Below are 130,153 nucleotides of genomic sequence, written 5' to 3' on the forward strand. Positions count from 1 at the left end.
GTATAAAGTCTGGAGTGACTGGATGTCTAACATAATAGCCAGAACCCAACTTCCTGCTTTGCCAGTCAGCTTGCGTTAGTCAGCGATTTTAATGGGGGCCACATGGGACATAACTGTTCAGTGAGTTTGCAACTCACTGCAGTTCAGACTCAAAAGCAAACTGTTATGGTCCATGTGCCCCCTCCTCAAGTCGTAACAAATCAGTGGAAACCAAGAGAGCTGCAAAGCAGGAAGTAGTTTTCTGGTTATTATGTTACACATCCAGCCATTCCATCCTTTATATATTACATTTTTGGCTAACTAACTATATTAGAAACATTTTAAAATATTTTTATATTTTGCATAGCCTATTTACCCAGTTTTTTTTATACTAAACAATTCCTTTAAAGGAACTGTTCAGTGTAAAAATAAAAACTGGGTAAATAGATAGGCTGTGCAAAATAAAAAAAAATGTTTCTAATATAGTTAGTTAGCCAAAAATGTAATGTATAAAGACTGGAGTGACTGGATGTGTAATATAATAGCCTGAACACTACTTCCTGCTTTTCAGCTCTATAACTCTGAGTTAGTCAGAGACTTGAAGGGGGGCCACATGGTACATAACTGTTAAGTGAGTTTGCAATTGATCCTTAGCATTCAGCTCAGATTCAAAAGCAACAGATATGACCCATGTGCCCCCCCTCAAGTCTTTGATTGGTTACTGCTTGGTAACCAATCAGTGGAAACCAAGAGAGCTGCAAAGCAGGAAGTAGTGTTAGACATCCAGTCACTCCAGCTTTTATACATTACATTTTTGGCTAACTAACTATATTAGAAACAATTTTTATTTTGCACAGCCTATCTATTTACCCAGTTTTTATTTTTACACTGAACAATTCCTTTAAGGGGTTCACCATATTGGATTCTGTAAGGAGTGTTAGTTACATGCACATGCTTAATATGGTCTTGTCAGCTGTTGAGAAGCTAAGCTTAGGGGTTGTTGCAAATCATTAAGCAAAAATTGAGGTTAAAATGTCATAGAAACTGATACTAGAGGGCAGATTATTAAATTCTGATGCAAATTGCACTGATTTCTGAGGCACAGATCCTCCCTGCCAAACGGTTGTTGCCTTGAGCTGGTAGAGAATCTCAAAACAAAATGTGCAGCATTTTAAGCATATTTCTATGTTATGCTTTAGTTCTCCTTTAACATGTGCATTGCCTGATTCTCACATATTTAGGGGGTTATTTACTAAACTCCAAATGCAAAAATCACGAAAAATGTGATTTTTATAAATATATTTTTTATATAAAATAAGGATGGAAAAGTCCGAATCTGAAAATCCAGCACCTCAGACCTGTCGAGGTTACATATAAGTCAATTGGAGAAGTCCCAATGATTTTTTGATGTGCGCTAGGTGTCGTGCAATACCCCAAAGTTTTCGAGTGAAAATTCCAAACAAATTGTGAAATACATGAAAATCGGATGAGAAAATTCATGAAAAATCATGAAAATCTGATTTTTACCCGAAAAGCAAATTTTCAGGGAAAATGTAATAATAAATAAGCATAAAAAACCCGAGCGGATTTGATCGGAGTTTATAGCAGAAAATATTGAGATAAATTCGGACTTTGATAAATAACCCCTTAAGAGTTGGGGCATGCTGGTAAAAGAAAAGTAAAAGAACAAAAACCCCTATGAAATACAGTAAGTGATACAACAGATTCTTAATTATGCAATGTAAATGCTTATTAATTGGTGAATAATTTTTGTCGTTTTCAGTGTCTATATTTATTGGTCAAAAAGCAATTTTTTACATAGTTACTATAAATTATGGAGAGTGTTCTACACTGTATGTCAAATGAGACCTGGTTAAAAGACTTATACTGCAAACTTTCACATTGCCAAATGTACCTTTTGTAGAAGAAAATATTGACAATAGTGGCCTTACAGTATTTATCCAAAACTGAATTTGTGAGGTTTAGAGGTCTTTTCTTTTTTAAATAAACAAAAAAAAACTAGATTGAATACAACCGTGAAAAAAATTGAATACCTTGAATTTTTCCAGTTTATAGGCTTAAAAACTCGAATTTGTGAGTTTACAAACTTGAAAACTCGAACATCTCGAAATTAAAAAATGGCTTGAATTTCCATAGGACAACGCATATGAACTCACCAGCCTTAGATTTTTAAATGTTCAAGTAAGAAAATATCATTCAAATTTGTGTGTGTTTGTGCAAAAAAATTGTGGCAAAATTTCAAACCTTGATAAATCAAACCCTCATACACTAAAATATACAGCTGTCACAGATAACAGAAATGTTAGGAAAATCCCATGAAGTCCTTAGATGTTTTCATGGGTGTTTTTAGAGTTTACAGTTAAATCAGTAATACATGTGTATAAATGTACATACACATTCACACTACTGAAAAAAAACTTGGTATCATGCACCAAGCATTTTTATCAGAATACATGAAGCACCAAAGCAAGTCAATACTCCTAGAATGAAGAGAACTACATAGCTCTTCCTCAGCTTGTATTAGAAAATCTATGTTAGCTGCAAATAGGCCCTCCACCGCTCACACAGCATGACTCTATCATGTCCAAGTGGATGAAAGAACAGCTGATTAAGGTCTAGCTTGTTAAAGAAACTAACAGTGAAGCAAGAAAGACACTTCATATTGATCCCCTATGAAGAAGCTAACACCTATCTTCAGTTCAAAAACATGATTGAATTACAAAAGTAATATTCTCACTTTTTGGTGTTGTATAGATACACTTATTTCTATATTTGTTTTCATTTTTCTATACATTTGACTTTTACAATTCTACTTAATGTTTGGAGAATTGTTAACATAATTTTTTGCAGTTTGTTTTTGATAATATCTTGTTAATTTAATGTATAGTGCCTTATAGAATCAAATACAGAATACATAAACGTGTTCAGCAAAACAAGCACACATTTGTAGTCTATATTTTTGGTGTAATTCCTTGTTGTTTTTTTTATATATAAAAAGTTCATCCAAGCAATGGGCTGTTCATCACAGCTTTCTTTAAAAGGGATTGATGTTTTGAAACTAAGGGGCAGATTTACTAAGGGTCGAATTTCGAAGTTAAAAAAACTTTGAAATTCGACCCTCGAATTGAAATCCTTCGACTTCAAATATCGAAGTATTTTTCACCGAATTTAGCGTTCGAATGATCGAAGGAAAATCGTTCGTTAGTTCGAACGATTAAATCCTTTGAATCGAATGATTCAAACGATTTTAGGGTACGATCAAAGGATTTTCCTTAGATGTACAAAGACTTAAAAAATGGTTGTAGAAGGTCCCCAACATAGCACTTTGGCAGGTTTAATTTGACGAAGTATTGAAGTCAAAGTTTTTTTGCAGAGACAGTACTTCGATTATCGAATGGTCGGATATTCGATCGATTTTTACTTTGAATCGAAGTCGAAGTAAATTTGAAGTTGTAGTATCCTATTTGATGGTCGAAGTATTCAAAAAATTACTTTGAAATTCTAACTTTTTTAACTCCGTTAATTCACTCGAACCTTAGGAAATCTGCCCCCAAGTATGTAAATAAGAACTTCCTATATTAAAGGGGTAATTTAAGTTTGAATTTGAATTTTTGCCACAATCCGATTTTTTTTTGCACAAAAACTCACAATTTTTAATTATATTTTCATAAACTCAAATGTCTGTTATTTATTAAAGAAAATCAGTATCTAAAAGCTGGCGAGTTCATGTATCAGTTTTTCAATTTGAGTTTTAATTCTAGTTTTCTAGTTTGTAAACTCACAAATTTGAGTTTTTTCACAATTGTATTTGAGCAAGCTTTTTTTACATTTTGATTGTTTCATAAATAAACAAACATTTTAATGTCAAGTTATTTTAAATTGTGGGTTTTTTTCAAAGTAGATAAAAACCTCACCAACATCACAAATTCGATTTTTTAAAAAAATAAGTTTAAGTCTAAAAATAAGGGACAGATTTATCAAGGGTCGAAGTGAATTCGAGGGAATTTTCGAAGTAAAAAAATTCGAAATTCTAAGTAATTTTTTGGATACTTCGACCATCAAATAGGATACTATGACTTCGAATTTACTTCGACTTCGATTCAAAATAAAAATCGTTCGAATATTGGATAATCAAGTACGGTCTCTTTTAAAAAATCTTTGACTTCAATACTTTGCCAAATTAAACCTGCCGAAGTGCTATGTTAGCCTTTGGGGACCTTCTAGAGCAGTTTTCTAAGTCTTTAGAGGTCGAAGGAAAATCCTTTGATCGATCGCTGAAATCGTACAAATCGTTTGATTCAAACGATTTAATCGTACGATTGAATGATTTTACTTTGATCGTTCGATTGCCAAATCCAGTAAAAAATCCTTCGACTTCGATATTCGAAGTCGAAGTATTTTAATTCAATGGTCAAATTTCGAAGTATTTTTTACTTCGAAATTCGTCCCTTGATAAATCTGCCCCTAAGTGTACTAAAAGTAACTTTTTTCATGACAGGAAAAAACATACTTAAATAATAAAAGCTTTCATCTTTATATTTAAAAGAATATCATTTGAAATACTTAATTCTAAATGCTATAAAATATATGCTTGAGTTGTAAAGATTTGTTTGGTAATATGCATTTTCAGTAATGTTTAAGCAAAGTTTAATGAAAGGATTTTACTTGCTAGCCCATAACATTCTCCCCACATTTTAAAATAACATTTTAGAGATAAAAATAAAATAAAATGTTCTGCATGGTTGAGTGAAGGGCAATATGGAAATGAGGACAGTTTAAGACTGTAGAACCATTAAATGTGTTCTTTGAAAAGGCTTTGAAAGGATATGCTCAGCTCTGCCTGTCCCCTTGAAGTGTAATCAATGTTATGCTTCACAATCACCATAAACTCGCTTCAAAGATACATTTGAATATATCTCAAAGAAAAGAAAAGTGATTGTAACATTTCTTTGGAGATCCTAATGTCACAGTATCTATAGCATGGTGAAAGGATATTGCAGAAGTACACCCACTGCACCCATATATTCCATTTCAAAGCATTTTTCAAGAAATATACTGTATGATATAACATGCAGTCTGTCTGTTAAATTACAAAATCCCTGACCCACTGATAATTAATTATATATATATGTGATTGCTACAATATTGTATTGAATTAAAATAAAAAAACAAAGAGCAGGTCCTATGGGCCCCACTTTTCTTTTTGTAATTTTATTTTTCAATTATTTAATTGCAGTATTGAAAGATGAAGAACTCACAGGCCACAGTCAAAAGCTGAGAAAGTAACATATTTCATGTTGGAGATAAAAGAGCTAATGCAGGGTTATGCTAAATATTGAACAACTTTTGAGACCCAAAAGCCTCTCACTGTTGGACAAAACCACCCAAAATGTATTTAATCTCCATGGTACATGCAGCCTTGAAAATTTAGGAAGCTTAGTATCTAAGGTCTCTTTCTAACAGAGGAACCAATCTGTTTTTGGAGTGTGGGAGGAAACCCACACAGACACTGGTAGAATATATAGGCTCCTTGCAAATGGTGCCCTGTCTGGAATCAAACTCAGGGCCCCAGCTCTACAAGGCAGCACTGCTACCCACTGAGCCACAATTCTAAAATTGTCATGGTGTGGTTTCTAAGACAATTACTGACTTGCTAGTGAAGCAACTTGTTGTTAAAATTTGCTACATGCTGTGACTATGTCATCATATTTTGTTTCAAGGAGGTCTGTCCACGTACCCAGAGAGTTGACTTCTCTAGTGAGGTCTAAGACTGTTGACTTCAGTTTGGTATGATAAAAAGCCATTATTGTCTGCAAAAGAATGTCTAGGTATGGTATCCAGCACTGATTTTGTAAGGCAAGTAGCATGCTCACCTCGAGTTGTTTGTGGTGGGAAAAAATTGGTTTAAAATGATTCATTAATACAAACAGAAAATAAATATTTGTCTATTTGTGATAACCATTTATTAAACATATTTGGTATATTTTGTCTGCAACTGTCAATTTGGAGATTAAAATTCATACTTAATTATGGAGACTAAGGTCTGACAGCAAGTAAGTATCTAAAGGATAATTCTCTGAAAAAAAGTATAAGAATAATTTTAAAATCAAAGCATTTTATAGTTTTCCAATGAGAACAGTAGAAATAATACTCTCCGATACTAAATTCAAGAGCTGAAACAACAGGGATCACATCCCAAGTAACAAGCCTGAAGGGCCACAACATATGGGTTACTTATTAATCACCTAGAAATAACTACAGATACTTTTAAAAAGAGGAAAATAAATTTTACACCAATGAGAAAATAAAGGAAAATGCACACACACAAATAAAGCACTGGAGAAATGTAGTTAAATGAGAAATGGCTTCTTTTGCATGCTCCAAAATACACATACCTCACCTTGGGATTAGTACCTATTTTAATATTGCTGATTTGGGCTGCTGAAATTTGTGGATTCTGGTGAGATTCCATACACAGGCATATAATTAAAGCCAGAAGAGTGCATCATTTAGTTTATTGCTTTAATTTTATTTCCTGAAAGTTGGCAAGCTATCTATATAGCTCTATTATAGTGGTCTATAAAACATTCACACATTTTGTGGAAGTCATCATAAAAGCAAGATTATAATGTGAATATGACTCAAACCCTATAAAATAATGCTTAAAACCTGGAGATACAATTGTTCCTCTCCAACCAAGCAGAAGCTACAGCTCAGATATTTCACATGAAAGTCAGCAGAGTATGGCAGGGGTTGGTAAAAGCATTAATGAATTTTACCTAAGGGGCATAACAACTCAATGGTTGTATGAGATCAGTTGCAACTAAAGTGTTATTGAACCAAAATCAGAGCAAAAACTGACTTACTAGAAAAGTACAGAATGCAGTAAGAATGTTTAGTTTTTACATTTTGGTTAAGGGTGAATAAACAATTTCATGTTAGTATACCTTCCAACTGTCCTGATTTACGCAAGACAGTCAAGATTTTTAAAGTTCAGATTTTGTAGGATGGTGTTGGTTCGACTTTGGCGCAGCCTTGTGACATCATTGCGGTTTGGTGCAAAATTTTCATATTTAAAGGGGCCTCAGCTAAACAGTCCCTGCCCAACATAGTTCATGGGAACTATTTTTAGTTGTCTTGTCTAATTCTGACCTTGCCTTTTCCTGACCATTCCTAGTTTGCTGCCTGTCTTGACCCTTGCCTGCGATATTGGTATGTGTGACCCGGCCTGTGACCTCAACTACTCTCTCATCACCTGCATTTGCAGTGCTTCTACTGATTGGTATCGACCCGGTCTGTCCCTTGACCGTGCTCCTTGTTCTCCATTCCTGTTGCAATGTTTGGTTCCCTTGCCTACCCAGAACTCTCTCCTTGGTCCTCTCACATTAAGATCTGGCGGCATCCAAGTAGCAGAGGGCTTCTCCCCAAGCGAAAGGCAGCTGTTATAGGCGGAAGAGTGAGGCATCCCCGTCATGCCTTAAGTCTACTAGAAATTCATTTAAACATTAAATAAACCCAATAGGCTGGTTTTGCTTCCAATAAGGATTAAATATATTTTAGTTTGGATCAAGTACAAGCTACTGTTTTATTATTACAGAGAAAAAGGAAATAATTTTTAAAAATTAGGATTATTTGGATAAAATGGAGTTTTCTGGATATCGGGTTTCCGGATAAGGGATCCTATACCTGTATAATGAAAGCATTAAATACATAATATATCCCCATATACCCAAGCCTTAAGTTACATTTGTCTTAGTGTACCTGTTGTAAAAATCATATATTAATGTTCAGCAACCCTAATCAGGCCAGTGGAGTTGTGCTGTCTCACAGGGCAGATACAGTACAGGTATGGGATCTATTATCCGGAATGCTTGGGACTTGTGGTCATCCAGGTAAGGGATCTTTCTGTAATTTGGTCAACAAAAATCATTTAAACATTAAATTAACTCAATAGGATTGTGGTTGCCACCAATATGGCCTCATGTAGTTTAGTTACGATAGTTATTATTACAGAGAAACGGGCATCAGTTTTAAAAATTAGAATTTGCATAAAATGGAGTCTATGGGAGCCTTCCTATAATTATGAGCTTTCTGGATAATGGATTCCATTGCTGTTTAGTTCTTTATTGTGTAATTACTGTATTTATATTTTTGGATGATATTTTTTAGATGTTACAAAGTATCTAAGGTAATCAGTTATTATACAGCGCTTCACTACAGTTTACTTGCTGACTGGATGATCCAGTGGAATATTAGCCAGCTATGTAATTCCAGGATGGGTTATGCTTGCATTCCATTATCTTCTTTGTGTTGAACATAACAAGATAGTGGCGAAAGTAATTTACTTTTGAATTACAATCTTTTGGTATTTGTTTGGTAATTTTATTAAACCAAAGTTTCAGCCTTAGCAGAGACTATTATCAGCGTAAGCTTTGTATTAGTCAACAGCAGAAAGAATAATGATAGTAGAAATGCTGACATGGGTTATTTCACAGGTGCAAAACTACCCGTTGTTAGTAAATGACCCCCGGGGCATGTGCCTTATTCTGTAACCAATTATGTAACCTGTCTGAAATGTTTATGAGAAACTGAAGGAAGAAACTGCTTTTCAATGTAAATAAAGGGAATAAAAGCTAAATCTTTAAATAGATATAATTTTAAGAAACTGAAACAACATGTAAACTACAGGTATCGGATCTGTTATGCGGAAACCTGTTATCCAGAAAGCTCCGAATTATGGAAAGGCCATCTCACATAGACTTAATTTTACCCAAATAATCCAGGTTTCAAAAAATTATTTCCTTTTTTCTCTGTAATAATAAAACAGTAGCTTGTACTTGATCCCAACTAATATATAATTAATCCTTATTGGAAGCAAAACCAGCCAATTGGGTTTAATGTTTACATGATTTTCTAGTAGACTTGAGGTATGAAGATCCAAGATCAAGATCAGTTATCTGGAAATCCCCAGGTCCCAAGCATTCTGGATAACAGTTCCCATACCTGTATTAAAAATCAGAGTACCCAAACATGTAAAGCATACGTTGTAAAGGGAGTTCATCAAAAGATCTCCCATAGATAACACAAAGAGAAGGGGTAATTGGCAACAGACAAGGATAGAATAGAGGTGGCAGCCAGGGTTTAATTTAATGGGTGCTTAAAGGAGAAGGAAAGGTTAAAACTAAGTAAGCCTTATCAGAAAGGTCCACCTAAATATACCAGTAGTGCTGCTCTGAGTCGTCAAAAGAAACACTGCATTTCTTTCCTTCTATTGTGTACACATGAACTTCTGGAGCTTTTTACTAAGGTATGGTAAAACATTCTACAGAATAAATATAGCATTCTAGCTTGCACTTTTGCAGCTAATCTATTGGCAATAAGATGTCTCTGTAGCTTTCCTTCTCCTTTAACATTAAGGGGTTTATTTACTAAAGTGCAAATTATTCTGGTTGGACTTTTAAAGGGCAAAATACGTTTTTTTCCGTAGGAAAATAAAAATCCATTTTTTCAGGATTTATTAAAGTCCAATGAAAAAAGTACTCCAACTCAGACCTGTTAAGAACATGTAAAAGTCAATGGCAGATGATGGTATGATTCGGATTTTTTTCACGATTTTATCATGTATTTTTCCACACAAGAAAAAATTGTTAAAATGTATTGAAAAATAGGGGGAAAAAGTGTAGTTTTGGTTGGAGTAGTTTGGTTGGAGCAGAAAATAATGAGAACTTTTTGGATTTTGATAAATAACCCCCTTAATTTTGATAACATGGGGCATGTGTTAAAATGCAGCAGAGCTAAAAGCATGAACACCTTTGATATAGCTTCAGATTTACATAGTTTTCCTGTTTTAACAGTAGTACTAGTAAACCATTTAGTTGCCCTTAGTGTGCTACCACTAATTCCTGTATATCTGGTATCGCCTTGGCTTCTTTCTGGCTTTTATTTGCTAAAGGTTAGTTGTTGCCTTGTATGCTTTATTGGGGCGACACACAAATGAATAAGTACAATATTTTGCAATAGCACTCATGTCAGAGGTGAAAGAAATAGATGGAAACAGTAAAACTGATAAAGCTGAAAAAATAAAATGTATTGGTTTCCAGTTTTGTAATTACTGCACACATTTCAATAAAAAAAAGATCAAAATACTGTAGCTGTATTCCAACTTCTAGTGTTATTACAACTGGTTTGTTAAACAATATGACCTAATACATAATTTCATTATAGGATTAATTCTTCCCCTATCTTTTCTTGTTCCTTCAGCACTTTCTCAGTATAAAGGTATTCAATCAAACGTTGAAGTGATGTGTTTGCTTATCTTATAGTGGCATCAGCAGCGGATATAGCCTTTCTTACAAGGAAAACCATGTTACAATAAATAAAACAGAAACCTCTTTTCGCTTTCGCCCACAGAGTAATTTGTTCTACTAGTGCTAAATGCATCAGTGAGCCTTTTTAAATGAGCCAATGTAACAACAGAGTCCTGATTTAAACAATTAGAAGGCAGTTAAAGTTCGTTCTTTGTCAATTATTTGTTAACTTACCTTTTGCAGAACTCACTGCTGGTAATTAAATATGGGATAAAAGCTCCCGCTGCCATTTCATTTTAACCATGTTGCACTTTGCAGATCAAAAGGTTTTTGTGTTTAGCAGTCTGCACTGTACAGGATTACAGTAAAATCTTATCTGGATGAATTATTCATGAAATGGTTTCTTGTTTGGATATTAAATACCAAATTTTCAAATAAATGTTGGCGTGAATCTGCAAGCAGGCACTTCAAATTTGTAAAGCTACAATGATCAAACATGTCGTCTAGCTGCATTTAACTCTCATTAAACGGACAACTTATTTTACTAATGGTTAGAGCATTATGTCTGAAGCACTTAATGTTGTCTGGTAATTTCTCTAAGTTACTATAACAACAAATGTAGGGGGTCTAAAAAGTCAGTCTTTTATGTTGCCATACATGGTGGCAAAGTGGTAAAAATAGTGATGAGTGAAACTTTTAGCCAAGTTTCACTGTGAAAATAATGCCCATAGACTCTAATGGGTGAAAAAAATTGTCAAAAAATGTTGTTGCCCATAGACTTCAATTACAATTCGTTAAATTTTTACCATTTTCCGAAATAAAATGATTACACTACTGCTGTAGTATCTTGGTTTCAGTTCTAAATAGAGCTCTGTCTGCATGAAGTATGTAGGCATGTCCAAAGTCAGGGCCGGGCGCCAATTGCAGACCGTTTTTAAGTTTACACCGGCCCTCAGCCTCCATCATGAAATGAATAGTGCGATCAGGAATCGCGTAGCAGTAATATTTGGGCAAATTAGTGAAATGATCTGCCACTTGGTCTATACTGCTGTACTGTGCGCTGAAGGTGTTAGCAATAGACACTTTCTGGCACGTAGTGACGCACCACCCTTGCATACTTCTTTAGGGCTGAAGGTGTTAATAGACGTACTGACGATGCAATTCCTTGTTTAAATGAGTTAAATGATGTTAATGGTTCAAAGAATGTCAGGCTGAATGGTCTGCCCCACACATTTTCACCTTTACACCTTAACACGTCTAATTTGTTAAAATGCATTTCCCTTCAAATGCCTTTTAAACTTCTTAAGAAATTAGCTCTTCATGGTTGAATTAAAAATAAAGCTATCCTTGTTATGTTATTGAAAATGTAATAAATAAACCAGATTGTGCTAAAATTCTACCATGAAAAATGTAATACAGATGGCGATACTAAAGTTGTATGTAAATTTTGCATGATGCAGCAAAGTCTTCATATCTTGCATTCATCTGTACTTTTTTGGCAATTACTGCCTTATCATTACCTGGGAGGGAGGGAGCTTCCAGTACAAGTGGCCATGTTGCGCAGAGCACATATGCACAATAGGCTTCTAATGCCATGCGCATAATGAGGAAGTTGCGGCCCCAACATGGGTGCTCAAATCTGAAGCTCCCTCCCGCTGGCGGAGGTAATTTTTTTAACAAAAGCTACTGTTTCCCCCTAACCGGAGTGCGGCCACTATTAGCTGTGGTTGAGGAAAATGTTTTTGGCCAACAGGTGCCCTTTAAAGTAATAGCAGCCATGTTCCTGACAATGGAGTGAGTTAATATTATATGTATATCGCTAAGTATGCATTTCTTTGGCATCTCAATTCTAACTATGCTTATTGCCAACTGCCAAGAATGATTTCCTTATCTGTGAGTACATTATTATTTATACAGTAATACTTGGACAGGCATGGGATACATTATCTGGAATCCTGTTATCCAGAAAGCTCCCAATTAAAGGGGTGGTTCACTTTGAAGGTAACTCTTATTATGTTATAGAATGGCCAATTCTAAACAACTTTTCAATTGGTTTTCATGATTTATTTTTTATAGTTTTATAGTTATTTGCCTTTTTTTCTGACTCTTTGCAGCTTTTAAATGGGCGTCGCTGACCCCTTCTAAAAAAACAAATGCTCTGTAAGGCTACAAATTTATTGTTATTGTTACTTTTTTATTACTGATCTCTTCTATTCATATTCCAGTCTCTTATTCAAATCAATGCATGGTTGCTAGGGTAATTTGGACTCTAGTTACCAGATTGGTTAAGATGCAAAGTGAAAAGCTGCTGAATAAAAAGCTAAATAACTCAAAAACCACAAAAAAATAAAAAATTAAATGAAATGAAAACCAATTGCATATTGTCTTAGAATATCACTCTCTACATCATACTAAAAGTTATCTCAAAGGTGAACAACCCCTTTAAGGAAAATCTGGCTCCCATAGACTTAATTTTATCCAAATAATGCACATTTTTAAAAATTATTTCCTTTTTCTCTATAATAATAAAACCAACCTATTGGGTTTATTTAATGATTACATGATTTTCTAGTAGTAAGGTATGAAGATCCAAATTACAGAAAGAGCCGTTATCCGGACCCCAGGTTCCAAGCAATCTGGATAACATATATATATATATACTGTATGTGCTTTGAGAATCTGAGACAGCCTTAGGCAAACTGAATCTATTTAACCTATGTGGCCCCAGTCAGGGGTGCTCTGCCAATGAGTCAAGTTGAATAACTCGTCTTCCTCTTTCTTCAAATTTCCCAGGGCAGACGCATGTGCAGTAGAATGAAATAACCATTTTTTCGGCTTTTCACTCTAATGCACATGCTCAGCGCGAGAAGCAAGAATAAGCCGGAAGAGGATCGATCTATGGTGCTCACTGGAATAACCCCGGGCCGGTGTAGTTTTCTGGCCCAGGATTTCAGGTAAGTCAATACAATCGCTTGGGGGTGCCTACCATTTGGCACCCCCAAATGTGAAACGACTAACCTTCTCTTTTAAGTCAAATACAGTAACCAAAAATTCAACATTAACAGAACTACGTTCTTATCCCTAATAGGAACCAAAGCATTTTATGCTCTCACTTCCAGATATAATGGAAGAGAGTTCAATCAGCTTTGGAAAACATGTTTCACATATGGGGTAATTTTTCACTTGGAAACAAGCAAAAAAAAAAAACCATTTTTTTTTGTGTTTAAAACACAAGAAATGTTTGGATTTTTGTAAGTGTCCCTTTTAATGCTATGTCATTTATAATCTTGGCAATTATATAGACTGTTATATAAATCAATATGCTACGCTGTTTAAATTGAGTTAGCTATAGGGTTTTACGTGAGGCAAATCATTTGACAGGCTCATTAGCAACCAGCAGGTAAATAGGAAACACAACAGCAGATATTCTTTAATGACTTGAGACTATATTGTTATAGAAAGTGGAGTGTGGCTGATTCCATGTTAAAATGGCATTGTCAGAAGCCTTATAATGAGGCATATGTTTTACTAAGTGGCAAATGAAAATCAAAACAGCTCCTTCATGACGTGGAGGTGGATAATGCAGTTAATCAAATTGACTACTGATTCATGAATCATTTGCAACAAAGTATGACAGTGTTTTTCCATATAATAATGAGATTTGAGCTATGTCTTCGGCATATTAAGAAAAATATTAGACACCCAGTATTCACATTTGTTTATGTTCAGACACAATTGACTGTTAAATGTTTTCTTTCATGTTTTTTTCAATGTTTTCTTTCTTTCTTTCTTTCATGGCCAAATTTTATTGCTGTGTTTCATTATGTATTTTTAGTCTTTCACTACATGACAACATCAGCAGTACAGCATAAATATGTCTCTATGATGTTACTAGAATATTATTTTACTCTGCACCATATAAATCATAAGCCTAACATGCTGATCATTAAAACTTGATTCCTTATCATGTTTTATGGAGTCACACTGAAATATTTAATGCCAGCCTCTAGGTATAAATGCTCTTAGTTTGATTCAAGTGTTTTTACCAGTGAAATATGTTAGAGATGCCTGCGGTTTTTTTTTTTTGTTCCTTTAAAATTGAAAAAAAAAAATATATAAGAAAGTCTAGGCTTTTGCATGGGAAACATTATTGAGAACAAAAACAACAGGCAGAGAACTTCAAGCAAAAACATGTTTATAAAGAATTGTTTTTTTCTGTACCCACAGTGAGAAGTATTTTTGCATGGAGTTAGCAAGTACAATTATAGAAGCAGAAATGGTCACATACCAGAGCAATAAACAATACAAAATGGCATCACATCCTGTGAAGTTGGTTCTTTTTTTGTTATCCCAAGGACCCAATGTTATTTTTTTTTTTTCTTTAAAAGTAAGCATTTTAAATGTGCAGCCACTCAAAGGTTAAATGATCACCTTCCACCCCCTTGTGCTCAAATGTTCAGTGTTTATATACTCGAGCATTAATGCACAGTGTAAAGTTTCCCCCTGATACCTGCCAAATCCTAAAATTAATCTGATCAGGCGCTCTGTGCAGAGAGCAGTCTCAGGAGATGCTGCTCAACCCTATCTTTTAGTGCCTGCCTTGGGGAAGGGAGTCGTGGGTCTCTATGCTCTGAAACCAAATATCTTAGAAGTTGCTATTGTTACTGAACCTGAGCAAACGTTGTGCATTTTACATATGAGGAAAATATCAATAAGAGGCACAATTCACTAAATCGTGAATTGGCTAATGCTAGCGCAAATTCGCCAGCATGACGTCATTTCGTTAATTCGCTGATTTACTAACGGGTGCTGGCGTAAATCCGCTAGCGAACTGGACCTACTCTAGTGCTACTTCGCACCCTTACGCCAGGCGAAGTTGCTCTATGGTGAAGGGACGTAACTACGCTAATTCACTAATTTACGCATTTTACTGAACGTTACCTCTTGCGCCAGACTTACCACCAGGCGAAATGCAATACAGTAGATAGGGCTTGCTTCAAAAAAAGTTGAAATTTTTTCTAAGTCCCAAAAAACGCTGGCGTCTTTTACTTTTTTAAGGGTGATAGGCTGAAAAAGATCGTCATTTTTTTTCGGGGTACCCTCCTTCCCCCCTTCATTTCCTAACATATGGCACCTAAACTATACAGTGGGCACATGTATAGGGCAAAAAAACAACTCTATTTTATTTTATGAAGCTTTCCCAGGTTTATGTAGTGTAATGTATTTGCTGCTACATATACGTCCATTGTACTTTAACTTGGCACCATATGCAAATTAGGCATCGCTAACGTAACCTCGCTTTGCTAGATGAATTAACGCTAGCGCAACATCGCTACCTTTCGCCTCCCTGAGCGCAACTTCACATTTTAGTGAATTAGCGGCGCCCTGTCGAAACTTCGTCTGGCGAAGTGCGGTGAAGCCAACGCTGGCGCAACTTCGAAGGTAAGTAAATTTGCCCCAATGAGAGAATCTGAAACGTAAAATTCTGTGTGAAATATTCTGTATGCAACAAAATTTCTATCATTTTAAATTGTGCATTTTTAATGTAACTGTTACCAAGCTTCCTCATAATTAGATTGTTATTTTAGAGGCAAGAAACAGCACCGTGGTTACTAAAGTGCATAAATTACATTGTTCGTACTATGAATACAGATGTTCTGATGAATTCCACACAAATGGATATTTTAATAATTTTCATGACATTTGTGGTGTTAGACAAATAGAATTCAATCATGGTTTCAAAAAACCTCTAAAACCACAAACAGGCCTCCCCATGTCAACAACTTTTTTCTGTTACAGGGCAACCCTTTTGAAATAAAAAATAAAAGTGGTATAAAGGTGATACAATTATTGGCTAATTAATATAAGCATAGCAAGCTTTCAGAACATTTTAGTTCCTTTTCTAGCTGATTACCTGGTAATGTTCTGAAAGCTTGCTATGCTTATATTAATTAGCCAATAAAGGTATCACCTTTATACCACTTTTATTTTTTATTTTAAAAGTTTCCCTGTAACATTTTTACTGGCTAACACGATACAGCTTTACCTGCAACTTTTCTCTGATGCACTTTACTAATTACCGCCCCTGAAACAAGCTAATTTAATTTGCCTATCAAGACTTATCCTTACTAAAATCAGATTTTCTGTGATCAATGTATTGTTTATACTGCAGTGCAGTCCTAAATACCGTAGTACTTTTAATTCAAAAAGCATCTAACATTCCTGAAGTTAGACTTAATAGTCCACAATTTCCAGACTACAGTTGTGTCCTCATTTTGTAAATATTTGCACAACTTTAATGTTAAGACAGTTCTTAAATTGCATTATTTGTTGTTAATTTTTTAATGTGTAGAATTGGTTATTTTTGTTGTACAGGTATGGGACCTGTTATCCAGAATGCTCGGGACCTCGGGTTTTCCGGATAACAGATCTTTCCGTAATTTGGGTCTTTCTGTCTTAAGTCTACTAGAAATTCATGTAAACATGAAATAAACCCAATAGGCTGGTTTTGCTTCCAATAAGGATTAATCATATCTTAGTCGGGATCAAGTACAAGCTACTGTTTTATTATTACAGAGAAAAAGGAAATAATTTTTAAAAATTTGGATTATTTGGATATAATGGAGTCTATGGGAGACAGCCATTCCATAATTCGGAGCTTTCTGGATATCGGGTTTCCGGATAAGGGATCCTATACCTGTATATTGAATGTTGCTATTTAATTCATTTTTTCTCTTCGACCACTAGATTGTTCTTGTGCTTTGGCTTCACTGACATGCAAGGTTCTTTGTGATGCATCTGAATTTGTAATACTCAGGGGTGATCCTGGCCCCTCCGCCACCTGAGACAGCTTGCAGGGCAGCGGAGAGTGTCAGGACGATAGAGCATAATTTCGCTCTATGCGCTAGAGGAGCCAAATATCCAGTTAAAGTAATAGGAGTGTAATTTTTGCTTCCCTTGGTTCCAAGTGAGGCACTGCCGCCTGAGGCGAATTTATCAATTGGCCTCATTGGCGCAGCGCCCTGGTAATACTAAAATGTAAATTTAAGGTAATTTCACATCTAAAGTATGTGACAGCTAAATGCAAATAGCTGCTTTTAAGAGTCTCACAAGTAGATCTTAATTTATTATGGGTCTCCAAGCCTTTTTAACATTATTATTATTATTAGCACAAGCACAACAGCTCTAGGCATTGTACTTGAAAATATGTTTTTATTACTGCTAAGAATCTTTTTAGCATCTGTTTGCATACATTTTACATATCTGTCAGGGTGAGAGTTCTATATAGCTATAGTTATATATAGCTATTCCTTGGGGTAATCTTCAGAGCAATATCTGATCAATTATCTATTCCATCCATTATAAATAAATCCATTTGCACGATTGCTTGCTTTTCTGCATAATAAAATAGCAAAGCTTAATTCAAGATATTTCTTTGCCAGCTCATTCCCATTAATGAAAGGTGCTTACTAGCTGTTAAATAACAAAACCATTTTCTCCGTGAAATATACTGAGTATCCTTAATGTATTCCTGACCCTTTAATGAATCCAGGCTATGCTTTTAGAATCAAACACTGCCAACATGTAACTATTTGGCCTAATTATTTCAATATATAAAATCATTTTGAACATTGCTGTTCTAACTTTTTTCGTGAAGTGTAATGATTATCTGTTCTAATCACTGGGTATGAAATGATAATAATAATGCTTGTTGTTCTGAGCAAGATGGTACCATAAAAATAACTTGAAGGGTCACCCAACCAGCTATCACTGCTGCCCTCAGTCATTGCAAAATCCCTGTAATTAATGCAGGGACCCATACTGGCTTGAAAACCCCTGCTGGTTTATAAAGTATATCTCTGTTTTCTGTAACCTGCATACCTTTGCAGGATGTGTTCCCAATTGGCTTGGATAGGTGGTGACCACTTCCTCCTATCATTTAATATGCTGCATGGAAAACCAGGTATTTGAGAAAGGCTATACGATTAGTCAAAACGTCAGTTATTTATTTTCAATAAATTTCACCGATTTTTTGCATCTTAAGACCTGTGAGTGCTCGCCTTTTTCCAGGATATATATATATATATATATGTTATTTTAGCACAATATGAGATTATTCTTCATTAGCTTTACAGTCCATGCTTTGCTGCCTATGCACATATTATTTTAATGACTTGAAACATATTGCAGAAAACCTGTGGGAGATTATGTTATACAGAGATCATCTGATTACAAAGCGGGAATAAAAGGTAGAAAACAATAACATGCTGAGTTGCTTGTTTAACTGTTTACTTTTTTGCCAGAGTATATTTAATTGGAAATTACATAATAAATGATCAAACTATTCTTACTTATTTATTGTTACAAGTTTTACTGTGAAATTAAAATAATTATAATTTGTAATTGTAATTTGTAAGGAATGGTTGTGTATTACTAATAAAAAAAAACATTTCGGGCATTATTTATCAAAGTCTGAATTTATCTGAGAATCTTATCTGAGCCTGATCAAACTAAAACGATTGGACCTTATTTGTTATTAAAAAATCACTATTTAATTGGATCAGTGACAAACACAAAAAAATCATACGATTTGTTTTTGTTTTTTCCCCTATCGCATGATTTTTTTTAATTTTTGCCTGAAAAGTGCAAATTAGTCAGATTTTCAGGCTAACTCCAGCACAGATCACAGAAACTTCCAAATAAGATAGGGACCTCGCCCATTGACTTGCATATGACCTCAGTTGGTCTTAGATGCTGGATTTTCAGATTCAGACTTTTTCCATCCTTGGAATAAATACATGTATATATATATATATATATATATATATATATATATATATAATATCCAACCAGATCGCAACACCTTGATAAAACGTAGCATTTATTGTTGCTATTAAAACATTCCAATGTGCACTTCCATTTTCAGTATAATGTCAACTTATCTGTACAGAGTCCAGCATTATTTAGTCCAGCGATATCGCCACATATTCCAGCACCCACGCGACGTTTCTGGAAATCTCCATTCCCTTTCTCAAGCGTATACGGCGTGCAGTGGCATCTAGGACTCCATTATTGCGTCCGATGCTTCACTATGCAAGTCGGAGGTAGGCGTATCCGGTCACTGTGATGACGCGTCTTCATATTGGAGACGGATCTGCACGTCAGCGGACACACCTCCACCCCTTGGTTGCTATATAGATTCCTTAGCTACAAAATACTTGGAAAACATTTGTGAATATGCATTTCAAGTTACATGGAGCTTGTCACATCCTATTCAGACAAATATACAAAACCAGCATTTAAATATTACAATTAACCACGGATCTTTCACAGAAATAAATGTAAGTCAAAATCACGATTTAGTCCCTGTGGGATCAAGGTGCCCAACCTATCAATCCACTTCACTTCTGCTCTTTTTAGTATAAGGGTTCGATCTCCCCCTCTTTTAGGTGGTGGAATATGTTGGATGACCCTATATCTTAGATCATCAGATGAATGACCATGATCCAAACAATGTCTTGATACAGGCAGTGATCGATTCCCTGTATTTATGGTTGATCTATGTTGGGAAAACCTATCTCTCACTTTTTGTGTGGTTTCCCCAACATAGATCAAATTGCATGGACAAACTAACATGTACACCACATAGTTGGTGTCACATGTATTGTATCCCTTAATTTTAAATTTTTTATTTGTGTCTGGGTGCTCAAATTCTGAACCTGTGAGGACAAATCGACATTGTGCACAACCTTTACATCTATACATACTTTCTTTTTTGGGGCCCCAAAACATCATTCTATTCGGAGGCTTACGAATATCTGCATTAACTAACCTATTGCCAATAGTAGTTCCTCGTCGATATGACATCATGGATTTTGTTGAAATTCTGGAATGGTGGGATATGCTTCCCTAAGTAAATGCCAATGTTTATCCAATATATTTTTGAATTTTGGACTTGCTGCACTGTATTGAGACACATAAACCAATCTGTTCCTGTTACCCCTATTATCTGAATGCCTAGGGCGTTTATTTAAACATCCATCTTTTGCTTGCTTTTTATTCTTTTGTATCAACATATCTGGATATCCCCTATCTCTAAGTTTTTTACTCATATTTTCCAAATCTTGTTCCAATACTATTGGATTATTTGTTATCCTACTGACTCTAGTGAATTGGCTAGTCGGAATAGATTTTCTCACCGATGGGGGGTGGAAGCTATCATAAGCTAGTAACTGATTGCGATCTGTCGGTTTAGTATAGATTTGAGTGTCAAAACCCGTCTGTGTGTGTATAACCAACACATCCAGAAAGGTCACTGACTGGAGATCGGCTGTCATCGTAAATTTGATATCATTGTGAGCTCCATTAATTGCTTCGCGGAAGACGGCCAAGGAGTCCAGGTCACCCCGCCATAGAAGGAACACGTCATCGATGTACCTCCACCAGGCTATGCAGTGCCTCATGAAGAGTACATTCTTATAGACGTGCTCCTCCTCAAACCAGCTCATAAATGAGTTGGCATATGACGGGGCGACTCTGGATCCCATCGCCGTCCCCCGCGTTTGCAAGTAATATTTGTTCTGAAATTGAAAATAGTTTCTATGTAGTATGAAGCCTAACATCTCCATAAAGAATTCTATCTCACCGTCACCATATAGACCTGAACGTTTTAAGATAATCTGAGCTGCTCTTAACCCATCCACATAGGGAATAGATGTATATAGGCTGGCCACATCAAATGTGGCCAGCCATGTAACTCCCTCCAACTTTGGTATTCCTGATAATTTTTTTAGAAAGTCGTTGGTATCCTTCACAAACGACTTTGTGTTTTGTACAAGGGGACCCAGAATCTTGTCCAATGTTTCTGCCACATTGCTAGTTAAGGAGCCTATACCCGCCACAATTGGTCTACCTGGCGGGTTAATAGGATCCTTATGTATCTTGGGTAAAACATATATTAGAGGAATTATTGGGTACTCTATAGTCATATATGTTTTAGAATTCTCAGTAATGACCCCTGATACATACAAAGTCAGAGGTAAAGTGCCACACTCACACAACTCACTGTTTGCAGTCTCGGGTGCACGCTGAACTCCTCTCTGCACAGGTTCTCTACACATGGATAAACAATTGCAGCAGCACTCCGATATGTGAAAAAAACGAATAAAAAAAGTTTTTTTCACATATCGGAGTGCTGCTGCAATTGTTGACCCCTGATACATAAGCACTGTGTAGAAGTTTATCCATTTCCTTTTTAAAGGAGTTAGTAGGATCACCTTGCAGTTGAACGTATACCGAAGAGTCAGACAGTTGTCTATTAATCTCTGATATATATTTATCCGTGTCCAAGACAACAATTGCCCCACCCTTATCGGATGGCTTAATTGTTATATGTGACATGGAAGATAGTTGTAGTAAGGTATCAATTTCTGATTTATTCATATTGTAACCCCCCAAATGTTTGGGTGTCTTCATAAACGTTTCAATATCTGTTTTGACTTTTTGTATATACGTTTCAACTACAGGATAGGAGGTAGGAGGAACAAATTTACTCTTATTTCTCAATCCCAATTTACCAGTATCGAAGCCATGAACTAAGTCCATGCCTTCGTCAGCAACATTAGGTATAATTCTTTGTGAAAAATGTGTTTTAAGTCTCAATAAACGGAAAAATCTATATAAATCAACCTGTAACTGAAAAGAGTCAAGTTTAGATGTGGGACAATAGTTCAGTCCATGTGATAAAACTGTTGTTTGTGCTGACGTCAATTCCACAGACGATAAATTGTATACTACTTGTTGCGTGCTTCCCTCCTGGGTTGTATCTTCCGTTCTCTCTGGGGTTTCACTCCCTTGTTTTCTCCTCCTGCCACCCCTTCTGGTCCTTCGCCACCTGTTGATAAAAAATTAGTGCTTCTTTCTCTTGAACGGTCTGTACTCCTCCCGAACCTTTCACGCAGTTGTTGAGAATCATATCTGTTTGCGTCTCGCCCACGGTTCAATTGTGCCCAATTGTATACATGTCCCCTTTCATAGTCTATGGTGTCTCTATCGAATTTTTGTCTCTTACGTGTAATCACTTCATTTTTGTATTTATCAATAATGCCTTCCATTTTTAATTTAAATTCTGACAAGCTCCATGTAACTTGAAATGCATATTCACAAATGTTTTCCAAATATTTTGTAGCTAAGGAATCTATATAGCAACCAAGGGGTGGAGGTGTGTCCGCTGACGTGCAGATCCGTCTCCAATATGAAGTGACCGGATACGCCTACCTCCGACTTGCATAGTGAAGCATCGGACGCAATAATGGAGTCCTAGACGCCACTGCACGCCGTATACGCTTGAGAAAGGGAACGGAGATTTCCCGAAACGTCGCGTGGGTGCTGGAATATGTGGCGATATCGCTGGACTAAATAATGCTGGACTCTGTACAGATAAGTTGACATTATACTGAAAATGGAAGTGCACATTGGAATGTTTTAATAGCAACAATAAATGCTACGTTTTATCAAGGTGTTGCGATCTGGTTGGATATTATATATTTATTAAAAGTGGAATTACTCACCGCTATATGGATCAGTACCCGATACACATTGAAATCTAATCTAATTTATTTGATTGGTGCATCATATCTGTTGGATTTAATATATATATATATATATATATATATATATATATATATATATATATATATATATATATATATATATATATATACTGTATATATATATAGCTGAGCCATGGACTTAGGACGGCCCCACACAGGGACTCGGAAGACGTCTGACAGCTCCTGTAATTGAACAAAAGATATGCTTTTAAGCCATCCCTGCAGTATGACTGGATACGGTTACCGAGGTGCTTTTTCAACACTTAGGGGCCGATTCACTAACTTCGAGTGAAGGATTCAAAGTAAAAAAACTTCGAATTTCGAAGGTTTTTTTGGGCTTCTTCGACCATCGAATGGGCTACTTCGACCTTCGATTACGACTACAACTTTGAATCGAAGGATTCGTAGTAAAAATCGTTTGACTATTCGACCATTCGATAGTCAAAGTACTGTCTCTTTAAAAAAAACTTCGACCCCCTAGTTCGGCATCTAAAAGCTACCGAAGTCAATGTTAGCCTATGGGGAAGGTCCCCAGTTTTTTTTACTTCGAATCCTTCACTCGAATTTAGTGAATCGGCCCCTTTATGTCAGCACTAAACACCAAAGTTCCGGTAAGGTTCTCTTTGTCTAATATGAATGCCATTTGTGTTTTATTTGGTCTTGCCAGCCGTTTATTTGGCTGGTAGTCTGAGTACACGTGCACCAGCATAAGTGTCGTACCTTACAGCTTAAGAGACACCCCGGCGGTATACTTCAAAGCAAGAAGGTAGTGCTTGACGGCAGTGTTTAGTACTTGGACCTACAGCGTGGGCGGAATCAGCACCTATGAAGTTACTGATTATACTGAGTAATAGCGCTTGGTTCAATGTTGTTTAATGGCTATGGCATAAAAACGGTTCGTTTCTACAGGGGCTGTGTCAGTCTATACGTCTGGATCCGTACCTGATATTGGTGGCGATAATAACAATATGGCTCATGTGTCAGATTCACTGCAGGTTTATCACATTTTTGAGGGTCCCCCTCTTGTTTTTAACTATTTTTTATTTCACTTTATTTAATTCACGCTATGCTATCTTTATGTACACACGGACAGATGCGGTTTTTTATTATAGGTTACAACCTTATAACGGGTTGGTGCCTACAGCTCACCTGGTTGGTTTGACAAGATGATGACGTCATCCACACTGGTGTCCCCTCCCTGTGTCAGAAGCCCTGGTGGGCCTTAGATCCTTCAGCCCAATGTTGGCCACAGTTTTGCCTTAAGACTTCTCACCTATCTGTTTGGAAGAAATCTAGCACATTGCATTGACAGAGGGGAACCCTGAAGTGAATGCCACCTTGATGCAGTGTGTACTAATGTGTGCCTAAAGAATCTCTGCAGATGTTAGCTTGGCACTGGGAAGTGTTAAGAAAGACAGCTTGACACCAAAGATTTTCATTGCAAATGCATTGAATTCATTTCAAGGTGGTCATGAACCTGAACAGCTTTTAACACATCAGCCACAATTGTGTGAGGTGCATCACCACATCAATGGTGCAATTAGGCTGGAATTATAGGAAAATATTTTGCATTAAAAGTTAAAAAAAAAAACATGGTGACTTGTGCCCAAAACGGCACATTGCAACAAAAATTGCTGTACTTTTTTGTTCTGTAACTAATTTGCAATAGTGGAAAATATCATTTTTTTCTGTTTGCTTTTGTTTTTTTTGTTTCAGTCTTGATGCAAATAACATATGGTGTGATGTGTGATATCAAATTAATCTTTCAAAACACCTAAAATGAGGATATGACACATTGGTCTTAGAAAACTGCATGACTTATATTTTGCCATATTTTATGCTGTTACAATCCAAAGAATGTGTTCCAGGTTGTACTCAGCTGTAAAGAACATATGGCTTAACATTTTGCATCAATGCAAGCTTTCATAATAGCAGACAACCAGAATTTAGCCCAGTGAGGTTATATTAAAAATATCTCTATACAAATACAGGTATGTATACATGAAGGATCAAAAGTATGTCTTAGGAAATGTCAAAGGAATAGGCTGGTGTCAAACTCAAAGAGTAGGGTTTTAAGTTTAAATTCTACATGTTGTGTTTTGGGCTTCTTTATCTGGTTTATTAAGTGCATTTTTTAAGGAACTGTTCAGTGTAAAAATAAAATCTGGGTAAATAAATAGGCAGTTCTAAATAAAAAATGTTTCTAAAATAGTTAGTCCAAGTTGGAATGTATAAAGGCAGGAGTGACTGGATGTCTAACATAATAGTCAGAACACTACTTCGTGCTTTGCAGCTCCCTTGCTTTCCACTGACCTGGCAGTCAATCAGAGACTTGAAGGGGGGCCACATTGGTCATAACTGTTTCCTTTTGACCTGCATACTAAGGACCAATTGCAAACTCACTGAACAGTTATGTACCATGTGTCCCCCCTTTCAAGTTAGAGAGCTGAAAATCAGGAAGTCGTGTTCTGTTCTATTTTTATGATGAACTGTTCTTTTAAGGGCAAGATTCGGGAGAAATAACCCTTTTCCCAAATCGGTCAGATGGATTTTTCTCACTGAATTGCATCTGGCTCTATAGGGCAATCTGAAATTGAATCATCTGATTGAATCTGGCACAAATTTTCTGTCATAGAAAATGACCACAGTAGGTCCTCTTATTTTATTCTGATTGCAGCACATGCTATGGGCTGTGGTCAGTTTAGGGCCTTATAGAATTGCAAATCAGTCTAAGTCTAAGCTTCTATGGCAGAAGAATGATATTTTTTGCTAATGATTTTCCAGGGAAGTGTTACTAGCAAATGATGGATTAACACATGCGTATAGTTCACTCACTGCAGACTGCACACTCATTCATATCTAAGCATTATGGTATGACTGAGGGTTGCCTTCAGGTATTTTTCTACTAGAGGGTGTCGTGGAATTGCATATGTGCTATAGCAACTCTTAATAAAACACCCTCCCCTGACACCTCATATTTATTAAACTACAGACTTATTTTCCATCTTCTGTAGACTTCAAATTGATTTTTATTTTACAGGGTTTGGATAAAAGGTATGTACTGCACTAACTTTATCTACATGTTTTTTTCTTGGTTACTATCTTATCTCTCAGTCCACACACTGTACCCTATTTGGCTTCCTCCTCCACTTCACTAGAGCTGCCTGCTTGGGTACTGTACTGCTGCGGACCCTTTCCTCGTCTATCATTTGTGCCTTATGCTTTAAATTGCCAAAACTCAATATCAAGGACCTCTATTTGTGATTTATTCTTGTTCCATCAACCAAATTTTTCATACTATTTTGTAATCACCCAAATTATTTTATACAGTGCTGATCAATATGAAATAAAGAGAGAGAGAGGTGTGTATCTATCTATATATATAAGATATTCTTTGAAAGAGGTCATGCCAAATAAATAGAAATGCAGGTATGGCCCTTCATCACTGCCCCCAAGGAAAATACTCTTTTTATTCACTCAGTTAGGACTGATGCAATGGTACTTTCTTGACAGGACATGTCAATATGTCTCTTTTTACTAAATGCAGACATTTTCTCTTCAATAAATGTAAGATAAGGCTCCAGTTTTCTCTTATAATACAAGCCACACCTATGTGCACCCAACTGTTTCAGTTGAATCATGGGATGAACAGCATCTTTCTTTCATGTGTATATATATACAATCCATCCTAAAGCCGTCACTCTTGAAAAATAGAAATAACTTGCCTGGGTGCAGTATCAAAAATCAAAGTAACAGTCCATCGAATAGAAACCACACTCACAGGTTTCAAGTATTTTTTTAAAAAATGTATGTGTGTGTATATGTCTTTACTTATGACTGGTCGTTTAATAATTTTTTTTTACCCTTTTATTGTTAGAAGTGCACACATGCAACGTGTTCATCAGAGCTTCATTCACATGACTATTCCCCCATGTCAGAGGATGATTAAGTGTCTCATTTAAGTCTCAATAAGCCAACACAGTGAGAGTCTTAGTCAGTTCAGCAATTCCCATTCGCCCCAGTAGGAGTAAGTACTGTATAAAATAATAGATCAATGCTGAAATTGCTATTGTGTCATTCAGGAATCTGCAAAGTTCTATGCCTTTTTTCTTTGCATATTTTTATTGCTAAAATAATTCCTGAATAAGTAGGACTTGACATCATTGAGTGCTCAAGTGAAACTGAAAAGACATCAGCATGCAAAGCCTTTCCTCTTCTTGTAACCTATGTTTTTATCTTTTTTTAAATTGAATTGTGGGCTATTTCTGTAATCATGCAAAAGCTTTCTGGTTACATCTGTCACAAATCAAGACCAAATAACAAACAGCCTAATGCCATGTGTAGGAAGTCCAAGTTTCACACATGGTATTTACTGCTGATCTGCTGAAGCACACTGCCTCCTGTTTGGCACCAGGAACTGTGTACTTTGAGATCAAAGGACAGATAATTGATTATTAGCCTACTGTATCCTACTGGGCTTCATTCGACAACCATCTCCACCAGTGGAACCTACTGGCTGCAACCCACATTTTCTGCTCATGCTATAATCTCAAACAGCATATAGAGTACTGAAACAAACAGAAGCAAAATAGATGCTATGCCTGCTCTCAGCATCGCCCTGTCTGCAACATCAAAGAAAATAATAGTGGTGCAACTCCAATGCTTGCTTCTTACGCACTGAAACTCATAAGGATAGCTTTCAAAGAATGACAAGATGAAAATGCAAAATGCATCTGAACACAGCAATCTTGTTATTAATGCTGACTCTGTCTATCTGAGGCATAAAGCAGAAAATAAGGACACAAGCTGTGTATCAGGAATTGTTATTTGAAATTATCCCAGGTGGGAGGCCCTTTGTTTCCTAAAAAAATGACTTGTAATAAAAATAAAAAATGCCTGCCTTTAAAAACATTATACATTTGTAGTAGTTTAAGTTTCTCTGCACAGACACACTAACAATATCAGTATACAAATAACAAGGTAATATTACCTCCTAAAGTGATTAATCCTAAATTGTAGGAATCATTTCACAAACATCCAGTACTCATTATTACTACGGTATATTACCACTATATTGTAATTATGTACCATTAAATCACCTTTAATGGTACATAATTATCCCAACATACCCTTCAAAAAAATGTGATATCTTGCATTTGAGCATGTTCTATGACAGAAGAATTCTACATCGGATCACAGAATTCTTTGAGGAATATTGCTATTGCATATCCATTTGGCTGATGCTTGATTATTAATGCCATGAATAGAAGTTCACTGTCCAAATGGATAATGGTTTATCCACTTAATCCAATCAAACAAATCAGGGCCTGTATAGCCCTGAACCAATATTGCTGCGAGTCTACCCCCGATGCGCATTTCGCCCATAGCTTTTTCAAAGGAAATGCGCATCAGGGTAGACTCGCAGCAATGTTAAGGTGATGACTAAAGGATTGTGCAGTGTCAGGTGGTTGCCTTCATTGTGGACTCTCAATTTTGTGAAATGATTTATTTTTGCTGACGGAAGGCAACTGGAGCATTGGGCATACATTTCTGATTGAACAATACTTATCACCTACTAGCATTATTTGTATAGGAATCTTTTTTGAATCCCTAACAGTACCCCGGTACTCAATTAAATGTGTTATTTTACCTTTAGTGAAACAAATGGATTGATGCTACACCTAACATATTGCTGCTATGTCCAGTTTTTTAATCTGTATGTGTATTTTAAATTTGGAATAAATAAAGAGTGTTTTACCTAATATATTCCCAGTAGTGAGACCCCCTGTTTAAGTAATTCTCCGCTATACGGATTCTTTTCTTCTTCAAGACGAATTAATTTACTAAACAGCACCATTGGTGTCCCTTTAAATATGGCAACATGCTCACACTACCCAACACAAAGGCATCTTTGTAGCCACAGACTGGAACAAGCAGGGCATCTACACATTAGTTGGTTCCTACCAGTATGGATTTGAAAGTAGTGTTTCAGGTGGATTGGACTTCATTTGAGCACAGTTTGTGGTCTTTGCTCAGCTAACTGACAACTGTCAGGTAGCTCATATTAGGGGTCAATTATGTTCGTTATTCCAATTACCTGGAGCCACTGCTACCTCTAAACCAGGCGGTAGCTCAAGGGTTCCCTCAGCACTGTTCTTCAGTAGGTGCAGCACACTTGCTTTTCTGTACTCCCTGTACAAAGTCAGCTATTTAACCACACAGTGTAGAGTATAAGTGCAAGTGTGTTATTATTTATGTATCAGCCAGATTTGCATCAGACCCATTGCAATCTTATGACCATAACAACGCTGGAATTCTGGGGTAAAATTCTGCATTATGAGGAAAAAAACATGGCGAGTGCACTCAAAAATTGCACTTTGCTCAGTGCATTTGCAGTTGTCGTAAATGACCACTCTTATCTGTCACAGTCAAAAAATAATCTGCAGGGAGATTTTGGTGACCTTAAGCTCACAGTTTTTATTTTAGTTGAAAAGTTTCACATTAATGTGAAATCAGTGTTTCTACACACTTTCGGTTACATACTGCATGATTAGTTTGAAATTAAATTCTGTCTTAAAAGTGATTAAAGTATTTGTCTCGAAGCACTGCATTACATCCATCCATTAATTGTCACAATGAGAGTGAATTAAGACTGTGGGGTTGACAGTTAATGAGCTAGTTAATGGCTGGGAAAAAATGCAACTCAACATACAAATAGCTTAAAAAAAACACTTTAAAAAACAAATCAAATGCATCTACTAGAAAAAGGCCAATAGCAAAGTTCAGATTTCATACTAAGAAATCCCTCTGAAAAAGCCCAAAGTTACCACATTTATATAAAAAAAGTACTTATGTGTATGGCAAAGCATTTATATCTCCCACAGGATATTATAAAAAACATAAGCTTGATCCTTCCTAAACAACATATTGTCTCTACATAGTGATATACTGTATAATGCACAAGAGCCGTAAATGTTTATAAAATTATATCATTATAAGTAGTGCTTACTAATGTTGTCAGTTATAAGCGATACTCAGAGGCCCACTTATCAAAGGTCGAATTTTGAATTCAGGTAATTTTTTTTTTACTCTAATAAATTTGAATATCCTCGAAATTCGATAGGGAGGTTATTTAAGAAAAAAATCCAATGTCTAAAACACAAACAAATTTTACAGACTCGAAAACTCAAATTGAATTTGATTCGAATTAGACTAAACTCGATTTGAGTTTTTTTCGGAAGGGTTTAGGTGGTGAATAGTCGAATTTGAATTATTCCCAGGGTAAAGGTTTGATAAATCTCAAAATTCAAATTTGAATTGAGTTTGCATTATTCCCAATTCGAATTTGTGTGTTTTGACCAAAAACAAATTCTAATTTCCTTTTCCTATTCTATTTAATAAATCTGCACCTCAGTGCTGTAAAATATGAGGATATTCAAAGCAACCATAGCTTTCCATTACCCATATAAAAGCACTCAACCATCTTCTTCATGCTTTTATATGGTCATGATACTCTTTGGTGACTTAAAATATTGTAATACATATACATAGAATTGTATTATAAAATCCTTAGAGTGCGCTTTTTTGTTATGTATGTATGACAATTTTTACCAGCACCCAGGCTGCTGTTTCATTGGTTTTGAGTGCACCAGGTAACACTGGAAATATATATAGTACAAAGTGAATTTTATTGAAGTTTTACAAACTCCTCCACATCTACGTGTTTCAGTTCTCCTTGAACCGTCTCCTACTTTATTATAAGAGGAAGCAGCTGTAGGTGTTTTGACCATGGCCCCTTGACTGCCTTAAGTATGGCCATGGTAATCACAAAGCATGTGTAACATAATCCTTCTCCGTTCTATACTGCAGATAATCTAAACAACCTCTTGTTGCATTTTCTGGTGTTACCTTCAGTTGAGCTATGGATACAGCTCAAATTCATAGCCTGGTATGGGGCCAAGAGTCATATAGGTAAATTAAATACCAATAATAGGCTGGAAACATCCACTGTTAAAAAAGCATACATTTTATTAGGCATATTCCACTTTGATCAGCTCTGTAATAAAGCTTGATTGATGCTACTAGAGCATTTTTAAGAAGAGGTCCACCTATTACTGCTACATGTGCATCAAGCACATAGGGGTATATTTATCAAAGAGTGAAGTTAATAGTGAAGTTCCGCCACTAGAGTGAAATTCTTCCACTTCCCATTCATTTCTATGGGGTTTTTAAAGGCGTATTTATCAAAGGGTGAAATTTCACTTTCACCCATTGATAAATACGCCTTTCAAAATCCCATAGAAATGAATGGAGAGCTGCGGAATTTCACTCTAGTGGCGGAACTTCACTCTTTGATAAATTTACCCCATAGTTTCTTACTGTTTTTTTATAGGAAGCAGTGATAGATGGCGAAGGAAGCTTTGACTTTTTTTTACTCTAATAAATTCGAATATATTCACAACTCGAATGGACGGTTATTTAAGAAAAAATTTAATCTAATATTTGATTGAATGGTCCAGACCAGAAAATTCAAACCAAAGTTGAAACAAATTCAAATCGAGTTTTTCCGCTGAAAAAAGCTCAAATGTAAAGAAGGCAATTAAAGGAAAACTATACCCCCCAAAATGAATATAAACAGATAGTTTATATCATATTAAGTGGCATATTAAAGAATCTCACCAAACTGGTCAGAGATCACATGACCAGAAATACTACAACTCTAAGGGGTACATTTACTAAGCTTGAGTGAATAATTCGAATGCAATGCAATAATCGAATTTCAAAGTATTTTTTTGGGTACTTCGACCATTGAATTGGTCAAATTCGATCGAATTCGATCAAATCGAATGATTCGAATGATTCGAAGTAAAAAAACGTTCGACTATTCGACCATTTGATAATCGAACTTCATACTTCGCCACTTTAAACCTACCGAAGTGCAATGTTAGCCTATGGGGACCTTCCAGAGCACTTTTCTAAGTTTTTTTTGATAGAATAAAAATAATTCGATCGATCGCTTAAAATCGTTTGAATCGTTCGATTCAAACGACTTTTATTCGATCGTTTTATCAAAGCTTTTGCGCTAAAGTCAAAGGATTTTACTTCGAGGGTCGAATTTGAGGGTTTTTTAACCCTCGAAATTCGACCCCTGATAAATCTGCCCCTAACTGTCACAGGAAGAAGTGTGGCAGCAAAAGACAGAACTCTGTCTGTAAATTGGCTCATGTGACCTAACATGCATGCTTTGTTTGTGTGCACAGTGAATGGTAGGATCCCAGGTGGCAGTCCTTATTTTTTAAAATGGCTATTTTCTATTTATGATTACCCAATGGCACATACTACTAGAAAAGTACATTATTATGAAAATGGTTTATTTACATGAAGCAAGGTTTTACATATGAGCTGTTTGATGCAATATCTTTTTATAGAGACCTACATTGTTGGGGGGGTTATAGTTTTCCTTTAACATATTCAAATGGCTCAACTGACCTCTGCCACTGACTTGTAAATGAACCCGTAAAGGTTTTAAGTGACAAATATTCTAATTAGAACTGTTTCCATGGTCAAGGTGTGATAAATTTTACATTCAAATTTATTATTCAACCCTTAATAAATCTGCCCCTTACTGTTTTCCACATGATGACAATGATTTTGATATTTTAATGTAGCTTCATAAATGTTCAAAAAATGGCTTGTCTTTTGTGCCCTTGATCTGGATATTTATGTAACCCAAAAACTAAAGGAATAGTAGTGTATACCACTATACTGTTGGCTTCAGGGCAGCCCTTGGGTCTCTGCGATGTTCAGCATAGAAAATTGGGACCTGATATTTAAGAGTAGTTTTTCCCGTAGGCAATGTATGTGCACGTTGGCCTACTTAAGAAATGAAATATCACAACCCCATCTGTAAAGAAAAGGCAATTATATAATACTGATAAGTAGCAGAGAGAAAATATTTAATTTACAATATCACAGTTAAACAATATCAAAATCCACTTCCAATCAATCAGCATTACACAGCTGGTATGGTTTAAAAAAAGTCAACCCATCTTCCCTTAACGGAATTGTTCAGTATAAAAACGAAAACTGGGTAAATAGATTGGCTGTGCAAAATAAAAAATGTATCTTATATGGTTAGTTAGCCAAAAATGTAATGTATAAAGGCTGGAGTGACTGGATGTCTAACATAACAGCCAGAACACTACTTCCTGCTTTTCAGCTCTCTTGGCTTCCACTGACTGGTTACCCTGGTTACCAGCAGTAACCAATCAGTGACTTGAGTGGGGTCACATGGGTCATACCTGTTGCTTTTGAATCTGAGCTGAATGCTATGGTTCAATTGGAAATTCACTGAACAGGTATGTCCCATGTGGCCTCCCTTCAAGTCGCTGACTAACTCAGAGCTAGACAGCTGAAAAGCAGAAAGTAGTGTTCTGACTACTATGTTAGACATCCAGTCACTCCAGCCTTTATACATTACAGTTTTGGCTAACTAACTATATTAGAAACTTTATTTATTTTGCACAGCCTATCTATTTATCCAGTTTTTATTTTTACACTGAACAGTTCCTTAAAAGTTGCTCATTGGATCAAAACGACAATTATGACCTTTTACATTTTTTCCCTTGAGCCCCCCTTTTATGATTTACTCTGTGCTGCCTCAGAGATCACCTGGCCAGAAATACTGCAGCTCTGTAACAGGAAGAAGTGTGGGAGCAAAGAACTCATGTACCTTACAGGTATGGTTTCTTTGGTTTGCTTGTGTGCATCGTGAATCCTAGGATTCCAGGGGCAGCCCTTATTTTTTAAAATGGCAATCTTCTATTTAGTATTACTCATTGGCACATACTGCTAAAAAAGTATGTTATGAAAATGGTCTGTTTACATAAAGCAAGGTTTTACATATAAGTAATTTTATGCTGTATATTTTTATAGAGACCTATATTGTTTGGGGGTATAGTTTTCCTTTAATACATCTTTTTGCAATGTAAATAGTGAAAGCTTGAGTGCAGGATCAGTTATCTGGAAATCCATTATCCAGAGTACATAAGCAGAAGGTGAACTATGGCCATAGACTTCATTTTAATCAAATATGTTTTTCTTTTTTTAGAAATGGTTTCCTTTTTCTCTGTAAAACAATCCTGTTGGGTTTAATTAAAGTAAGAGCCCTTACCTGGAAAACTCCAGGTCCTGTGCATTCTGGATGACAGGTCCCTATCATCTATCTATCTATTTATCTATCTATCTATCTATCTATCTATTGTGTAAATAATTTAGGAAAACATTTAGATATTTTATAAATGTGGCCGCTATCATGTTTTGTACAGCATGTTTTCATTCCAATAAGTGATGAAACAAGACAGCTGAACTCTCTATCATTTTAACAGGACATTTTGTTCTTTACTGCTGGCATTGCTTCCAAAGCATGACCTTCAAATAATTACATTTGTCATTCTGCTTTTATTCCCATGTACTCATTTTCATTATTTGTATAAAAATGCTTTTTATGGCACTCCTTAACAACCATTTGTACACTTTCATATATATACATATATACTTGTACTTGGGGGAAGGGCAGTTTAAAAGGACATACTTCATTCAGTTCACATTTTCTATTTACATTTTTCAGATTCACATTTTCCATTTACTGCTGTAGGCAGTGCTTTGCAGTGATGTAATCAAAGGTGAAAGCAAATCCAGAAGACCAGCGTACAAACATACAAAAGAAAATTGAGATTGACTGGGTAATGGGGTAACTCCAACTCTCTATCTCAGTCAGACACCTCCGCTCCAGGTGCAGCAAATCAACCAAAAAACTCAGTAAGACCGAGAGAGAGCACACGATGCAGATTAACTGCTAAGTGGTTTATTCTTCACAACATGTTTCAGGCTGCACGCCCTTTATCAAGTGTAAAACAAACTGATTGTTCAAAACATTTAAAGGTGTAGACAGGAAGTGAGGTCACACAAGGCAAATACAAATGACCTTAAATTGATACAGTAATTACCATATAATCACATTTTATATAAATATAGTATTATCATAATATCCAAATATAAAGGTATATAAAAAATATTTATTTAAAAAAACACCATTAGATGGAAAAGTGAATTGTGAAAAGGCCTTTGTAGAAAAAACTTTTTTTAAAAAAATTTTTTTTTTTTTTTTTTTTTTTTTTTTAAAAAGATTTTTTTATTATAAAATCCATACATAGTACTGCCCACTATTAGGGCCTACTATGAAAAAGCTTGATTGTCCTGTGTTACTTGTAAGGAGGAAGGAAAAGCCCGGTAATCTTACCAGTAGCCGTACAAATTAATATATTGTATCTATCTTGAACACAGAGAAATTTATCTGCAAAGAGGAAACAAACACAGTATCAGTTTCAAACAATAAGTAACCTTGTAACAACATTAATTTAAAGGAAACATTTCACACTCCAGCTGTCGTTCATACCCTTTGGCTGTAATGTGTCGAGTCTCTTAATCCAATAGGCTTCCCTTTGTAGTAATCTTTTGCTGGTGTTCCCACCTCTCTGGGAGGGGGTCACTACTTCCACAATTGCCCATTTTAACTGAGATTGGTTATGATAAGCAGAGTTAAAATGTCTAGATACTGTAGTATCTGTTGCTGTTCCTTTTTTAAAATTACGAATATTGCCCTTATGTTCCTTAATACGAGTTTTTATTGATCTTTTCGTTTGGCCAATATATACTAGACCACATGGGCACTTTAGTAGATAAACAACACTACTTGTATCACATGTGGCATAGTGCTTCAGCTTGACCGGTGTACCCTGTGTCGGATGGCGTATCACATCCCCTTTGATAATAGAGGAACAACAGTTGCAATTTAGGCATGCAAATGTGCCGATTTTAGGTGTCCCTAAGAATCTTTGAGTTCCTTTTTGGGGGGGATTAACCTCGGAAGGGCACAATAAATCACGAAGGGACGAACCTTTTTTATAACTGAACATCGGTGGATTAAGCAAAACACCTTTTAATGTTTTATCTTGTTGCAAAATTGTCCAGTATTTACAAATGATACGTTCTATTGCTTTACTATTGGAGTTGTATTGGCTTACAAATGGGAACACTTTCTTATTAGTTTTAGGCTTATATGTTAACAGATCTTTTCTAGGCAGTTTACCCACTTCTATGGCACTGTTCTCTATATCCCTAGTTTTATAGCCACGTTTTACAAATCTTTGTTTTAGCGTTTCCACCGCTGAAGTATAGTTCCCTTCTTCGGAGGAAATCCTCCGTGCCCTTACGAACTGACCCTTAGGGATAGCTCTAATTACTTTAGGGGCGTGGAAACTGGAGGCTAATAAAACATTGTTTTTTTCAGTGCTTTTTCGATACAGACTGGTACTGATATAGCCATTAGTGATGGTTAGTGTGACATCCAGAAAATTTATGCAATGTCCCCCTGTTTCACTGGTAAACTTAATGGTAGGGTGTGCTGTATTGGCACAAGTAACCATTTCGTTAAACGCCAGATCTGTACCTTCCCAAAGTACCAAAATATCGTCCACAAACCTGTAATATCCAACAATATGTTGTAGATACGGTTCAGTTAGAAATAACTGTTTTTCAATTTTGTGGACAAAAATGTTGGCAAATGATGGAGCGACCGCCGCTCCCATCGACGTCCCTTGTCTTTGCCAATAAAATTCTCCAGAAAACCTGAAGTAATTCCTCTTGAGAACAAGGGAAAGACAATCTAGCAAAAAGAACAGCAAGTGATGAGAGATATTTGTCTCTAACAGAGCCTCCTCCACGTAACGAATGCCTTCATCTTGTGGGATGGAAGTATAGAGACTCTGTATATCAATTAAGCTGAAACTGCATTTTGGGCCATCTTTAACCACAGAGGGCTCTGTAACTAATGAGTCCGCTGATAAATTTAAAAGTTTTAAAAATGCTAGTTCTTTTGTACCAGAGGTTAATAATGAATTTCTTTCTGCTTTTGAAAAAATAGTCACATATGAGGTGAAACAGACCTGGAATAAAAATACATCGTTAAAGAAAAACTTATCTTATAAAGAGAGGTCAGCGTTACAAAATCTAAAAACTAATGATCAAATAATAATACGTAAAGCTGACAAAGGAGGGGCCATTGTGGTCATGAATAAGGATGCTTATTTAGCAGAAGCCTTTAGACAATTGAATATGCCTGGCCACTATGAAAAAATAGTAAACGACCCCACCAATCTAATAAGAAAAGAAATTGAATTATTTGTGTCTCAAGCAGTAGAAAATGGTGTCATCCCAAATAATGTTAAAGATTTTTTATGTAAAGAACATCCAAGAATACCTGTTATGTATCTTTTGCCAAAAATACATAAGTCCCTAGAAAACCCTCCAGGAAGACCGATTGTGTCAGGGATAGACTCTGTATTAGAACCACTTTCCAGGTTTGTTGATAATTTTTTACAGCCTTTGGTAAACAATATTCCCACCTGTCTAATAGACACTACTGATCTATTGTGTAAGCTAGGGGACCTAGGACCAGTGGGGGACAATGTCAAACTGTACAGCATTGATATACAGAGTCTCTATACTTCCATCCCACAAGATGAAGGCATTCGTTACGTGGAGGAGGCTCTGTTAGAGACAAATATCTCTCATCACTTGCTGTTCTTTTTGCTAGATTGTCTTTCCCTTGTTCTCAAGAGGAATTACTTCAGGTTTTCTGGAGAATTTTATTGGCAAAGACAAGGGACGTCGATGGGAGCGGCGGTCGCTCCATCATTTGCCAACATTTTTGTCCACAAAATTGAAAAACAGTTATTTCTAACTGAACCGTATCTACAACATATTGTTGGATATTACAGGTTTGTGGACGATATTTTGGTACTTTGGGAAGGTACAGATCTGGCGTTTAACGAAATGGTTACTTGTGCCAATACAGCACACCCTACCATTAAGTTTACCAGTGAAACAGGGGGACATTGCATAAATTTTCTGGATGTCACACTAACCATCACTAATGGCTATATCAGTACCAGTCTGTATCGAAAAAGCACTGAAAAAAACAATGTTTTATTAGCCTCCAGTTTCCACGCCCCTAAAGTAATTAGAGCTATCCCTAAGGGTCAGTTCGTAAGGGCACGGAGGATTTCCTCCGAAGAAGGGAACTATACTTCAGCGGTGGAAACGCTAAAACAAAGATTTGTAAAACGTGGCTATAAAACTAGGGATATAGAGAACAGTGCCATAGAAGTGGGTAAACTGCCTAGAAAAGATCTGTTAACATATAAGCCTAAAACTAATAAGAAAGTGTTCCCATTTGTAAGCCAATACAACTCCAATAGTAAAGCAATAGAACGTATCATTTGTAAATACTGGACAATTTTGCAACAAGATAAAACATTAAAAGGTGTTTTGCTTAATCCACCGATGTTCAGTTATAAAAAAGGTTCGTCCCTTCGTGATTTATTGTGCCCTTCCGAGGTTAATCCCCCCCAAAAAGGAACTCAAAGATTCTTAGGGACACCTAAAATCGGCACATTTGCATGCCTAAATTGCAACTGTTGTTCCTCTATTATCAAAGGGGATGTGATACGCCATCCGACACAGGGTACACCGGTCAAGCTGAAGCACTATGCCACATGTGATACAAGTAGTGTTGTTTATCTACTAAAGTGCCCATGTGGTCTAGTATATATTGGCCAAACGAAAAGATCAATAAAAACTCGTATTAAGGAACATAAGGGCAATATTCGTAATTTTAAAAAAGGAACAGCAACAGATACTACAGTATCTAGACATTTTAACTCTGCTTATCATAACCAATCTCAGTTAAAATGGGCAATTGTGGAAGTAGTGACCCCCTCCCAGAGAGGTGGGAACACCAGCAAAAGATTACTACAAAGGGAAGCCTATTGGATTAAGAGACTCGACACATTACAGCCAAAGGGTATGAACGACAGCTGGAGTGTGAAATGTTTCCTTTAAATTAATGTTGTTACAAGGTTACTTATTGTTTGAAACTGATACTGTGTTTGTTTCCTCTTTGCAGATAAATTTCTCTGTGTTCAAGATAGATACAATATATTAATTTGTACGGCTACTGGTAAGATTACCGGGCTTTTCCTTCCTCCTTACAAGTAACACAGGACAATCAAGCTTTTTCATAGTAGGCCCTAATAGTGGGCAGTACTATGTATGGATTTTATAATAAAAAATCTTTTTTTAAAAAAAAAAAAAAAAAAATTTTTTTAAAAAAAGTTTTTTCTACAAAGGCCTTTTCACAATTCACTTTTCCATCTAATGGTGTTTTTTTAAATAAATATTTTTTATATACCTTTATATTTGGATATTATGATAATACTATATTTATATAAAATGTGATTATATGGTAATTACTGTATCAATTTAAGGTCATTTGTATTTGCCTTGTGTGACCTCACTTCCTGTCTACACCTTTAAATGTTTTGAACAATCAGTTTGTTTTACACTTGATAAAGGGCGTGCAGCCTGAAACATGTTGTGAAGAATAAACCACTTAGCAGTTAATCTGCATCGTGTGCTCTCTCTCGGTCTTACTGAGTTTTTTGGTTCAGCGTACAAACATGTTCCACTGTCAAAAGGAAACAAAATTGCTTTCTTAAGATATAAATCTTTAAATGTTTAATTGGAACATAAGTAAATACTGTAAGTAAATACAGTATGGTCTACAGACTCATGGGCTTATTTATCGAATTTGTGTGTTAAAAAAACGGAATCTTTGCTTATTTATGAAAAAATCAGAATGTAAAAACTTTATTTATTACAATCGTGAAAAAACTCAAATACCTCTAATTTTTCAAGTTTATAGGCTTACAAAAACTCGAGTTTGTCAGTTTACAAACCTGAAAACTCAAAAATCTTGAAATAAAAAATGGCTTAAATTTTGCCTAAGGCAACTCCCATTGACTTCTACATGAACTCACCAGCTTTTAGGGTAAGGCCACACGTGGAGATTCGGGGAGATTTTGTCGCCTGGCGACTAATCGCCTAGTCTTTTGAGCGACTATCTCCCCGAACTGCCTCTGCGTTTTCTCCCATAGGTTACAATGCAAAGTCGCCTGCGCTAATGCACACGCGGCGATGCGTTTTCTATAATAGCCCGAAGTTGCCTGTGTGCATGTCCAAAGACGAGGAGATTAGTCGCCAGGCGCCAAAATCTCCTCGTGTGGACTACGCCTTAGATTGCGATTTTTTTACATTCAAGTTTTCTTTTACTTAATAAATACCAGACATTTGTGTTTTTGAAAATATGATTTGAATTTGTGAGTTTATGTGTAAAAAAATTAAAAAATTCTAACTCAAACCTTGATAAATCACCCACAGTATTTAAGCAACATATTTCTAGCTGTGGGTGGGCTTTTCTATAAAAGAAATAGTAGTCGGACCCTTGTTATTTAGTTATTATAGTTTCTAGTGATTCCTAATGACTTTTTGCTGTGTGCATGTAGTACTGTTTGACATACAAATAATATATTATACAGTATTATATAATATAATAAACAGTTAATTCAAATCAATGAAGACATATGTTCATCCTGTTGGCTGCAGCCTTTACACATTGTCTTTTGTAATGGGAATCTATTATCACACTTCAACTGGCAAGTTTTTCCAAAGCTTTACTGGTCTTAAAGAGAAGAAATGTCTTCTCAATCAAAAAAGGGATGTCTACTTATTCTTTGGTACATTTCTGTGAATAGAGGAGTTTTTTTAAGATCTGCCATATTTGTAGAGTCATGTTACCTTAGTTTCTACTAACTGATATGTTAAAGAGAATGTAAATTTCCATTGAAATGTTGTTAAAATGTGGCTATGTTTTAACCCCTAATAATTAATCTGCAGTGGGTTAATCATAAACAGTTTGGTGATTAAATCACTCCAAGCTGTAAATGGCCCAGAACCTTATGCACAAATGTTTTATATTCTATTGGTATTTTATGCAACATTATCAGATACAGATACCAACTGTAAATCGACTAAAACATGGCTGATTACATTCCTGCAACATGTAAACTGCATAGAACTGTATCTCTAAATACATTTGTTTGCTCTTTTAATATGGGCAGAGGGTGAGGGAATGGATGGAAGTTACTGTGCAATGTGGGAATTAAAAATATTTTCTGGATTTTTATGATATTATATAATGTTCTATTGTAAGAGAAGCGCCTGTTACATGACTGCGCAAAAAACATATAATAACAAGGAACCAATATAAATTAGAGCCTTCTGGTCACTGTTCACAAAATCTTTGCCCAAAGTAACTGAAAAGGAAAAAATATAGATGCTTATTGATTTTTGGTTCCACAATGTCTAAACAAATAGATGACATAGTGAACCATCATTTAGGTCCATTTCTGGCAAGACTAAGGGGGTTATTTATCAAAGTCTGAATTTATCTCAATATTTTCTGCTACCAACTCCGATCAAATCCGCTCAGATTTTTTATACTTATTTATTACTAGTTTCCCGAAAATTTGCTTTGTGGAAAAAAATCAGATTTTCACAATTTTTGGATTATTCACCCAAATGCAACTAGTATTCAAACACGTTTATTCACACAAAAATGTCTTTGAAAATTGCAAAAAAAAACAATTAGCAGCTCCTTCTTTTCAACGCAGTTTTTTTTTTATATAAGTGCTCTGTTTGATGCTCAGCAATAGGCTCAGAATGATATGCACTCTATGCAGATTCATGCATTTGTTTATTAAATAGCACCCAATAGTACCTAGACACTTATAGTAAAATACGTATTTATACGTATTTAGTTTCCTTTCAAACAGATTTCTATCTCGACTATTTAATATTTTTCCCCGTTTGCCTTTTTTTCTTGTATAAACTCAATGAACCTGTAGTAATATTTCTGTAGTTCAGGATAAGTGAAGCAACACTGCCATCTAGCACCTTAAATGTCATTACTTTTCATTTTTATATCTATCTATCTATCTATCTATCTATCTGTCTGTCTGTCTGTCTGTCTGTCTGTCTGTCTGTCTGTCTGTCTGTCTGTCTATTTCCCTATCTATCTATCTATCTATCTATCTATCTGTCTGTCTGTCTGTCTGTCTGTCTGTCTGTCTGTCTGTCTGTCTGTCTGTCTGTCTATTTCCCTATCTATCTATCTATCTATCTATCTATCTATCTATCTATCTATCTATCTATCTATCTATCTATCTATCTATCCATCCTATATATATTGTCTATCTATCTATCTATCTATCTATCTATCTATCTGTCTGTCTGTCTGTCTGTCTGTCTGTCTGTCTGTCTGTCTGTCTGTCTGTCTATTTCCCTATCTATCTATCTATCTATCTATCTATCTATCTGTCTGTCTGTCTGTCTGTCTGTCTGTCTGTCTGTCTGTCTGTCTGTCTGTCTATTTCCCTATCTATCTATCTATCTATCTATCTATCTATCTATCTATCTATCTATCTATCTATCTATCTATCTATCTATCTATCCTATATATATTGAATATCAATCTTGCTAGAAAATTAAGAAAAGCCATCTTTTGAACCTAAAACTAAAAACTGAACAATTCTAATTACACAGCCGTTTAAACTGATACTGCTTGGCTATTTATTATAAATACATGAGGGTGTTTAAAGGAGAACTAATGCCTAACTAAAGAAGTAGGCTAGAAATGTTGTACATTATGTTTTGGGCTTCTCTACCTGTCCAAGGCAAACACAGCCCTTTCGTAGTAAAGATATGTGCCCCCAAACTTGCCCAGTAGCTGCCCATCTTCTTTTCAGTTGATTCACTGCACATATTCTGTGTTGCTGTCATTTACTGAGCTTAGGGACCAACTCAAAATATACAATAAGCATAGAATAAGAATAGAATTGCCATTTTGTGCAGCGCGCATATGAATAATGAACATCTGACGAATTATACACACACATATGTATGTGTGAGCAAGTTACAGAATTCGATCATTATGTGCATGCATGTTGCCCCAACATGGCAGATCAAACTGGGAGCTCCCTCCCAGTGTGGGTGTCCTAGTGCTGGCAGGGAGCAAGTTTTTAAAGGAAAACTACTGTTATCCTCAACCGGAGTACAGGCTTTAGTAGCCCGCACCTTTGCTGGGGGGAAATATTTTAGGGTAACAGGTGCCCTTTAAGAAGCACAATGCTTATATTTCCCTTAGCGCAGTGGCCTGTTAATTAGCTGAGTCACCAATGAATAAGACTAAAGATACTTCTATTCACATCTAAGTGCAGAGCATGCTATTTGTTATATGCACAATGTTTATGTTGTTCTTTTTCAATTTTACCCTTTAACTTAGCCATTATGTTTTAGGGAATACTAGATGTGATACTGTACAGGAAGTGATGTAGCCGTTGGTGAAGCATAATAAAAAAATAAATAAAAAAAAAACATGGCGGCGTGCGTCAGAAAAAAATTACGCGTGACAAAACATTTTTGATGCCCATGGACTTTAATGGGCGTCGGCGGAAAAATTTTGTCGAAACGGGTCAAATTCGCCCAACCCTACTCGTCGCCCCAGGTTGCTTGTGAGAGTCCCTGCCCCATGTATGCACACCGGCAAGCACCACTTGAAAGTCTCGGATGGCACAGAAAGCTATTAAAACTGGTGGCATTTGCAATCCTGCATATCATGAACTAGGTAAGTGCAGGCAGAAGAGGTATATGCCCAGCGCCCCCACACGATTGCACCCTAGGCACCCTGAAAAAGATTTGGTGTCTCTGAAACAAACGCTGTCTACCCCTCAAAATTATAATACAAATTAATTACTTTTGCTGTTGTTTTAATTACTAAATAGCTCTCATATATAGTCCTGACTGGTTCAATGTAGCTTTGCAGAGTACTTACATCTGGACTACCTACTAACCACACATGCAGTATGTGTTTTTTATGTGTTTGCTTATATAGGACAATTATAAAATATTCAAGTTGCATAGCAGTTAATAATTTGTTAAACTACAGCTTCCATAATTGTATGTACAGTATTTTGGATTTGACCTGGTTATATAATCAAACACCTTCCAAAGTATTTCATAGCTAGTTTATAATTATATAGTTACATGGTTAATCAGTGTCGGACTGAGCCGGCGGGATACATGCGCCATCTGAACATACGCGCGGCACCTTTCACTGATTCACCGAGCTGCGCCTACACACATGCACGCCGAGCAGCGCCTTCGCGCATGCATGCTCGGCGCGTCATCGTAGGGGGGCGGGGCGGTCTGAGGGGGCCCTGGACAGTAGTCCCGGTGGGCCCCCCAGTACGACCCTGTGGTTAATATGGAAACCAATTTACTTTAAAACCAATTACATGTAAGAATGTTCAGGTTGCAAGATTTTAGTGATTATATTGATTTTCCCACAAAGATAATTTTTTAGAGTGTGTCAACATTATAGGCAATTATTTGATAACTCTAATTCATGGACATCTTAAGATCATGGGGATTGTTTAATAATCCTACAATGTTAGCTTTAATTACAATAATTGAGATGAATATTAAATCAAGGACATGACTGAACAGGCAAACACATCTAGTAGATGGGACAATAGACATTGTCACTCTGCACTATTCTTCCTAAAGGATGTCCTGCTGTACAGTTGTTTATAATATATCTTTTGAGTAAATAATATTATAATATATTTTGAGGAAATAATAAAAAAAACCTCTCTTTAGGAATTATGCAATAAAAGGTGCAAAATCACCTATAGTGATTAATTTGCAGGCAATATTTACTGTTGAAAATAAAACATCTAATTGGTTGCAGAGTATGGCACCAGTGACATGCTCCAGTGAGTAAGTCACAGAGCACACAAATAATCATTATAAATACAAGTTTAGTGCATCATCTGCACTGAGAGACTTCATTGGCTACTGACTGGTGGTTTAGGCATCTAATATAAATGAAGATTTAAACTGACAATATGGTTATTTCCTTTATTATTAATGAGCACAGTTATTTCAAACCACTGAATCCTTGCACTGATTAATATAAGAAAGTTAAGTGAAAATTAATTGAAAGAGCTCAGTTATGTAGCAGGTTAATGAAGCAAAATGTAGTCGTGAAAAGCCAGGATGCAACCTGTCAAATTTATTGATTGTTCTTTTTTATCTTATATTATTAACTGAATATAAATGTTGACCTCCACAGTTCAATTGCATTTTATAAAGGCAAAATACATCATATATCTTTACTAGTGTAGTAAGAATAACAACAAAGAGTGAAATGACTTTAAACTGTTTAGTTCAGCTTGAACATGATTGGAAACCAGAAGCCAGCATGCACTAAACATTATGAACCGGAATTTAAAGGGAAATTTGGCACCAAAAAAAGGGAATACATGATAGACAAGCTAAATACCCAATGGTAATTCCCCAGTATCAAAAACAAAGAAGCAGTGTGGCACTATGAATGACACCATGTTGTTATGCATGCTTATGGAGACATCACACAAGCCACAATGTAATGCTATCAATAGCAAGGAGCAGCGCAGTTTACTGACCTGCCGACTAGAGCAGGGGTCCCCAACCACCGGGCAGTGGACCGGTGCCGGACAGTGGGCTATGCCAAACTAGGCCACCTCTGGTGCTGACTGTAGTCTATAATAGCTGCAAAAACAATTAAAAAGGCCCCAATTACCTGCAATCTCAGCCCCTTGATGCACCATCACCATGATACCAGCAGTGCAAAGCCCAGGAAATTTTCTTCTGATCGCGACAAGGACAAAAATACTATTTGGACAGTGTTTTTTTTTGGTAAGCCTGAAATGCACCCACGCATCGGCCCACCCCCACCCGGTCCTCTGTAAAATTGTCTTGCTATAAACTGGTCCATGGTGCAAAAAAGTTTGGTGACCGCTGGACTAGAATGTCTGAAGGGGAGAAGACAAGCCACAGCCCTCCTTGCTATTATTTTGCAAAAAATACAGTGGTCTAAAACCTTTTTGCTTTTATCCCACATGTTCACGTGAGTTTTCATGAGGGTCTGCATTAGCAAAGCTTTGTTCACCTCTAACACTACAGCATAGCAACCCACAAATGTCAAAAGAGGCACACAAGAAAAGAAAGCATAAATCGGAAAGACCTATATTATAGGAATTGCTCTTTGAGAAATGTTACTAATGTATGTATGGCCTTATAAATACTACATGGAAGCAGATTTATCAAAATGTGAGTTCAGGTTTTAACAAGTAAAAACTCACCCATGTTCAAGTGATCCCTATGGGATTTTTAGAAGGATATTTACCAATAAGTGAAAATTAGAGCTCACCATGCTGCTAGGTGCAAAGTGCTAAACTAAGAGGCCCATTTACTAAAAATCGAATCGTGATTTGTTCCACGAATCTCAAAAAGGTTATCCTATAGTTCTTAAAATCTCTGAGAATTAGATTTATATGAAAAAACACCTTTAATACCAAACTTTACCAAGTAAAAGTTGTCAAGGTGCCAGAGAGGTCAATGGAAGCTTTGCTGATCTTATTGGAGTGCTTTTTATCAAATTGGACATTTAAAGAGTTTTGGGGTTTTTCATAAGAAATTCTCCTCAAAAAAATTTTTTTTTATAGGTTTTAGAAGTAATTTTTAGTACATTGTTCAGCAGTTTTCTTGTTTGCACTTTATATAGTCAGATATTTTAATAAATTCAATAACATTTGTGGTTTTAGAGTTTGTGTGGTTAGTTGTGGTTTTCAAATCCCATAAAACCACTACAATTCAACCTTTAATAAATATTCCTCAAAGCATTCTGATATTTTCAGCCAGCTGCAGGTTGAGCACTGAAAGCAATCACCTCATTGCCATGGCTTATAGCCCAGGAGAAAATTTGCCCATGGTTTAGAAATTTTGTTCATGTTGCATGTAAGGAGTCGCCCTTCTGGTGCCCCTGGCATGCTTATGCTGCCCAACTACCCCCACTCTGTATGCAGTGCCACCAAACACAGACAGCATTAAAGGAACAGTAACATCAAAAAATAAAAGGGGTTTAAAGTAATGAAAATATAATGCAGTGTTGCCCTGCACTGGTAAAACTGCTGTGTTTGCTGAAAACACTACTTTTGTTTATATAAATAAGCTGCTGTGTAGCAATGGAGGCAGCCATTCAAAGACGAAAAGGCGCAGGTTACACAGCAGATAGCAAATAAGCTCTGTCTGTCTAATGGTGTTATCTGTTATACATTAGTTGACCTGTGCCATATAGCCGTTTTTCAATTTCCGCCATTGCTCCACAGCAGCTTGTTAATATGAACTATACTAGTGTTTCTGAAGCAAACAGATCAGTTTTACCAGTGCAGGGCAACACTACATGATATTTTCATTACTTGCCGCATACGCAGTTGTACGCGACCGGTAATTTACTGCTCATGTGCCGAAAATGCCGTCAAGACACGAAAATTACCGGATAAGAAGAAAATGGCTGCCGTGAACTCAGAGGCTAGAATCTGCACGGAGGGGTGAGTAAGAAATTAGTGGCATTTGCCCGGGGGGGGGGCAGGTAGGCTGGGGGAGGAGGGAGGGGAGTTTACCCAGGGTAGGGTTTTTTTTTTATTACAGGTTGAATTCTCCTTTAATAAATAAAAACTCACTCTAGTTCTATTCATTCCTTTAGAATTGTTTGTATCAATGAGTGAAAGTTAGAACACCCTAATTGATAAATACGCTTCTAAAAATCCACAGGAATGAATAGAACATGTTTTTATTTAAACTCTAAACTCAGATTTTGATAAATCTGCCCCTTCAGTGTCGGACTGGCCCACAGGGATACCAGGAAAATTCCTGGTGGGCCCAGGTGTCAGTGTAGGGTTGCCACCTGAATAGTTCGGTTTTTGTAAAGCTTGTTCGGGTCTGAACTTTCTGTTCGGTTTTCAGCCTTATGAAACCCGAACAATAATCTGGCCTCTAAAGCATCTAAATACTAAAATACTCACCTCAACATGGCTTAGTTACTATCAAGTGCAGTTAATTTCTTATTATAGATACAAAAAAAATCTATCAAAAACAAGAATGTTTTTTTCTAAATTAGCATTGCTGTATTTCAGAGCTTTCTGGATAATTTATTTCTGTATAATAGATTTCATACCTGTAATTAAAGGATTGGGCCTTATCATTAAGTAGAATATAGCTAGAGATAGGGTTGCCACCAGGGCTGAATTTACATAGTGGGCGCCCCTAGACCCACTGCCGTTCCTCGCCCCTGTCCCCTCCTCTTCATTATTGGGACCGGAGCAAATGGGTTTGGTGAGCAGGAAATTTTTTAAAAAAACTATCTCCTGAACATCCCCAGTGTTTCTGAACCAATGTGGGTGTGGTTGGGAAGCATGCACCCCCTTAAATCCTGCCACCCTAGGCCCTGGTGACCTTTCCACAAATCTGGTTGCTACCTGTGTGGTTTTGAACTAGGCATCAACACTTTAAAACATTGAGAATACTGGATAGAAATCCAGCCAGTTGCATCTAAGTGATGCAATAACATTGCCCTGGTGTCATAACTCTACCAACATGCCCACCTCTGATGTCATCATGCCTGTTCCTACATCACTGTGCAGTGTCGGACTGGCCCACAGGGATACCAGGAAAAGTCCCGGTGGGCCAAGGTGTCAGTGGGCCCTCATGCTGCAAGACATTTGGCCTATTTCATGGCCATTCCCTATTTCTATGAGAACAAAGTGGCTAAATAGATGGAATAATAGATTATAGTGTGTAAAGAAAGATTAATTGGTGGGCCCCTAGTCAAAGGTTTTTGAGTGGGCCCCTGGTGTCCCAGTCCGACACTGTCACTGCCCCACCCCCAATGTTATCTGCACTGCCCCCCCATGTTCAGGTTTAGTTATCAGCAAAGGTGGCAACCCAATGTCAGTGGGTCCTCCTACTTCAAAACATTTGGCCTATTTTATGGCCATTACCTATTTCTATGAGAACAGAGACTTAATAGATTGATTAATAGATTATAGCATGTAGGGATGCACCGAATCCAGGATTCGGTTCGGGATTCGGCCGTTTTCAGCAGGAATCCTTCTGCCCGGCCGAACCGAATCTGCATATGCAAACTAGGAATGGGGAGGGAAATCAGGCGACTTTTGTCACAAAACAAGGAAGTGAAAAGTGTTTTCCCCTTTCCACCCGGATTCGGTTCGGTACTCGGCCAAATCCTTTGTGAAGGATTCGGGGGTTCGGCCGAATCCAAAATAGTGGATTTGGTGCATCCCTAATACCATGTAAAGAAGAGACTAGCAGAATAGAGGTTGCGTGAGGAGAGGAATTATAATAGAGTACTAAGAGTGGGCCCCTGATCTAAAGTCTCTTGGGTGGGCCGCTGGTGTGACCTCTCAGTCTAACACTGAGCACCTTAATCCTATCACATATTGGAAGCAGAATCTCTAGCTGTATACGTCTTGCAATCACCACGAGAAAACGTTTTTTCATTTGTATTCTACCCATGGACCCTAAGAGTAGGACTACACGGACGTTCTTAATTCTTATGAGCAGAGAGAACACCATAGCAGGAACCGCAGATTAAAAAGCAGCTTGGTTTTGCGTAACATAGCAACAGAGTAATCACTGCCCATTCCAACAACTGCGCGTCGGCGTTGCTACGCTTATACACACCATGACGTCATTGCTTGATCTCGCGAGGCTGTGACGAAACCCTGCGAGCGCTGGCCGGCTGCAGTAGTGAAGCTGGACATTTTGCACAGCGATCCGGGGCTGCGTGCTGTCTTATGAAAAGCGAGACTGTCCCGCGAGAAGCGGGACTGCTGAACAGTATGTGAAATGCATGTATTAATAAGCAGCTGCCTTCCTGTTGGGACTGCTGGGAATGGTAGTTTGGTAGAGAGCTACAGGTTGGAGAGCAGTGCTGCGTAGTGTCTCTGGTAGTGGATTTGATAGTTCCAGGGGATGAATGGGGATTGTTTGATACAGCATGTTTTAAACGTGCTAAATACCCCAGGGAGTATAGGAGAACTGGGATACATTCCCAGAAGCTGTCAGTGAGTGTGTAGTTCGCTTTTGCTTTCAGTCCTCGCAGCGTTCCACATGTGTTGGTAAACATAAGTGAGGGGCAGGCTCTGCTGGAGGGGGTTGGAATAACTAGCATTAGCTGTTGTTGTACACTCACATGTGCCGTTATCTCACACACTCGTATACTACACTCACACTGTCACAATGAATGAATAAACATGCCATTCCTATTCTGGAACTCATCCCACTGACCTTTACCTTACAAACCCCCACATGTAATAAGGGCAAGGCCAGATGTGGGGCGTTTTTTAAAAAAAGCTCAGTCGGTAGTAAATACACATAAACTGCACTACCACTGAAACTAACGGAAAACGCACTATGGCAATTCTCACAGGGGCGATTGCAAGCCGAAATCCCCCACGGGACACCAGTATTGGCGTTTTTCAGCAGAAACGCCAATACGTCAAGAAACTACCAAATCGATTGACTCTATGGGATCCGCAAGTTTGAGACCACACTTTACGTAAATACGCAGCCTATTTTAAATATGGCGTCCAAACTCTCACGAGATAAATGACGCATATATGGTGACGTAATTACGTTGACGATCATTCCTGCTCCATTTTGCATGTAAATAGTTTTTCTATTTCTAAATAACTTTTCTATTTCCAGCCAGTTGAATTATGAGGAACGAGAACAATGAGAAGTGCATGTTGGGAAAAGAAACGTACGTGCTGAAAAACGCATGTTGACAGTCACATGTGGTTTCAGTGGCGTATCTACACCCGACAGAGCTTTTTTTTTTTTTTTAAAAAAAAAAAGCCAATAAGATGTTTGTTTTTAAACAGATGACCAGTAAATGCTACCTATTGATTGGTTGCTAAGGGTTACTGCTTCTGCTCCTGGGCAAACTTAGCGACTTACGTTATTACATAACCCCCAAAGTGTTCTCTTGCTTTCAGCAGTACAATGCCATTGTTTAGTATTGTTCAATCTTGCACATCTACTTCAAATTCTGTCACAGGACTGATTGTAATACAGTACAAAGTTATTGTTCTGTATCTGTAATGCTGTCTTGACATTTAATACATCTCAATGCAGATCTGGGTAGAACTTGTCAGAAATTGTATATCATCCAGTTTCTCTACTAATTCCCTCCGGCTGCCTGAATTTCGTCGAGCGAAACATGATGCGTGATTTCAAACCTGGGGATTTGATCTTTGCCAAAATGAAAGGTTACCCACACTGGCCAGCTAGGGTAAGTGCACATAATATACATATGGGCTTTAATCTTAAAAAAAGTGTTTTGTTTTTTTTCTCACTAACAACAGTGTTTTGTGATTTTAATTTTCTTTAGTTCTGAAAAGGCCGATTTTGTGGTCCTTTTTTTTGGTACACCTCAGCCTATTTTGCTGTTAATCCAGGCATGCAATTCTTGGTCACTTTGGCCAAAAATAATCAACTGGCAATTGCACATGGTGTTAGAACTGCAGTGGTCAAAACATCCTTTCTTGCAGGCAAAACATCCCTCTCCACTTGTCAATAATCCTAATATTGTTAAAAGGGGATTTTTCTCAAAAAATGCCCTATTGAACACTCCTCTTCTGTGATCTCTGGTCCAATAGTTCACTATGAATGCTGGCACTCATATGTAGTGGAACAAAGAAAGTCTGGGTGCAGTCCATAAATGTATGTAGTATATAAGCCTGTATATTTATTTGGGAAACTGTTTTGGCTGGGTCCCAAAACTTTGTCAAAGTCAAAATCTACAAATAAAATGTCTTGTAACATTCATAGGTCATAAGAGAGATCTGAAGGACATTATAATGACATCATTAATGAGAGAATCATGGCACATTGTTTGTTTACAAGGTGGGTGTGGAAAGAAAAGAAATGGGAATAAAAGAAAGATATGTATCTGAGCCTGATCAATCACAAAACAAGCCAATGCATAACAATGACAATGTATGATACAGTATTAGAATTCATGCTGACCCCATTATAATATTACATATAATATGTTATGCGTGTGTCTGCATATTTTATTTCCTTTTTTTATTCATTAAGGTGGATGAACTTCCTGATGGGGCTGTGAAACCTCCCTCAAATAAAATGCCAATTTTCTTTTTTGGCACTCATGAGACGTAAGTTCTTTCACTTAAAGTTCTATTAATCTTAGAGTTTGGTAACCTATATACTACTTAAAGATTGCTATGCACAAAATATTTAGGGTTGAAGCTTTAATGCATTCAAGGAATGGTTCACCTTTAAGGTAACTTTTAGTAAGTATTAAAATGGCAAATTCTAAGCAAATTTTCAATTGGTCTTAATTATTTATTTTTTATAGTTTTTGAATTATTTGCCTTTTTCTTCTGACTCTTCCCAGCTTTCAAATGGGGGTCACTGACCACATCTAAAAAGCAAATGTCCTTTAAGGCTACAAATGTATCATTATTGCTATTTGTTACTGCTCTCTATTCTGTTTAGGCTTCTCCTATTAATATTGCAGTCTCTTATTTAAATCAATGCATGGTTGCTAGCGTAATTTGGAACATAGAAACCAGATTGCTGTAACTGCAAACTGGAGAGCTGCTGAATAAAAAGCTAAATAACTATAAACCAAATGAAACCCAATTGCAAATTGCAAATTGTCTCAGAATATCACTCCCTGTGTCATACTAAAAGTTAATTTAAAGGTGAACAACCCCTTTAAATAAAGTTATGACTTGTAGCCCAGTGGGTAAATAACTCAATCGTGATTTTATATGTCGATTTTTGTCATCTATTATATGCACTAAGTTGAAAGTAGGGTAAGACATTTATTATTCAATATTATTAAAGATAGGAACACAATAAAATTAAAATATAATTCAATTCATTACAGTTAAACTAATTCTCTATTAAAATTGTATTAACATTTATATCAAAAAGACACACAAACATTTCATCGTCAGATGAAGGGAGATATTTAGAAAGCATGCTGAGTTTTGGTAAGAGGCATGCTTGCAAAAGTATATGCAGCAATTCATGATAGGGGCAGATATCAGTGTATAATTATATAATTAAGCACACTCATCAAGATTGTGTGCATGGTGATCAACTGCGTTAAAAAAAAAGTCAAGGTCACACTTAGTGACCAAAATATTTGGTTTGTAAAACATTTTTGTGAGTGATCTTTATTTTCCCCTTCTATTCTTTTGTTTTTCATATGAAAATTATGGTTTGGATTCGGTTTGGGATTTGCCGAATCCTTCCTGAAAGATTAAGGGTTTCGGCTGAATCCTGAAAATAGGGATTTGGTGCAGCTCTAGTACTTTTAGTAAAAGGTACAGCAAATCTTGATCAATTTAAAGCTATTTAGAAGTTTATATAAAATTATATTTTCTATATGCAGGTATGGGGCATGTTATAAGAATGCTTGGGACATGGGTTTTTCCAGATAACAGATCTTTCTGTAATTTGGGTCTTCATGCCTTAAGTCTACAAGAAATTCATTTAAACATTAAATAAACCCAATAGGCTGGTTTTGCTTCCAATAAGGATTAATTATATCTTAGTTGGGATCAAGTACAAGCAACTGTTATTACAGAGAAAAAATAAATAATTTTTAAAAATTTGGATTATTTGGATAAAATGGAGTCTATGGGAGCCATTACGTTATTCGGAGCTTTCTGGATATCGGGTTTCCGGATAAAGGATCCTATAACTGTATATATTTATTAGTATTCTATATTTTATAAAATTATATTTTCCACCCATTACATCTGAATACAGCTCCCTGCATTCGTAGCTTGTTAAAGGAGGCCTTCAGTCTTAGCTATTTGTTTCTTTCCCTTCTCAGGAATCTTGTCTATCATCATTTCTTTTTAAAGTACTCTGCCTAGAAGGTGTAGTTAGGGTTAGGGAGCTGGTGTTGGGCTAGGACAGAATAGATGGATTTGTTCATGGCAGTCGACAAAATTTAAACTAACTGGTTACTAGTTAACTACCTAGCTGAACCGCAGTAGAGAGCAAGCACATTCACAATGCAAGCACTTTTTAAAAAGTTTGTATTTGCTTGTATTTAATCATTTAATCTAAATCTCGTAAAATTCAAGAGTATTTTTTCCTCAGAATTAGAGTTTTTCCCCTTTAAAAACTAAACCAGTAATTTGAATTTTTCCAAGTTAAAGAAAGATCCCTTATGTGAAAAACCCCAGGTCTTGAGCATTCTCGATAATAGATCCCATGCTTATATTAATTCAGAACATGTTTTAATTTTGTTGCCTTAATCATTACATTCTAAATTTCCAGTTATTGAAATGCCTTAATCTACGCTTAATCTATGCTTTTGTAACTTTTTTTTTTATCTACCCTTTTTACAGAGCTTTTTTGGGTCCAAAAGACATATTCCCTTACGAAGAAAATAAGGAGAAGTATGCCAAACCTAATAAGCGAAAGGGCTTTAACGAGGGGTTGTGGGAAATTGAGAACAACCCTAAGGTTAAATTTTCAAGTCCGCAGGTAGGTAAAACAAGCACCTAACATGGATTCATTTTTAACTAGTTATAACTGCTGTATTAAATCTGAGTAGTGTCTGGTAGGTCTTTGTTTTCTTATATACTCCTTTGAGGTATTTGAGAGAGTACTGCAATTATAAAATAACAGCATAATATTAGAAAACTTTCAGTGCTGTTTTGTAATAATATAGCTGATGTTATTTTAGGTGAATAAAGTAACTGTCAGTTTGAACTATACTGACTTTTGCACAGAAATACCATGCTTTAAAGGAAAACGTTGTACTCATGTCTGTTAGACTTTTGTGTAACCATTTTTCTTTTAAAGGGGTTGTTGCACTTTAAATTAACTTTTGATATGATGTAGAGAGACAAATTCCGAGACAAATTATTATTTGTGTTTTTTTAGCTAGTTAGCTTTTTATTCTGCAGCTCTCCAGTTTGCAATTTCAGCAGCTATCTGATTGGCAGGGCCCAAATTACCTAGCTACCAGACAGTGGTTTGAATGAGAGGCTGGAGTATGAATATGGAAAGGTGAGTAATAAAAAGTAGCCTCTCAAAGCATTTGTTTTTTAGATGACAGGATCAGTGACATAATTTGAAATCTGAGTCAGACATAGAAGGCAACTAATTAAAAAACAAAAAAAAGGAAAGCCCAATTGAAAAAATTGCATAGAATTTGCCATTTTATAACATACTGAAAGTTAACTTTAAGGTCGAACCAACCCTTTAATAATGTAACCACTATTATGACTTGCTTCCGTTGATATAAATAAATGCAGATATGCTTATCAATACGGCTTCCTGTGCACGATAACCTATGCCAATATGTTTCACTGAACATTATCAGAAAAATCCTTTGGAACACCTACCTGAACAACATATATATGTTATATTTGTTTCAAACCTATAAAGCTATGTAAGCCTTTGCGCTCATGTTCTGTATGTTTTTGCTAATTGGTGTTGTATCCTACTGTACTAGAGAAAAAGCCAAATAAATTGCAATAAAAAACTTTCGATTGTCAAACCTGTTTTGATAGGTTACATAGAAACAACATAGAAAGCACTTTTTGAAGAGTGATATTAGGAAATTAGGCAAAGACAAATGGTATACGTTTGTGGTAACCTCAATGGCAAATGTATTACCATATCCAGTAGAACCCCCATTTTATGTTTTTCAGGGGACTAGGATACAAAGTGTGTAAAATTCAGGAAAATGTAAAATCAGGGAAATGTATTGAAGCAGCTTGTTCTTCAAGTACTCAATCGGCACAGGAGTCCATTTTACTTTGAAATACAGTATTTACTGTGTTAATTTCATTGGGTTAAGCATTGCAGCACTATACTATGGGGGGCATGTGCAAGACCTTTCTGACAGTCACATACACAAAATAAAGCAGAAATTGATGTGTGCTTAGCTGCATAAGTTGCAGACTAATTGGGGTATTTATAGACAGCGCATGGCATTGGTTTGAAGACAAAAAAACTAAAATGTGGGCAAACTTAGAGTTTCAAAAATGAAAGATGAATATATGCTTCAGTATACTGAAATAAGAAGTTTTCTAAATATGATCAATTCAAAATTCTGTACTGTTTATCTTCACTATTACTCTTTCAGCATCTTTTCTTTTCATTCTGTTTTCATGCAGCAGTTGGGTGTTAGATGAATGATCCAATATATCTTATAGGGGGGCTCTCTTTCCTAGCACATGAATTAGAGCTCACTCTATTAAAATCACAAGACATTGTGTCTCTCTACATGCAGGATTTGTGCAAATGGCAGTTATTTTGTCAGATTTTGTTTGTACTGGAAATAGTTATTTGAGTGAGCTCTAATTCATCTGCTAGGAGAGGAAGGCCCCCCCCTATAACATATATTGGATCTAACTGTCAATGACTATCTGACACCCAACTGCTGCATGAAGACAGAATGAAGTGAAACAGATGCTGAGAGAGGAATAGTGAAGATAAACTTGATTATATCAGAAACGGTACAGATTTTTTAATTGATTGTATTTAAAAAGTTTCTTATTTCAATATCATGAAGCTTGTATTAAATTTTAATTTTTGCTAAAGCTCCCCTTTAAAATCGGTGTAAGTAAAATTGAGGTTCCACTGTGCGTAGATATTTCAAAGTGGCAGGCAAGATAATCTCCCACTGTTCAATAGTCCATTTTCAAGTAAGTGCCCTAGGTGTACATCTGAAAACATCTTTCATGTTATCTGTTTTATAAAGAAAGGAACCAGCTTCTAGTTGGTCACTTGAAGAAATTAGGGTTGCTGCTTGTATTTTTACAGTAATTTAACAATAAGTTAGCAATGTATTACCGTCCAGTTAAACATGTCCCTAATAAAAATTATATTGGAACACAGTCATTTATGTAATTAGAAATGAATCATATTACATTCATTCAGATAGGACTATTAATTTGTTTCCCTTTTGTTTGTACCTATTTCCTTGCATGGGTGTGGTCTGTCTCCATCTAATGCATGCAAGGCATCTTGGCTGGTTGCACACTTACTGATCTTATGTTTTTGGTTTAGAATATCTTGGCATTCACTAATGCTGCTCTAAGAGAGGCAGCAGAAGCGCAAATGCAAGAAGACCTAGAGGAAAATGAGGAGAAACTGACAAAGAAAAGGAAATCAACCACATCAAAGGTTTTAGTATAGAGACAGGTTCAATATTCTCAGTTTTAATCATCTGTTCATTTTCGCCTGCTGCTCACAGCGGAAGTGTTAGTTGTGGTTGCATGTTGCATGCTACAAAGGAAATTATAATAGGCCGCTGGACCTGCAATAAACCTCTGTTGAAAGTTGAAAAGCATGGGACCTACAGAAGGTGAAATTAGAAGTCTGCATTTCAGGGAGATGCTTTATATAAGAGTGATCCAATTCATACATAATATGATATATATCTCTAATCATACCCAAAGTTTTTTGAAGGCCTGCCACAAATTTTGTAGTAATGGCAGATATTTGAAATAAAAATAAAATGTAACAAACTTTTAAAGCACATACGTTCTGGAAGAGGTGATATAAACGCCTATAACTGCTCCCTGTACGGCATAGTACATCAATATAGCATGTGTATTCTGTATGCTGCGAACAATACGAGGAACATGTAAAGGTAGTCAAAATGTAAAGTGAAAACCATATACAAATGTACAGAGAAAACCATATGGTAACCTGATGTTCCTGATCGATATCCAATTGGGCAGGTTTGAAGATTTTCATCTGTTAACCCAGATAAGGAATTGAAAAGGAGCTGTAGCACCTCATCACTTCCTGCTGGTGTGGTGATTCCAATTTTTGGCCGAAACGAGAGAAAACGATAGAAAGTGGACATACAGTTTAAAAATATGAAGCAATATAGTTTACCTATTAAAGAATATCACACCCTGTTTCTGTCTACTGTGTTAATATTTCAGTTTGATATTCTTTATGAATGTTCAGTAAAATATATTGGCATACCATTTTTACAGGTATTTTATGTACACACACACACACACACACTGAGTTAAAAAGAAACTATATGCCACTTTTTGACATGGGCTTTTTTTAAAAAAAAATGCAGAAACACCATCTTAACTTCCATAAATAAAAATCCATTTTGGGCTCTTTTTTTACACAGACATACTTGGTTTCACAGATTAAAAGGTAATTTGATATTATGTCTGGGATTGCAGGGACCATTGTGGGAGCCTAACGGCCAAACCTTTAGGCTCGCATACTTTGTTCAGTTGTGATGAGTGATGGATTCTGAGACTGTTTATTCCACAGTGGGTGGTGCACAGATTCTCTGGAAAGCAGAGAAATTTTAAGTCCCAATCCATCACTGCAGAATGGAACATAGTGATGAAGGGAAAACAGTTTGCCAGATTATCAATTCTAATTTGTGGAATGAGATATGTCTTTGTGAACTAAATTACGAATATAGCAGGACAGGGCAAAGCTGTTATTGGCTACTTACAACCAATTTTGTTTTTAGGGACTGACCACTAGGGCACACCCATCACTTATTTGTAACTCAGACCAGAGAAGATAGGAAAAATAAAGCTCCTTTTGTAATTTTAATGCACATTACATTATTTACTGTTGCCTATAAAATAATTACTTGTTCAAATATGCTATAAATTAGTGTTTCTTAAAATAGAGGAAGGAAATCCCACTGCCCTCCATAACTCATTTGCTAGAGAGGTTTTAAATATAATATTGCTTTAATATAATAATAATATAATATTCACTTTATTATGCGCTTTAGCATTATTCTGCTGGAGCTGCATAGTATACATTTTGTATTCTCTGTAGAGAATTTAACTTTAAGTACATGACTTATACTATATTTGCACATATAAAAATGATTTCCCCTGAAATTATGTCATAACTGTTAGACCAAATCTCACAAATAATGCATTTTAATATAGAAGCAAATCTTTTTAAAACATTTTGGAGGCTCAAACGAGATTTAACAAGATTCATAATAAACAAAGAAAGTAATTTTCTCTGTGCATGGTTTCTTATGTGTTCCTTCTTTTGGGTAGAATGGTAATCCTTACAACCATTTTTAGATTTTAGGTAAGCATTCTGATTCATCCTCCAGTGGAATTGAGTCTCCTGAGAAAGATATGAACGCCACAAAGGAAGATACAAGCATTTCGGATCAACTTGGCAGTGAAGTAAGCAGCCACCTAGACCTTTTATTTTACATTTTACTGTTTTGTTATCTTCTTTCTGCTCTTGTCTTACCATTTGTGCAGGTTCATGGTTGTTTGACTGTAGTCTTCCATAGATAACTAGTAGATTATGATCTAGAAATATTTTGACTTATGGACCCTCGATTGGCTACTATGGGCCAACATATAGTTAGCTTTCTGTACTTTATATAGGTTCTTTCATTTTGAAAAATAGTTGGTGACATCAACTCTATCTTACAGTATTTACGATAATAGGTAGCCTGTGATTTATAGGTGATTATTTCCATTACCCCTCAGGATGCCGCTATCCCAAAAGATTCACCTGTTGTAGTTAAAGGCAGAAGAGGTAGAAAGCGAAAGGTAAGATATTGTCTGTTGTTTTCGTCCTTTTTCCATCTCCCATAAACATATCCAATTTAAAGGTATATGAAAACTTATCTGCATAAATCACTTAATTGAATAGAATTTGTAGTTGCATTAGATGGATCTCTAATAGCGTGAGTTGTTCTGCATTAAGCAAAAAAAGGGTTTGTTTCAAGTGAAGATAAACTGGACAGTCAGTGGTGCAACATTAATTAATTAAATCATACTTGATTTCTAATTTGGCTGTGAGCATTCAGTATCAATACATCAGTGCCATCAAAGGGTTTGCCCGTAGTTACAGTAAGACCCTAGCACTGGATACTACCATAAAAGGTTCTTGGTATGTAAACCTCCTAAGATTTTTTTATATGGCATAATACATACAGTTTTAGCAAGAAGAAACCAAAAAAAGTCTTGATTCTTAGAAGTGGACCACACTAAGTGGCAAATTTATCAAACTGTGTGCTTAGACCACAGAATAATTCACCATTCCTATAAGAAATAATAGAAAGTGGGTGATTTTTTTCTCGTGATATCACATTTTAATCTACCCAAAGGGTTAGGTGCTAGGCTTACCTAGCTATTTCTTGGAAAGGTGGTCGTGGGATGGCTGTGTGATCAAAATATACTTATAAGAGAAAATGTAAGACATAAAAATAATTGACTAAAGTTATTGTTTTTGAAGTAATGTTTTAAACATGTTTTTCAAAGTTTACTACCTCATTAAAGAAATATCACACAGAGCAGTAGCTGGAACAAGTTGAGTGCACATTGTACAACCCATAAAAATTAAACATGTTATTCGGAACAATTTGCCTTCAACTGTATGTTGGAAATACATAATATAGTTATTAATAATGGGATGAATTTTCCCTTTAATGTCTACGTTGATACAATTCTCTATAGCGCTTAGTGCAGACATTTTGGTTGATATACAAAAATATTTCTGTTGTATTGCCCTAGGTTGATATTCTGGCTGAGTCTGTGCAAGAGACAGGGGCTGCACCAGTGAGTCCACCAATACAGAGCCCTAAAAGAGGCAGACCAGGTAATTACTTTGGGAGCTAATAAAACCAGGGTAATATTTCTTAAAGGTATTAAAGCTTTGCAAAACACAATTAGTAGTGTGTACACAGTATCTTTTTTGGCAAAATTTGTATGTTCAATAAAAACCTCTGACCTGCTTCCTATAAAAATAAGGGTAGTGGGACCTTTTAGTACTGCTGTCCGGTGAAACTTGATAACTGAATTGACTGTATGTGAAACTCAACACATACTGGTGGTCCTGATTCAAACCCTTTAGCAAACAGACCTGAATGCAACTAGAATTTTTTTTTCACCGCTGCATTTCCTCCAACATATAAGCAGTATATTCAAAGCCAATAAACTTTATTTTTATGGCCACAGGGATCCATTATCTGGAAACCCGTTATCCAGAAAGCTCCGAATTAGGGGAAGGCCAACTCCCACAGACTCCATTTTAATGAGACGATTCACATTTTTAAAAATTATTTCCCCTTTCTCTGTAATAATAAAATAGAACTTTGTACTCGTTCCCAACCAAGATATACTTAATCCTAATTTAAGGCAAAACAATCCTAATGAGTTTATTTAATGTTTAAATTATTTTTTAACAGACTTAAGGTATGGAGATCCAAATTATGGAAAATACACCCATATCCAGAAAACCCCAGGTCCAAAGCATTCTGGGTAACAGGTCCCACACCTGTATGTGCAAAATAGCTGCAAACTCATCTTTACTGGTACTTGAATAGTAAATATTATTTGACACATTTTAACACCAGTTTTTTTTTTTGCAAGGCAAAAAATGCAGTCAAAGCTCACCATTGTCATTAAAAAAGATGGCACAGGTGGGGATCTTCAGATTGCATTTGTCCAGTAGCGAAGAAGCACCAATGCCAGCCTGATATTGCTTCTGCCTCCTGTAATGTATATGCTTTGCTTGCCTGTCAGCACACACAAGGTGAAGAATTACTGTAAGCAGATGTGAGGACAGGAAGTAGAGAACTTGTCATTGAATATGTAGGTTAGCTGCATCAGTGAAAGCATTATACAAAGGATTAAAAGTCTGCAAATAAACTACAAACCTAATTTGAGAAAAAATAGAGACAGTGTTTAATACTAGCACATCTATGTTTTGTTTCAAATGGTTTAAAGTCGGGAATGACTCTTTTGTGCATTAAACTTAAAATCTGACATCTGGATTACTGTTTAATAGTAAAATAAAAGTCAAATTGCTTCCACTATACCTGCACTTTTTGTAGCGTTGGGTGCAAGCTGCTTTCCCACTGCCAAGGGAACCAAATACTTTCGTTCGCCCATAGTGTTCCTGTACAAGAACTAGGGATGCACCGAATCTGGGATTTGGCCAGGATTCAGCCAGGATTCAGCCTTTTTCAGCAGGATTCTGATTCGGCCGAATCCTTCTGTCCGGCCGAACCAAATCCGAATACTAATATGCATATGCAAATTAGGGACCGAGAGGGAAATCGTGTAACTTTTTGTCACAAAACAAGGAAGTGTTTTCCACTTCCCACCCCTAATTTGCATATGCATGAAGGATTCGGGGTTTCGGACAAATCCAAAATACTGGATTCGGTGCATCCCTAACAAGAACCATACAAATAATTTCCTTTGCAAGACAAAATGGCAGAAATAAAGTTATGATCTGACAGAAATTTGCTTTTACCTTTTAGCCACAGGAGAGGTCAAGGTTCCAAAGCCAAGAGGGAGGCCGAGATTAATAAAACCCCCTCCCTCTCCAGAACGAGGCATGTAAGTACTCTGACTTATGAGAAATTCGATGAACAAATTTGATTTACTAATCTGCCTATCTTACATTTTATATTGTATTTTTACTTTATATTGTGAGTCAGTCCCATAGCTCAACTAACTGACAGCAGCTCAGAGCATATGATGTGAATCAACAGAAAATAAGATGGGGAGCTACTGGGGTCATCTTTGGATGAACAGATCTTCACTGTGTTGTTGCCGTCTTGGGCTGGTACAGAATACATATTGTTTGACATGTGTAGGCAAAAGGTGATATCTACGATTATGGGAAGATATTTTTCCAGAGTGAGCATTTTTCATTACAGTGTAAAATGAGCAGATTGAAAGCAGGTTGTTGATTTGTATGGGCTCTTAACATGGAGCACTATGCACCAATTACTATATTTCCAACCCTGAGGGCTAAGTGTATAAAGTGATGGAACACTGAACCATAAAGTCAGAGGTAAGTTAGACAAAATGAGTTTTAGTTGGTTATATACAGTAGACATCAATGGGTACCGAGATGTCAGACACATTATATCCAGTGAGATGAATGTATGGACCTTAATTTGTGCATAGGGGCAGCGTGATGCTTGAAAGAGCCTTTCTCCTACTGTTACCACACAAAGTTAGAAGCGATGAATTGTCAAGAATTACATTGTGTACTCTAGCCTTAAGGTTTACTTCACATTTAACCAGGGGCCTTGCCCAAATTATGGAAAACAGCCCCATACAATCGTCTCCCCCCAAAGGTTTATTTTCTGCTTTATATATATTATTTAATCCTGTATAAATGTATATATTATCATTATACATGTTATGTAATAAATGACTAGTATTGCACAGAATAGTACAGTGCTTAGAGAGCAGTCGATTTTTTGGCCATGCATTATGCAAACTCAGAAAAAAAGCAGGTATACACACTGCCACAATGGTGAATGTATTATTAATGTTTTTATTGTCTTGAAAAGACACATTGTGGGGGTTATTTATTAAAGGTGAATTCAATCCTAATGTAAAAAAAACCCTCCCCCCAGCCTAAGTGTTACCCCGGGCAAATGCCCCTAACGTTTTACTTACCCCTCGGTGCAGATTCAGGCATCGGAGTTCATGGGCGCCATCTTCAGCCACTTTGGTAATCTTCCGAATGAGACCGGCGGTTCGGCAATTTTTTGTGAGCTTCAGTGCATGCGCAGTTGTCGGAAAACAGAAAATTACTGTGTATGTGCTGCCATGCCAATATCATTCTGAAGAGAACAAGATGGCGCCCGTGAACTCTGATGCCTGAATCTGTACCGGGGATAAGTAAAATGTTAGGGGCATTTGCCAGGGTTACAATTAGGCAGCAGGGAGGGGGGGTCTATTTTAACGTTAAGGTTGCATTCTCTGTTAAAGTCTGTTTTTTTTCTGGTTGGACTTTTAAAGGGAAAGTCCTGCAGAGATCATGTAGAAGTCAAGGGCAGATGTCCTGTTGACATTTTGAAGATATCCTGATCTGCGCTGGGTTTTGTACAATAATCCGAAGATTTTGTGGTTTTCAGGTGTCAAATCTGAAAAAATTGTACCATTCAGATTTTTTCCGGATTTTATCGAGCCTTTTCCTGCACAAGAACTATTTGTGAAAATGTATTGATGAATAAGGGAAAAAATCTGTGCAGAAAATAGGGAGAACTTTTCGGATTTTGATAAATAACCCCCTTAGTGTCTTTTGACATGTCAGAGTTTCACTGCAGGGCTCACTGCTGCATGTAGGTTTGTAGTGTTTAGTGCAGTGAAACACAGGATGTTTTGTTCCCTGTGCTTAATCTCCTCCAGTGCAGATGACAAAACAACATAAAATGTGTAACAGGTTTTTTATGCAAAGTTGCCTTGCAGTGCTTACCTGATTAATGTGTTTTACAACAGGTTTACATGTATCCTGGTACAAATGTATTTTCTGACATTTTGTAGACTAAGATATAGAACAATAACAAACACATACCACATGCCATTGACCTTAATGCTTTATAGTGCTCTTTTACTATACTTTAGCCTGTCTTTCCACTTTTGATTGATTCTGTCCAACAGGATGAGTGAAGAAGATCAGAGTAAGAAAAAATCTCCAGAAAGAAAACCAAAAAAACAAACGCTTCAGAAAAAGGATGAGGTGTTAAGGGACGAAGAAGAAAAACCAAGAAAAGACACAGACAAGAAAGAGGCAACCATGGACACTGAGTCCAAAAAGAAAGTTGCAGCAAAGATTGATTCTCCTGCTCCGTCAGATTCTGATGAGGATGAGCAAGAAGATGAAATGGTACAGAGATTATGAATAGCAATGAATTTCAGGTGTTTTAGTCCCAAAATGTTCATAGCAAAACACTCTAAAATAGCCCCAAACACTGTCAGTTGGAATCTGTTAAATCTGGCAAGTACCAGCATTTATAACTGGTCCAGGTTTCTTCATCTGAGCTCTGCAACACTCCAGGGAGCACCAGCCTGGGGTAAAAAGTAAGCAATTTTATTAACGGAGTGGTGCCTAACAATTTGCTTCAGTTCCCAATGACTTTTCTTCTCACTGAAAACGTGGTCATGTAATTTCACTGTAAATTAGGGGTTTGCCTAACTTTTATAGAATGTTTTTATTTTCCTTTTACCTTTCATGACTTGCACTTAAACTAGAAGAGCAAAGGTGGCAAAGTCTCCCAGGTGGCTCAAAAGCGCAGCCTGAAAGCTCAACAGGAAAAAGAGATTTCTGAAAAAAAGCGCAAACAGGAGGAAACTGTTGACATGGAGAGGTAGGTATTCTAACCACTGGTTTATCTAGTATAAGTAATTCTAAAACAACTGGACTTGCTGAGTAATCATTAAACACTTTCACTACTCATCCAAGCAGTTTCTTCAGTTTTTCCTCAATGATTGCTCAGCAAGTCCAGTTGTTTTAGAATTACTTATAGTTAGGGATGCACCAAATCCAGGATTCGGTTCTGGATTCGGCCTTTTTCAGCAGGATTCAGATTCGGCCGAATCCTTCTGCCCGAACCAAATTAGAATCCTAATTTGCATATGCAAATTAGGGGCAGGAAGGGTAATCGTGTGACTTTTTGTCACAAACAAGGAAGTAAAAAATGTTTTCCCCTTCCCACCCCTAATTTGCATATGCAAATTAGGATTCGGTTTGGTATTCAGCCGAATCTTTCGTGAAGTATTATGGGGTTCTGACGAATCCAAAACAGTGGATTCAGTGCATCCCTACTTATAGTAGATATACCATAACCTGTATGAATGAAAATCTTCATAGTCATGCTAACTACTGGTTACCAACGCTAACCTCACAGTTCTTAAAGGGGTTGTTCACCTTCAAACAACTAGTTGTTTTCAGATAGATCACAAGAAATAAAGACTTTTTCCAATTTCTTACTATTTTCTATGTGTCACCGGTTTTCTAATATTGAAGTGACAATGTCATTTTCCACCTTCTAAAGCAGCTCTGGGAAGGGGGGGTCACCGACCCTGTAAACTGTTCTAAATTGAAACATTTAGTTGATACATTTCTTATTTTTTTCCCTGCTGAGCAGAATCTCTGGATTTCATTACAGGCAGAATTGATACAATAGTTGCTAATACTCCAGAGATGTTGCTGAGAAATGTATCAACTAAATGTTGGAAAATTATAACAGCTTTGAGTCTGCACCTGAATTACTGAGCATCCAGACTCAAACACCACAGACAGGAACATTCAACTTTAAACTTAGAGTTTGGAAAAACAGTAAAAAATAAATAATGGAAAATAATTAAAAAAAAAAAAAAGGTTCTGGGGAACAATCTGAAAACAACTGAACTGAAAAATGTGTTTGGAAGGTGAACAACCCCTTTAAAGGAATTGTTCAGTGTAAAAATAAAAACTGGGTAAATATATTGTATGTACAAAATAAAAAATGTTTCTAATATAGTTAGCCAAAAATGTACAGTTGTCTCCAATTAGTGTCACTAATGATTTTGACTCCGTAGTTTTATGTCTGCTACATGCTCCTTTTCATATGAACTATTTTTTTGGGGTAGTTAATTGTATTCCTCCATATTATATTACTGTTTCCTTTTCTTACCAGCCAGTCTAAGGACGAGGTGAAAAAAGATGATGTTAAAAAACTGGACAAGAAAAAGGGTAGGTCTGCTTCAGTTTAGACCCCAATAATGCTTGAACCATTATTGTAATCTGTAAGGCCTGCTGGAAGTTAAATGGTTTCTTTTCACAGAAACATCCACTGATGCCAGACTTCAAAGGATACATGCAGAAATTAAGAGCTCTTTAAAGATTGACCACTTGGTAGGTCTTGTATTTGGCATTGATTAAATGTGATTGACTTTTCATAAGTTTTCAAGTACCTTGTATGTGTGTTAGCCACCTTCTGCCGCATAACATCGTAATGATTTTAAGAAATATTTACAGAGCACATGCTCACCATTGCAATGAAAATGTAATTACAGTTCTTTTGTAATTTCTCCCTGAGAGAATACTTTGCATAATTTCTGCAGAATCCGAAGCTGTGTTTGTCCTACTCTTCTAAAACTCCGTATTGCCAGCTGTTGGCATACACGTCCTTCACATAAATACAAAATGAACCAGTCTCTTGGGCTTACACATGGGGCTTTGTAGAATACCATGCAATGAACAACCTGCTCAGATAGGGCTTACTTTTATTAATCATTTTTAAAACATGTTTTTAAGTAGACCTGTCACCTACACATAAAAATCTGTATAACAAAAGTCGTTTGCAAATTAAACATGAAACCCAAATAGTTTTTTTTAATTAAAGCATCAATACCTGTTATAAAGCAGTTTAAATATCTGAGCTGTCAATCAAATATTAACTGCCCCGTCTGAGGCATAGAGGTGGGGCAGTCAATTACTTTCACTTTCCATTCAGCACTTCCTAGATGTTACTGCTCTCCCCACTTCCCCCCCTCCTCACACTCTATAATTGGTTAGGGCAATGTGTATGGGCATTAGGTCCCCCATCTGTGGCATCCACAAGATTTTGGGGTGCTACACAACTTGTCTTAATAACAGAGTACACAAAATGGTTCCTGCCTGCTTGCTACGATTGTGTAATTGTGTTTTGAAGGAAACAAAATTTAAATAATAAATGTAGTGTAAGTAAGTTTTATTTTGCTCAACTAACATGATAAAAAATAATTTGGAATTATTTCTTAGGGTGACAGGTCCCCTTTAAATTAAACTTTTTCACCCAGGAACAAATTTTTTTTTTTTGATCATTTTGCAATTTTTTCTCTACCCGTGTTTTTATGTAGTGTGTTCCATTATGCTGAATGCATCGAAGTAATATGTCACTGGCTTTTTTATTTTGCAGGATATAAACAGATGCATCAGTGCTTTGGATGAGCTGGCTTCTCTCCAAGTAAGCATGCAGCAAGCTCAGAAGCACACAGACATGATCACTACCCTAAAAAAAGTAAGACTTTCATTGCTTGCTTATGAACATTAATGGCTGTACTCTGTATTTACAGTAAATAGTGTTAAAAGGAAAACAAGAAAGTAACACATTTGTATTGCTGTGAATTAAAAAAAAAAATCCTGAACTTCTGACAGCCAATATCCATTCTGCTGAATTGGAATCATATAAATTGTTGCACAAAGGGAAGAGTGGAATTTCGCTGTCTCTTGCGATGCCTGTCGTGTCGCACACAGATACCTGTATTATTTGCAACATTACAACTCACAGACATTGGCAACAGTATAAGGACAAACAGAGAATCTAAGTAAGGCATAGACATCAAATGCAGTTGCTAAATAAATATATTATGTAAGCTGAAAATCCATTCAGGTAGTTTGCTAATTGGTAGGATAGTGTTTAGCTACATTAGTATTAGAGGTCTCTGAGGCCTATATAACCGCTGAACTGTGGTTCATTTCTATGCCATTTTCTATTTCTAAAGCATATATTTTTTTAAGAGTAATCAAGCTGCGTACAATGAAAGTGGAACCTAATGGCCAACACCTAGATAGCTAGTTATGAAATAAACTACTGTTTCAAGGATAAAGTTTGTGCCCACGTAAGTATAATGGATTGTTCTTTCTATAACTATGTTAGGAACGAAAAGCAGTAGGCCTAAGAAGTCAGGTCAAGCTGAAAATACTTTCACAGGCACATAATGAGTCTCAAGGCTAGCTGTTAGATATAGTGGAAGATGGTTTTATCAACAATATGTTGTTTTACGGTACAACATTGGGCTTCGAGGTTACATAGAATATCAACTAAAAAAATAAATTTGAAAAAGGTAATCACACCTTTATGCAGATATATATATTTTTTTTATCAATTGTGTCTTTATTGATTTTACATCTTAAACAATACAGTTAAACCAACAGTTTTGGCATCAGTTGCGTACACACAATTGCGTAATGCTACATATAACACTTGAAGCAGTTGTCCTAATAAAAGCTGAGGAACTGTGTACCTTTATGCAGATATATTTTAACCAATCATGTATAGCTAATATTTTCTATGCTTTTTCTATGCTGTTTTTCTATGCTGATGAATGCTTCTGTATTCTGTGTCTCAATAAACTTCCTTCTCTGACCGAAACTTTGAAAGGGCATTGTCTGTATCATTGGAAAAGACACCCACGAGGTCCAGACACAACATGAGTTATTCTTGATAATGCAGCAGGCAGCACAATTGGGGGTGGGAAGGCTAATATAGAGGTTGTGCCAGTGGGAGAGGGGCACTATAACAGTATTATCTACTACCCATAGTAATAGTGGTTTGTAGTTCCAGAAGACTTGAATTATGTTGGAATCCTATATGTGTAGTAATTATTACATGTTCGAGCCACTGCCTAATAACAGGGAGTCTCCTTTGGTAGAAAGGTCTAAAGGTAGGTGTCCCTCTGTGTCAGCCAGGAGGGAGGAAGATTATAATTATTAACAAGTATTTATAAAGTTGCAACATATTCTGCAGCAATGTAAAATATGAGGCAGTGTCCATGTATACAAAAGCAAATAATGTATTCGCTTGTATAAAAAATGTGATGACATAGAACCCTGGCAAGTCCTCAACTTTCATATAAAGTTCAGTTTTTCTTGCCAGTCCTTAGAAAGGATATGGAGAGAGTGCAGAGACGTGCAACTAAACTGGTTGCAGTTAGTGGAAGACTAAAACTATGAGGAAAGACTGTCAAGGATGGGGTTGTTTTTTTCTGGAGCAAAGGTGCTTGCAAGGAAACCTAATCTTGCAAGGGAACCTAATTACTCATTACAAGTACAGTAGAAAGCATTATAAGATAGAGGAGGGGTTGGAAGGACCAAATGCTGCTCCTGTAGAACTGAGGAAGTTCATTTTCTCTATGGGAGTGTGGAATGCCCTGCCATGTGATGATGTGCTGGCAGTTTCCCATAATGCCTTTATAAGTGGTTTGGAATGATGACATGGACATGTATAATATCCAGTATGTGAGCTGAGAATTACTTTGGAGGGGCTAAACAATTCTCTCTCTTCAACCCTTATTAACTATTCAAATCCACCTTATGGAGTATTCTGCTCTTTAGATTCTTTATACTACAGTGGATGTACTACAGTAAAATAGCTTGTAAAGTTTTCCTTTCATTTGGAATTTGCCCCACCAAAATCTGGTATGTCCTACTGCATATGAAAAACTGTTTCTTTTGACTTAAATACATTTTAATTTTTGGATTGATTTGTACAGATTCGTAGGTTCAAAGCCAGCCAAGTGATTATGGATAAGGCAACCATGCTGTACAACAAATTCAAGAATATGTTCCTGGTTGGGGAAGGTGATTCTGTCATCACTCAAGTTTTAAATAAATCTCTAGCAGAGCAAAGGCAGCACGAGGAAGCCAATAAAGCCAAGGAACCTGGAAAGAGAGGACCTCACAAGAGACTGGAAAAAGAGCAAAATCCAGGTCGGTCAAATTAGTGGTTGTAATTTGGCGGTAAAGGGTATTGACCCCAAAACATGTCCTGTAACCACTGCCATGATTAAATAGATTTGCAGTAATCTGTTGGAGCTCTCCTTCCTATTTTTTTTTTTACCAGAAAACTATATTGAAAAAATATGTGCATGTATGCCCTTCTCTGTGGACAGTCTATTATCTTCAGTGATGCTCTTTAGGTCTGGGGTATGCTGGCCACTAAATGCCACTACTACAGAGCAATGAAATTGGATGTATCCCTTTTAGATATTTCATAATGTATGCCCAATTTTAAGGAGGCCAGAGAGTTGTTTTATTGGCTTGTTACTCTTTGGTTTTAAATCATAGACTTTTGGAGACCCATTTATCAAAGGTCAAATTTCGAATTCATGTGAATTGTTTATTTAATTCGAATATACTCATAATTTTACTGACTGGGAGGTTATTTTAGAAATTTTTTTTATGTCTAATATTCAATCAAATGGTTCCGACCCGGAAATTCTAATCGTATTAGGTTCATATTCGATCCGTACAAATTGAGTTTTTCCCCCGAAAAAAAAAAAAACTTGAATGTCAGGAAGACTATATCTAATATTCAATCGAATGGTTCCGACCAGAAAATTCGAATCATATTCGATTCAAATTTGATTTGTACAAATCGAGTTTTTCTCCCAAAAAATCCTTGATTATTTATATTAGGACTGTTTCCAGGGTCAAGGTGGGATAAATCACATTCAAATTTAAATGTGTGAATTTTGACACTCGAAAATTCAATTTCGAATTTATTATTCGACCCTTGATAAATCTGCCCCAGAAGGTGGCCTTGAGTTTTTTGAAAAGGGAAAATCTAGTCCAAAACTTTGCAGGACTGTATAAAAATATATCACCAAAAATAACTCAAATGTATACTTAAATTCCTGTTACAGTTACATTTATTTCCTGTCTAGTTATCTTTAAGGAAAAAGATGTAAATTGGCAATATTTACTTATCTATATGTATGTTTGAGTCTTCAGTAGGTCACTGATATACATTATCAGTTGAATAAGAAGGTATAGTTTTCCTTTAAATCATTTTCACTTAGTTATCTTCTTCATTGCTGCTGTGAGTTTCTGTATTTTAGGGCAATGGCAGACATGGTGCTTTGTGAGCCACAGAAAATGTTCCTTCTTGTGGTTCACAAAGTGCCCAAAAATACCGTCCGAATCCATTAAATTCCCGGCACATAAAACACCTATATGGCAATCCTGGGCAATTGCACAAAAATGCCTTTTGAACCTGTGGGATTGATTTCCCTATAATGACAACACAACATGTTTATCGTTGCCCTAGAAAATACCTTTGAATGAATTTTGTATTGAAAGCATTAGACCTGAGATTAAGCATGTGAATGTGCTAGATTTCTATATGTTTTTTAAAATGCCTCCAGTACAACCCCTTCTTGCCACTGGCTGCTGGGCTCTTCATCTTCTCTACTATGTCTGAGTACAGTGATTGTAGTAAAGCATATTAGCTGTGTTTAGGACTTAATTGCAGAATGTATATATTAGGGATGCAAGAATCCAGGACTCAGTTCAGGATGTGGCCAGGATTCGGCTGAATCCTTGTGCCTGGCCAAAAGTAATCCTAATTTGAATATGTAAATAAGGGGCAGGTAAATAAAGCATTAGAGAGATTATTATATGATCCCCTTATATATTTCTACTAGGGATTAGGCCGAACCCCCGAATCCTTTGCACAAGATTCTGATGAATACCGAACCGCACATGAAAATTTTCTTCCTTGTTTTGTGACAAAAAGTCACGTGATTTCACCTCCCCTAATTTGCATATGCAAATTCTGATTTGGTTCGGCCGGGCAGAAGGATTCGGCTGAATCCGAATCCTGGCCGAATCCCAAACAGAATCCTGGTGCATCTGTAATTTAAACATAGTTATATCACCCCTAGATTACCAAATGGGGTCCCTGCAGGGGCGATTTGCTTTACACATTCCCACCTTTCCATGTCCTTTTATCATATATCCCAACTTTATTTTTTCCATTCAGACGCAAATACTTTAAATGGTGACCGGGAAACTCCAGATCAAGCACAACAAAATGGAGACAGCAGTGAGGAGACGGAGGAGAAAGAAGAGAAAACTTCAAAGCGGTAGGAACATGGAATTCACATAATCCTTTATAAACTCCATTTGACTGTAACGATATGATGTGATACAATTGAGCACATTTCTGTGCATGGCAGGTTATATACACAAGCACATGTGCAATAAATAAGCTTGCTCTGCTTACTTCTTTCTTTAACAGGCTTTACTGGCTATCCATAGAGTTTAACACAAAGGATTACAATCTAATAAATGCAAGTTCTTGGGATTCAGTTATTGTATTTATATTTAGCTGGATGTACTAGAGGCTTCCCTTATTTTTTACAATATCTGCCTATTGGTCTCTATGCATAAAATAAACTCAAATGAGAGAGTGCCAATTTGTTTGTACAGTCATTTCCTTGCAAATTGTCCATAGTCAAAGCCCTAATTATTACTAAATGATTAAGTAACATTAAGGTTTGCCAGTGGAAGAATGGAACCTATATAAGGGTCTTGATTTTTTTTAAAGTTATTAATATTGGGCATACAAGAGCAGGAGGAACCTACTGTGGAAAACATATCCGTTTAGGGATGTACTGAAAGTAATATTTTTGAATTTGGCCAAATCCCCTGCAAAAGATTTAGCCAAACCTGAACCCTACTTTACATATTCAAGTCTTGTGTGATTGATCACATGAGATCAAGAGCTTTTTGCAAATCTACCACTGCTTACACTTTAGAATACACCATACCTACGGAACGCATTTTAGGACATCGTCAGGGTAAATCCATGTCTTGCGATCTCCTATGCTAGAGGAATGCAACATCGCCTGCTTTTCCACTCACCTCTCCTCGAAGCAGACGTCACACCTCGCTCCTCCCTCCTCAGATGTCAGCTCCTGCCCCTCACTCCTCAGCCGTCAGCTCCTGGGTCCTCACTCCTCAGCCATCCGTTCTGGGTCCTAGCTTCTCCCTTCTCAGCAGTCAGCTGTAACTCGAATTTGATTGGTGCAATTAAAAAACCTAAAACGCAGATTGGTTAAGAGAAATGGCAGAACAAGTAAAGCGCAGGGCTGATTATGCGCACCCTGAGGAGTGAGGAGCAAGACCTGACGGCTGGGGAGGGAGAAGCTAGGACCCAGGACGGATGGCTGAGGAGGGAGGAGCGAGGACCCAGGACAGACAGATGGCTGAGGAGTGAGGAGCAAAAGCTGACGGCTGAGGAAGGAGGAGTGAGGTGTTACGCCAGCCTCGGAGGATGGGTGAGTAAAAAAGCATGCCATGTCGCATTCCATTGGCTTAGGACAGCGCATGCAGGACAACTTTTTCCCATGATGATGTCCTAAAATGCGCTTCGTACATACCTACAGTGCTGTGCTATACTCTTTATGGGTTTAATTTATGAAGGCAAGTACCTTTAAATCAACACTTGGTTTGACGTAGAGAGTGCTATTCTGAGACAAAATGCAATCGGTTTTTAATTTTTTATTATTTGTGTTTTTTGAGTTATTTAGCTTTTTATCCAGCAGCTCTCCAGTCTGCAATTTCAGCAATCTGTTTGCTAGGGTCCAAATTACCCTAGCAACCACAGGTTGATTTGAATAAGAGACTGGAATATGAATGAGAGGACCTGAATAGAAAGATGAGTAATAAAAAGTAGCAATAACTAAATAAATAAATAAATGTGTAGCCTAACAGAGCATTTGTTTTTTTCGATGGCGTCAGTGACCCCCATTTGGAAACTAGAGAAAGTCAGAAGAAGAAGGCAAATTATTAAAAAACTATAGGAAATAAATAATGGATATGAATTGAAAAGGTGCTTAGAATTGGCCATTCTATAACATACTAAAAGTTAACTTAAAGGTGAACCACCCCTTTAAAAGGATGAATTCTAAGAAAATACATGTAGCTAGTACATAAAAGCAGTTATGACTGGGTACTTTTTTATAATTGTAGATTTGCTAAACTGCTGTTGAATGTTAACCATTACTATGCACTTTCCAAACTCTAGTCTCCCATGTTGTTTTTGTCTCTTTACAGCCCTGGCAGTGCAACAAAAGGCAACGAGGGCAACAAACAAAGCCAAGACGATTCTGCGCCAGACAACTAACGCTCCAACCCACATTCAAGTGGTCATTTTACGATGGCACATTTTCGAATGCTGAGAATTTCAATTCCTTTTATAAAAGCAACCAGTATTTTGAGCTCTTTTGAGATGAGACATTTTTATGTTTTCTCAAAGTAGTGCTGATCTATATGCCCACTTGCTGTTTGGCACATTATATGCTGTTTTAATAGCAAAATCGTTGTACTGGACCTTAAAACAAAACTAAGCCAGAGTGGTTATCTGCATTTCCCTTTCATTTATTTCAAAACAGTATGTGCATGCTGCAATAGGCTGCTTCTCTTTCACTCATACAGGATATCCTGTAATCTACCTGCTACACTGTAACACACCAAGCCAGTATTTATCTGAAACAAAGTACATAAAGTAAATGTACTTACACAAATAACTAAAACTAGACAAATCCCAGTATACTCCATCTCTAGTACATTGTTGCTACAGCTGAGTTTCCGTTTAATGAAATCCTGATGGAGCTCAGTTTCAAGAGAATGAGTTCTGGCGATATATGTGCTTCAGTCAACAATGCAACAATTAGTTGTCCAGACATTGTTGGGTTCAACCAGTTATTGGCTACAACATTCTCTGGTCTTAACTGCCCTTCTGATACAGAAATGTATCAGGTAAGTAGTATCCAGGGTTAGACTGGGGGGCCCACCGGGACTGCTGTCCAGGCCCCCCACCATACTATGTGCGCATATGCATGAAGACGCTGCGAATAGCGCCATGTGCATGCACCAAATGACGTCACTCGGCCCGCATGTGCAGATGGCACTGCGTAGTACCGACTTTTTTTTTATATAGAACCAAATATCGGGAGAGGGCTTTACACCCGTGAGGGTTAGGGCCCACGGGACCAGTCCGACCCTGGTAGTATCTCATTTTGACTGTGGCCTGAAAATGCAAGTGTTGTAAACCTTTGCCTTTTTTCTCCCAAGAAAGAAGCCACTGGCATTTATTATATATCAGAATTATTTGGGAGCCTACCAGGTGCATATGCTCCTCCTATATTAAATAAATGAGATTAATAATGTATTTATAAAGCACCAAGAAATTCTGCAAAAGCAAACATTAAATTGTGGAGCCCTGCTTAGCAGAATTCTAAAGTCTAAGGGAGGAACTCCACGGTGCGGCTTGAGCTGACACGTCGCCATGTTGTGTAGATACAGGTGAAGTGAAGGAGAAATCGCAGGTAAGAACTACATTTATCCGACTGTAGGATGAAAAAACAACGTTTTCAGCCGACAGTCGGATAAATGTAGTTCTTACTTGTGATTTCTCCTTCACTTTCTGTATCTACACAACATCCGACACGTCACATGCATCTCATGGCGACGCATTGGCTCGAGCCACTCCCTAATAGGAGAAGGGGGTATGAAACATGAGATATACACTCGTTTACAATGTGCCATTCCATATATTTCTTTTATCAAAAAGGAAGTCCATAGAGTAGCCAGTGATTCTTTTCTCTATACAGAATGTGTGCCTAGTTGCTTACCTCTCCCTTAAAACATGCTCTTTCTGTTTCCTCACCCAAGTGTCTGTTTTTCAGTGCAAGTCTAGTATTTCTAACCTATAAATGTGACTTTACAACCCTATGGGAATAAACGTAGACATTTTAACTGGCTTTATTTTTTATCAGCCCATTCATGCCTTTGTGGAACTGCAAGGTGCTGTACTTGAAGGCTTCTCTGGGCTCCACTGATGGTCAGTTTGTTGTCCGCTAATACCAGTATTCTTGTTTTCTTTGTTGTGTTTGTGCAGATTGTGAAGAAAAGGCAGTATATTTTTTATATAGCAGTGATCAAATTGTGTGAAGTCTTGTGGTTTTTGTTATTGAGAATCCTGTGTTCTATTTTGTATGAAGGTCATATGCTGTGCAAAGTAAGACTGCAATGTAAATAGGCTCCGTGAAACAGATTTATTGTGCTTTTGTATTGAAGTCTCAAATAAAACTGTAATTCAGCGGGTGACATCATTCTTTTTAATCACTCTTAACCCTGATTGCAATATTGGTGCTATAGTTATACAGTTGTGTTCAGAATAATAGCAGCGTGTTTAAAAAAGGGAATGAAGCTCAAAATCCTCATAATAGTTTTTATTTCCATACACACAAATGCATTGAGAACACTGCACATTCCACATCAAAACATGAAGAAAAATGTGTTATTCCTTAACAGAAGAAAAGGTAATAGGCTGTGTCTGCTTTCTTCTTTACTTTCTTGCACCTTTTACATTCCACAATTCTTCTGCATTACTTGGTTTTGCCTCAGAAACAGCATTTTTGATGTCACCCCACAAGTTTTCTATTGGATTAAGTTCCAGGGGATTGGGCTGGCCACTCCATAATGTCAATCTTGTTGGTCTGGAACCAAGATGTTGCTCATTTACTGGTGTGTTTTGGTCGTCTTGTTCAAACCCATTTCAAGGGCATTTCCTCTTTGGCATAAGGCAACATGAGTTCAAGTATTTTGATGTACTGAAACTGATCTATGATCCCTGGTATGTGATAAATAGGCCCAACACCATAGTATGAGAAACATCCCCATATCATGATGCTTGTGCCACCATGTTTCACACTGTACTGTGACTTGAATTCAGTGTTTGGGGGTCATCTGACAAACTGTCTGCAGCCCCTTAACCCTAAAAGAACTTGCTTTCATCAGTCCACTAAATGTTGTGCCATTTCTCTTTAGGGCAGGGGCACACTGGCAGATTCGGGGAGATTTAGTCGCCTGGCGACTAATCGCCTCTTCTTCGATGCGAAAATCTCCTTGAACTGCCTTCCACCTGCTATAATGAGAAAACGGCAGCGCAATGGTACTCGCGCTAAGGAAACTTAGGGCGACTTTGGAAATCGAAGCGCCACGAGTTCATTGCCACAGGCAATTTTTCATTTTAGCAGGGGGAAGGCAGTACGGGAAGATTGTCACCCCGAAGAAGAGGCAATTAGTCGCCAGGGCCTTAGGCCAGTCAATGTGATCTTTGGCATTGTAACCTCTTTAGTCTTTTTTTTTTTTTTCCCAACAATGAGACTTTGTGGGGGCTTCTTGCTGATAGCTTGGCCTTCTAATTGTAACAGTACAACTATCCACTTGAATGGCTGTTTTCTTTCATGTCTTTCAGGTTTTATTTGCCATTTTAAAGCATTTGAGATCATTTTAGCTGAGCCTATTATTTTCTGCACTTTTTTTTATGTGTTTTCCCCTCTCCAATCAACTTTTTAATCAAAGTACTCTGTTCTTCTGAACAATGTCTGGAACAAGCCATTTTACTTTTCAGAGAGAAATGCATTGTAACCAGCATGCACAACATTTGCTGCCTTTCTTCCTTAAAGGAGAAACAAACCCTAAATTTAAAAAAAACACTACCCCCTACATAGACCCCCCCCCCGGCAAATATCCCTAACTCTTTACTTACCCCTTGGTGCAGATTCTGTCCAGCGGAGGTCCAGGCAGCCATCTTCAGCTGCTTCGGTAATCTTTGGAATGAGACTAGCGGCGTATGCACAGTTAGAGCAATTTTCTGTCTCTTGACAAATGTGCATGCGCCGAAACTCAGAGAAATTGCCAAAGCGGCAGTCTCATTCCAAAGATTACCGAAGCGGCTGAAGATGGTGCCTGTGAACCCCGCTGGACAGAATCTGCAACGAGGGGTAAGTAATGACTAGGGTAGGGTTTTTTTTTTACTTTAGGGTTTGTTTCTCCTTTAAGGGCTGTAGATGACAACTTTTTTTCACAGAATGAATGACCTCACTAATTGAACACTATTATTTGGAACAAGCTATTATTTTGAACACTGCTATTATTTTGCACAAGCCTCAATTATTTATTCAGTTACACAGAATCAGCAGCATGTCTTGACTTTTGGGTCTGTTGTTTTCTATTACTCTGCTACACCTACTAGTAAAGCATTTGCCATGTAGAAATATGATTTCCTCCAAAGACAGTGATTGATCAGGTTAGTGATGTCAGACTATTATTCTGAACATATATATACACTTGAGTATAAGCCGAGTTTTTCAGTGCCCAAAATATGCTGAAAAAGTCTACTACAGCTTATACTCGAGTCAGGCCTGCTCGCACAAAAATTATCCTTTGTACCTAGCTGATCTGGGATGGAGATCCAATGCGGGCCAGCATGAAACGATCCGTTGCCTTGTTGAACGTCACAAGCAAGGTCACGGTGCCGCTGGACATGCCCTGAACTGTGTGCACGCTGCGTGTGACGTCACCACAGGCGTGCTCCGCGCTTGCCACAATCGGGACTTCATTGGTGCTGCTGGGAGATGAGGCAAATTCCTTGCGAGCAAATCGCATGGTGGAAGCTATCAATAGAGCAGGACTGGACTCGGGGCAGGAGAAGGAGAGTACTATGAAGGACAGGGGAGACAGAGCTGAGGGACAAGTGAGAAACACACATTAAAACAGGAAAGCAATCCCTTGCTGCTGCTGCTCAAATGGATGAACAAGGCAGGCTGATGCAGGCCAGGGGGGTGGGGATTCCAGGACCCCATGGGGGACCCCAAACTCTCACTCATCATCCTATGCACGACCCCCCAACAGACAATGGGGAGCCCAGGAAGCAGGATGTCGGCGACATATTGCAACAGATCATGACCATCACTGACCAGAGCCTAGGTGAAGCCCAGGCAAAGTGAGTACAAGAGGGAGGGGGTAACTTTAGGTGCTGGAGATGAGGCCTTTGTGTGTATGAGTGACTGCATTATGGCCTTTACCCTCTGCCCACCAATCCCCACTCAAATCCTTATTTCCACCAAAAAAGGTCCACAGCTCCCCTCACAGCACAGCTTCCTAATCCCAACCTTTCACTTCCAAACTTAGTGCCCCCTATGATTTGATAATTGAATGGTCGCTGGAGGATGCTGGGAGCTGTAGTCCAGTTAAAGAAAGCATCTGAATTTCTTACCCTAGGCTTATATTCGAGTTAATACGTTTTCCCAGTTTTTTTGGTAAAATTAGGTACCTCGGCTTATACTCGAGTATATACGGTATATGTTCTCAATGAACACACCTTGTGTTCTTGTAGTGATAAAACTGCAAAAAAGGAAGAAATATATAAAATTTTAAATTGCTCACTCTGATCTATTCAACATTAAGTTGGGTGGGTCTACATGCATTTTCAATTCTCTCTTCATATTGCAACCCTCAGATGTCTAATGGAAGATTTAGGCTGGGGCCGAAATCGCTAGCCGAATTCAGCCCTACTGTAGGAAGTAGCCTCCTCTCTCTTCCGTACAGAAACGGTTAGGTGGGTTTCAGTGAAGAACCAGCAGAAATCAATGAAGCCTGTTCGCGTCGATCCAATTCAATGTGGAAAAGAGGAGGTTACTGCCCGCTATGGACTGAAATCAGCCAGCGGATTTTGGCTACCTGAAAAAAGATTAAACTAGGAACAAGACCAACTATTGTATCAATTAAAGGGACACTATCATGATGTTCTGTTTTTTTTTCATACCTAAGCTAGTTCTCTTTCTTGGAAATAATGGTTAAGTAATGTTGATATCTGGGAAACCACATATTATACCATACCATATTAAATTGTTATAGAGTACTCAACATACACCAGCCATAGCAGTGAATACATTTATTAAATTGGCATAAGAAATAATTGCATTGTAGAAAAAAAAAAAAATAATGAAACCTCCACTTTAGAATTTTTGCCTCCCCCCTAAGAAAACGTCGGTATATTCACAGCAGTGCCGCTCGTTATGAAACTAAGTTCTTTGTTGTTCAGTCCCTGAGGAAAACCATTTCATAAGGTCTGGGTCATCTTGTTGGCTTCCGAATGCAACAGACTTTCATCCACTTATATAATAAATATCTGTCCCACACTGTTCCAGATCTAGTTAAAGATTCCAGGGTCCACATAGGGATGGGCCAGGAACTCTCCAAGTTTATTACCGTCTGTGTCATAGTGTAACATTTTGAAGCAGACGTCACAAAAGAAGCATGGATCGTCTGGAGCATGTTCGTCATTAACGGTCACCCACCTAAAGAGGGGTGTAAATATTATAAATGATTATCTTATAATATACTGTATATATATAAAATCCACAGCAGCAGCTTTCTCTGCAAAAAGGATTATTGCTTTAAAATTACAGATCTTTAAAAATTAATTTATTACTGGAAAGCTCCTCCATTTCCAGTCCCACTGTACATTTTCTTTGATGTTTCATGGGTTTATAGATGATGGTAATACATTTTGAGCTTTGTAAATGATGCAAGTCATATAGCAGTAACATTATCTCACCCTAATTCCAATTCATATAAATGAAGGTGAAACCTACCTGGCAGTGTACATTAAACAGACAGAGCACTTTCGTGTCCAAAACCAGTGCCTTTTTATTAATAATGGGTACAGCGTCCTATCCAAGCAATCTTCGTGATGTATCAGTCTTTTAAAGAAATAAAACATGGAAAACAATTTAAAGCGATTCTGTTTTTTTCAAAACACATCAGTTAATAGGGCTGGTCCAGCAGAAATCTAGACATTTTTTACAAGAGTAAACAGATACAATGATTTTCTGGAAATCTATTTTGGGAGGCACATTTATCAAGGGTCGAATTTCTAATTTATGTGGGATTCTTTAAAACTCCCATGACTTTGAAATTCGACTAGTCGAAATGTATTAATAAAATCAAATTTTTAATACTCGGACAAATTTTAACCCGAAAACTCGAATCGAACTAGAATCGAAGTTCGATCAAACTGATTGAATGTCAGGAAGGCTGCAAACTTCTCCCTGCACCTCTCCCATTGAATTAAACAGTAATTCAGCAGGTTTTAAGTGGTGAATAGTCGAATTCCTAAAGGGCCAGAGTATGATAAATCTTGAAAATCGAATTAGAATTTTTTTAACTCCCTAGTCGAATTTGACCGTTTTGACCTAAAAAAAAAAGATCGAAAATTTAATAATTTGATAAATCTGCCCCTAAATGACACTCTGGCCCCATCAAACATCCTCCCACGATACATACAGAATGTTTCACTTGTATTTTGTGCTTTATTTAGAGCAAATCTAGCCATTCAGAGAATTTTTTTTTTACTCCAGCAGGCTGCTTCAGGATTAGGAGCCAAAGGTTTTGTTTCCTATGCAGGAGGCTTCTCCAGAGGCCTTGGATGACATTGCTTCCATAAAGCAGCAGTGCTTGGTTGTATAGGGCAGGGGCATATATAGTACCAAGGTAAAAATCATCTCTTGTTGCTGACACATGAGGGTAAGTAGGTGGGGAAGGTACAGAGGAAGTCTAACATGCTGTCTACTTATGCCACAAACTTTTGAAAATGGAGTCTGAAAAGATTTTTAGACTTTACTGTACTGCAGTGATCCCCAACCAGTAGCTCGTGGGCAACATGTTGCACTCCCACCCCTTGGATGTTGCTCTCAGTGACCTCAAAGCAGGTGCTTATTTTTGAATTCCAGGCTTGGAAGCAAGTTTTAATTGCATAAAAACTAAGTATACTGCCAAGTAGAGTCTCTTGTAGGCTGCCAGTCCACATAGGGGCTACCAAATAGCCAATCACAGCACTTATTTGGCACCGCAAGGGACTTTTTCATGCTTGTGTTGCTCCCCAACTCCTTTTACATTTGAATGTTGCTCACAGGTAAAAAAGGTCGGGGACCTCTGCTGTACTGTATAGTTAAAGCGAGTAACTGAAAGCTACAATAGAGGCCCTTGTACATATTAAAGACAAAAAGGGCTGCACTTCTCACTAGAGAGCATGAAACAAAATCAGCACTGGACATGTTCCAGTTTATGATTCATTTTTCACTGGGAGAGCAAGGAGGTTAAAAAAATAAGTACCCCCATACTGGGAAAAGCTCTATTCTCTATTCTAAAGCAGATAGTTGAGAACAAGTCGCCAAACGAGCGGATCTTTCCCCGATATGCCACTAACGGCATGGCTATCTCGGGGGTAATTCGAACGTTCGGCAGAAAGATCGAATTACGATACGCCTCCGACGGGTCGGTCGGTTAAAAATCAAACCTTCCCGATCGATATCGTGGCCAGATATCGATCGGGAAGACCCGGCGGAAGCCCCCATAGACGGGCAGCTAAGCTGTCAAATTGGTCCAAACGACCATCTGCCCGTGTATGGTCATCTTTATTTTCCCCAAAGCCCTAGACCTAAGTACTGATGCACTTTCAGCTTAAAAGCAAAAAACAGGTATAAGTCCTGTTATCCAGAATGCTCAGGACTTGGGGTTTTCCATAATTTTCCAGATTTTTCCATACCTTAAAAGGACCAGTAAGACCAATTTTTTAAATACTTTTGTCCCCACAAAATAGCTATAATGATAGGAAAGGCTTACTTCCCCTTGGCTTTTGTCAAATCTACAGTTTGAATTTGACATGCACAGTGCCCCATAGCCGAAAGGCGAAAAGACAACGGAAGACTGAATTCCTCAGTGAGCGTCAACTTTGCATTGATGACCTAAAACACCTAAGCGTTTTCAGTGTCTGCAGCTTAAATTTACGTTTCTATTCCTTCGGACAGATTTGGGGGTAATGATGTGAGCATATATTTAAACTGGAGATGCTGCAAATAAGCTTCGGTGCTTTAAGTCATCGGTGCAAAGTTGACTTCCAGTTCAGTGCACAGGCTTCTGTTGTCTTTTCACCTTTCTCCTGGGGGGCACTTTAGATGTCAAATTCAAGCTGAAGATTTGATAAAAACAAAGGGGAAGTAAGCCTTACCTATTATTATAGCTGTTTTGGGGGGAATAAAGTATATAAAAAAAAAATTAGTGTTCCTTCAAGTCTACTAGAAAACCATAAAAATAGTGATGGGCGAATAAATTCGCCTGTCATGAATTTGCGACGAATTTCCGTATTTCGCTGCCGGCAAATGAATTTATGAATCTCCTGTGAAAATTCACCTGCGTCAAAAATTTTTGGACGCGCATCCAAAAAGTAGCTTGCGTCAAAATCGCCGCACGTCACCACTATTCAGACGCCCATTGACGTGAGCGATGTTTCCAAAGTTGCACACGAGCGTCAATTTTAGATTTTCACACTTTTTCCGCGTATCTTTCGCCGTTTCGAAGATTTCACCGGAAATTCGCAAATTTTTCGGCAACCCCGAAACGGGAGAAATTCGCCCATCACTGCATATAAACATTAAATAAACCCAATAGTCTGGTTCTGCCTCCAATATGGATTAATAATATCTTTGTTTGGATCCAGTATACACTACTGTTTTATTATTTCAGAGAAAACGGAAATCATTTTGGATTCTTTGGATAAAATGGGGTGTATGAGAGACAGCCATTCCATAATTCTGAGGTTTCTGGAAAAAAGGGTTTCTGGATAACTGATACCATACCTGTAGTAACTTATGCATAACGCCTACCTTATATCTGTAACTGTAATAACGTGCTCACAGTCCCCTTGATGGCAGTACAGGTAAGGATAGCCGATCTTTAGATGCAAATCGTTAAATGTATAGTCTTCCATTTTAGCAGACTGAAATTTTCCGTAGCCTCTGTCACGAGATTCTGCCCATTCAATAGTAGTGCTAGAAAAATCAGATATAAATGGAAACTTCTGCCCACATTAAGAAGGAGATAATGCACGCATATATTAACAGGCAAAAAATAACAATCTGAAAATAAAATTCATTTTTGTTCCTCTTGTTGCTACTAAATAAGCATCCCGGCTACAATCTGTAGCACCTTTTATGCACAGAAAAGCTTCTACATTCAGTGGCACTTAAAAGAAAAGAACTTACAGCCACTGTTCTGCCTACAACTGGGCCTAGCTAATGTTTTTCAGCTTAGTCTCTGCCAGCCACCAGGAATGCTCCAGGATGGGACAGTGTCAAGCTTATTTTAATAAAAGTAAAATGTATTGGCACTCTCACCACCAATGTAGATTCTATGGCATTGGCAGTGAAAGGGTTAAAGTTGCAGGGTATTTAAAGAGAGAGTGTATGGCAGCTGTCCCTCACTTATGCAGATAGGGAGTTTGATTAACAACTCACACTACCACTTTAAGACTAACTTTTCAGTAAGAGCAAGAACAAGTGTTTGCAGTACTGCCGTTAATAATTACTTTTCTCTGTTTAAACCCACCTGCTTATATCTCTGCATTCTGGATATCTCAGATCACTGTAGAACACGCCCTCGAAGTGAAAAAATGCTGATTTGAACAGATCCTTGGGAGAAAAAGTTGGGTATTAGGACACATGTACAGTAGATACGTATTACCGAATAAGATTGTAGGCCCCCCATAAAAATAAATCAAGACAATTACATCTAGGGATGCACCGAATCCAGGATTCGGTTCGGGATTCGGCCAGGATTCGGCCTTCTTCAGATGGATTCGGATTCAGCCGAATCCTTCTGCCTGGCCGAACCGAATCCGAATCCTAATTTGCATACGCAAATTAGGGGCGGGGAGGGAAATTGTGTGACTTTCTGTCACAAAAGGTAGTAAAAAAATGTTTTCCCCTTCCGACTGCTAATTTGCATATGCAAATTAGGGTTCGGATTCGGGGGTTCGGCCGAATCCAAAATAGTGGATTCGGTGCATCCCTAATTACATCAAAGATGAAAAAGTGTGGTACAGGTAAAGGGTATGTCCTATATCTGAACAAAAGGAAATGATTGTATTTAAAGGGACAGTCATAGGAAAACATGTTTTTTTTACAAAATGCCTCAGTTAATAGTGCTGTTCCAGCAGACTTCTGCACCGAAAACCATTTTTCAAAAGACCAAACGAATTTTGTTATATTTAATTTTGAAATCTGACCTTAGGGCTATACATATTGTCAGTTTCCCAGCTGCCCCCAGACATGTGACTTGTGCTCTGATAAACTTCAGTCACTCTTTACTGCTGTACTGCAAGTTGAAGTGATATAATTCTCCCTCCCCCAGCAGCCCATCAGCAGATCAATGGGAAGATAACCAGATAACAGCTCCCTGGTAGATATAAGAACAGCACTCAGTAGTAAAAATTTATGTCCCACTGCGACTCCATCATTTACATTGAGTAGGAGAACCAAAAGCTTATCTGAAAGCAGTTCCATTGTGCAGCACTGGCTCTTTCTGAAAGCACATGACCAGACAAAATGATCAGAGATGGCTGCCTACACACCAATATTACAACTAAAACAAATACACTTGCTGGTTCAGGAATTACATTTTATATGATAGAGTGAATTATTTGCAGGGTTAACAGTGTAATTTAGCAATAAAAACTACACCATTAAAATCATGACAGAATCCCTTTAAGGTACACAAAATTCAACCATTCCCTGGGTTTCTTAGAAAGACTGGCCACATGGTGGCATCACAGTGCAATTTAGTAAATGATAAAGCAGCACATATTTGTTGCATGCTGCTTTGCATCTGTATTGTATCCATATTGAGAAGTCCATTTACATTGATGTTGCTACAAAGCCTCGCACATAATGAGAGTTATTTATCTACACACTGTGTACATCTGCACTTAACCCACAGTAACCAGTCAGTTAACAGGCACACCATCAGTGTGTGTATATACAGGTACAGGATCAATTATACAGAATGCTCGGGCCTGAGGTTTTTCAGACAAGGCATCACATTGTATTACAATATGTGCTCTACTGAAAAAAAAAATCTGTAAAAAATGAAATAAACCCAATAGGATTGTTTTGCCTTCAATAAAGATGAATTATATATTTGCTGGGATGGAGACTGTACAATGAAAACAAGTAATAAATATAATTGACATGATTAGGTGCATTCCACAAACAAGTCCATATTTGCTTTTCTATAGAAGTCAACAAGAAAAAAAAATACAGTCATCAAAAGAAAAAATTTTTGTGCCTGAAACCAGCACGGAGTATGGAACTGTAAAATATATGATTTCCTTAGCGCTTTCAAAGTTGAATCCACTTTTGCTGACCCGTTGTAATATTTACTTGAACTATACGTGTTGCACCAACGTGGCTATGTATAGTGTATGGTCCCAAATCTGCTTGTCCAATTAAAAACTTTCATTTGCCTTCTGGCAATGACTGCAATTTGTAACCCTCTTTGAATGGTGTCCTATTGTTTTCGGAGCAGGGCCGTTATTAGAAATCATGGGGCCCCATACAACAAAATTTTCGCCCCCAAGCCCCACCCAAGATCCCCCCCATTCCACACCACAGTCAAAAGACCACACAGACATAAGGGCTACAAAGGTAACCCCCCACACATACAAGTTTTAAAAAGCTATTGGGGACCAGGGCCCCCTTATAAGTTAAAAAAAAAAAAGCATTGGTGCCAGGGCCCCCCCCCCCCTTACAAGTAAAAAAAAATTGGGGCCCCAAAGGATATTTTTTAAAAAAAACATTGGTGGCAGGGGCCTATAGAGTATTGAAATAATACATTGGTGCCCACGGGATTAAAAAAAAAATAGAAAAAGCACACAATGGTGTTCAGATGAATTGAACTTGTGGCTTCAGTACTTCAATTTCGGCTATTTTTGTGACTTTTCACTGCTTCAGGACTTCGGCTGTTCGGCTTTTCTGCACTTCCGGACTTCGGAAGGAGGCAGCACACTTTCGGCGCTGACAAGGGGAACCCAGCTCTTTCGAAAAGTTCTGCACCCCTTCAGGCCCAGGCCTTGTACCCTCTGTGCTTGTACCCCCTGTGCCCCCCTGATGGCGGCCCTGATTGGGAGTTTCATAAACCAATGTCCGGTTCTGCTCTGTACACCAGGTATAACTTGCACTTGACTTTGGCCCCATCCATGTTTTAAAATGATTTACTAGATAGTTTATAAATAAGAGCTTTTACAGCTCCCATGTTGCTCAGAAAAGATTACAGTAACAACAGCATCCCTATATATATATACTGTAATCATAGAAAATAGCTTAGTTAAGGCAAACAATACAACAGCACCCAATCATGTATAAATGCAAATATGCAGAAAGGGAACGTTCTGTGCTCAAAATCTTCACCTTCCAAGAATATGGAAGTCAATTATTAATCTTGGTTGGAATGTGCTCCCAGCATGTAGTGATCATTAGGAAACAAACTCTGTTATAGCTGAACATATCAGGTTGTTATTACCTTGCAGATATTTTCTGGGGCTAAGTCTGGATTGTTGCTGAATTCTCCCCCAATCTGCATATCACTCACACAGTTAATGGCATCCTTCAGCTCCGTCAGTTTCTGACTGCCCAGAACCAACACAGTTTGATAGGGTTTGTAGTCCTTGTGCTGTAAAACAAAATAACACAATTGGTAGAAGAATCCTGCTGAAAAAGGCAGAATCCTGGATTTGGTGCATTCCTAAATCTAATACTGTATCATCGGACTAAAGGGCTGTGCAGTCTTCCAGTCCTTGCATATTCCATAAATCTTGATTAATACCAATAAATGCACTTTACATAAACTTCAAATGGAAAGAGTTTGCCGCTGCAATATGGCAGCCATCAGAACAGTAAGTGATGGAACAGGATACATCAGGTATAGGCAAGGGAAACAACCCACAGGCAGGCTTAAGCACATACAGTTCAAGCTTGGCTCTACCTCTTTTAGCATTTTCCCAATGACAACAACTACTTGGACAAGTTCTAGCAGACCGCAATGAGAATTTAGTAGCGAATATTCAGGTTAGATTGCCATCTAGCCTCACCCCTTTTTAAATGTATTTTATTATGACAATTTATATTTAATTCTATGGCAAAAATAAGCAGTAGGGCTAACGCCCCACAAGGCTATTTCGTCACCTGCATAGTGAAAACAGAGAAACATCCCAAAATATGTTGTTGTTTTTTTTAACACACTGGAGCTCATTTATCAACACTGGGCAAATTTGTGTAACAATACATATATACAGATGTGGGATCCATTATCTGGAAACCCATTATACAGAAAGCTCTGAATTAAGGAAAAGGATATCTCCCCTCGACTCCATTTTATCCAAATAACTCACATTTTTAAAAATGATTTCCTTTTTCTCTGTAATAATAAAACAGAAGCTTGTACTTGATCCAAACTAAGATATAATTAATCCTTATTGGAAGCAAAACCAGCCTATTTGGTTTATTTAATGTTTATATGATTTTCTAGTAGACTTAAAGTATGAAGATCCAAATTATGGAAAAATCCCTTCTCCGGAAAACCCCTGGTCCCGAGCATTCTAAAGAACAGGTCCCATACCTGTATTTGTATAATAACCCTTGGCAACCAATCAGATTGTTGTATCCATTGTTCTGCTTGCAGCTGGCTTTAAAAAGCTCATCACTAATTGGATGCTATGGGTAACTGTCCATGGGCAAATTTTCCCAGTGTTGATAAATGAGCCCTACTGATTTATGTAGTAGTTGTTTCCTACTTTTCACTTACAATATTAAACTTTAGCATTCAACTGTGGTTTATGAAAGTGGTTTATTCTGGTATGTTTAGGCCAGACAGAAACAATACTAACATTTCGAAAAATGACTGGATACACAATATTCAGAGTAAGCACCAATTCACCCTCATCTACCAGATCTGCTGCATCCTCAGGTTTTTTTCCTACTGCATGAAATTCCTAGAAAAAACAAGAACATGAATGACTCAAATGATATCATATCTCAATAGATATTACCTAGCAAGAAGATTAGCGAAGTGCAGATAAACAATCATAAATCAAATGGCGGAACCTTGAAAGGATATATAATTATAGGATGCCATTGCACAAAATGAATTTAAAGGGATCCTGTCATCAGAAAACATGTTTTTTTCAAAACGCATCAGTAAATAGTGCTACTCCAGCAGAATTCTGCACTGAAATCCATTCCTCAAAAGAACAAACAGATTTTTTTATCCAGACCAACCCATTGCATTTCACTTATTTAAAACAATCAGCAACACTTTTACACCCCACCATTTAAAGGAGACCCATCACCCCAAAAAAATATTCAAAATCCTGTTTTATCACGTTAGTCAAGCAAAAATGAACTTTAATGACACTATATAAATTATTTGAATCTTGTTTCCTCCAGTCTGGAATTCATAATTACAGCAAGCAAGCAGGAGCCATTTTGAGGACACTGTTACTTTGTGCACCAGAATGGGGGACCTGATGTCCATCCCCATGCACTGGATACACAATTAAATGGTGAAGAAAACAGGGGAATGTGTGGAGAGCAGTGACATCTAGGAAGTGCTGAATGGAAGGTGAAAGTGTGGCTAAGGCATAGATGAGGGGCAGATAATAGTTGTTGACAGCCGAGATTTTTAAATGCTTACAACAGCTATGGATGCTTTAATAAAAAATAGAAATTGGATTTCATGTTTAATTTGAAAAGGACTTTTATAATACAGCTTTTTGTGTCTGGGTGACAGGTCCACTTTAACATGATAGAAGAAGACTTTTATATCTTTTCTTTTTTGCTTGTTTTATTTTTGGGGGACAATGGTCATGACCACAAAGAAAATTATTTTTCTATCCTAAAGATGAAAAATAAAATAAAAAGGCACCAGCTCATGAAGGAAGGTTTCTTGTCTGCATGCACGTTCAACAATAAGTGTTTCTCTGCGTCGATCAACTATCTTCTTCCGAATCCTGTATAAGGGAAACAAAAAGTGTTAGTTTACCTTTGGCAGTGGGGCCAATCAATTCTCACTGCTGCATTTCGAAGCAATCATTTCTTGACATGCACCAGCAGGTTCAAGGCAATTGCATACACAAGTTGAAGAGAAAATTCCCAGTATTTTTTTTTTGAACATCTGCCAAGCTGGAAAGTGATGGGAACAGCCCTATTTGCCATTGCTCTTAAATAGTATGCCAAACTTAAAAACTGTTTTTGACATACTGAGAATATATCTAATTCCAATAAACTTCCAATATACATTCATTAAAATTTCAGTCAGGTCTCCTCAATGTCTCCTAAATAGCTGGCTTCTGCTACATTGTTTCAAGAGGCAGAGCCCGCAGATCAGAGAATAAAAGGGACCAGACAGATACTACTTTCAACTGCAATTGCATTTACAAATAATTATAAGACCACTAAAAACTATTAACATATACAGGTATGGGACCGGTTATCCAGAATGCTCGGGACCTGGGGTTGTCCACATAACAGATCTTTCCATAATTTGGATCTTCATACCTTAAGTCTACTATAAAATCATGTAAACATTGAAAAAACCCAATAGGCTGGTTTTGTTTCCAATAAGGATTAATTATATCTTAGTTGGGATCAAGTACAAGCTACTGTTTTATTATTACGGAGAAAAAGGAAATCAATTTTAGAAATCTGAATTATTAGATTATAATTAAGTCTATGGGAGATGGCTTTTCTTTAATTCGGGTTTCCAGATAACATACCTGTACTGGAAAACAGTATACAGTTAGACCCATAAATATTTGGACATAGACAACTTTTTTCCAATTTTAGTTCTGTACATTACCACAGTGAATTTTAAATGAAACAACTCAGATGCAGTTGAACTGCAGACTTTCAGCTTTAAATCAGTGGGCTCCTGGGTTGCTTTGGCTGTATGTTTTGGGTCATTGTCCATCTGTATTATGAAACGCCTCCCAATCAATTTGACTGCATTTAGCTGGATTTGAGCAGACAGTGTCTCTGAACACCTCAGAATTCATTCAGCTGCTTCTGTTCTGTGTCACATCATGGATAAACATTAGTGTCCCAGTGCCACTGGCAGCCATGCACATGTTCCACCCCTTCTCCATACCTTTTTCTTGCCATCATTCTGGTAAAGGTTGATCTTGGTTTCATCTGTCCAAAGAATGCTTTTCCAGAACTGTGCTGGCTTTTTTAGATGTTTTTAGCAAAGTCCAAAGACCTTGCAGTGCACCCTTCTGTATTTAGTTTCATACAGTCTTCTCTTTATGGTAGACTTGAATATCGATACGCCTACCTCATGGAGAGTGGTGTTCACTTGTTTGGTGATTCTGAAGGGGTTTCTCTTCACCATGGAAATGATTCTGTGATCATCCACCACTGTTGTCTTCTGTGGACGTCCAGGTCTTTTCACAAGTGCTTTCTTTCTCAGGATGTACCAAACTGTAGATTTTGCCACTCCTAATATTGTAGCAATTTCTCTGATGGTTTTTTTTCTGTTTTTGCAGCTTAAGGATGGCTTGTTTCACCTGCATGCAGAGCTCCTTTGACCACATGTCTGTTCACAACAAAATCTTCCACATACAAGCACCCCCCTCAAATCAACTCCAGGGCTCATCATGAATACCTAATTCAATTTAATTATTACCTACATACAAATTGCATTTAAATATCTGAATGCTGAGCTTTGCTGACCTTGGACTAGTTTTGTTCTAGGGTTATTATGGCAATTCCCTCACTCTGCATCAAGTATGTCATGAATTAATACTGTATTGAATTAAACAGTCTACTGATGCAACAGTTGGCAAAAAACCAGCACCCAACCCTAACCTGCCCTCTCCCAACCCAAAACTATAACAACCTGGTGCGTCAGGATTACTTACATACCCGCAGGAGTGCGATTAGGAATAGGCAATGGCCCTGGGAACGAAGAGGATTCAGAGAGAGCAGACATCACAGGTGGGGTGAGGATGTGGACACCTCCCCATGACTTGCTTAAAGAGTATTATGCCAGGCCAACCGGAACCACAGGTATAAACATTTCATCAAAGACAAATCTGACACATAATTGACTTACGTAAAGCAGAGTTAAATAGCTGCATAAATAGAATACAGTGGGAGCTGTCATAGTGTGGATTCTCCCACTGACTTTCTCCTGATAGAAATATGTGGAGAAGGTAAGTTATGTACTCCAAATTCACTGCTTCCTCTGATGCACCACACAACAGGGCAGATTTATCAAGGGTCGAATTGAAAATTCGAATTTTCAATTTTTTTTTTATGGTCAAAACTGTCAAATTCGACTAGGGTGTTATCCAAACTCAATGCGAGTTTTTTTAAAAATTCAAATTCGATTTTCGAGATTTATCATACTCTGGTCCTTTAAGAATGCGAAATTAAACTATTCGCCTCCTAAAACCGAATTGCTGTTTAAGTCAATGGGAGGGATCAATTTGGACATTCAAGTTTTTTCGGAGAAAAAAACTAGAATCGAGTTTTGATTCAAACTCGATTCGAGTTTTCGGGTCGTTTCAATTCGTCCGAGTTGGAAAAATGTGATTTTATTAATAAATTTCGAATGGTCGAATTTTGAATTTATGGGAGTTTTAAAAAATATGTATAATAAAGTGCATACCCCAGAGTCAGAAGGCTGTTGTCCTCTGGGATATTCTCGGGATCTTCTTCTTCATTCTCACTGCATTTTAATGCATCCACTCTGAAAAGACAAAAAGGAGATTATATTTAAACTGGTTAATGAAAAGCAGTTGACCCAAATACTGTACCTACAGATAAATTAAAACCACCAAAATAAGAATAAAACACATACAGTATAAGATTCGAATATAAAACATTTACAATGCTTTGCATGCATTTCAGAGCCTTGCGTGATTTCATTTCCCTGAATCACAAATTCTACAGTGAAATTTTGTTTTCTATAAAAATGGCAAGCAAATTTGAGCGCAATTGCCACATCCTCCCATGCAGCTTCCCCACCAGAACTCCAGCATTGCTGCAGGCACCAGAATGAGCCTAATGCAACTGAAGCCAATACCTTAAAATTATTTTATTTTTACCAGTCAGGTTGGTGTCATTTCTGGCATTCCATGTGTGAGTGACATGCATGCTCCATTCTTTCAGTGCAATCACATTGCCACTAGTTATGCTGGCTGCTGTGGAAACCCTGGAGTCTGGTTCAGAGCTGGCAGTTGTTCCAAGGTCCCCCAGCATTAATAGGGGCAACTGCACTCAGTTTGGAACAAAACCTTTTGATATAAGTACCTTTAATTAATGAGATTTTTCATACAAAGCGAAACCGCTATCATTTTGGGTTAGGAAAAAAAATGAAGGGAAACTACTGCCAAATTTTTATGAGCTGAGCGTCATTTGTCTACATATAGCTAATGCACATTATGAGTATTCTTCCAGAGCAGAAAAATGCACTTTGGCCACATTTTAAGCAACATAAGCAGTGCAAATCTAACATTGCTCACACCTTAAAAATGGCAGTTTTACACTGAAATGTGGTTGTTTTTTTTATCAGCAGAGATTGGGCATCTTGACAAAACAGAAGGGAGAATGGTTTGTTAAAAATGAATAACTGCATGAAACCACATTTTAGCCTACTAAACAGCAAAAGCTCAGCAGGACTTTGATCCCAAACACGGGGCCAAAAGTACTTTGGCCCTGCAATATCACAATCAAAGCCGAAATCTTAATTCAACTGTGAATTGAGGGCACTATCCAAAAAACTTACACCAAGCCAATGAAAGAATTAGTACACAAACCTTTTTATGTTTAGAGGTCCCTAGGGTAAAAATTGAAAAGAACAAAAGTCGAGATTGAAAGGGCTGATTAAGAAACTGCTTAGTATTTTATTTATCATGATCTAGAGCAGTGCTGTCCAAGGGCCAGCATTTTTTTGGGTATGTGCTGGAGGGCTGATGATGCAAGCCAGTGTTGGCCACTCCCAGATTTAAAACCGCACCCATGTTCACACCCAAGTCATATTGACATACGCTTAAATCCATATGCCTCTTCCTCCCCTGTGGATAGTACTGAAAAATAATTAAACACCTTTTGGACTCCCTATTTCCAAATGCTAACAAACCCCCTACAGACTCACCTTTGACAGGCAGAGTAGGGCAGGTAGAATTGGGCACACACACAGTAGAGCAGGAGACAGGGAACCTATCATGACCATTCTAAAATGAACATTACAGTATTGTTAGAGGCGTGAACAAGTGGACAATGCAGGGGTTTACAGTCTGAATCTGAAGGTCAAACAAAGCAGGGGCCAGTTAATCTCAGTAGGTATGGGACCTGTTATCCAGAATGCTCGGGACCTGGGGGTTTTCAGATAAGTGATATTTCCGTAAATTGGATCTCCATACATTAAGTCTACTAGAAAATCATTTAAATTAAAAAAAAAATAGTATGGTCTCTTATTTGGAAAATGTACAGAGAAAAAGGAATAATTTTTAATCATTTAAATTATTTAATTAAGATGGAGTTTATGGGAGATTGCCTTCCCGTAATCTGGATAACAGGTTTGCGGATTAAGGATCCCATACCTGTACTTCTAATGTTTACACAAGGTAAGCAGTCACAGCAGCTAGATTTAAAGGAGAACTAAACCCCTCTTAATAGCCCTCTGTTTTCTTCTATGACAAGAAAAGCCAACTAAAGACAATGGCATGCGACCCTGTCTGACCTTCATATACCTCTGTCCAATAGCCTTCTGTCCACTTCTGCATGAGCTGCTTTTCAATGACCGGTGGTGCTGAGGAGACTATCTCCCCCTCCCCTCTCTTGCTTGAAGCGTTGATAAGAACATGCGCAGTAGAGCCTATCAAGAAGCATGTGCAATCGTGCTGGGACCTGAGTGTGTATTGAAGAGCAAAGGGGCTGGGAAACAGAAGTACCGAAACCAAGATGGAGGCCGTGAAGATGCGATCGAAAATACAAAGTGGTGTAACAAAGAAAGGGATTAGGTGTGTGCCAAACCGAGTTAGTGACTCAGCTGGGGCCCTCAATGACAATACACATATGGTGAGTGAAATGATCATTTGTGGAGGGTTGAATTCTCCTTTAAAGCAGAGGCCACCAGTTGGACAGCACTCCTAGTTTCTAGTCCCAACCACTTATATCGAATTATGTTGTCGGGGCAATTAACATAACATCCCTTTACCTTTCACCAGAAACCTGAGCATGATAGTGGAAGCAACCTTGGCACGTATGCTTTTGTGAACTAGTGGAGACCTTAATAAATTAATAAAAAATATTGCCAGGTAATGGCTTTCATATACAGTTACAATAAAAAGTTTTGCTCTACACCTATTCCATTGACTTGGAAATGTATTATAGCTACTGTCACCTCACCAATTAGTACTTGGATAAGGAGTGAGTCATCAATTTATTGTTGTGTCTTAGGGCGGCTTTTTTACCCTTGCCGCAATCCCATTTATCAGATTGTGCTCTTATTGCCATTTGAGAGAGCAAAGTACAAAACACAAATGCAGGTTAAATAGAAAAAAGGGAAAGGTTGAAGACAGGTCAGCGTGCTCCAAAATGAGAGTAAATTGACTTTAGTGATTACCTGGCTACTTTCCCCATGTTTTACATTGGGCAGAACAGACAATCCAGGCAGAATGAAGTGTCACTATGTTTCTTCCAGTGAAGCTTTGTTCCAGTCATGTTTAGTGGTTATGGCCCACACTTGTGACCAGATTAAAGGTCTTCTTCTTCTTCTGCCAACTATTAGCAGATGCTTGACAGAAGACTGTAACGACGTATCACCTTCATCAAAGCAGTAATGACATCTGTTGAAATTCATATGAACTGCTTATTTCCATCTGCTCAGTTACACAGAAAGAAATCTTTATAATTCACTGTTAATCTAGCTATATACAGAACAAACCATTTGGCGGGGTCCCAGAACATCTGGCCTGTCAGTGCCACCCATCTAGTCAGATGTGAGAGGCCACTGTTCTGATCTACTTTCCGTAAAATATCCTTCAGCAAAAGGAGATGAATCAGCAGTGTGACCAATCACAGATTTAGCCAGATTACAAGACATGAACTGCTTTGAGGAAACACACTTATTTGTATATGCCATTAAACCACTAGTTTAGAATAGATTTTTTTCTTCACACCCCTAGAGCATAATACAAATAACATACAATCAATAACAGAGTGTGTTGGAGAAACGCCTCCTGTCTGAATCAGCGTTATCAACATACTGTAGCATAGGGGTATAACCTCCAGGGAGGAAAGTATTATTATTCATGACATAGCTATAGATACAGCACTAACATTGACACTAATATACTAGGATATTACGGAGCTCAAGGTAAAGGCAACTAACTGAATAAGTGGAGAAAGCACTTAAGCTATAACAATAGGCTTCGCCAAGCTAGAGTGATTTACATTGAACAAAAAAGAAAAAGAACTGTATGAGTGAAAGCCATGTTCTGGCATGAGAAGAATATGTAACACTGCAAAGGTACTATAGGTAGCTGGACTTAAAATGTGAGTAGACCACTAAACAGCATTTTCCTTTCTTCACGGACGGCTGTGTATTCTGGGTAGACTTAAGGTGGACATACACGGGCCGATAAAAGCTTCCGACAGACCGTGTCGGCAGCTTATTGGCCCCTGTATGGGGCCCCCCGACGGGATTCACCGATCGAGATCTGGCCGATTATCCAGAATGTTCGGGACCTGGGGTTTTCCTGATAATGGATCTTTCCATAATTTGGATCTTCATGCCTTAAGTCTACTGGAAAATCATTTAAACATTAAATAACCCCAATTGGTTGGTTTTGTTTCCAATGAGGATTAATTATATTATAGCTGGGATAGAGTACAAGGTACTTTATTATTATAGAGAAAAAGGAAATACTAATAAAAATTTGGATAAAATGGTGTCTATGGGAGATGACCTTTCCGTAATTCAGAGCTTTCTGAATAACGGGTTTCCGGATAACGGATCTCATACCTGTTCTCAAATCGAGCCTTGCCTTGAAATTCCACCTAGGCCTGACTTGAACCATTCAGATTCACTCAGTATATTAACCAGACAGCTTTATTTGAGGTAAACATTAATACAGAGTATTCGAATACTTAGTATTAAATAATAGCTCATATGTCCTGAAAGCTCTTGAGGATGTGGACGAACAATTAGCAATCCAGCATGTTACAATTTAACCAGTTTCTTCCATGGGGCTGATCCAGAACCCATAATAGTTGGTATTTAAACCACTTTTACAACACAAATTATTTGCCTCCTGAATCATTTTGATTCCATAGGGTACGCCCGGTCAAGTTTGGCTTTTAAAAGAAGTCCAGGGGAACTGGCTGGGAAAACAGGAAAAATTCTTGTGGGTCCCAGTCCTGTTGGGCCCCAACACTTGCCAGCTAGCCAACCAACATTGGTAAAATGCATACAAGATAAAAGAAGGTTGTGGATTCAGTTGTAGAATGCACAGACATTTTTAGTTTATTCATGGAGGCGCAGATGAGTGTAAGTAGCTGTGTGTGGTGCGGAGAAGTACGGCAGACAGAGGTTGGTGGGTTGAAGGATTTCAATGTGCCCATGGCTGAATGGTCATATCCATGTACCATGGATTTGGATGCCTCTGGTTAATTCATGTGTAAAGACAACAACAGAGCATTTCTTTTACACCAACTGCACAAATGTCATCAAACTAGGTATAACCACCTGGAACAAATCTGCACAGAGGAATTGTATTGTATTGTATACTGTATATTTTACTTTAGCACCACAAATGTACATGGTGATCAACAAAGCACAAGCACAAACCAGGTCACAGTTTGTATATAGTGAACAGCAAGAAGAATTACCCAAGTTCTAGGAATTCCAATACACAGCCTCAAAGAGGTCCCTGTCCCCAAAGAGCTTACAATCTATGGAAAAGAGAAGACAGAAAATATAAAATAGGGGGACAAGATCATAAGAGGGGGGGTGTTGTTAAAGTAGAAGAATCTTATTTATAAAATGAATTTTAAAGGAGGTTAGAGAATAAGAGTTAAAATGGAGCTTTCCTAATGGAAGTTGTTTCCATAGGTCTGGAGCAATCATGGAGAATGATGTTATGTCTTACTCAGCTACGTTTTCCCCATACTGAGCCTAAGTGCCAGGAGCGACTGTATGAGGAGATGTGTAGAAGCATGTATAGGAATGCAGGAATGGGCCAGAATCACACCAGAAGACGTACGACTATTTTTGCTGCAATACGAGTGTCTATAAATTGAATAGATGTAATAAACACTTACATAAACAGCTTTTTTCTCCTTCTTTCACAAGTCTTAAGAAAAGAAAATGCATTTCACAATGGCCAATCACCCTGTACCTTGTACCTAAAGTCCCAGAAACCTAGTACATAGAGTCATGCTGTATCTGTCATATATTTACTAGTGCCATATAAAAATAAAGATAATTGTACAGCTGATAATAATAAAGAGTAGCAGGTAAAAGAAATCAAAGTACTGACAAATAAAAGCTATCCTGAAATGACACTGCATTGATTAAATCATCTTATGAAGATTTCTTAGTTTGTAACATCTCCATACGCTTACTACACTACAAGAATACCTTGGTAAAATATGGACTTCTTATACAATAAAAGGTCTGTTGATCAGTAATCAGCTCGACACTGAGACAATATGTTTATATCATAGACATCGGAAAGACCATCAATATATCAATATATATAAAGGCTTGAGCACACACTTCAAAAAAGCTTTCAACGGCTTATATAATAATAGAATGCTGATGCACACCAGGATTTTTCTTCCAAAATTTACTTCTTTATTTAATCGACGTTTCGGTCCACGTCTGGGACCTTTATCAAGACACATTTCAATACAAGTGAACATATTATATAGAGACTCACCCATCTGTGACCCATCACCAGACCACACCCATTTTCCAATTACATGTATCAACCCATGTGTACCCTCGTTATTCAATTAACGTATTATATTCCTTTTGTGGGCGTGACCTGTGGATTAAACATACATTGTTTCAATATATAGCTTTAAGAAATTGCTACGATTTATATAGTGATACATAATAATCAGCATAGTAAACAAAAAATTATTACAATTTATATAGTGATACTTAATAGTCAACATGATATAACCCTTTTAGTGTATAAATAATCCAATTTAAAAATATGTAGATATATAAATATATAAATATATAAATATTTAAAACAATGTTAAATGTCGAGGATTTTCTAAAAAGCGGCATAATCAACTGCTACAATACTAACAATGGTCTTATATGGATTGTTTTTATCGGATTATTTTAGATCCAAAAAAATCCCAAGAGGCTTCCGAATCAAAAATGTTCCCACTATTGGACGGCAAAATCCTGATTTTTGCAGAAAATGGATCGGAGTCCTTAATAGATGCTCACTAGATCTTATGGTTTTGGTCATTGAAGAACTAGGCTCTGAAATAGTTAAAGTGAGAAAGGAGCTAGCGTCGCTGGAAACAGCACACCAAACCCTTATAAATGATACAACATTTGCAGAATCACTTCAAAAATTGAAAAGCAATGTGGAGAACTTTAGAATGGACTTACTTCGTTTCAAAAGAGATAAACTGCGCAAAGTAGAGGAGGATTACTTGCAGCATCGTGTATACCGCTGGCTTGGAGGCGGCGGGGGTGCTGGAGGCTGGCGTGGAGGCGTTCCAAAATGGAGGAAACAGCGTGGCAGAGCTCTCAGCACCATCGATAGTTCCGGCGACTCTGGGGAAGAGGATGTGACGTCAGTGGAACGCACAGAAGCCGGCGCAAGTGGAACGCAGAGCAGCCAGCGCACAACAGGAAGTGACACTGAAGGAAACGCTCGGTCAGTCCATTTTCACGAGGACCCTCTGCCCACCGATCGAGGACCAATGGACACTGCAACCATACTAATGAGCACCAGGAACAACAACAGAAGCGGAAGAAACGCACCAGGAGGGGCAAGAGGCGGCCGTGGACGTCCTCCCAAGTACCCAAAATGAACCCTATCTACAACCTGTCTCACCACACGCTCACGCCAGCTGAAACCTCCATACTAAGCAAAGGTACCTCTTTTGTTCCCACTGTACCATTTAACAAATTTAATTGGGAAGTTGAAAGCTTTAAATTGGGCAGAAAGTTGAGATTAATGGATAAAGAGTCTAATGAGAATTCGGAGTGCTCTATTCCTGTATCTAGATGGAAGAATAAAAGTACTTACGATCCAGTCTCAAATAACACCAATATTAAAGTCTTTCTACAAACTGTAAATCATGAAATAAGCACATTACCGGATTCGACTTTTAAGGCACACCCTAATCTAACAAAGGAAGAGAGACAATCCATACGGTCATTAAACAATGACAATACTATCATAATTAGACCAGCGGATAAAGGGGGAGGGATTGTTGTAATGGACTATGTTGATTACCAAAATGAAGTGTTTAAACAGTTAAACGATGAAACAGTGTATACAAAGTTAAGAGGTGATCCAGTGGTTAAATACAAACTTGAGATTGAAAATATATTGAGTAGTGCAGTTGAAAGAGGTTGGATTACAAAAGGGGAAAAACAATATCTCACACAGGAGTTTCCCATTTGTCCCGTACTATACTGTCTGCCCAAAGTCCATAAAAGTGTCAGCAACCCCCCAGGTAGACCCATTGTCTCCTCTAGGGGTGGTTTGCTACATCCTATTGGACTATATTTGGATTATTATTTACAAAATACTGTGCAATCATTACCTTTTTATTTAAAAGATACCCAGCATCTGTTACAAATTTTGACTGACTTGGTTTTACCAGAGGGACCCATCATATTGGCGAGCATAGATGTGTGTAGTTTGTATACCATCATTCCCCACAAGGAAGGGATTGATTCAGTGAGGTGGGCATTACAAAACTCAGCCAATTATGATGGTCCCCCTATTGAATTCATCTGTCAACTCTTGGAAATAACATTAAAATGTAATTATTTCCGTTTCGAAAAACAATTCTATGTACAAAGGGAGGGTACGTCAATGGGAGCCCCAATGGCTCCCGCATACGCAAATTGTTTCATGGCCCAATATGAGCAAACTAATATCATACCTGCCTTTAAAGACTCCCTCTTTCTATACCTGCGGTACATCGATGACGTGTTGATTATTTGGCAAGGAGAAAAGACAGATCTATTAAACATGGTAGAAAGTCTGAATAATTTGAATTCTACAGTCAAATTTACATTAACACATGATGAGCAAAAAATCCAGTTCTTGGATGTGGAAATTTTTAAACAAAATAACAGGCTGGGTTATAAACTATACAGAAAAACCACAGATCGAAATACTTTGCTCTATTCTACAAGTTTTCACCCACCAAGCTCTAAAAAAGCAGTGCCTTTTTCAGAGTTCTTGCGTACTATACACAATAACTCGGAAAGTGACACTTGTGAAAAGCAAATACAAGAAACATTCGATCGTTTTGCACAGAGGGGGTACAAACCACATGTACTAAATACGTCATTAGAAAAGGCACGTATACACATGACACAGAGAGAAGAAATAAAATCCACCCCTAACAAACAGAACCGCTTCATTCTAACATCGCAATACACCACAGGATCACCAAAAGTTAAGGACATTGTCGATAGCCAATGGCCAATTTTACAAAGTGATAAAAAACTATCTAAAAAACTGACAGAAATGCCTATGTGGGGTTACAAACGGGGGCCAAATCTGAAAGATCTACTAATGCAAACTGACCCAGTTCACTGTTATGAACAGAAAAGAGAGATTTTAAGTAAACTAAAAAAAGGGTGTTATAAGTGTGCAGGTTGCACTACCTGCAGATCTATGATGACCGGTGACACATTTAGACATCCCCATTCGGGCAGAACAATAAACATCAGACATCGGATAACCTGTACATCGACCCATGTAATTTACATTATAATATGCCCATGTGGTTTAACATACGTGGGCAAAACTCAAAACACACTACGCATAAGAATGGGTAATCATAGATCGTCCATTAAAAAAGCATTCGAAACTGGAGAAGCAGACCAGCCCCTTCCACAGCATTTTTTAAAAGCAGGACATAGACTCCCAACCCTAAAATTTATGGGTATAGATTTGGTCCCAGAGCCGAATAGAGGAGGTGACTGGGACCGTTTACTGTTACAGAAGGAGGTCTTTTGGATTAGAACACTTGACACCTTAGCTCCCCGCGGTCTTAATGAGTATTGTTCCTTTGCACCTTTTTTAGAAACAAACTATCTAAGACCATTGTTAGTATTGTAGAAGTTGATTATGCCGCTTTTTAGAAAATCCTCGACATTTAACATTGTTTTAAATATTTATATATTTATATATTTATATATCTACATATTTTTAAATTGGATTATTTATACACTAAAAGGGTTATATCATGTTGACTATTAAGTATCACTATATAAATTGTAATAATTTTTTGTTTACTATGCTGATTATTATGTATCACTATATAAATCATAGCAATTTCTTAAAGCTATATATTGAAACAATGTATGTTTAATCCACAGGTCACGCCCACAAAAGGAATATAATACGTTAATTGAATAACGAGGGTACACATGGGTTGATACATGTAATTGGAAAATGGGTGTGGTCTGGTGATGGGTCACAGACGGGTGAGTCTCTATATAATATGTTCACTTGTATTGAAATGTGTCTTGATAAAGGTCCCAGACGTGGACCGAAACGTTGATTAAATAAAGAAGTAAATTTTGGAAGAAAAATCCTGGTGTGCATCACAGTCTCTATAACAGTATGAAGTAATACACTGATATTATAAAGTCTATATATATATATATATATATATATATATATATATATATATATATATATATATATATATATATATATATATATATATATATAGACTTTATAATATCAGTGTATTACTTCATACTGTTATAGAGACTGTGATTAAAGGACACTGGGCAACCTGTCAGGTACCTAATTGATTTGCCTGTGAGCCAAATAGACAGTAGCTACAGTATGTGCAATTATGGGGAAGGCCAAACAAACACGGTTACATTCAGTCAAGTAGTCTGACAATAAGTCATGTGACAGGATTGCAGCATGGTTAATGAAAACTGCACCCTGGGGTGACACTTCTATTCAAATGGTTGGGTGGTATGATTGAAATCAGCCAGATCAAATATAGGCAGAAATTCCAAGCTTAAAGTCCGTAAATGATGGGCTTATTCATTCCTACAAAGCTTCGGAAGAGTTGTATTAACTAATGTGTTAGCCTTAGTGCCTTTGAACACTAATTTAAAAGTTTTATAATAACAAACAGAGGAAGGAGATCAAGCAAATGTGAGTCACGAAAGACAAGTAAGATATTCCAATGAAGAAGGGGTCTAGTACATATCCCTGTTCCCCCCAGTCAAGCAATTGTCACAGGAACACTTAATTCTGCACACTGGAGCCAGGTCTGCTGGGAAATAAATGAATTACACATTATCAGTTCTACTGACAGAGCTTTTAGCATTCCATTTAAAAATTATTTTCACTGACAAGGTTCTGGTTACTGGAGAAAAACTCGTGACAATTTTTTTTAAATTAAACAGTCATGTCAGAAATATATAATAGTATTAACGTGCCGCACAGTGACCAATTCATTTTAGCAAATCGGTTAAGGCAAATCTCTCGAATCGAATTGTTGATTTTTAGCCATTGATCCAATATCCTGTCATGGAATTTAAATGAATTTGATCTGCATTCATTTGGGATACTGGCAAAAGGTGCCTTTTTAGAACAGCTTCTAAACCACAAGATATTAACACTGCCAGCTTTAGATCCTGGGTTACTTATTTAACCTAATTAAAGGAAAAATATACCCGAAATAAATACCTAAGTAACAGATAGAAGACCACTAAATATTATATAAACTATACTATATATCAGTAAGTATTGCCCTACTACAGCTTTTACTTTAAACCATCATTTAATGATGTCAGTGTGCTCTCTCAGAGATCACAAGACCAGAAATAAGACAAAAATTTGTCCAGTAATTGGTTCATGTGACCCAACATGTATGTGTGCCCTTGGTTTGTTTGTGTGCTCCGTGAATCATTGGATTGCAAGGGGGCGGTCCTTAGTTCTTGAAAAAAAATCTATTTAGGATCACCCAGTGGCACATACTACTAAAAAAAAAAAGTATATTATTCATGTACATGAAGTAGAATTTTACATTTGATCTGTTTTACGCAATAACTTTTCATAGAGACCAACATTGTTCGGAGTGTAGTTATACTTTAAGGAGGATGCTCAAACAGCCTGACTAGGGCAAAAAATTGTTTATGATAAGGAAGATGAAGGATAGTATACTTAGGTTTTCACAACATGTTTGCAATGGCAGTGAGAGATCCCATGGGAACCAACCTTGCACCCTCACATAGCTAAGATACAACTCAGAAACAATTACGCAAGAAACCCAAATGTTCCTTTTCCAGTAATTATTTTCTCCAGAATTGTATCTAAACCAGCATCACCAGTACCACCTGGTTCCTGGTTATTCCAGTAAGAACTGCCTGACACTACCTGTGCAAAGTATGGGCCTAAGAATGCTCAAATGTGAATTTCTGGCAGAAAAGTCTTTGTATCAGTGGTGACAGGCAGTTCTGAATGATGGCAGTGGGTGATGAAAGGGGCAGAAGGAGAAATATGTTCTGCTAAACATTTGTTGGTGTTCCAATGTGCAATTACAATAAAAACAGTAATTAAAATGCAAACACTCCAAAAGTTTATCAGATATAAGAGATAAAGGGCATCCAGAGTCTGGTACATAGCCATGTTCATGTCTGTTATCTCTCCTTTCCAATTAATGCCATGGAAGAAGTTCAAAGACCAGCATAATGGCAGTAATCGCGATGCGTTTTAGGGCAATGACACACGAGGCAATAGCCTTTCCTTCTGTGGCTCAATAGAAACACAAAAATATAATAATGTGTTACAAAATATAATTACCAAAAAACAAAAAAACTTTCTTGGAGAAGAGTATCCATAACATAACTAAAGACAAGACTCCCCCATGCATTTGTACAATCTCTCTCTATCACAACTTGGTAAGATCCACCTCTTTAAGGGCTTTAAGGGCTATTGTCGCCGCGACCGCAAACGCGTGGCTATCTCCCCGTGTGGACTAGCCCTAAACGTAACCTTTAATGAATTATTTATTTAATTTAAAAATTTCGTCTATACGCGGGCGCTGAAAAGTTTGGTAGAGACACCAAACCCACCGGGGACCATCCCTGAGGACTGTGGACATATTTGATACACGCATTTGATCGCCTAAGATTCTTACATCAGAAAGCGTGCCGTGTCTCAAGAAAATTTTTTTATGTGCAAGTAGTTAAAGTACCATTTGTGAGTATTCACCTAAAAAGCATATATAAGGAAAGTAGAATCTTTGGTGTTATGGTGGCTTTATAGCTGGAAGGCATTAGGACACTTGTAGTGTATATATTAACCTCCAATGAGCACATTAAGAAGTGTCAAACAATATCACACTATACTTTCTTTGTATTTTAACTGAGCCTTTTTGCACTGGCTCCAAATTTAGGTATTGTGATTCGGACTTGAGGGGATACAAGTTGAGCCAGACAAGGATTGTGGACTATTTGAACCTCAGAACATAAGTACAAAATGCTGTCTATACACATTATAGTACAGGTATGGGATCCGCTGTACAGAAACTCGTTATCCAGGAAACTCTGAATTACGGAAAGGCCGTTTCCTATAGAATCCATTTTATCCAAATAATCTAGATTTTTAAGAACAATTTCCTTTTTCTCTGTAATAATAAAACAGTACCATGCACTTAATCCAAACTAAGAATTAAATAATTAATCCTTATTGGAAGCAAAACAACTTATTGGGTTTATTTAATGTTTACATGATTTTCTAGTAATCTTAAAGGAGAACTAAACCCCCTTGCAGCTGGGGGTCACTTTCGCCCCCCCTTCCACTGGCCCATTCCTGCATGGTGTTGCACTGGAATGAGTCTCCCATCTGGCGACACTGACCTGTATATACAGATCAGCGGAGCACAGGGGAACCATGTTCTCTAGCTTTGTTATCTTTCTTTTTGGTAATTTACAGAGCTTTCCAGCTTCAACTGTGCATGCTCCAAAATCGAACATGTAGGCACTCATTTTAGGAAGATGCTGAGGCTGGCAAAAATGGCTCTGCTGCGCTGTTCTGCATATGCAGGTTAGCGGCACCTGAAGGGAGACCCATTCCAGTGGGAGACCCATTCTAGTGCAACACCATGCCGGGAGGAAGTAGGGAAGGGGCCAGTTGAGGGGGGCGAAAGGGGGCCCCTAGCTGCAGGGGGATTAGTTCTCCTTTAAGGAATGAAGATAACAGGTTTCATACCTGTATATATGAAAGTTGCATGACATTAATTTATTACATAAAGACAGGGAAAAAAATGCATTATTGAAGTCATTCACAGACATTGTTTTACAGGGATATCTCGGATTCTATTACTATAGTTCAGCTGCCTGGAATGTCTGTTTACCAAAAGGATACAATGCCTCTAATAGTATCTTTTTTATAGTCCCTATGATTTGAACAAACTGGTATATGAGGACTAATTCTGCACCAATCTAGCTAAATAAATATTTAATACAAGATTTAATCATGTTAATCTTTATTCTCAAAGTTTGGCTAAGAAATTTTACAGCTCTCTCCCATTGTATAAGATTCAACCCTGTTATTGTGGTGGTTTGCACTCAGACATTCCATAAGCTATTAAGCATATTGGTTTTGCTAACTAACACATAAAATGAATACTGCACTTGACAGTGAAAATGTAAGTTTCCAAAGTGTAACATGCTAAGTTCCTGAGAGAACAGTATAAGACCAGTCGGAAAACCTCTGACACCAATATAAAGAAAAATAGAATTTTCAATGATACCCTTTGACACGATTAAAAGCCAAAGAGCGTTGGAGAAATGCATAGGTTTATGAGCATGCATAATCACCCAATTAAAGATTCAAAAACATTACATGCTCTGGAATACATCTAAGATATTTTATACAGGCTCACATAAGGCAATAAATTAATTTTCAGATCTGATAGTTGGAAAAATTATACCAGCAATAAACTTTGCTGCCAGCCACCTGAGATACCCTTTCAAATTAATTTGTTTGATTAATTTGTAGTGATATAGTCACAGCATTTCTTGTATGGAAAGGCAACAAGTATCTTATAGAAGTAAAGCACATTTTAAATAAAAATCTAGCATGAATTGCAAAGAACACAGGAGTAGCTCATATTTGATGGTCACTATTCATGTTGCACTAGACATAAATCCTTTTCAGATAAATACAGACCAACATTTATGTCACTGTTGCCAGGCTTCTGTAGATTCTCTGCTGCTGTTGCATTACCTTCTTACTTCAATATCAGCACATAGAAACACAAGATAACATATTAAGGAAAGTGAGGTGTCATCACACACAAATATACCAACAGCAGATACTTTTCAGAATCTAAACTTTATGTAATCACACACAAGGAAATCTGGTCAGCCGATGCCCCCCAAAGGAGAGTTTAGGGGCCACTCAAGAAATAGATATTGCATACAAATGACCTGAATGGAGAGGTCTGTGCAATTCATTCATTTGTGCAAGGCCAAATTTTGGAATCAATGTGTCACAGCTTTCCTATGACAAATTTGTGTACTTTGGTACTGCATTATTTTAAAATGCAATATTCTACTAAAATCTTAGTAAGCAAATACTCACACATTCCGGAAATAAGAGTCATCTCAGTATGGTGTGTTATTAAGCAAATTCTAGGGGTTTTAAAATGTATTATCTGGGTTCCCATATAAAAGCAATGTCCCTGCAGTAAAGTAGGAGTTAGGCCCTGGGCACAGAGTGTGTTCTCTGCTGCTCTACTGTGTTTTGTCACAGGTGAAGGGAGGCAGAACTGCGCTTTTCTGTAATTCCATGTATCTGCACTGACAAATAAAGATTCCACATAAAATGCAGGTACATGGATGAAGCAGAGAAAAAAGTGAGAGGCACACGTTCTCTATCTATAGGTGATCCCAGACACAGAAGAACTAAAATGTAATTTTTTCAAAATTTGGCAGGTTATGAAAGTTTGAACACATTTCTGTGTTTTTTATTACATGAAGGTGAATTGCCCTTAAAGGTGGTGGCACACGTAAAGATTCGGGGAGTTTAGTCGCCTAGCGACAAACCTTCTCTTCTTCGGGCGACTAAGAGCTGGCCCTATATTGGGCCTATAAGATGAGGGTCATGTCAGTGTTTTGATGCCAACGTCATCCAACGGGTCTCCATAGGACTGCAGGAAGATTTAATTGGTAGCAACTTGCCAGCAATCAGATCATATAATTTTGGCCCAATGTGTAAGTATGTGTAAATCTGGCAAAGATCTGCTAGCTGGGAGCCCTTATAAAATGACAGGATCTTTACATGCATGGACATCTTAAAGCATCTGCTATTAAATTATTAACTCAGGAACTGACAATGAAAATGTGAGGACATTAATAAAAGCTTGGAACTAAACATGCTATGAAAATGACTATCATCTGACCTAAATGTCTGGTGTGACTGGCTGTAAACAAATATCCAGTGTCTTCTTGTATCAAATTAATTTCTTCAACCTCATCTCCATTTCTTTGCCGATTACCGGACACAGAGCCACCATAACCTCTGCTTTTAAAAGCAATTAATAGTGGTAAAATTCAACATAACAAACACATCATGAAGGAAGTGTATTTAAAAAGACTCACTGATGATTTTATGATGAATGACATGATTGTAAGCCCCATTTAACAAAAAAGAAGTGTGCATCGCTGACATTTCATGCCAGCGATTTTTGTATAATGCAACCCCTATGAAGGCCAGAAATTTATTCTATTTGTTATGGAATACAAAATATATTTCTCCTGAACAAATGCACCACAGTAGTAATACAGTCTGGCAACTGGGCAAAGGGGAACAGCAACCATTCCATAGGACAATGGCAGATTTCCTGCGGATGGTAAATTATTTGTAATGGAAATGGTTTAATTTTTAAATAAAACTACATCATGACAGAATCATGACAGTATCACTTTAAACTTCCAAATCAGCCCTCTCAGATCGACTTGACTTATTAGCCAGGTAATAAAATACTGTGCGGATGAGGGAAGCATCAGTGCCACTTTGACGTGGTCCTTGCCCCGGTGGCCTGCACACCATAGTTGTGATCGATCATCTGGCTGTGAGCCAAATGATTGGATCAGCCCCATATCACCCAATCACCCTATTAGACTCTTGTTATCAGTTCAGAACTGACTGCATAGTATGAATGATCTAAGGTGGCTAGAAGGAAGATATACTCACTTTGTGAGGTTGAGAGTCAATCGACTGGCCAGCAGGCCATTTGTTAATTACATAAGGGGCCTCTGCACACAGTGGGAGAGATATGGCTCTGTCTAAGGGGACATTTTCCAAAGCTATTTTCCAGCAAGCTTTAACAGAAATCTGGCTCAATGTCTGCTAGGCAAACACTCATTTTGAATATGTACATAGTACAATAAGCTTCCAATGGACCAAGTTTAATTTCAATACATCAGGGCTGGATTGGGAGCAGGTGAATATCTTTAAAAACATATGACCTTGTATTTTTATATGTCACAATATTTTTGGCTTGATAAAGGGCACGTTGCATGCCCGAAACGTAGCCTGTTTTTAAGGGAATTTTTCACTAAATATACACTTTTTGCTTTAACGTGAGTGCTGCCTCATTTGTGCTGTTCTATAAGGAAAGTAGGAACGTCTCAGGAATTCCCCTAAAAGTCTGTGCACCACGAACACCCATATAACTAAAGGAGAGTGCTGTTTATTGTGTTGTTATATTATCCGATTCTAATTGGCACCCCTCAAGTACATACCGGCGCAATGTCCAGACAGGACGAAGCGACTGGTGAGACACGTGTTGGAACACAAGGTGCATTGTTTGGATACACGGATGCAGAAGTGACAGAGATCATGGCCGGATTCACTGGACCCACGGAGTTTCTACACACGTCGAATGTGAGTTACATGCGTAAACAGTTTGAATCTCTGCAGAAATGGCAAGTTGATTTAGAACTCCACGGGTTGACATTGGCTGAATATCACAGGAAACAATGGATCCCACACGGACTAAGGGTGAGTCTATCCCCTACACTGTTCGCTAATAATGAGGATTACTGTATGCGGTTTGCACATATCATTAATAAATGCTCAGCGGATATCATGGTCCTTACTTTAGAGTTCATTAAGAAGTCGCTCAATAAGTACAGACTGATATCAAACACATTGAGGAACAGATACAAGTCAACAGCACACTGGATGAGCTTACTGCCCTTAAGGAACAAGTGGGAATAAAATTGGAGCGATATCGTAAGGAGGGTGAGAAACAAAAAACGCTCTAAGTTTGACAGAGATGCCCAAGATTATAGTTGGGTTGGGGCTATAGTTGGGCTAGTGGAGATATAAAGACATTTCCCTTTCGCCCATGCCCTGAAAACCAGCGTCCACAAGCTGGTAATAGAGGATATCAAAGTGCTGACAAATCTGGACCTACTGAACATTTTCTAGACAGCGCTATCAAGGGAGACATAGGTTGCACACGCGGCGAGGAGGTTGTAGACACAGGAGGGGGAACTCTGCGACCCCAGCGGGGATGCAGCAAGAAAGTGATAAGCAAGTGATTTATAATATCTCTAGCAAAACATTGACTAACTGGAGGAATCTGTTTTGGCTTGGGGATTGAACTTTTGTCCAGAGACTACACCTGAAACATTCCCGTTAGATGTTGATTTGTATCGCTTTTTTTGCTCTTTAAGATTAAAAGTTCACTTTGCAGCCAATCCTTCTAAAAAGATTGATGTGGTACACAAAATCCTAACTGCTTAGATACCTCTACGTGGGACTTATACAGTAAAAGTAAGTTTGTTCCACCCACCACCTATCCTGCCTTTGAAACCTATATTAAAAACATTCAGGATGAGATTTGACGGCTAGGACAGGAGGAGAGTGGTAACAACTATGTATCCCAAAACATAACTAGGCAACAAAGAGAAGCCTTAAAAAATCGGATATCACTATAAAACCCTCCGATAAGGGGGGGCGCTATAGTGATAATGGACACTAATTATTACATTTCAGAAATTGAATCCCAGTTGTCTGACAGGGAGGTCTATCAAAAACTTTTTTTTTCTTTACAACCTAAGGGGTTAAAGAAGGGATTATGACCTATATCTTTTTTTATAGATAACTTGTATGTTAAACTATACTCCAGTTGAGAAAACATTAGGATGCAGATGCGACATGCAGACGAAGCTCTAAATACGATGAGAATATACAGGGAAATAGAAATTGTTAAAGGGCACGTTGCATGCAGAAACGTAGCCTGTTTTTTTTTAATTTTTCACTGAATATACACTTTTTGCATAAACGTGAGTGCTGTCTCATTTGTGCTGTTCTATAAGAAAAGGAGGAAAATCTCTGGAATTCCACTACAAGGCTGTGCACCACAAACACCCATATAACTAAAGGAGAGTGCTATTATATTGTGTTGTTGTATTATCCAATTCTAATTGGCACCCCTGCAAGTACATAACGGCGCAATGTCCAGACGGGACGACTGGTTAGACGCGTGTTGGAACGCATGGTGCATCGTTTGGATACACGGATGCGGAAGTGACAGAGATCATGGCCGGATTCACTGGACCCACGGAGTTTTTACACACGCTGAATGTGAGTTACATGCGTAAACAGTATATATATTGGCGGCCAGGATTCCTCAGCCCGATTGCCAGTCCAGGCCTGAATATCATACACATAGATCAATTTAAAAGTTGGAGTTATTCTGACAAAACCAATATAAAGCAGGCTGCGTTTTTGAGTGTTTAGATGCTGTGTAGGAGCACAGGGCTAGTCAGTTAGAGGTTTGGCATATTATACAAATAAGTTTGTGGATGCCAGAGTAGGGCTGTCAACCTATTATTATGGGGGAAGGAATACTGTCCTAGATTTCTCTCTCTGCTATTTAGTGATACTGGCACTAAAAAAAAACTACTTTTCAAAACATCAAAAGTTACCTATAAGCAGTGCTTGAATTGGGGCGGGATGCGGCAGGATGGCATCCCGCCACTTATTTTTTTTTCAACAAAATGCATCCCGTCATTTTTTGGCTTGACAGGCGGCACGATTCCAGCCGCATATTTGTCCTACGGCACTGAGGACTGTGCGCGCTACAAATTTCAGTGCTGACAGGGATACGAGAGACTGCTCGTCTGTCGCGGCTGAATGATGTTGGAGTCGGAGAGGCTCCCTGACATGACGTCACTATGCGGCGCCGAGTGCCACTGCTCGTATCCCTGCCTGTCACAGCTGAATAATGTTGGAGTCGGAGAGGCTCCATGACGTGATGTCACTATGCGGCATCGAGTGCTGGAGCTGACACAGAGTGGGCTGCTGCTTGGTTCAGCTTGAGATAATCTAAGTGCATGCGGGGGGAGGAGGAAACCGGGGGATCAGCTGTTGGTGTGCATGGCAAGGTCCGCCCTCTCGGCACTGACTAGACGTGGCTACCTGCTGCTGGTGCCCATATTGGGGAGCCCAAATTGTGTGTGCTCGAGTGACTCGCGCTTTGTTGTGTCTGTGTGCAGTGCCGGCCTTAGGCCGATTGGATCTATTGCGCCCCCTGCAGTACTATCAGGAGTGGGTGCGCGGCTGCACCAGGGTCCATGCCCCCTGATGGGGCCCTTGATGTGTATGTCTGTCTGTGTGTGTAAGCCTCAGTGTGTGTGTGTGTGTGTGTGTGTGTGAGCCTTAGTGTGTGTGTGTGTGTGTATGCCATAGTGTGTGTGTGTATGCCATAGTGTGTGTGTGTATGCCATAGTGTGTGCGTGTGCCTCATTGTATGTGTGTCTCAGTGTGTGTGTGCCTTAGTGGGTGGGTGCCTCAGTGTGTGTGTGTGTGTCTCTGTGTGTGTGTATGTGTGTGCCTCAGTGTGTATGTGTGTGTGCGCCTCAGTATGTATGTGTGTGTGTGCCTCAGTGTGTGTGTGTGTGTGTGTGTGTCTCAGTGTGTGTGTGTCTCAGTGCCTTAGTGAGTGTGTGCCTCAGTGTGTGCGTGTGCCTCAGTGTGTCTGTGTGTGTGTGTGTGTCTGTGTGTGTGTGTGTGTTTGTGCCTCAGCGTGTATGTGTGTGTGTGCCTCAATGTGTGTGTGTGTGTGTGTGTGTGTGTGTGTGTGTGTGTGTGTGTGAGCCTTAGTGTGTGTGTGTGTGTATGCCATAGTGTGTTTGTGTGCCTCATTGTGTGTGTGTGTGTGTGTGTTTGTGTGCCTCATTGTGTGTGTGTGTGTGTGTGTGTGTCTCAGTGTGTGTGTGGGTGTCTCAGTGTGGGTGTCTCAGTGTGTGTGTGGGTGGGTGTCTCAGTGTGTGTGTGTGCCTTAGTGGGTGGGTGTGTGCCTCAGTGTGTGTATGTGTGTGTGTGTGTCTCAGTGTGTGTGTGTGTGTGTGTGTGTGTGTGTGTCTCAGTGTGTTTGTGTGAGCATTAGTGTGCGAGGGGTCAGTGTCAGTGAATGCCATGATAGATGTAAAAAAAAAAAATCGTTCCTGGTGTCAATTTCGCTTTACTGGGGGAAACCAAAAAAAACATCAATGGGCGTGGCTTGTACTAATGGGCGTAGCTTATCATTGTGGGCGTGGCTTATAATTGTGGGCGTGCCTTCTCTTTTTTTGTACCAAAATGTACCATCCCTTCACTTTTTTAGACCCAATTCAAGCACTGCCTATAGGCCATGTTGATGTTTTTTGTTTTGTTTTTTAATAAAGTTGCAGCCAAACTTTTAGTGCTGTGACTTTGTTTCACGTGGTGCGGCAGTGCACGCAGTACTACTGACATGGCTCCTTTAAATATATACTTAGTTACATTATATTACAGACATACAGCAAAATGAGCAAATGCTAGAAACGAGGACAGCTATGCAATGCAATACACTTGCGGTGTATAAAGCTTGTTTACGCTCTCCGCAAAAAGAAGTCTAGGTTACCCGCAAATCAGTCGGAGTTCCGCAGCAGTTTCCTCCGAACAGCCAAGATCCTGGGCCACATCGCTATTGTCCCGCAAAACTTCCTCCACCAACGTTAAATCGCAGCTCTGTAACCTTTCTCGCCACAAGTCCCCAAAGGAACCCACATAGATCAGACGCGTGTTCGCATCAGTCACTTCATACACAGGAATGTTTTCATCCATTGTCCTGCCGTGTTCAACTCCTTTCTCAGAACGTCCATTCGGACGAAATGCATCATGGGCATTGTAGTTCTTTGCCTTCTGACACTGCATTGGGAGGAGTCAAACAGACTACAACTAACAGAAGGCTTCCGAACGCTACAGTAACATACATGCATATTGTATTCCATTTTCCTTCAAATAAAGTGGTGCTGCCTTAAAATGGAATACATCAAACCCAAATGAGGGTTAGGCGGTATAGTTGAACGTGTGTGGTGCTGGAGCGACCTGCCGCTGTCTGAAGACAGTATCTAAGTCTCGTGTGGCATAGATATGCCGAGCCTGTATCAGCAAGCAGCAATGCCATAGTTTCCTGCAATTTTAATTAAAGTGCCAATTTATTTGATATAATAGTTTGTAGGAAATACAAATGAACTTTTCAACAGTGTGTGTTCTTTAGTTTAAAGGAGAACTAAAACCTAAACCTGAATATAGTTAAAAATGACATATTTTATATACTGAACTTATTGCCCCAGCCAGCGTTGGACTGGGACACCAGGGGACCACCCAAAAACCTTAGACCAGGGGCCCACCATAAAATCATAGACCAGGGGCCCACCCTCAGTACTAATATTCTTCATCTCCTCAATCAACCTCTATTCTCCTAGTCTGTTTTCTTCATACTATATTATTCCATATATTTAGCCTCTTTGTTCTCATAGAAATAGGAAATGGCCATGAAATAGGCCAAAAGTTTAGCAGCATGAGGGCCCTCTGATACCTGGGCCCACCGGGAGTTTTCCTGGTATCCCTGTGGGCCAGTCCGACACTGGCCCCAGCCTAAAGTTTCAGCTTCTCAATAGCAGCAATGATCCAGGACTTCAAACTTATCACAGGGAGTGAACATCTTAGAAAGTGTCTGCGACACTCACATGATCAGTGGGCTCTGAGAAGCTGTTGAGAAGCTTAGGGGTTGTCGCAAATGATCAAGCAGAAAATGTTGTTGGCCTGTCATATAAGCTGATGCTACAGGGCTGATTATTAAATTGTGATGCTACGGGGCAGATTCACTAACTTTGAGTGAAGGATTCGAAGTAAAAAAACTTCGAATTTCGACGTTTTTTTTGGGCTACTTCGACCTTCGACTACATCTACGACTTTGAATCGAAGGATTCGAAGTACAAATCGTTCGACTATTCGACCATTCGATAATCGAAGTACTGTCTCTTTAAAAAAAACTTTGACCCCCTAGTTCGGCATCTAAAAGCTACCGAAGTCAATGTTAACCTATGGGGAAGGTCCCCATAGGCTTGGCTAACTTTTTTTGATTTAAGGATATTCCTTCGATCGTTGGATTTAAATCCTTCGAATCCTTCGATTTGAAGGATTTAATCGTTCGATCGAAGGAATAATCCTTCGATCGTTCGATCGTCCTATCTGCGCTAAATACTTCGACTTCGATATTCGAAGTCGAAGGATTTTAGTTCCTAGTCGAATATCGAGGGTTAATTAACCCTCGATATTCGACCCATAGTGAATCGGCCCCTACGTGTGCGGTTTTCTGTGCTACCATGTAGTAATTTTCTGTATTAAAGGGGTTGTTCGCCTTCAAAAACATTTTTCAGTCCAGTTGGTTTCAGATTGTTCACCAAAAATAAAGATTTTTCCGATTACTTTCTATTTTCTATTTGTGACTGTTTTTCTAAAAGTGAAGTGTAAAGTTGCATTTTTCACCTTCTAAGGTTAAGGGCACACGAGCAGATTCGGGGAGATTGTCGCCCCGAAGAAGAAGAAGAAGAAGAGATTTGTCACCAGGGCGACTAATCTTCCTGGATCTGCCCATGTGCCCTTACCCTTAAATGTTTTAAATTGATACATTTAGTTGATACATTTGTTATCTTTAGCCCTGCTGAGCGGAATCATTAAAGGCAGCTGTTAGAATTGATACAATGGTTGCTAATATTCCAATGGGTGCTGCTGAAAAATGTATTGACTAAATGTAGCAAATTGTAGCAGTTCAGAATGCTCTTGCATCATTGAGCTGTCAGACTGAAACATTAGAGACAGGAACATCAAACTTTAAATTTGAATTTTGGGAGAACAGTAAAAAATAAAAGATAGAAAGCAATTGGATAAAAAAACTTTGTTTGTGGTGGTTGCCTTGTACTAAAGCCCAAAACACAATGTTCAACATTTCTTGTCCACTTTTTTTAGTTAAGCTTTAGTTCTCCTTTAAGGGTAAGACATTTCTTAAGGGGGGCAGGTATGGAAAATTGTATCATATCGCAATTTTCATTACCTGCAAAAACATTTTTTGTTGTACGGGGCTTAGACCCAAAATTACTGTCACTGTCAGAAAAGATTTCTTAGAATGTCATGTCTGGATTGACTTATTCTTGCTAAATGTGTTAACTGGAAAGAAGCAAAAAAAAAGAGCATATCTCATATTTGATCAAGAGTTTAACAGAATCAAGTTTGAACTTAGAATCTTCTTTTAAATATGTAGGTAATTTTACCCTTGGAAACACTAATTCTTCTTGGCTTAGGTCAGGAGAAAATATAGATGGTCTGCTATTGATTGACCTTTGGTCAGTTTAATATGGTGCAGCACATTGACTGTATTTATCCACTGTGATTCTCCACAAAAATGCATTGTTTTTTTGTCAGATATTCCATTGACTGGAGCCATGTCTCAACCCTGGATGAGTGTTTAGAATTGATTCTGCACACAGCCTGTAAAATATAAAAATAAACATAGGCTCCTGGGCTAAGGATCCTGACTTAAACCCAATATTAGGTCACACAGGGCACAACAGAAGTCAGACAGCAAGGTGCAGGTACAAGGAAGCGGGATGCACATATTGCATCATTTCCGCTTTCCACATTAATATGCATGCTCAGAAAATGAGTGCCATCAGGCACCATCTTTGAAACAGTGCTTGATGTTTATTGCTCATGTGCCGCGTATGGAACAGATTTGCATCTTATTGGCTACAGCTTCTCAGCTCTCCTATGGCACCTGCAAAAACAAATCGTGGCCACAGAACTTCAATAGGAGGAGAGGCACATCCCTGGTGAGTAAAAGGGGGTAGTTCATAGAGAGGAGAATAAGATGGAGTATGTTACATCTTTGAGCCTGAAGAAGTTTTTTACTTAGTCAGCCAATAAAAGGTATCAACTAACCTTAAAATTCCGGCACTTTTTCAATGGCTAACACCGTAAAACACTTTACTACCATAGAGTAGAGGGAAGCATAGGTCCTTTAAGATTAACACTTTGTTGTCTACCATGTGGAAGGAGCAGGCAATACTTTCTTCCGACTTCATAAACTACATAAAAATATACCCAAATTCCAATGTAATGCCACTTCTGTAATGATATTGTACTTCAAATACCTTTTAAAATAGAGGTATGTGTAATGTAAATGTAGCAGGCAGAAGAAAGGTTGAACGATTTCCCTTCAATTCGTACCTGCCTACAGTAGAGCAATGTTACAATGCAACCGTCTCTCATAGCCAAGCCCTTAAGAATAGAAGAAATGGACACTAGTAGCTCTTAACTTTATTAGGTGAAGTTTGAACACAAAAAATTCTGGGTAGCTGCAATTCAAAAGTAACAGGACCCCCTCAGGAGAGGCTAATAATGAACCACATCTTTATCACTACCAGAAACCTGATAGCAAGTAATTGGAAATCTCTGATTATACCCAAAATTGATGAGATACTCAAAAGAGTAGAATCAAACTTATTAGCAGAAAAATCATGGGCTATCAGATGTGGCACTTTACAATCATTCCTGAGAAGGGCGAGCCTATGGCCTACTATCTATACTGAATCCACGCTTTTGGAGTTCTAGAGCCCTTGGGATGTATACATATATATCTTTATATAAATGTTAAGAAATTTAAGCCTCCTCACTTTAGGGTAAAAGATGATCTATGGCCTTGTTGGATATTATTCCTGATCAGCCTATAAAGAACAACTTACTCTAATAGACACCTTGGGACCTAACAAAGCAACTTAGTTTAGAATGTTAGTTTAGTATAGTTTAGTTTAGTTCAGTTTAGTTCAGATACGAATAGACAAGATAGGATTAATTGCAACACCCTGATAGTACTTCTATAAATAGGGTTTAAAGCTATAGAAAAATCTATACCTCAGTACCTCAGTTATTATGTAAATATTAACATTGTTGTTATAGATCATATGACTCATGTTTATTATTTATGTTTTATGTAACAAGAGAACATTACTGTATAATGTCATTAATATGACTATGTATACTTGGAAATACTTAATAAAAAAATTATTGAAACTGTAAAAAAAAAAAAAAAAAAAAGTAACAGGATTCAATTGGCAAATAATTGTAAATGCCTTCGCCTTTAGCATGTTTGTAAATACAACAAAAATTGAGGAAGCAAAGAGAATGAGACAGGAAATCTAGCCTCTTAAGATGGGTTTATTGTCAGCAGTACCAGGCCAATCATATTCCAGTCCATTTATAGACCAAATTCAATTGTCTGTAGATTGTACTAACTTGGAAGGGAAAGGGAATAAGGGAGAAAGGCCTGCCCAATGAGGCAGGACATGTTCATTTGTATGCAACGTCCTCAAGGGAGTCCAGAATCAACTTTTGAGATGCTGAAAGCTATGTCATCAACACACAGAACACACACAAGGAAGTACAGAATATTTTAGGAAACTGGGTGCAATGTCCTTATAAAGTCCAGCCCATTTTAATAATCTGCAATGGAGCCCGGAACATATTGGAGAACAGGATGCAGCTATCCTCTGGTAGATCCAGTACAATACAGGCTCAACAGTCAGCAAGGTAGCCTAAATCTACTAAAACGTTTCTGTTCGACCAGATCACTAAATTAAACTACAGTATCCTCATAGTTGATGTTAGGGCCTGAACTAGGGGTAGGCAGAGGAGACACATGCCTAGGAAGCAAAGCTTGGAGGGCCCAGGCATGCACCTCATAAGCAGCCACTCAAAAAAGTTGTGGGTGCCGCTCTCTGACATCAAAGCATGCTGACGCATACCCGTCCACACATGCATGCGTATCCTCATTTACGAGCATCATTTGCACACACTATTTCTTGTTCGACATGGCTGGCCGGGTTGCCTGGGGCACCCGGCCAGTATTGCCTGGCACTGAGTAATGTAATATTAAGGCTATGGGGCCGGCCTGGACTGAGAATTAAAATAGGCCCTGGCGTTTCAGGTACACAGAGGCCCACTCAGCCAACACAGAGGCCCAAACAGCCCCCACCAGCCCACTAAATACTGACTTTCTATGGCACCTTATAGCAGCCCTTCTGGCATTTGCCAGAACCCACAGATTGCCAGTCCGGGCCTGAATGGGCACACAGGCTGTTGACTCTGGCTGTTGTCAGCCTGCGTATTTTTGCAGGCTGAGAGAAGCAGATATGCTCAGTACCTCTGCACCAGATTTGAATCTGATCAGCCTGTGTGTGGTCACACACAGGCTGAGGTCAGCCCAAATACTTACCTCACACACAGGTTGATCAGAGTCAAATCAATGGAGCAGGTGCACTAAGAACATCTGCTTCTTTCAGCCTGCAAAAATGCGCAGGTGGACAACAGCCAGATCCAACAGCCTGTGTGCTCATAGTCTTAGAATGGAGACTGGAAATCACACTGAGGCTAAAACTGGCCATAGACGCAAAGATCTGATTTTTTGGACCTTGCGTGGAGAGTTCCAACAGTTTTTATCCCACGGAGATCAGTCGTTTGGACGATCGGCCATTTTAAAAGATTTCTGTCGGCTGCCGATAATATCTGCATGTATTGCAGATTTTCAGTGAGAGACTGTCACCATCTTTGTCGGACATAAACTTTCATACGATTGCTGTCAGGGGTAGAACATCGGCTGATCTGTTCTTTTACTACTTTATTTGATCTGAATGGTTAGTGGCAGGTCGGGAGATGGGGAAGACCGATCGTTCGAGGATTCAAACTATCGGATCTTTGCGTCTATGGCCGACTTAAAGCATATACAAATCTAGTGGAACAGACACTTGTGCTGAACATACTTTTGCTTACTGCTGTAATTAGGGAAGAAGGTACACTTCCAATTTCTATCTTGTTTCCTAATTCTGTTTAGTTAATGTTTGCACAGAAGAGCTAGTAAAGCAAATTATCAGTCCAAGGATAAGCCCTCCTTATCTCAAAAGAGAATTTGTTTATTCAGAGTAAATTATCTCCCTTTCAATAAATTACCCTGTTTACAGGACATGAGTGGGAAAGAGTTCAAGAAATACAAAACAACACTGCAGTAGTGATTTAAAATGACAACATAACAAAATAATATTGTGCTCATGTTTAGCAAAGGTGTATATACATTGGGTGTCTCTTTATACTTTATTTAAGATGACTGGTGCCTAGTCCTCGGTACGTGGAAACTCAGTTAGATGGGCGAATTAAATGATTTACTTTTTCTCTTTAATAATAATATAGTACCTTGTACTTGATCCTAAGACATAATGAATCCATATTGAAGTCAAAGCAACCCTATTGGCTTAATTTATCGTTTAGCAGGCTTAAGGTATTGTAAAATGTGTGCTTAAAATGATCACAATTTTGTTTATTTTCACCAGTGGTAAACTGGTAAACAGTTGAACACCAGGGAAAACTGTCTATTGCTACAGTAATCAAGGCTATGTTTATTTGCCAATTTAGGAAAAGATGGATAAATGGGTCCCAGGAGTGAATAAAGGATTTTGTAGTTGCCCAGCTAGAGGTAGCTAATCTGATTATGCTGCAGGTGAGCTGCAGTATGGGATTACACCCCAAAGTCCTGGGATACCTCCTTGTGCTGGAGGAGTGTGTGGCTCCCTGAAAACCTCCTTGTGCTGGAGGGAGATGTGATGCTGTGCGGCCAGAAGGTGTGCTAGGCCAGAGGCTGGCGAGTTGATATCGCTGGAAGGAAGAGTAAAAGGGGCTTAGTGAGAAGCCTGAATATTTCAGTATGTGGGAGCCACCCTAAATGGTGAGAAGCCCGAAGAGAGGGGAAAAGTTGTCAATGCATGCTGTGGAAATGCTAATGAATTGTGTTTCTATAATCTTTATGTTGGAAAGAATTGCCTGAGTAAATCTGTTTTTCAGGGTCGGACTGAGGGGGCCGGGGCCCACCGGGACTGCTGTCCGGCTCCCTCTTCTGGCCCCCCTACTGTGAGACGCCACTCGGGCCAGACGTGCATACGCATGTGGCGTGCGCATGCGCAGAGGGTGCTGCACGGCACTGAAAAAAAGTATTTTTTTTGCCATTTCTATATCGGAACGAGGGGTCTGGCCCGGCGGGGGCCCATGAGGGTTGGGGCCTACCGGGTTTTTTCCCGGTTTCCCGCCAGGCCAGTCCGACACAGAATTATGTTACAATAAAATAACATATATGCCCATGAAATACAAATTACAAATCAAAAGCATATAATAATTATATAAAGGTGAGCAAGATAATTATAATATCTAAAGATAATGAGCCAATAAACCCATAAAGTATTATTAAATAACCAGATCAACACAAAGAAGCAAAAAAAAGAAAGAAAAAAAAAAACACAAACCTCGCATGGTGGAATAACAAAATAAAAATATTTTATAATGACACAGAGCCACTAAAACTGCTCAATAAATAAAGATACTTAAATTTGTAACAGCTCCAAAATTTTAGATTTGTGTCTAGAATCAATTTGATCAAAATAAAGCGACCAATTTTCAGAAAACCTGAGTTTAAGATGAGGTTCTTCTGATTTGGTTTCTATGGCCTCTTGCCCTGTAGTTTTGCTCCTGATTTTCTGATTCTCTGCTATGCCGTTTTTGAATAATTTTCCTTCTTCTTCTGACTCTTTCCAGCTTTCAAATGGGAGTCACTGACCCCATATAAAAACAAATGCTCTGTATGGCTAGAAATGTATTCTTATTGCTAATTTTTAGTACTCATCTTTTTATTCAGGCCCTCTGCTATTCATATTCCTGTCTCTTAATCAAATCAATGCATGGCTGCTATGATAATTTAGATCCTAGCAACAAGATTGCAGAAACTGCAAACTGGAGAGCTGCTGAATAAAAAGCTAAATAACTCAAAAACCACAAATAATAAAAAATGAAAACCATTTGCAAATTGTCTCAGAATATCAGTCTCTACATCAAACTAAAAGGTAACTCAAAGGTGAACAACCCCTTTAAACACAGGAGATGTTCTATATTGGAGAATGCTCTCTGATTGTTAACTTTTCTTTGGAATTGCAACACAATATCTGGAAAGTGCATAGGAAGGTGTCAGTAAATAGGGATGGATGGCAGTAGAAATTCAAGACACTGTATTTTATAAACTGAAATTACTTTACCGACTCAGAAGAGAGTTTCAGCAGCCAGTAATGATCCATAATTTACTTGTTGTCTGCAGCAGCCCTGTCTTCTTGTTAGGCCATCTTTGGAGATCTAGTGACACTGCAAATGTAATGTCATCTGGGCTGCTGTTGAAAAGCTAAGCTTATGGGTCATCTGAAAGCATCAAACAATAACAGAAAAAATCTGATTTGTCTTTAGTTGCATAATGTTAGCTAACAACTGTTAGTTGGCTCCATACCTCAGTTAACTGAGAACAACGCTGTACATGTACCATAAATAAGCAGAAAGTAATATGGTGAGTACTTCGGGCACAGACATGCATTGCTATAGCACTTAAGAAGTATTGAAAGAAAATTTTACCCACACAAAAATGAGTACAAATAGAACATGTTTGTACTCAAGATGTACTCAATGGTTCAATATACACGTGTTGAATCAGGTTTAACATGAGATCGCTACTATGCTCTGCCGCCAACATGAGAGAAGTTCAGCAGCCCTGCTGCCGGTCCTGTATCTGCGGTCCTGTATCTGGTCAATGGCCTTATGATATACATATGTTTGACATTCTATGTGTGCAAAACGTAAATAGGTGCTTTTTGACTGTGTGTAACTCCCTCCTGTGGATGTATATTGCTTGGTACAAGTTAAAGCCACGAAAATGTACCAGTAGATTGCCTGCCATGCCGGACCACACAGTTCACTGCTAGAGAAGTATGAAAAGCCAAAGCCGCTAAAACATTACATTGACCAGGAGACTTGACCTAGGAAATCATAGCATTAAAAATTACTATTTAGTCTGCCCATGTGGTAGACTAGGATGCTTACACAGACAGTCAAAGGCAATTTGATTCTATCCTGGATACCAAACTTACTTTCTTTTTTTAATAATGGAGTGATGGTCAACCTGCCCCTTCTGCTCCAAAAGCCCTAAGCTGCATATGCCCAGCTCAGAGGGTAAAGTCAACAAACCACCTTGCCATGTTGCTTCCCTAGCAGCCCCTCAACTCTGTATTGGCTTCCCTCCAGACACAAGTGCCCAGCTCAGATGGCCCAGCATAAAGGGTAAGATCAACCAACCCCCAGGGCCGGATTTACATAGTGGGCGCCCCTAGGCCCACTACCGTTCGTCGCCCCTGACCCCTCAAGGGGGACAGGAGCAATGGGGATTGGCACACAGGAAATTTAAAAAATAATTGTATCTCCAGCGCATCCCCAGTGTTTTTAAACCAATGTGGGTGTGGTTGCGCAGCATGCCGCCCCCCTAAAATCCTGCCACCCTAGGCCCGGGCCTAGGTGGCCTTTCCATAAATCCGGGCCTGCCAACCCCTTTCCCATGCTGCTTCCTCAGCAGCCCATCCCAACTATAGAGACATCCCTCCAGCCTCAAGTGCCCAGCTCAGAGGGCCTAGCATAAAATATAAGGTCACCCAACCACTTTGCCCAAAGTCTTGATATTATGGTCACTGAAATGAGGAGTTCCATGCTAAACACATGAATAAGAAATGCAACAGACCAAAAATATAGCACTGAAAAGGTCTGAAAAGTGTTATCTTATGGTGTTGCTAGATGATCCTCAAATGCTATCTTAATAATGGTGGAACTGCTTTTGTTCAGAAAATAAAAAGGCTAAAATTGAGTAGGCACCTGCAACTTGCTGCTTTCAAAGTAAACCTCCATACTTGGCTGCCTTGTTTGTTATAGTTTATACAGGAGCAGTGACCAGCTCCATGTTGTAGCTCCCACCCTTCCCAGCTATAGTCAGGTGATCCCACTGGTGTCTTATAAAAGGGCAGCCAAGTATGGAGGTTTACTTTGAAAGCAGCAAGTTAAGTTGCAGGTAAAACCAAGTCCCTTTGTAAAATGTATAATGAAGCAACAGAATTCTTAATGAATCAGATAAAATTGAGCATAGGACTGGCCAGATATGGGATGACTTTGACGTAGTTGGCCAGCTTAAATATATTGCAATATATGGACAAACAATCCCTGTTTTGTTTAAAGGGTAAGGCATTTTTTAGTAGCAGTATGCACAAAATGTCGCTGTCTTAAATATATTGATAATGGGTTGAGTGCAGAGGACCTCTTGTATTTGAATATATATATATATATATATATATATATATATATATATATATATATATATATATATATATATATATATATATATATATATAATGCCATTGGCGTCCGCACACGCTATACTTCGATATTCAACTTCGATATTCAACTTCCGGGTGCTGTGTCAGTGTTGTATCATAGAAGAAAGGCTGTAACGGCACGCACTCCGGTTCAATAAAACTCAACTTTTATTTATCTTATGTGATACATAATAAAAGCATCAACGTTTCGGTCCATGGTCTGGGACCTTTGTCAAGATGCATTAACTCATTTAAAAACAGGCAATGAAAGTAGCAATTATAAAGGTTTAACAAATCCCGCCTTGTTGCTGACATCACACTCAATTATGTTAATAGGGGCTAATTAAACAAAAAGAAACAAGACTAAACTCAAAACAATAATGAATAAGATGAACAGAAATTATTATAATTAGAATAAAAACATGTTATCTTTTAGCCAAAAAGCAGCTATATTCAGACTCATTCAGACCTTTAGGAGAGAGGGTATCTAATGTTTTTATCCAAAAGGTTTCGCGTTGTAGGAGAAGACGGGATCTATCTCCACCCCTTCTGGGCATAGGAATGTGGTCAATCGCGATAAATTTTAATGTTGGGACCCTATGGCCCATCTCTAAAAAGTGTTTGGCCACCGGTTTAGTGGTTTTTTGATCTCTAAAGGCCGTATTGATTGCTGATCTGTGAGCATCAATGCGAAGTCGCAACATTAAATCCGTTTTGCCCACATATGAAAGCCCGCATGGGCAGGTGATAAGATAAATCACATGCGTTGTAGTGCATGTTATATGATGGCGAATCTTGTATCTATGGCCAGTTAAGGGGTGTGCAAAACTCGTACCAGGTGTCATAGATCTGCATGACAAACAGGATGGGCACTTAAAACACCCTGGTTTATTGGAAGATAACCAAGTGGTCACCGTTGGGCTCTCGCTATAACAGTGAACAGGGTCACTGGATACTAAAAGATCACGGAGAATTCGTCCACGTCGGAAACCCATCATAGGTGGATCAGGGCAAAGACGACCCAACGTGTCGTCTGCTTTAATGATGTGCCAGTTGGTTCTGAATACTTAATTAAGCGAGGAGGACATGTTAGTGAAACAAGTAGACATTATAAGCGGACTTGTTTTTGGAGTATGGTCATCTGATTTTTGTTCAGAAATTTTAAGTCTCGCTTTCTGTAGTGCCACATCAAGTAATTTAATGTTATAGCCACGGCAAATGAATCGCTCCCTCATCTGTGTCAATTGTTTCTCACATGTGGTTTGGTTAGAATTATTCCTTAATACACAACAAAATTGTGACACAGATGAGGAGCGCTTCAATGCTGGTGCGTGACAACTTGTGGAATGAAGCAAAGTATTTCGGTCAGTAGTTTTGCAAAACAAGGAATATTCAACACTGGTGTCTTGTAAGTGTAGATGTAAATCTAAGAATTCAAGTTCAGTGCCACAGTTGGCAGTGAACTTGATAGTTTCTGAAATAGTATTGATTTCATCAATCATCTGCAAAAAGCTCATCTGATCACCTTTCCATATGAGCACAATATCATCGATAAATCATTTATATAGTATGATCTTATGACTGTACTTCAGTAAAATGTGTTCCTTCTCTAGCTGATACATGTAAAGATAAGCGTATGAGGGCGCCATTGGCGCCCCCATCACGGTCCCTGACACCTGTTGGTAATAGCTATTCTGGAATCTGAAATAGTTAAATGTAAGACACATCTGTAATAGCTCAATAACAAAGCAGATGGGTGGCCCTTTGGAATTAGCATTCTCAATAAGGGATTTTTCAACAGCATTTAACCCGTCCTGATGTGGAATGCTGGTGTACAGACTAACTACATCAATAGTGGCAAGCAATTTAGGAGTATCATCTTGCCAATTGCATTCACGTAAGCATTGAATGAAATGTGGGGTGTCACGTAGGTACGAAGTAGTTGAACAGACTATTGGTTGCAAAATTCGATCAATAAATATGCCCAGTGGGTGTAATAAACCATCTCTGGCTGACACAATGGGACGCCCAGGGGGGGCCGTCAAGCTCTTATGAATTTTTGGGAGAGAATACATAATAGAGCAAATTGGATGATCCTGTTTCAAGTAATCAAACGATTTTTGATTGATCCATCCACTGGTAAAAGCCAATTGTAACAATTTATCTATTCTGGCCTTAAATGTCCAGACTGGATCACCCTGTAATTTTTTATATATTGAAACATCTGTCAATTGTGTCAATATTTCCATTCGATAGTCACTATAATTAAGCAAGACTATGCCTCCCCCCTTGTCCTACAATGCGAAACCTTTTGGATAAAAACATTAGATACCCTCTCTCCTAAAGGTCTGAATGAGTAGTGTACATATAGCTGCTTTTTGGCTAAAAGATAACATGTTTTTATTCTAATTATAATAATTTCTGTTCATCTTATTCATTATTGTTTTGAGTTTAGTCTTGTTTCTTTTTGTTTAATTAGCCCCTATTAACATAATTGAGTGTGATGTCAGCAACAAGGCGGGATTTGTTAAACCTTTATAATTGCCACTTTCATTGCCTGTTTTTAAATGAGTTAATGCATCTTGACAAAGGTCCCAGACCATGGACCGAAACGTTGATGCTTTTATTATGTATCACATAAGATAAATAAAAGTAGAATTTTATTGAACCGGAGTGCGTGCTGCTACAGCCTTTCTTTTTTATATATATATATATATATATATATATATATATATATATATATATATATATATATATATATATATATATATATATATATATATATATATATATATATATATATATATATATATATATATATATATATATAGTCAAATACAAGAGTCCTCTGCACTCAACCCATTATCAATATATTTAAGACAGCGACATTTTGTGCATACTGCTACTAAAAAATGCCTTACCCTTTAAACAAAACAGGGATTGTTTGTCCATATATTGCAATATATTTAAGCTGGCCAACTACGTCAAAGTCATCCCATATCTGGCCAGTCCTATGCTCAATTTTATCTGATTCATTAAGAATTCTATTGCTTCATTATACATTTTACAAAGGGACTAGGTATTACCTGCAACTTAACTTGCTGCTTTCAAAGTAAACCTCCATACTTGGCTGCCCTTTTATTAGACACCAGTGGGATCACCTGACTATAGCTGGGAAGGGTGGGAGCTACAACATGGAGCTGGTCACTGCTCCTGTATAAACTATAACAAACAAGGGAAAGTTGTGCTCACCACTATTTTTTAAAAACATTAGGCGGGGGTGCAATGAGGCTGTGACCACAAAATACATATAGTCAAATACAAGAGTCCTCTGCACTCAACCCATTATCAATATATTTAAGACAGCGACATTTTGTGCATACTGCTACTAAAAAATGCCTTACCCTTTAAACAAAACAGGGATTGTTTGTCCATATATTGCAATATATTTAAGCTGGCCAACTACGTCAAAGTCATCCCATATCTGGCCAGTCCTATGCTCAATTTTATCTGATTCATTAAGAATTCTATTGCTTCATTATACATTTTACAAAGGGACTAGGTATTACCTGCAACTTAACTTGCTGCTTTCAAAGTAAACCTCCATACTTGGCTGCCCTTTTATTAGACACCAGTGGGATCACCTGACTATAGCTGGGAAGGGTGGGAGCTACAACATGGAGCTGGTCACTGCTCCTGTATAAACTATAACAAACAAGGGAAAGTTGTGCTCACCACTATTTTTTAAAAACATTAGGCGGGGGTGCAATGAGGCTGTGACCACAAAATACATATAGTCAAATACAAGAGTCCTCTGCACTCAACCCATTATCAATATATTTAAGACAGCGACATTTTGTGCATACTGCTACTAAAAAATGCCTTACCCTTTAAACAAAACAGGGATTGTTTGTCCATATATTGCAATATATTTAAGCTGGCCAACTACGTCAAAGTCATCCCATATCTGGCCAGTCCTATGCTCAATTTTATCTGATTCATTAAGAATTCTATTGCTTCATTATACATTTTACAAAGGGACTAGGTATTACCTGCAACTTAACTTGCTGCTTTCAAAGTAAACCTCCATACTTGGCTGCCCTTTTATTAGACACCAGTGGGATCACCTGACTATAGCTGGGAAGGGTGGGAGCTACAACATGGAGCTGGTCACTGCTCCTGTATAAACTATAACAAACAAGGGAAAGTTGTGCTCACCACTATTTTTTAAAAACATTAGGCGGGGGTGCAATGAGGCTGTGACCACAAAATACATATAGTCAAATACAAGAGTCCTCTGCACTCAACCCATTATCAATATATTTAAGACAGCGACATTTTGTGCATACTGCTACTAAAAAATGCCTTACCCTTTAAACAAAACAGGGATTGTTTGTCCATATATTGCAATATATTTAAGCTGGCCAACTACGTCAAAGTCATCCCATATCTGGCCAGTCCTATGCTCAATTTTATCTGATTCATTAAGAATTCTATTGCTTCATTATACATTTTACAAAGGGACTAGGTATTACCTGCAACTTAACTTGCTGCTTTCAAAGTAAACCTCCATACTTGGCTGCCCTTTTATTAGACACCAGTGGGATCACCTGACTATAGCTGGGAAGGGTGGGAGCTACAACATGGAGCTGGTCACTGCTCCTGTATAAACTATAACAAACAAGGGAAAGTTGTGCTCACCACTATTTTTTAAAAACATTAGGCGGGGGTGCAATGAGGCTGTGACCACAAAATACATATAGTCAAATACAAGAGTCCTCTGCACTCAACCCATTATCAATATATTTAAGACAGCGACATTTTGTGCATACTGCTACTAAAAAATGCCTTACCCTTTAAACAAAACAGGGATTGTTTGTCCATATATTGCAATATATTTAAGCTGGCCAACTACGTCAAAGTCATCCCATATCTGGCCAGTCCTATGCTCAATTTTATCTGATTCATTAAGAATTAAGAATTTTTAAAAAATAGTGGTGAGCACAACTTTCCCTTGTTTGTTATAGTTTATACAGGAGCAGTGACCAGCTCCATGTTGTAGCTCCCACCCTTCCCAGCTATAGTCAGGTGATGTCTAATAAAAGGGCAGCCAAGTATGGAGGTTTACTTTGAAAGCAGCAAGTTAAGTTGCAGGTAATACCTAGTCCCTTTGTAAAATGTATAATGAAGCAATAGAATTCTTAATGAATCAGATAAAATTGAGCATAGGACTGGCCAGATATGGGATGACTTTGACGTAGTTGGCCAGCTTAAATATATTGCAATATATGGACAAACAATCCCTGTTTTGTTTAAAGGGTAAGGCATTTTTTAGTAGCAGTATGCACAAAATGTCGCTGTCTTAAATATATTGATAATGGGTTGAGT

The 130,153-nt window shown here is 37.9% G+C and overlaps 2 protein-coding genes across 7 annotated transcripts; one reads left to right on the forward strand and one right to left on the reverse strand.

The window, feature by feature from the left end:
- Positions 1–49,583: 49,583 nt before the first annotated feature.
- psip1.S (PC4 and SFRS1 interacting protein 1 S homeolog) lies at positions 49,584–76,321 on the forward strand. Its single transcript, NM_001089065.1, is given in 17 exon segments — positions 49,584–49,678; positions 50,978–51,134; positions 51,944–52,020; positions 54,241–54,379; positions 56,918–57,034; positions 58,945–59,052; positions 59,368–59,430; positions 60,397–60,481; positions 62,151–62,229; positions 64,294–64,519; positions 64,885–65,000; positions 66,312–66,367; positions 66,459–66,529; positions 67,575–67,676; positions 69,931–70,147; positions 72,201–72,303; positions 74,279–76,321. Coding segments are annotated over 16 exon segments (1,701 nt in total). The 5' UTR covers positions 49,584–49,678; positions 50,978–51,062; the 3' UTR covers positions 74,349–76,321.
- Positions 76,322–79,952: 3,631 nt separating this feature from the next.
- snapc3.S (small nuclear RNA activating complex polypeptide 3 S homeolog) lies at positions 79,953–114,367 on the reverse strand. 6 transcript variants are annotated; one of them, XM_041580106.1, is made up of 13 exons: positions 114,076–114,211; positions 107,343–107,406; positions 99,551–99,718; positions 98,856–98,963; positions 95,537–95,759; positions 92,576–92,656; positions 89,831–89,915; positions 88,794–88,898; positions 87,431–87,580; positions 84,461–84,543; positions 83,740–83,904; positions 80,671–80,778; positions 79,953–80,373 (listed from the first exon to the last, which is right to left on the reverse strand). In XM_041580106.1, the coding sequence occupies exons 5-13, from the start codon at positions 95,551–95,553 to the stop codon at positions 80,226–80,228; spliced, it is 942 nt and encodes a 313-aa protein (XP_041436040.1). In that variant the 5' UTR covers positions 95,554–95,759; positions 98,856–98,963; positions 99,551–99,718; positions 107,343–107,406; positions 114,076–114,211; the 3' UTR covers positions 79,953–80,225. The 6 variants fall into 6 exon arrangements, with proteins under 6 accessions (XP_041436040.1, XP_041436039.1, XP_041436042.1 ...); XM_041580105.1 differs by lacking the exon at positions 107,343–107,406 and having other exon boundaries at positions 114,076–114,215; XM_041580108.1 differs by lacking the exons at positions 98,856–98,963; positions 99,551–99,718.
- Between the last annotated feature and the right edge of the window lie 15,786 nt (positions 114,368–130,153).

This window comes from Xenopus laevis, chromosome 1S (genome assembly GCF_017654675.1).
Source record: "Xenopus laevis strain J_2021 chromosome 1S, Xenopus_laevis_v10.1, whole genome shotgun sequence".
Taxonomy (NCBI): Eukaryota; Metazoa; Chordata; class Amphibia; order Anura; family Pipidae; genus Xenopus; species Xenopus laevis.

Excerpts from the sequence above, each read along its gene's own strand:
- snapc3.S (XM_018243795.2), bottom strand. The coding sequence starts at position 114,278 with ATGGATGAAAACATTCCTGTGTATGAAGTGACTGATGCGAACACGCGT. Across the intron at positions 87,581-88,793 it reads ATCCAGTCATTTTTCGAAAT|CACAAGGACTACAAACCCTA; the intron begins GTTAGTATTGTT and ends TTTGTTTTACAG. Across the intron at positions 80,779-83,739 it reads ATTACAGTTACAGATATAAG|ACTGATACATCACGAAGATT; the intron begins GTAGGCGTTATG and ends TTTCTTTAAAAG.